We start from the raw sequence: 144,179 nt of genomic DNA, 5'->3' as shown, positions 1-144,179 counted from the left end.
TGTACACCTGTGTCCTCTGTGGCTTGATGCTCCTGCCTTCAGGGTTGTACCTGTAGTTAAATAGTGAACACATAAGATATTGTTGAGCTAATACTAATAATAATACTAGAGTGGAATAGGGTTTGATAAATAGTACAGACATGGTCATTATCTGACCAGCAGATTACTGTACTAAATGTGTTCATCTGTGTGGGGACACTTACTACAGGTGAGAGAAGAGGACCAAAACCAGGACGGGAAGTTGGACCTCCTTCTTTTTCAACTGCAGCTACCACTAAAACCTGAGGAACAGGTGTACAGCGTCCAGCTGCTGCTCACCTTCAGCTACCAGCTCTTTGTATGTACTCCACTGTGACATCTATTCTGCCTTGCAGCTTACAATACAGTACACATGACTTAGATGCTTCACATGTCTGTACCATAATTATGAAAGCTGCACTCAATCTGATGCCAGAAGGTAAGGATTCTTAAACAATGAAATTCAGATTTTGTGGCCAATATATAAAAAACTGTCATGTAATCGCATATCCCATGTAGGGATATAGGATAATTATATATATATATTATATAATCATCCTATGTTTCTCGTGTGTTCTTCATATGCAAATTTCACCTATCAGTTTTTGAGGGAGAATACTATTATGTTATTATTGAATGTGGTGTTGCAATCCACATTCATGGAATACCATTAAATAAGAGTGTAATAATATGATTACAGAATTATATATTGTAGCAAAGATGTAAAGACTATTTTTTTAATCCGCAGTTTATATACAGGGCCAATAAAAAATACTAACTTAATTTGCGTAGTAGTCATATAGTACAGTGTGCTTGTGTATCACCTGCAGCTAGTAGGATTACCTTTCATTCTACCTGCCATACAGGGAATTACTGCATGGTGATAGGCATTTTGTTAGTTTATTTAGGAGTTTAGGGCTTTACATTAACATGTAAACAAGATAACCACTGTACTAACCCAAAATGAAGACCTATAAGGAGTGAACAGCAACCTGCAATGTGACCTGTTCAATGATGCCTCAGTGGGAATTACCCCTGGTTTTACATGCTGTCATGACTATACACACCCCAGCCCTTTTAAGCTGCTGTCACAAATCTCCCTCAAGTTCATTTCATTAAGCTTTCATTAACAGTTTCTTGGAGCTCTGGCTAGTAAAGTGAGCGATGTCCAAGCACTCTTTGTCTCAACATCCTGTCTTGTTATCAGAGAGGATGGGAGTTTGCCCATTCTGACACCAAATCCTGTGTTTATACCTGAAGTGATAAGGTTACCTACTGTGAGTTTTTCACTAAAGCACTTCCACTCTCATTGTTGCATTTCCCGGTTGTGCACTGCTCCATCCTTTGCATGTACTGGTGTAGTGCCACATTGTGATTTAGTTATTATTTCAGATGCCCTTTCTAAAGACTATATTTAGAGAAAATATAAATAATAATCAATCTGCCTAAGTGGTTGTTGGGAGTGACTGTGCTGCATGTTAAATCCGCCTGCACTCTTGCTTAGTAAGGGATAGCATTAGAATACATGCAGATGCTTGTGTGTGGATGGGTGTGTATGCTGACATTTCTTTGTGGTTGCACAGCGGATGTCCACAGTGGTTATGCAGAGCATGGCCTATGTGCAGTATTCTTCTTCTGTCCCCGGAGCTAAGCTGTTCATCAACGGAGACCTGAGGCTGCAGCAGAGGATACCCCTGCCTCACCGGGGACTCTACAGCATTTACAATGTGAGAGGAAACAGACTTTCTATTGTTGTCTTTGTCCACCCCTTCTCCCGTGCTCTGGACGAAGGTGGTGTGATTCACCTTGTGTCAGGGTAAAAGTTTTATAAGGTTATTTTATTTGGGTGACTGCTCTTTGGTTGTTATCATTCCCCTGAATTCCAATTTGTTGTAGCCAGGTGTTTGCAGAATATTTATCAGCTTCAGATTTCATTAGCTTAGCATGTCAGTGAAGATTCTCAGTCAACCAGGTGAAGTTATCTGAGTCATGGCAACTGGACTTCCTTCTTGTTATGTCCAAAAGGTTCACTACTCATCCAAGTAGCTTGTAGTCTGAGAATAGTTGCTTAAAGACCACAAATGTAACCTTCAGGTTGGTTTCACACCTGGCCTGAATAGGCTTATGAGGTGAAACAATGGAAGGGGAGGTCCTACGGTGTTGCTCCTCCTGTACTCACAACTTTAGCTTAGCATGCTGCTTTTTTTAGTTCTATGGAATGATTGTGCAAACTTTGACCAGTGCACATGAAAAACTTTATGTAAACATGTACACAAGCTCAGTCATCTTAGTAATCGCAGCACAGATTTTTCATTGCAGTATCCACCCACATGTACACACATATACAGTGCTTCCACATCTTTATATACTGTTATACATAGTTTTCTGTGTGTCTTTTTTCTCTTGATTGATACCCAGGTGTCAGTGATTGATGGCAACAGCCCATTTGCAAGTGCATATGACCTTGAGAGCATAGTAAGGAGCTACCAGGATAGAAACTGTAAGTTGACAAGATATTATTTGTGTACTTGCTTTTATTTATGAATATATTGTGTGAATAAACACCTAAACACCATTTTTAAAAATGTGGATATGATAACACAAAACTATTACCGAGCCTTCATTTCTCGCTATTTTTGTCTCTTTTCCTGATAGTGACCACGGTACTGTACTGTCCAATGCCAGTCTGGACTGTGGGTCGAGCTGCTGGTTCACCCTTCGAGCTTAAAGCTGAGATCCGTTACCCAATGGAGGTCATTAGATATCCTTTATTAAATACTGGAAAGAGTGTTTGTGGATTAGGGTACACAAACAAATACTTTTTGCGTACCTTGTGTTTTAATGTGTTACCTTAACTCCTATTTGGCATTTATAGGTACTACAGAAACATAAAGTGTTTTTACACACTCTAATGTAGTCATAAGCAGGCATGTGGACAGTTGTGTGTTACTTGAATATTCGTACCTTGAGTAGAGGTTACACAATGTGTGCCGTTCATTAAGTACTCTATTATACTCAGTTGTACTATGAGGACATGTTTAATTTAGGTATTAACCCTGTAAGCTACACACTTAGCAAATCATTGTCCACATTGTCTTTAAGTGATTCATTAAACAAGTTGGACTAGAATTAATTACAGTACTAAAAACAAATATCTGCACAGTACAGTGACTGTTTTGCCTTAACCATTTCCCTCCACCTATCGTCCTGGCTTCTGGGAAACCATCAAATTTGCCTGGATTCAATACGTCAGTGTCCTCCTCATCTTCATCTGGGTCTTTGAACGCATCCAGAGATTTGTTTTTCAGAACCAGGTTCTAACCACTATAACCTTGCCAGTGGGAAAACCTCACCTGTCCTAATGCAGTGTTAGAACCACCAGGTTGCTTTTGTTTTTTCTGAGACTCTATGTCTCACAGTGACTCCCCAGCACGGAAAGTTAATCATTTTTTTGTAATTAGATTATAAGAACATTTGTTCTCCAGTTGTAAGCCATGCTTTCAGAGTGCACAGATCTGAACTTGTAGTGTGGAAACTATTGTGCACAATAGTTATGGGAGCTTTGTGCTAGTCAAAACTACCAGTGAATTGTTATTATTTTTCTATGAAGCAAATGTCACATTCAAAGTTGTGACATCAACTGTGTCGAATGCAGTGTTTCATTTTGATAATTGAGACTTTTCTCACTGTAAGATCTGTCCAGTTAGACCTCATTACTTAACACTATGTAGACCAATGAACATCCCAGTAACTTGCTGCATTTATTAAGACTTTACCCTGTGTTTTATACAAACATGCTGACACACACACACACACACATTCAGGTTTCTATGCAGGTCCTCATCTACAGGAGCTACACTAATTCCTCCCCTGAAATATGCATTTCTTATTTTTCTGCTGTTTGAAGCAATGTAACTTTTTTCCTAAAATTTTAATAGATATTCTCTATTTTTTTCTATTTGTACATTTATGACAATATGTGACTGTAGCTAAATTGTTTTCCTCATGTGTTGCTTTATGTTTTGTATTGGTCCTTGGATTATTAAATGATTTGTACATTTTACTATGTTGTATCTTCTTCAAATTCACATTCCTTGCATTGTTTCTAGTATATGTGTTTATGTTTATTGTCTTAACCATATTCAATCCCAATTCCAAAAAAATTGGGATGCTGTGTAAAATCAATATAAAATCATAATGTTATGATTTCATAAAGTAATATTTTAGTCACAATAGGAACACAGAACGTGACATTTTTAAACTGAGAAAATGTACCATTTAGAAAAAAAGTCATTTTGAAAGGAATGGTATCAACACATCTGTAAAAGTTGGAACAGGCCCATGTTTACCATGGTGTAGCATCCTCTATTCTTTTAACAACACTCTGTAAACATCTGGGAACTGAGGAGACCAGTTGCTGGAGTTTTGGGAGAGGAATGTTGTCCCATTCCGGCCTGATGTAGGACTCTTAACTGCTCAACAGTCCTGGCTCTTCTTTGTCGTTTTTTGTGTTTAAAGGTAGCAGAATATTTTCAGTTGGCAAAAGGACTGGGCCGCATATTATGGACTCCATAATTAGTCCATACTGTTTACAGCTCAAGGCTGATCAGCAGATAATAAGCTACTGACAAGTCGCTTCATTAAACAAGCACCTGTGTTTGCTGTGGGACAGATTTCTTTAAGTAATTTTTTTAAAAATATGCAGTTTCCACACTTGAAAGGGACCATCTATTTGAAGATCTCAGATTTTAACTGGATTTCACTAATTGACCAACAACTTCTTTTCTTCTTTTTATTTCTTTTTATTATGATAGTTTCTCAGTTTGACATTACAGTCCTTTGAGTCCATTAATGTTTCACTGTTGGTCAAATAAGCCATAACCAAATAGGAAAAGAAAATCAAAAATATATGCTGCATTGAGAAAATATCATAATAATAATGAGTGCGGTGACTGTTATCACAACTTTCTACTACTACTCAGACTATGTGCTGCATTTTAAGTGCTCCGGTTGCACTTGGCAATTGTCAATTGATTCCACCTGGTCTGTGTTACCCTAAAATCGTTCTTTAATTCTCAAGGTTTCAAATGGATTGACAACGTCTACTCTACCAAGCCTAAACTACCCCTTATTGTATTTTGGTCACTAACCAGACAATGTCCCTAACAGTGATGTTTCTCCGTGTTTGCACTACTATGCAGTAGTGTGGCTCCATCCTCTCCAGAATCTATCCACTCCATCAGCCTTCTGACTTTGTAGTCTGGCATCAACTGGGCACTGGACAAGATAAGCTGCTAGATAAAGAGCTGTTTGAAAATTGCTGTAACTGAGTGCAGGTTCCTTTCCAAGGCTCTAGACTCCCATCTTAACAATGTGCACAGCAGCTTCCGCAGCACCAGTCAGCTGCATAATAATAATAATAATAAATAATAAATGTATTTATAGAGCACTTTTCTAAACAGATGTTACAAAGTGCTTCACAAGAGAGACAAAAACACAACAAGACCAACTTGAGCAAGCACTAGGCAAACAGTGGAGAGGAAAAACTCCCCCCAGAGGAAGATACCTCCGGCAGAACCAGGCTCAAGTTAGACGGCCATCTGCCTCGACCAGTTGGGGTTGCAGGAAACAATAAACAATAATACAAACAAAACAATACAATCAACAATAATACAAACAAACCTTACAACAACTACAACATCAGTCCTTAAGAAAACCAGTACCAAAGGAAAGACATTCATCTAGGTTCATCGGAAGTCGTCCTAAATGAGGAGTCTCTGTTTAAAGAAGATTAGAAAAGGCTTGCTGGATGTATATTCCACGTCCACTCTCTTCCATTCCTGGCTGCATTCTCTTTCAGGGTTATTTGCTTTTGCTTGTCCAAAAAACTGTACATTTTCTCTAACACACTATTTACTCAAATAAAATTGGTTCCTGGAACTGACCAGACTTTCCTTGCATGTCCCCTGATTGTAATGAAGCTTTGATAAGCCATTAATAACCCTTTAGTTGACAGATCATTTGCTACCTCCGTGGATGGATGGCTCTGCTGTTGCTGGCTATGCAGCAAAACAAACCTCCAGACTTATAGTGATACCCTTTTCTTGACATCATCCCTCACTTGACAGGGTCCACTGTTGTGAACTCGAATGGTGCAGCGGGTTCTGTCCTTGGCAGGCTTACCTTACCATTATCTGCTGACATTTCCTTGTTTTTTTCCTTCCTGCAAATACTACAGCCACCAACAACTTGTTGTGCAACTCTCCTCCCTTTGTGACTCATGCCTCCCTCTTCATTTTAAGCTAAGTTCCAGCCACTCCCTCATGGCCTTCATTTTGGGCTACTGGAGCCAACAGGATAGATACCCAGGCATCATACGGCAGAATGGGAACACAAGCCTGATCCTCTCTGAAGATCTGTACTGGGCCACCACAAAGCAATAACCCAGAGTCTTGATCTTTGTAGACTACCCGCCTGTCTGTTGTGGTGTTTGGGAGGATTAGGCACTCCTGCACTGCAAGTAAAATGTCTCTTAAGGCATCTTCTCGTTCTTTTACAGAGCTCACTCCTGCAAGAGGAACTGCCTCCCACTTTAAATTATCCATGGCTAGACTTTGTCCGCCTAGTATTCTTGCTGCTCTCCAGATCCATGCAACTGTTTATGAGTCAGACAAATCACTGAAGCGTTTAATGTCGATTAAGTTTTGGATGACCAATCCTGCAGGTGGTCTGATCTTGGTTCTGTTTTTGATTTGGTTCCTGTTTCTTTGCCTTGGCCCTTGTCAGTGCAGCAACAAATGCTTCCTTTGCGATATATTAATACTTTCTTTGGCAGTACCCACTAATTCATTGGCTGACTTAATTGGCCACTTGTCTTCTGGCAAACTTGCATTAGCAATGTTTAATGAACCAGGACGTCACCACCAATCTTGGATCCATGTGCTGCTTTGAGTTTCCCCCATCCTACAGTGCATCCAGAAAGCATTCACAGTGCTTAACTTTTTTCACATTTTATGTTACAGCCTTATTCCAAAATGGATTAAATTTTTTTTTCTCTAAATTCTTAAAAAAATACCACCTAATGTCAAAGTGAAAGACGTTTGTTTGAAATCTTTGCAAATGTATAAAAAAAAAAAAAAAAAATCACATGTAAATACGTTTTTACAGTCTTTGTGCAATTCTTTGTTGAAGCACCTTTAGCACCAAGTACAGCCTCAAGTCTTTTTGAATATGATGCTACAAGCTAAACACACCCCTTTATTTGGGCAGTTTCTCTCATTCTTCTTTGCAGTAACTCTCTAAGCTCCATCATGTTGGATAGGGAGCAGTGGTGCACAGCCATTTTCACATCTGTCCAGAGATGGTCACTTCACGTCTGGGCGCTGGCTGGGCCACTCAAGGGGATTCACAGAGTTCTCCTGTAGCCACTCCTTTGTTATCTTGGCTGTGTGCTTAGGGTTGGTGTCCTGTTGAAAAATGAACCGTCGCCAAAGTCTGAGGTCCAGAGCGCTCTGGAACAGTTTTTCATCAGTTGCTACATTTATCTTTCATTCAATCCTGAATACTATCCTAGTTCCTGACGCTGGAAAACATCCCCACAGCATGATGCTGCCACCACCATAGTTTACTGTAGGGATGGTATTGGCCAGGTGCTGGGTGCAGGTGCTTGATTTCATCCAGACATGACGCGTGGCATTCATGCCCAAGAGTTCAATGATTGTTTAATCAGACCAGAGAATCTTGTTTCTTATGGTATGACTGAGAAGTGGTTTCCGTCTGGCCACTCTACCATACAGGTCTGACTGGTGGAGTGCTTGGTTTGTGCGCTGAAATGCACTTGAAGTGTGGGACTTTACATAGACGGGTGTATGCCTTTCCAAATCATGTCCATTCAATTTTTTTTTTTTTTTTACTGCAACTTTTTGTTCAGCTGGCTTCAGCCCTTGAAGCTGTCTACAGTAATAAAATGTCTTCTTATACTTTACATCACCACAGACTACACACATTGCTTGATCTAACTTAGTGGACTTGGTTCAGGCATGTCTAATCATAGACTTGCTTTCTCTTCTAATTGGCTCATCGTCGCTTAGTTGCTCAAGTTGCTCACATATACTCTCCTGCTCCTTGAGTCATATCAGTGTCTGGTACATTTCTCTTGGCTGCAGAATGCACAAGCAATTTATCCTGTGGGCTCTAGGAAGTTTATTTTAAATTGATTTTGTCACTAGCAGGTTTTTAATAGCACCTGTGTCTCCAAAGTCTCTCAAATTGTGAAGTGGCTTTTGCACTGCTTGAATTAATTCCGCTATTTCCCTTGGTTGATGATTTCTGACAGGTGGCGTCATCTGTAATTCCTCCACTGTTTCAATAGCAATAGCTGTTTGGCTGCCATGGCTGTTCTCTGGAACACAAAAGATCTCATCTGCAGTGTTCTAACCTTGGAGCAGAAGAAGCTCTTGTGATTTCATCGTCAACACTAATAAGTGAAACCTTTTCACCTCTGTTGAGCCAGTTGGCTCACATTACTTCCACCTGTGAACCACCACCTTTACTGTACCTTGAGATTAGTTTTCAAACTTTTCCAGTTACGTCAGGTTCTGGAGAGATCAGGACAACTTGATTTTATGTAGTAGTCCTGGATAGGCCATAGTGTGTTCAGTTATACCACTGAAGATAAACAGGTTAAGTAAGATATCAAACCATTTAGTAGCTAGGTAGTGAGCCAGATAAATTCTAGAGTAGTTGAAGCCTGTGAAAGCCTGTCTTTAGCGTAACGAAGCCTGCTTTGTTTAGGTTTGTATATGTAAACTAAAGTAGAAAAAGCATTTGGGGTTTGGTGTTATGAATTCAAATTAGAGCTGTGTTCACTTGTTAAACCCTTAGCGGGAGGGGGGGGGTCCTTCAGCTGCCTTTGCAGATTTTGTGCTGGCTTTTCTGTACTTGTCTTGTGATTGTGTGGTTCTGCTTTTTTGAGCCGTGCAGCCTTTCTTGGGAGAATGCCTTTGCAGGCTCGCAGGCTCATTTGTGTAAAGATTTTTTGTTTGGTGGTAGTTCTGGTTGATGAAGTGCTGCATTATTTGGTGGGCTAGTTTTTGTATGCTGCTTTGTTGCTACTTCAGAGTAGCATTAGTTTTTGTTGTCATCATGGTGTTTGATTTTGAAAAGATTGTTAAAGGTTTGCTAAAGATCCCAGTGCCTCTCAGTTTGCCTTCAGCAATTTAGGTAGTGAGACTTGGACCTCTGGATTGCTTGAGGAAACTGTGTTGATGGACTTCACTTTTGTTCAAATACTTACTCTTTGTTTTTCACGGCTCTCTGAGCATTCTCCTCATGTGGACTCAAGTGGACTCAACAGCAAATGTTACTCAACTCATATCCCTGGCCAATCCTGGAATGTGTTGTTCTTCTCATCTGCATCCCTCATGGTATTATTTTACAAAAATATAATCTGTCTAATTAATTATAGTCACTCCCATCTCTGTCTCTGTTACCAGGAGCTTGGACGTTGTCCTGGCTGATCCGCCTAACTCACCATTGTCTCCCCTGGCCAGCTGAACCCTACAACTCACATTCTCCCTCTGTTTAAGACTTACGATAAACCATATCCCTAATGCTGAGCCCTTTGGGTCTATTGGCCTCTTAGATCTGTTATCGGAACCTTTCTCAACAGTACAACTTACAATTTACTTACATCACACAACAAAGAACCAGCAGCAATAAATGTAGACTGTTGTGTTGCCTCATGACAACTTCATCTGGGCTTTTAAGTGGTACCTGAACACACCATGAACACTACAGCTACCGAACAGCTGCCACATACGTTCAGCACCTGTGTAAGAACTCTCTATACCAGTAAGTGGCAGTAGTGTGTAGGCATCATTCAAAAAGGGAAAGCAGAAGACCCAGGGCTGCAGATAAAGTATATACTGTCAACAAGCAGCAAAGCAGAGTTTGTTTACCATTTTCACACCACTCTCGCTCACCACAGATTCAGTTTCTCCTTTCCAGGTAGACATAACACTGTGGAAGTATTCTCGTATTGGAATATTCATGTGTAATCTGGTATTTTCACTCAGATCTGTCCTGTAAGTCCTACTGTGTAATGTAGAAAATGTGTGTATTAGTAGTATAATATTAGTAATAAGTAGTGTATTTAAAGGGTGTCTGCAGTCAGTCTATTAGACATTTATCCGGTTGTGTCTTGGTTTATTGACTTTTTTGTCAATAGGCCTAAGCTCACTATTGAACACACCTCGCTGCCTATTGGTCTGATTTTTATGAAGAACCTCTGCATCATTTCTGACACTATTAAGAAGAAAAACTTAACTGAATTGGCCCAAGTAAAAAAGAAAGCTTGGGCTATTGGTATAGAACACACCACAAAAACCAGCCCGGCAGAGGCTCACAGATGGCCCAACATTGTGTGATAGCCAATGGCTGGCTTAGTGTGTGACGGCCCTAAGTCCTGCACACAAAAAAGAACTTGAGGAAATTGAGCTTTAAACTCAATCTGGGATTGATAATCACTTGATAACACTGTCTCCAGCTGCTCTTATTGTGGTGAAGAGATCCATCTGGTGCCTCCCTTTAATGAGAAAGATGCTGAAAAGTAGTTTTCGGACTCAACTCTTGTTCAATTGTGTCTCTCGAGAGAAGACGCTCTAATGGGGAGAAGCCAACATTAATATTTGCTAATATTTGGCATTTGCTCGAGAGAAAGAAATTTTATCTGATCGATAACTGAACTAACAATTGGTTCTTCTGGGGGAGTGGTAAAATTGTGTTCCAGAGGTTGCTGCTGTACTGGTTGATGATTAGGTTCTTCAAATAAACTCAGTTTTAGTGATGTGATCAATTTCACTCTGATCTTACAATGATACAATACAATACAATGTGATTTCTCAGCATTCTCACCTAAACCACTCATAGTGGCAGTTCTGTTAAAGGAAAAAACACATGCTTCTACTGCATGAAGCCTGGGTAGGTGACCTGTTACTGTTTACCACGAGCAGTATTCCATATCTATTTGTATTTTGGTGCATCTGATATAGTAATGTGAAATGTCCTATCCCACAGACAGGAGACGTGTATGGTTTGGTCACAGGCCCCTCATGCCCCTATAATTCTGTAGAGGATGTCTGTCTACAGGTAAAAAGGTGTTGTCCCTCAACACACAATCCTGTGTTGTCTCAACTCATCAAGTTGTTCCCTCTCCATACTGGCTGCTGATAATTCTTGGTCTGGCCACTTGGCAGTTACTAACACATCACATTGAACCTTGGCCCACGTGACTCTGGATCTTGAATGTGGTCTACAGTGACATGAAGGTATTCCTTCTTTGTCGTTTGCCATCTGGAAAACCGTGCTCTCCTGCTGCCACGGCACCTTTGTGATGCTAGGTGTATGGTTTCACTCATTTCACTTATTGATTCATCTATTTTCTGAATGTTGAGACAGAACAATTTCAGTACATTTAAAAGGTTGTTATCCTGTTATTGATTGAACACTATTTAGTGACACTTGAAGCTATCCTGTAAATTGTCACTCCACCCGATTGTCCTCCTTTGTGTGTGTAACTGTTTTATTTTCACATCTAAATCCCTGAGTGAAAAGATTTGTAAGAGCAGTTAAATGTAATTGATTACCACTCAGAATGTAAATACTGATTTAGTTATGGCCGAATAATGAGGAGGAAGGGAACATTCTCCTTTTCTATGTTAATGTGTGACTGATATATGTTTTTTAGATTCAGTTTGGACAGTTTAGCCTTTATTGGATGATCTGACAGACATAGTTTGACAAAGAATCCAGTGTGCTCCTTGACTTTCTGTGCTTGACTGATAAAGGCCTCATAACTTCAGCTCTAAGTGAAACAAGCTGAAAATGTATTTTGGACACTACATAATATATTTTGTGCTAACTTAACGACAGCTTGTGGAGCTGTCGTGTTGTGTGGAGGGTTATTATGCAGTACTTTAGAAACAACAGTCATGGCTTTCATTTCCTCTCTCTTCCTCTGTCTGACTTGCTGAATGCTTGTTAGCATACAAATGGATATGGGCATGCCCACAGTTAGTGTGTGTGTGTGTGTGTGTGTGTGTGTGTGTGTGTGTGTGTGTGCAGATCTGGGCTGGAACCACCGCATTAGCTCATTAAGCTGCTCAGTCTGCCAGTTTCAGCAAGCTGTTTAGTAAGTCACACCCTGTGTGCTCACCAGTACATAAAATTCTCATCTGCTCTAAAAACCATTTACTGTTGAACAGTTTCATATCCACCTTCATGTAGATTGATCCAGTTGAAGCACAGCTGCAGATCGACGTTATACTATGTGTTCAAGACCAGGACAAGCAAACATGTTTTAGTATTTATTCATATTTAGCATTAATCACGTAGGCTTGTAATAATACCTACAATACAAACAAGGGACACTTTGAGCCAAATGCTAAAATGACTAAATGAGATCATAGAAGGTATTTGTAATGAATGTGAACAGAAGAGGACTAGGGACTGTATAAAAATGTTTAAATCAAGAACTGTCAGAAAATAGAGTTTATTAAATACATTTGACACTTTCCTCACTCCTCAGCTTAGTGTGTGACCTACAGATCGTCACTATTATACTCAAACTAGTGTCAGCGTGACTGTTCTGACCGCTCTTTACACCTAAGTGTGGCTGTCTGCGTGTGATTCCACATCTGTGACCAGGTGTTAAGAAGCCCCCTGCCCCCTCAGTCACTATCTCTCCGTGCAGACTTGTTCTTTTTGCCTGAGCTCCGAGAGCTTTGCTTTGGGCTGCAGAGTGCTGAAGGACAGGATATGAATCTGACCCCTCCAGGAACCAGGTGCATCCTCTGCACTCCAGTCTCGTCTTATTTTTCTCTGGGTGATCTAGTCCTCTCAGTCCACTGAGCGAGGACAGGACAGCTTAAGTCAGCTCTGTTCTTTTCATGTCTCCTCTGTACCACTCACTGACTTGTTTTTCCCCTCACTCCTAAGTTGATCACTAACTTCACTACTCCTCTGCACTAATGGCGTCCAAGCAGTTCCGCGTTTAGTGGACCAGAGCTGCTGAAGCCGTGGAAACTCAGCCGTGACATGAGGATGCAGTCCCAGCTCGCTGTCTGCGTCCTCCTCCTCCTCCTCCTCCACCTCCTCCCGCTGCTGCTGCTGGGACACTGATAAGTGTCTCCGTCCGTTAACATCCACCCACCGGGCAGCCCTCCTTTATCTGTGGCCACCAGCCCCCGCTCGGCCCAGTCGCACTCGCCCGGGCACAGAGAGCAGAGAGCCGCTGGCCACGTCTCATAGAGTCCCTCTTTGTCCGGAGAGGAGCGGGGAGCGGAGGAGGGGTGCCGGGACAGGCGGCACGACACGAGTCCAACAGTAAGGTAAGACATTCATGTTGAATGAAGTTAGAGAAACGGGTTTTATTGAAACATGTTGATGTGAAGAAGCTAGCGGACACTGAGCTCCACACACACACACACACACACACACACACACACACACACGAACCAACAGTACGAGTCCTGGAACGAGCTGAACTTCGACATAAAGTCCTTTTTGAAGCGAGGGACGCTTTTATCCACCTTTATAATAAATCTATACTTAAAAAGAAAAGCTGCTAAAAGCTGGAACCATCTGTCAAAAAAACTCACCATATGTTGCATATGTTGTATTTCTTAGTTTGTTCACTTAAATAACTTTTAAATGACTTTTAAATGACATCATTTTATGACGGGTGTTGCCACCGTCCTGACATTCAGCTGTCACATAAAGACTCACACTGAAACCGATCAGATCAGAAAGGTTGAAGACGAAGTGCTCAGGATGTTTTCATTTATTAATTCATCAGTGGATCTTACATATAACATAGATTCACCTTTTCAAAAATAAGCGTTTTTATTGCTATAATAATTTTTAGTAAAACAGTAAATATACTCTAACTAATATTAAAAGTAAAATACAAATTTAGTTAATAACTTTGTGAAGCTGTTGTGTCCCCACTGAGTTTATCATCTGTACACCTGTTCTGATGATAGAGCTACTACTACTGACTCACTCTGAAATAGATTTATTTATTTTTATTTGTGTGTGCGTGTGAACATTTGCTATTTCAGCATAAAATAAACACATATAGAAATTAATTAGGGAACATGCAGAATTATGCCCTTCCTGTATATTACAATTACAGGCCTAACATGTTCACCCCTCAAAACTATAAAAACAGCACGGTAAATTAATTTACTTTTGCTATCCAATGAAAACATTTGAGTTTCCCTCTGATGAAGTCCTTTGTTGAGATAGCTGTGTGTTTTTAATTCTCCCAGTTCGTTTTGGGGCATTAACATTGTTTCAGTAGCAGCCATGCAAGACCAAGCCATGGTAATGCTTGTACCATCCTCACAGATGGATTTGTATGGTTTGGATCATAAACAGCTCCTTTCTTCCTCCATCTTCTTCTTTTCAGTCACTTTGGTAGAGGTCCATCTTAGTCTTATTAGCCTGTAAAGCCTTGGTGGCTCTTCTCACATAAGATTACATTGCTAAATATAATTAGCAACTATGTGTAGTTGAACAAGTAGCCATCTGACTCTATCAGTCCACTATATAAAGTATATATACATATATATATATATATATATATATATATATATATATATATATATATATATATATACAGTGTATATATATATATATATATATATATATATATATATATATATATATATATATACTCTCTCTCTCTCTCTCTATATATATATATATATATATATATAGACAGTGTCACAATTGACACTGTCAATTGTGCTAATTAGTTAAGAATGTCTTTTTTTCAGTGAATGAATGCAGAAATTGGAGTTTAAATGACACAGTAAGTTATAAATGCCCAGAAATCAAGATTTTTATCTTGCATTTAAACAGGATGGTGATAGTTAGAGAGTTATTTTTCAGACTCATCTTAAGTCTCAGAGTAATTAAGCAAAATGTGAAAAAGTGTTGCCACCTTAGGCTAGGTGTGTGTTGGTGTAGCCTGTGTCGATTTGGTGCGTCATTTGTGCACATCCTCGTGAATTAATGCTACATATACGTGCATAACCAGTGGGGCAATATGAAACCAAATCAGCAACAGCTTTGATTCACCATAAAAACAACAGTAACTGTCAAAAAAAACACTGAGTTTTTTTTACAGCTATCCTAATACCTTCCATTTATGTTTTCACTACTGTTTTCTTAGTTGTTATCTCAGCCTTAATCTCAGTTGCCATGGCTTCTATTTATACTGAACGAAATGATGCAGATGATGCTGTTGTTACCTCCGAATATGTTTCAGCAAACAGCATGTACAGTATATCTCTAGCCTTACCCAGTCTCGCTTCTTTCTTTTCACTGCCCTGTAAAAAGACGACATACTGTTTGCATTTCTATTATGTAACCACCTTTAACTTTATTTTTTTATTTTAGGAAATTAATATATATATCGTGAATTAGTATTAGCATGTCATTAATTTCCTTCTGTTAAAAAAAAAAAAGTATAAAAATATGGTGCACATTATCAAATTTAATATACGTTACTTGTATAGCACATTTAAAAACAACCAAAGTGCTAAACAATTTTCTTCAAGCTTCAGTAGTTGCACCTAAAAACATAAATACATAAATAATAAATTGCTAAAAATACCCAAATACTATAACAAATACTACTCTAAAACATATTAGGGAGCTAGTCCTTCAATGGCTTCAAAAACATATAAAAGAATCTTTTAACCTTTCGTTTGTTGCAAATATATACACAATATATACACAATATATACACAATATATACACAATTAGCCAGCATTTTGCCAACAGATGTACAGGTGTACCAAAAAGCAACACTTCTGCTTTGTTATCATTTAACTGGAGATAAATAATTGCCATCCAGCATTTTACGTTATGGAGTCTTTTCACATTGGTCACACAGATGTTACAGTGATTGACATTTTGCACTAATAACTCACAGTTACAAACTTAGCATATTTAGATTACTTTCACTTTCGGTGAATTTTCTGCAGATACTTGTCCTACATGGGCAGTGTTGGTGACAGTGTGTTGTTTCATGTAGCAGTGAGACAGTGAAATTCGATCTAGGAAATTCTGTTGGAGCTTTAAAAGCTTATTAGACAGCCTAATAACTTAACACAAATAGTATTGTCTAACTAAAGTTACCAGGACAACTTGTTTGGCTGGGACACTATTGAAGTAAACACAAAAATATCACTATCACTTTGAGAAGGAATGTTCACTTTCCCAAATGTTAGTGGCACGTTTCAGTATCATTCTCCCAGGAAGCTCACACAACAGGAATATTGTCTTTGATGGGTGTGTGGACGGAAGTGGCATAAAGTCAACAATGACACTGATGATTCATATTTGCTCCAGACCTTGAAGTATCCTTGGAGTGTCCCTGTTTTATGCTCAGTAACTTAACCTTTAACAGACTTTGGAAAGGAGGACAGGGTCAGGGAGGTAATATGAGTACACTCAGTATGTGGGGAGCAGGGCCCTGTAGGGCTGAGCGAGGTACTGAATGAGGGAAATATCATAGTAATTTCTTTATATTGATTCATCAGAAACAACACACACTTATTAAATGAGTTTTTAGTTCATATTAGTTTATTTTGATAGTAACATAAAAAAACACATTAGATTAATTATTTCATGTAAGGACAGACAATTTATCATCACCTGTTATGATAATGGAATAATAGTTCAGGAAACAGTAAAAATGCCAAAATAATGGTGGTGATGGTGGTGCCAGGTTTTCTAGGAGTCAGACTTTACTGTTTAGCACAGTTATTGAAGGTAGTCTTTACTGTAAAGTGTTGACAAAGTGAGCAGCTGTTGGAGGTTGTTGTTGAAGACTGAAGACTGCCTGACTGAGCAGTTTATTTATCATCTGAACACAGCACTCGTTCTACTGAAAGTCATGGCTGCTGTATGCAGCTGCACAATATCCTGAAACAACCATGAGAACTTTAAGTTAATGTTCAGTCATGCACACAGCTGAGCACAAGAGACAGCTTCACACTGCATGTTTGGTGTAAATGTATTCAATTCAATTCAGGTCAGTTTATTTAAATAGCACCAAATCACAACAAAGGTCATCTCAAAGCACATACCCAACAATCCCACTTGAGCAACAATGGGGGACAGTGGAGCAGAAGAACTCCCTTAGAGGAAGAAACCTCCAGCAGAGCCAGATAAAGGGTAGGTGGTTATCTGCCTCGACCAGTTGAGGTGGGTGGAAGGAGGAGAGAGAAAAGAATAGCAGGCAACAAAAAATTACTACAACAAGCAGCAAAAACACTGGTCAGGTTGAGGACCAGTAGGCTGAGGATACCTGCAGAAAAGTACAGAGAGGAGGAATAAAATTAAAACTATTGATAGATGATTGGTAAGTGATTTGTGATACTGTATCGATTCTCTAAAATACTCTGATACTGATTTTTTATGAACTGTTTAAATCCTAGGGTTTGTGGCAGACAGTGGTTCATCCTCTGTTGTATTTAAACTAAATAGATCTCTTGATTGCACAAAAAGAAAACTGTTAAAAAAAAAACCAAACTCTTACTGCATATTGTGGTGTATCCATTATACTATGAAACTTTTTCTTAAATTTATTTTTTTAAAATTTGTAATATATTGCCTTGCTTTACGTTTTGCAATATATTTGATTGTAACCACTAGATAGTGATAATACACAGCCCTCATTATTGACTTTGAGGATCACTTGATTTTATGGACTGTGTTTGTTTCCCTTGAATCTGGATGTTTCTGGGAAATATGGATAACCTAGGTACTTAGTACTCAGTGAGAACAATGTTCCTACAGGAGAGTGTGAAGTTACAGAGTCAGCTTTGACCTCTGTGCACATTATACTACTCAGGTGATCTGCTTGTCAGTCCAAGACCAGTCAGCAAGGCCAAGAAAGATATACTCTAACTAACAGCAAGAGGAGTGAGCACAGGCCTTTCCAGAGTGACTCACTGTCCTTACCTGGAGTGTAGTGCTTCAAACAAACATTTGACAATACTTGGTGTCTTACACCAAGCTAAAACACATAGAATATGGTGTAGAAAGATGTTGAAGTACTTGTTCATGAGGACCGTAAGCCTTGAGGTTTAAATATTTTCACCATGACTTTGTACTGCACTTCTGTTTGCCAGCCAGTCTCTCCATCCAGTCCTATACTAATGTTTCTCTAACTTATTTATTCTTTAAATCTTGAAAGATTCAAAATTGTAATTTGAGTCTTCATCCCACCCAGCTTGAGCTCCACTGTGCTTCACCAACGTCCTGAGAAAGTCAGGTTCCGGGGAGAAAATATTTCTGATAAATTAAATATTTAATCAAAGAAATAATTAAAATGTTCAATCAGTACTTTTACACCCAACGGGAAGAATCTGTGCACCACAATCTCACTTGTACAGAGGCGAGTTATAACTCTTGCTATGTTGTATAGACAATCTTTGGCATAATATAGTGCTGTCTATTGAGACACAGTCCTCTCTAATTCTTGAGAGCCATTACATAGTGATAACCTTTAGGGTGGATGTATACTTGCTCTTAACTTCGCAGTCAGATACATAACGTGGTGTCTATACATAGCCAGCACTGATCTGGCACATTGATCCTGCACGCTGTTAGAAAATAACACTACAGAGGTGTTTTTGCATAAAACTAATGGAACAGTCTAAGACAAATTCAGCAACAGCTTTCAAGACAAAATAGAAAAAATCTATCTTTGCCCACAACAGCACTTATGCTGTGTCATCATGATATTGTTATTTGTTCTTATGGTGCTCAGTTCCAAGTCTTACAGGCATTTGCAGGTTAGATGCTCCATTTGTTTTTTGTTTTGTTTTTCAGTACAGATAATAAGCATACCCATCAGCATGCTTTCGACACAGTTTGCATTGCGTGTCTGCCTGCCTGTCAGTCACACTTTAATTAACCAAAAATATCTGCACACTTTGAAATCCTCTGACCCTATTTCTAAAAGTCTCCTCATCTTTTGAGCCATAGTTTGTGTCTGTTGGAGTTTTTTCTTCGGTAATGCTGTTCTACTCTATGCTACATGATTTGTTTGGCGCAGGACTATTCTGATTATTATTGACTGTTTGTGTTGTTTGTCAAAATGTGGATTTGAGGATGTAGAATGAGAATCATTGTGGTTTAACTAAGTCATACAATTTTATTGAGGAAGACTTATTTACTGATCATTACATTTATAATTTTATTGCCCAGGCCTACTGTGAAACAAGGATACCGCTGCCACCCTAATTAAAATGCAGTCTTGGAATCCCTTCCCAGCCAGTATAACAACCATTCACATTTTGACACATAATCCTTCTGATAAACATGATGGCTGTGTGGGCTTCAATGTATTAACAATTTATTGACTCCACAGAGATTAGGTACCTGGGACTCCCCAGTCAGTTAGAACTGATAAAGCCTTTTGGATAAGAGGCAAAGTGTCCAGTGGCAGGTTCACTTTTCTCTGAGTAGCACATTTGGGACAACTACAATGTAGATGACTGGGAATCTCTAAAGTTATCCTTAGAATTATAGCTACAATTAATTACCTTTTTGCTCTTTTACTAAAAATAGTGTTTTTTGGAAAAAAAAAGAAAACAAAAGAAAACACTATTTTGCAGTAACTTTAAATTATCTTTCTGTCACGTCCTCTTTAAAGTTAACATAGTTTAACTCTGTCGATGCAATCGAAGGAGGGGGCCGAAAACTGGATAGTGTCTTAAGTTAGGTGTGAACAGTAGCAGCTGTAGAAGAGGACTCAGTGATAAAAAAAGAGAGCATAGTAAAAAGAGAGGAAGAAGATTTATATCATGATGTTTGGTGTTTACCTTTGTATCGTGAAGGTCTGAACTCAAGGAGCTCATATGGTGTTAGATCAATGCCAAAACTAGAGCGCGCAAAAACACATGGTGAAAAAAATAACTGCATGTTTTAACACGTTGCACGCATAAATATCCCACCAGAGAGAACAAATGTGACACTCGTGAGCACAGAATGTAGAGTTGTGTGTACATTAACATTATTGTCCCTCTCAGTTTGATTTGGAGTGTTTCCTCTCAGCTGGTTCCTGCACTGACAGTGATCCACACTAAACACAGAGGTGGATCCTGCAGTGTGGGAGGTGGCAGCCGATCCTATTGGCCGACAGCTTCGTGGGCGGATCTGCCTGGACGGAAGCTTCTCTCTGAGGACCAACACGACCTGTGTGACTATAGGAAATAACACGAAGATGAAAGAGGAAGACGTGTTTACTGTCCTAATGAAGTAATAAACTGATGTTTTCTACTAGCTGTGCTGCTAAACTAGCTAATGCTTTCATTATGTCTAAATCGCAGTAATTGCTGAATGTTGTAGACCGACTACACGCTAATCATGGCTAGGCTACCAGTGGCTAGCATTAGCTCATTAACATTATGTTTGCTCTACACAGATAATAGACCTTAAACATTGAAAATGTATATTTTATGTTACACTGTGACACCTGGCACCTGTACATAGTAGCAAAAGCCAAAGTAAGGAGATTAAACACGTTCGACTAACTTTTATATGAACTTTTATACAGCTTTGGAAACTCTAGTTGTTCTTTCTAGATTTATTTTTCAGCAGCTGCTTTGTTCCAGCTTCCTGCCACTCAACCTGTGGTCTACGGTGAAGCTCTGCGTTACCGGCTGTACAGCACAGTGCAGCTGTTGATACTAACTTTAACTTGTATTTAGTAATGTTTTAAAAGTGAAGGATGTGTTATAATGTGTTATAAAGTGATGTGTGACAATAAGTAACACATAAATGCCCACTTGTCTGTCAGAAGTTAAAATGACCACAGTTACAATAGCATGTTTCTGAAACACTGAGCCAGAATCATTTCTCCTTTTCTCAGAATTGAATTTGAATCAAACGTGTTAAAGTCACTGTAACAAAGATATGACTAAAATCTGAATGTCACAGAAATCCCTGTATTTCATTGTAAATCTCAATCAAAACACCACAGTACAATTTGGCCATTGAAACCATCGACTGTGTATAGAGGCTGTGTCTAAACATTAGAATGTGTTAGATTATTGTTGTAAATACATACAATATGTCCATATGAAAATCCCTGATATTGTTAAAAATAGAGGTTGTGGTTCATTCTTACAGTGAAGTGAATTATGATGAATTATAAAAAACAGTGTTCACTTTAGGAAGAATGAAATAAAGACAAAATAACTGTGCTCATTCTGTGTATGTTGTGCATGTTAGCACATCTAACACTAGCTAGATTAAATGGGATAACTGACTTCAGAAACTAAAGTAACTGATATACATTTGTCAAACCCAACTACAGGTTTTACCTTGATAGTTTGGATTTTGTTGCTATGTAAAGACTCATAGACCTATTAATATTTAACATTATGAACAACCTATCTGTCCAGAAATAAGAAGCAAATCTACTCTAAAACGTAACTGAGTTCATGTTAGCTGCAGTTAGCATTACTTCTAATGGTCGGCAGTTAGGGTGATTTAATGTTAGATTTGTATAAAATGAAAGCATTAGCTAGTTTAGCAGCACAGCTAGTAGAAAACATCAGTTTATTACTTCATTAGGACAGTAAACACGTCTTCCTCTTTCATCTTCGTGTTATTTCCTATAGTCACACAGGTCGTGTTGGTCCTCAGAGAGAAGCTTCCGTCCAGGCAGATCCCCCCACGAAGCTGTCGGCCAATAGGATCGGCTGCCACCTCCCACACTGCAGGATCCACCTCTGTGTTTAGTGTGGATCACTGTCAGTGCAGGAACCAGCTGAGAGGAAACACTCCAAATCAAACTGAGAGGGACAATAATGTTAATGTACACACAACTCTACATTCTGTGCTCACGAGTGTCACATTTGTTCTCTCTGGTGGGATATTTATGGATGCAACGTGTTAAAACATGCAGTGTTATTTTTGTTCACCATGCGTTTTTGCGCGCTCTAGTTTTAGCAACGATCTATCACCATAAGCTCATGTCAGGGCTTGTTCAGCCAACACAACAGATTATGTACGCCTGCATGGATCATCTCAGTGTGCAGTGATCTCAGTCGCCTTCTGGAAGCTTTGGAGAACAGTCCTTCACACCACTGTGCCTTTTTTTAAAAATTATTTTTCTCTTTTTATTGTTTTGTTAATGAATACATTTAGAGGCTGGGGTCAACCAGACTTTTAACCTGAGTTTTCCTTTTGACCTGTGGGCTTTTCCAAGTGAAACAATCAAATCACAGGTAACAAAAACAATAATGCCCCACATAGAATATGAAAAAACACAAAGGCATAAGGACATCAGGTCTTCGTTATTCATTACTAGAAATGTTTCCTCCTTTCCTCCACCTGAATGCACACACGCATTCTACTGCTTCCACATTGTATGAGGATGTTTTCAGTTCACCTCAGTACATCATAGTCCCTTCATTGTTGATGCACATCTCATCATCTTTTACCAGGTGATAAAGTGACAGTTTATGATGTGGAAAGAATTCACGCCATAAACTGCAGTGGTGATAAAAACTCCTCACTTTTTGCACGTTAGGTTAGATTAGATTAGAGAACACTTTAGAGTTATTTATAGTTTCTCAAATGACTAAATTCTCTGTAGTTTTTAGAGAAAACTCTACAAGGGTTGTGTACAGATTACAATATACAGATCGGTAAAGTGCATTTAACAGCAGAGTTCAGTTTCATAGTGCATAAAGATTTTAAACCTATACACAAATTATTTAATCAGAAGCTTACATAGCTTACATGTAAAAAGCTTTACATGCACTTATTCATACTCACTGCCTGTGGGTGTGAATGTGAGAGTGTATAGTTGTCAGTCTCTATGTGTGACCACTGTAATAGTCTGGCGACCTGTCCACAGTGTATATAATAATAAAATATGCTAAGTCCTTAGTTTGTTGACAATGAATGTGTCACTACTTTTTCTTTTTTGTGACTTTTGTGTCACAGTTCATGTAATCAAGTATTTACTTTGCTTATTGATAAAGCAACAGTTTTCCTTTATGGTAAGACTAACTGCCTTGCTTCATGGCTAATGTAACTTACATAGCCTCCTGTTGAAAGTACCTTCATGTTAGAGACACTAACACTCATGTTTCCTTGCCTCATATTACTCAAAGTCAGCCTGTTTTAATTACTTACCTCATCTAGATTATTACAAAATATGACAAGACCTCTCAGTGTAGCATCAGGTAATGCTAACTTGATATATGATTGATATCCCCTTATCAAAGACTGAACTTGGGAGCAGCAGAACTGATAGATCTCGTGCCCCTTTGATAATAAAAAAGAGTGATAAATATATTTATAGCTCTATCAAATCGTTTTGCTTTTAAGGTTTTAACTGACACTGAGTTTCTCACAAACTGAGGGAGAGTTAAAACAAAACTGCACAGCAAAATCAGCATCAAACAAACTAGACAAGAGCTTGGCAAACAAAAAGGAGGATTTATTATCAACCCTGTCCAAAAACAGGGGACTTGGGGAACAAGACAGGGAAAAAACTATGTGAATACAAAGTGACAACTTAAAGAGACCTGAAATACGGTGATGGACAAAGTATGAACAAACAAAGTGACAATCAAAAACCACTGCACTGACGCAGGGACCATACAAACAAATACACTAAGACATACAAAGTAACAATGAAAAAAGCTGCTGTAACACAGGCAAAATACAAATTTATTTGCAAACTAGACATACAAAGTTTTAACGAAAAACAAAGTATCAGCTGAAAACACTGCTCTGAAGCAGGAAAAATACAAACTGACATGCAAACCTAACAATACAAAGTAACAGGGGCGAAGGGAGGAATCGTAACAAGCGTACCCAAATTCAATTGTAAATGGTCTGCACTTATATAGCACTTTGCTAACTTATTGGAACTCAAAGCGCTTTTAAACTATGTCTCATTTACCCATTCACTCACACAAGCACAAAACACACTCATGGCAAAGCTGCCATGCAGCTGACCTGACTCACAGAGTCAACTTGGGGTTCAGTATCTTGCCCAAGAACAACTCAACACGTGACAGGAAGAGCTGTGAATCGAACATTAAACCCACAATTGGAAGACGTCCAGTCTACCTCGTGAGCCATGGTCATGGTCATGTCATGTTCCAATGCATATAAATAATTTAATCTGGCAGTAGCCTCTCTTTTCATCCTCTATTACATTAGAGTTCTGAAGCATGCATTACTTTGCCTCTTAATTTTTATTCACTCTCTTATTCTCTCTTTCACTTTCAGCCCTGTCTGTTCTGCAGAGGAGGGAAAAGGTAGCTGCACAGAAAGAAAGAAATAGAGAGAGATCTACACCGAGCAGTGATCTACAGTCATCATGCCTCGCTGCAGAGTGAACCTCAGCACCATGTTTTTCCTGTGCATCCTGCAGGGGGCAGCAGTGGTGCTGTTTTGTGGCTGGTATGCCCAGCTTAGTCCCTGCAGCCCTGCCCCCTCCAACAACAAAGTTCATGTCCTGCTGCTTTCATCATGGAGATCAGGTTCATCCTTCCTGGGTCAGGTGTTCAGTCAGCATCCATCTGTCTTCTATCTCATGGAACCTGCTTGGCACGTGTGGACAAAACTGCAGAAAACTGGTGCGCGGGCTCTCCGTATGGCTGTGAGGGATCTAATACGGAGCGTGTTCCAGTGTGACTTCTCAGTGATGGAGGCCTACCTACCAGAGCAACACAATGTCTCCTCCTTATTTATGTGGAGTCACAGTAGAGCATTGTGCTCACCACCAGTCTGTCCTCTTACTCCACGGACCCAGTTCAGTAACCAGACTCAGTGCCTCAAGGTGTGTGATGGTACGAGTCTGCAGGGGGTGGAGGAGGCCTGTGGCACCTACAGTCACGTGGTGTTAAAAGAAGTGCGATTTTTTGAGCTGGAATCCCTCTACCCACTTTTGCAGGATCCAAACTTAGATCTCCGCATCATCCACTTGGTCCGAGACCCACGTGCTGTGATGCGGTCTAGAGAGGAGTCAGCCAAAGCCTTTGAGAGTGACAATGCTGTTGTATTAGATCAGAGAAATGTTCCAGCAGCTGAGGTGCAGTATCAAGTCTTACAGGAGATCTGTCGTAGCCACGTGCGTATCAATGAGAGGGCCATCCTGAAGCCCCCTCCATTTTTAAAGGGCAGATACAAAATGGTCCGCTATGAGGACATGGCACGTGACCCACTTGGGGAGATCATTTCCATGTATGACTTTGTAGGACTGGAGATGACCAGGCCGTTGGAGGATTGGATCTACAAGGTGACCCATGGAAAAGGCAAAGGCTCCAAGAAAGAAGCCTTTAAAATTACTTCACGAAACGCTGTGGACATCTCCCAAGCTTGGCGTTCCATGCTGCCATACAGCAAGGTCAAACGCATCCAGGAAGTGTGTAAGGGAGCCATGTCACTGCTCGGGTACAAGATGGTTAACAGTGAGAAAGAACAGAAGAGACTTGACATAGATCTGCTGGTGCCACAGGAACCATATCAGTTCAGCTGGTTACCATCTAGAACAGAGAATCCAAGAAAAAGTTAAGACATGAAGAAGAAAGACATTATCATCAGGAGACTATTAGGAATAAAGTTTATCGTCTACATGGGCTATTGGCTTTACATGTTTTAAATGAGCACTACCACAGACTGATGGATTAACTGAGGGGACATTTACATGATGTCCCAGGTTAATGTATTGATTTATAATGAATACACACCTCATACTGTCAATGGAGTCTGGCTGATGTGTAAAATACAACATCAGTTTTGTAGTAATTATACCACAAGTCTGTACAAGTCTTTACATTAACAAGACTTTGTCTGTGTTTGAGTACAGAAGAGCTGTGACATTTAGTGAAACTGCTGCCAGCAGTTAGTGTGTAACCCAAAACTAATTCAAATCTGCATTAGTTTAAGCAAGGTGTCATGTGAGTTTCTACTGAATGCCTCATCTGTTGCAGTGATGATGTTCTCAAGCAGGAGGATAAGAATAGGTCTGTCTAAGGCTATTAGTGTCACTGAGGTGGGATCTGTGTAAATGTTCTGAGGTCCACTCTAATGTTCAACTGGGAAGGAAAGGAAACACGTTTACACTGTTAGCCAGAAAACTGCAAATGTTTTCTTAAACCTTGAAGTCCTGAGTTTAAATCAGCAAAGTGAGTCCAACATTTACCTTCAATTATACAAATATGTCCCTTAATCCACATTTTTATTAATTTAATAACAATAATTTATATATATTTTTTTTCTACTGGAATCGACCAGTGAAACCTTAAGGTCTATATTAATACTTCAACAGGTTGTTGTACTTCAGCCAAAATCTGGTACAATTAAAGTTTGAACAGAAATATTTAAGTATTTTTCATTTTTTGTTTGTTTCTATCTGTCCCTAGAACAGCTCCAATTCAAAGTCCATATCTGGCCAAGTACAGATCAAAGGGCCAAAAGTATTGTCGCACTATCCTACTTAAAAGACGATTGCAAGATCTAACGATCCGCTAATAGAGGACTTTGCAGGCCTGACCCGACTGATCAACCATTAGTTAATTATATATATATAGTTGATTTAATGTAGCCCATATACGTTCTTTTAAATAATGAACACATGAAAATGACAATAAATAGATGTGGTATGGTTTATTATTTATATATATATATATATAATTATTTTAATCCTAGGTTAGTGTATAACGCAAATGATGTGAGTCAGCACATGGGCATGTGTGGACAGCTAGCTTGAATAAAATGAGTGTATTGGTTGCTATCAAAAGCGCAGCAGACACCTTTTCAGTTTTGTGATTAAAGTAGTCAGTATTTATTAGTCTGGGAGTTAGTAAGATGTTTACTTAGAGCAGCTGACTTCTGAAGTAGCCCATGTCTTTATTTATGTATTTGTTGACAGGAATGTTCTTTTGTATTGAGTCATTAATAATTACTTGTTATGATACACAAAATGACTCATGACTACGTTCGACAATAATCTGGGCTCAAACTGTGACCATTAAAAAGTTAAATCATGTTGATTTACATTGTCAGAGCCAAATAAATTAAAGGTGGATCAAGTGACTATGTTCAACCTGATTGTTTTGAGATAAACCCACAGCCCCCTCAGGATCATAGAGCTATTTAGCATTCTTAAGCTCAATTTCAATTTTCTGGCACCACCTCAAAGTGTTGGTTGAATTCTACCACTCTAATCAGCCTAATTTCAAGGAACAGCTGTTTTTAGCACAAAAACTGTGATAAACCCATAGTACACAACAGACCCACCAAAACAAAACAAGTAGTATTAAAAGTCAGTGATTAGCAGGTGAACTGAGAATTTGAGTTAATTGGACAAATGCCAATTGGCTAGAAACCAGACTCAGGTAAATATTACTATATATGTGTTGTATGTGAAGGGAACTGGTAAAAAAGTTTCACACTAAGCCGATTCCAGGGCAGATCCAGAGCCAGTGGGATTTTGTACCTGCTTGGCAAAGAAAACTGAGATTGACACTAACTCTTTGCTAGTCTAGAAGTAAGACTCTCTTGCGTCATGTGCTGGGGGCTAGACTATCTTAACCTACAAATCAACTTATTATTGCGGGAAAGATAAACAAAATGTAAGTGTTATTTATTAGATTTGTTTAACTGCAGTATGATTGCTACCAGTGTAATTGATGCTTGGTAGATAGCTAAAGGCCAAAGCTAAGAAAGGCTAACATAAACATCCCACATTCAGTTTTGAGAAGAATCAAAATGTATAAAATGTAATCACGTGGTGATCACAACAAAGAAGGGAAATGTGCTTTTTGGATGCCATTGTAGCTTCATTAAATCAGGAGCAAGACACTGTAGTGCTTATTGTTGTGCTTGGCCCTGTAAAAAGCAGCATGATATGTATATATGTAAGAAGTGATGTCGAGTCATAGTCATTGTTAATATCTGCCAAACATGTTGAGTTTCCCAGCTGGCTAAATATAAGCTTTCGATAACAAGCGAAGCATTAACATATCAATTTGATTGGATTGGATATTTTGTATTGAGCCCTCTGAAGAATCAACTCAACATATATTTTTGCACTTGAACAGTTTCACTCAGAAATTTGTAACATTTTTACATCTCTTTGCTCCAATATTCACCATATTAAACACAAGTCAATGTAAGGGGAAACACATCTCTGAGGGGGAACAGATTTGTGTGATTGAAATGATCGTCACTTAAACACAAAAGAAACAGTTGAATATAGTGTTAGTGGGAGTACACACTGAACTACCACTTACTTATATATTACTTTCTTTCTATATTAATTTATTTACTGTTAGCAGCAGAAACAAACACCATGATACCAAACATGTTTAGAAAGTCAGTAAAATGAAGGTTTCAAGTTAAAGATATTATGATCAGATATGATTTACACAGAAAGCTCTGGACACCTCTTGCAACGGGAGTGAAAGAGAAATTTGAGCATCTCTCTATTTAAGCTGAATTCTCTCCATTCACTCTCAATATTAAAATTTGCAAAACAAAGCTGAATATTAAAAAAAGATAAAAGAACATTCTTTGCATCTTTAAAGAGTGGAATATTTTGAGAGCTGAATGGTTTCTGATGTGTGTGAAATAATGCCAAAATACATACAAAAGAAAACTAAATATAAGGAAATTGCATTCACAGTACGGTGACTGTAAAATTCTAGCTTGCCCTGAATATATGTGTTTCTTTAATAAGTAACACAGACCTTTGGACGTCTATTACTAAGTTAAATATTAGATCAACGTAACACAATACAGCCTCTGTGTTGAAAAAGCCAGTAAAAGTTTATATTGCTGTATTTTGTCATGACATGTGAAGATAATTTGCATGAGGAGCAACAGACTGTTTGCTGTGAACTGTCTGCCTTTGTGTGTGTGTGCATGTGTTTGTGTGTGTGGCTGTGTGTGTGTGTGTGTGTTGCATTAAACTATATCTTGTTAGCTTTTAAGGGAGATTGATTCAACACAGCACTTATCTAACAGTGTTTAACAGTAGTGGCGTGGGCCCATCCCTGTTATAACCATCCCCCTTCAGTTCCTATGATATTTTATTGCATTTATTGAAAATGTCACTTCGGTGTTTTTCAATGTTTTATCCCATTTAAAGCAAATCTACATTTTCAATGGACTTTTCAATGTGTTTTCTATAATGCAATAATTGTTTCCCATAGTGGTTTAATTTCATTCTCCTTATTGCTAACATTATTGTTGAATGATGATACAGTGCTGCCTTTTCTGATCAGCCTACAGTTCCATATGTATTTCCTTACTACAAAAACAGAACATATAATCATCATTTAAAAGGGGTCACAAGGTTCCAAGACACTTCCTTGTCTTTTTTTTTGTTTGTTTGTTTTTTGATAAATCTTTGAAAAATGTCTCCTCTTCTGAAGCAATCCGTTCTCAGAAGATAAGGTTTAAGGGGTCACACGGCAAGTACATATTAATATCAATATGGGTTTTACTCCCTGAAGAAATGACAACTGTGAATGTGAATGTGTCAGCAACAAGTTTCCCAGAGGAACAGAACCATAAACAGAACAGTAAGCATTTCAGTGTCAGTGTGGGTATTTTTATTGTCCTATAATTTGCATGAAGAGCCACTTGACAACGTTGGTGCCTTACAGAGAGTTTAACTGACAGATGTGTCAGTTTGTTCTTTTAATTATCTGAAAATTATATATGAAGCAGAAACAATACGATACTGAAGACTTGAATAAAGATTGACATGTCACCTTTGTCATGTTTATTCTGTTCCTGGTAACTGGAAGTTGGCTACATGCGTTGCTGCTTCACAGTGTCTGTGAGGTCAAAAGTACTATTTGAATTCCAACATACTAAGTAAATACTCTAAAATGTGCTTTAAATGTGCGTGCCAGTAACCCACTCTCATTAAAATTAAATCCCATTATTCATTATAAAGCAGTATTATAGTATTGTTAATATATATATTATTATATACCACTGGTTTCTCTACACGCTAATGATGGCACTTTGGTCATTCATAACTCAGACACTGAGCTGTGCTCAAAGTGAGGAAGTCCATAAAAAAATTATGGGAATGCCTACATGCATGTTTTCTTCTGCACTCTGAACAGTCTGGATTGTGTTCTGTGTGCTTGTTAAATCAAAAAACATAATTCTCAGTGAGCCAGTGGGGTTTTCTAGATGGGTTGTAGCTCACATTACTAGTAAAAACTTGAAATTCTTTGTACAGATCTGGAAGTCTGATTTTGTGATGATAAGCATTAGTTAAAGGTATTTACTTCTTTCCAAAAAAAACGTGGATAGATTTGTATACCAGCTTTTTGTAACTTTATTTATAATTTATCCCTGATCATCTGACTCAAGCAAAATACAAACATCACACACAACTTCTGTTTTCTACAAGTCATGACAGTTCTGTTGCTGCAACTGCACCACCCAACACCTCATTGGCGTTAATGTCCTTCTTCTCTTAGTGTGTAGCACTAGATTACACGAATGTTATTTGCTGATCTAAAAACATTCAAATCCTACTGCAGACTACCCTGCAAAAATCATTTCATTTTTCAGTGCTGCCTACAGAATTTGACTTTTCTAGTGGTGGTGTAGTAATGGCAGGACGGTTCTGTGATGGTTTAGAGATGTGTCATGGTCTCTGGTCTGACTTCCTGCCATAACTATAGTTGACCTCTCTGTTCTCTCTTCCTTCCTCCTCTGTGGACTGCTCTGCTGTTTACTCTCACATCCACCAGATCATCAGCTTTATGCTCGCCTCCTCTGGACTGTATGCTCTCCTGCACTGGACCCAATCCTGCATTCACAGGTTTCTTGAACCCAACCCAGGCCCCTCTACATCTCTTGCCATTTTCCAAGACTCCATCTCCCATAATCCCTTGCCTGACCTCCACCAAGCCCTTTCTGGTTGAACTCCTTTCCAGCATTCAGTTAATTTCCCTTCCACACATCTACCTCATCTTAACCTGGGTCATGTTCTATCGCTCCTTGTTCATTCTGGTCACTAACCTCTGTGTCTCCAGCCTGACTTCCTGCTGTGACTATATATGGCCTAATTGTTGCTCTCTCTGTGCCTCTCCCCCTCTTCTCTTTGTTGATTGCATGACCTGATTGACTGGATTCACGTCTGACCTACCCTCTCATTCCTGTGTCCCGGAACTCCATTACCTAGCATACATGCATCACGTTCCTGACCCTGGAGCTCGTCACAACTCTGCTGCCTCGCCTGATTGTTTTCCCACCCATCACAGTTAGTTTAGTTCAGTGCACATCCCTTCTGTTTACTCGTTACTAGTTGTTATTCTCCCCTAGACCCTCATTGAGCCAGGTTCCTGCTTATATGTTCCACCTGGTTCCATTTCATGTGGCTGGAATGACAATGCTTCATTTAATTTTTAATCCTGGACTAAATTAAGTGTTTGCACAAGACCTTTGCCGGTACTTTTAACTGGCTGGTAGAACTCAGTGCCCAGATTGGTCAGAGAATGAATCCCAGATCTTTTGGCTCCCTAAAATTGGCATAATGTGAATACACACTGATTCTTTTAACACTTGAGGCCTCGGGAGGCCATTCTTCTGTCTCCTAAACCAATGCAGAGAGGGCAACCCCACCTTTATCTGGAAGAGTAAAGTCATAGAAAGAAGGGGGCAGCTATTGAGCCACTTTGGACAATCATTTCATTCATCCTCGTCTCAGATGCACTGTTCCCATAAAAATGTCTGTCGCTAATCATTATTTTCCTGTCCCGTCAGTACCACGCAGTGGAAGTCATCTTCAGACTTGACAAAGGTGTCAGATGAGTGTTTGATGTGGTCCACATTATTGCCCCTTTATCTCTCCTATGACTGTAGTATTGATCTGCTTCTCGGCACCACTCCCTTATGTGGCTGTCGGTACACCTTATCAGCCCAGGAGAAAGCGCTTATGCAAAAATACCTGGATGAGCCGGAACTGGAGACTGGCCTACGACTCCTGTGCACTCATTAACCATCCTCCTGGTTGAGACATGTGGTATTGGCGGAGTATGCACATAACTCTGTTGCAGATGCTCCAACAGAGTTAATGCCATTCCAGATTGGCTACGATTATCAACCTCCTTTGTTTGAAGTTTAGTAAAATAAATCTGGGTCCCCTCTGCTCTCCTTGCCCTGGTCAGCAAGCACTGCTCTCCTCTTCAGACATTCTCCTTCATGTGCCCTATACATGACTTAAATTTATCTGTCCATTTCCCATTACTAAAGTCACAGTAAACCTTGTGGTAGCCCACCTGCTCCTCCCCAGGTTGTAGATTTCATTAGACAGTCCAGTTCAAGCTTGTCTAATGGTGTACCAATGAGTGTACATTATTACATAGTTATTGGTAAGACATCAGATGATGACATTGATTTCTGGATTTATTTAACGGCTGTGTAAGAATTAAGAAGAAATCAAATGTCATATAGGAGCAATAGAAGTTGTTGCTTCAGAGTGAATTAGAATGCCATCAAGATCCCCCAATAAAGTTAATTACTCAATAGGGAACAATGTTGACAATGACGAAGCACTTCTTCAGACTCACTCAGACTTTATCTCGAGTGTACTAGTGCTTCAATATAAAGGCCTATGATATTATGGTGACTGGTTTTACATGTGATATATTAAACGGCACTTGGTAAACTAAGCCAAAGCACACAGAATATGCTCTGGTAAGACATTGACCTACTTGTTCCTAAGAACTGACATATAAAGATTTTCACCTTGACTTTGGACCAGTGGCAGCTGGCCAATAGAACAAGAACCATTACCATTAATGTATTGGTGACTAAATTTGGCAAAAAAACATATAATATCATATAATGTAAATCGCTGTCTGTGGTTGAAAATTCTGCACTAGTTCAGAAGTAAATGGTAGATGTTCTGCACTTATATAGTGCTTTGAGTACCAGCTAGGTAGAAAAGCGCTATATAAGTGCAGAACATTTACCGTCTCATTCACCCATTCACACATTCACACATACCGATGGCAGAGCTGCTATGCAGCTGACCTGACTCAATGGGGGGTTGGGTTCAGTATCTTGCCCAAGGCAAGGCAGCTGGGAATCAAACCACCAATCCTGTGATTGGCAGGTGACTACTCTACCTATTGAGCCACAGCCCCCCCGAGAAGTGAAAGTGCCACAGTTTAACCAATAGTTGATTCAATATTTACACACAGCAACATAAATGTAGCCAATGAGTGAACAAGGGAGAGCTAATGCTGCTGACTACGATGGAAACCGAAACACAAGACTGGAAACTCCTCCTCCTAATTCAGTAAAATCTCTTCTTCTGAAGAGAGAATTTGAAAAGGACAACCACAGTTACAATTACGGGTTAAAGAGCTTGGCCCACATCAACCAGACACCATAATTAAATGACAGGCTAGAGAAAAAGGTCAAACTTACACGAGAGGTTTCCTTCAGAAATTGTGAAGCAGGAAGGCTCGGCATCCATTTAAATTAGAGACATTAAAAATTTATCAGAACAATTGAAAGAGCAAGTTCAATTCAATTCAATTCAATTTTATTTGTAGAGCGCTTTTTACAATTGACATTGTCACAAAGCAGCTTTACACAACCAAAGAACAGTACATGAACAGTGTATGTGTATGAGTCATAATAATGTGATTGTCCCTGATGAGCAAGCCGAGGGCGACAGTGGCAAGGAAAAACTCCCTGAGAAGGCAACAGGAAGAAACCTTGAGAGGAACCAGACTCAACAGGGAACCCATCCTCATATGGGTGATTACATGCTGTGTAGGCAGCAGTCCAGTATAACAGTTAAAGTATTTTAAGTTAATATGGAGTCCAGTTAGTTATTGCAGGCAGACTAGTTCCATTCCTTGACTATCGAGCGTTGAGTCGAGACCTCCAAGAAACAGCTTCCGACGTCCGCCGAGGCCGGGACCGACATCATAGTAGCTTGTGACCAATCCAGTCTCCAAACGCATCCCAAAGGGCAAACGGTGGATCCAGGCGACGAGATCTCCAGCCAGAAGTTGGGCATCAGGACGAGTCAGACAGGTCCAGAGGGCAAAGGGTGGAATGACGTGTAGCTCGACAGAGAGACAGGAAGAGGGAAAAGAGAGAGGGAGAGGGAAAGAGAGAGAAGAGGAGAGATTGCAGTTAGTTGTATTCACAGTCAGATAACGTTAGAGGTGAATGTATATTTAGTGTAGTGCAGCAGGGACTCCGGCAGGACTAATTATGACAGCCTAACTAAAAGGGTGGGTTCAGAAGAAAACACAGACATGAGGGCGCACTGGGATGTAGAGCAACCAAACACTTCACCATCAACAAACCCGAGTGATCAGTGAGAGTTGGGAAGACAGCATCTAAACATACCAGTTCACCATAATGCTCTACGTCCATGAGTCCTTCCCAGATCTATTTACTCAAATGCTTGACTAAATAGGTAGGTTTTCAGCCTAGACTTAAACACTGAGACTGTGTCTGAGTCCCGAACGCTATTTGGAAGGCTATTCCATAACTTTGGGGCTTTGTAAGAAAAAGCTCTGCCCCCAGCTGTAGTTTTTAGGATACGAGGTACTGACAGGCAGCCAGCATCCTTTGAGCGAAGTAGGCGTGGTGGATCATAAGACACTAGCAGTTCACTTAGATAATGCGGCGCAAGACCATTTAATGCTTTAAATGTCAAAAGTAGTATTTTAAAATCAATGCGAAATTTCACGGGGAGCCAATGAAGTGTAGATAAGATAGGCGTGATGTGATCGTATCTTCTGGTTCGAGTGAGGACTCTCGCTGCTGCATTCTGAACTAACTGAAGCTTGTTTATGCACCTGGCTGAACAGCCAGACAGTAAGGCATTACAGTAGTCCAACCTAGAGGTGATGAAAGCATGGACTAATTTTTCTGCATCATTTAGTGACAAAATATTCCTTATCTTGGCAATATTTCTGAGGTGAAAGAAAGCTGTCCTGGTGACATTATTTACATGAGCTTCAAATGAAAGACTGGAATCTAGAATTACACCAAGGTCTTTGACTGTTGCACTAGATGTAACGGAAAGGCCATCTAGAGTTACGGTGTGGTCTAACATCTTGCTTCTAGCTGCAGATGATCCTATAACTAGTACTTCTGTCTTATCAGGATTTAGCAGAAGGAAGTTAATTAGCATCCAGTCTCGTATATCCTTTACACATTGCTCAACTTTATTAAGCAGTTTGATCTCATCTGGTTTTGATGAAACATATAACTGTGTGTCGTCAGCATAACAATGAAAGTTAATACCATGTTTACGGATAATGTTGCCCAGAGGAAGCATGTAGAGGGAAAAAAGCAGGGGGCCTAAAACTGAACCCTGTGGAACACCAAACTCCACTGGAGAGCATGTGGAGTAATCGCCATTTAGATCTACATACTGATAACGATCAGTCAAATAGGACCTAAGCCAGGAGAGGGCCGTTCCCTTAATTCCAACAACATTTTCTAGTCTGTGAAGGAGAATACTATGGTCAATGGTGTCGAAAGCTGCACTGAGATCGAGTAGCACAAGCATAGAGACACTACCCTGATCAGAGGCCAATAGGAGGTCATTTACTACTTTAACAAGGGCCGTCTCTGTGCTGTGATGAGGCCTAAATCCTGACTGATAGAGTTCATGTATGTTATTTCTATGAAGATACGAGGATAGCTGCCCAGCTACTATCTTTTCGAGAATCTTTGAGATAAAGGGGAGGTTTGATATCGGCCTGTAATTTGACAGCTGACAAGGGTCGAGATCAGGTTTCTTGATTAGCGGTTTAATAACTGCTAATTTAAAACACTTTGGGACATACCCACAGCTGAGTGAGGAATTTATGATTGTCAGCAGGGGTTCTATTATTTCTGGCACTATCTGTTTTAGAAAGTGTGTCGGTATAGGGTCTAATGTACAGGTTGAAGATTTTGCAGAAGAGATGAGTGAAATTAGTTCATTCTCTTCAAGAGGAGTAAAGTAATCTAGGTACTGATCTGCTGAGGTTAGCTCGTCACCTGCGTCAACTAAATTGTCTGGTTTTAAAGCTTGAATTTTCTGCCTTATATTTACAATTTTGTTATTGAAAAAGTTCATGAAGTCCTCACTACTGCACAACGTTGTTGTGGAGATATCTGCAGTAGTTTTCTTTCTAGTTAATTTGGCTACTGTATTAAATAAAAATCTAGGGTTGTTTTTGTTGTTTTCTATGAGAGTGGAGAGATACGTTGATCTAGCTGCACTAAGAGCTTTTTTATAGTTCAGGATGCTCTCCTTCCACGCTATCTGGAATACTAACAGTTTAGTTTGGCGCCATTTACGTTCTAACTTTCGAGTAGTCTGTTTTAAGACGCGCGTGTCATCGTTATACCAAGGAGCAAGTTTCTTATCTCTAATGACTTTTCTTTTAACTGGAGCTACTTTATCTAAGGTATAATGTAATGACGACTCGAGATATTCAGTCGCCTGGTCTAGTTCTGTGGTGTCAGACGGTGATCCAATCAAAGTTGATAACTCTGGAAGATTACTAATAAAGCTCTGTGCGGTAGTTGATGTAAATGTACGTTTAATGCGATAGCGCGGCGCTGAGTATACATTGTTAATATGACACACTGTAGTTGAAACAAGATAGTGGTCTGAGATAACTTCAGACAGTGGGAGCGTAAGTAAATTTCTTATACTTAAACCGAATGATATTATTAAATCTAAGGTGTGACCCGCTTTATGAGTGGGTCCTACTACACACTGATCTACTCCTAGCGAGTCCAATATGGACATAAATGCTGTTCTCAGAGGGTCTTCTGGATTCTCAAAGTGAATATTAAAATCTCCAGCAATTAACGCTTTGTCTACAGAAACAACTAGGTTAGAAAGGAAATCTGCAAATTCACAAAGAAATTCAGAGTAGGGCCCTGGGGGTCTGTAAATGATAATTAGCGGGATCGGCTGAGCAGACTTTATATTTGTATCTATACTTGTTATGTTACTATAAAGACATTCAAAAGCTTTAAATTTGTGTACATGCTTTTGTACGATAGTCAGTTTATCATTATAAATAACTGCGACACCTCCTCCTCTACCAGTCAGACGAGGCTGGTGAATGTAGCTGTATCCAGGAGGAGTTGCTTCATTTAAAGCTACATACTCGTCCTGTTTAATCCAGGTTTCTGTTAAACAGAGTATATCAAACTCCTGATCTGTGATAGTTTCATTAACAGTAAGAGCTTTAGATGTAAGAGATCTAATATTTAACAGTCCTAACTTCAGATCAGAGGTGCTGGCTGCACAATCAGTGTGCTCTGAATTTGAGGTCTGTATGTTAATTAAATTATTAAAACATACTTTCTGGGTTTTTCTAGCTTTTTGTTTAGCTCGAGGAACAGACACAGTCTCAATATGTTGAACCCTGAGTGACGACTCTGTGCAGCTAGCAGACGGTTGGTTTAGCCTGTTTGTCTGCTCCCTGGCCTGGACTCTGGGTAGTCAGCGACTAGCTAGGCCTGATCTTAGACTATGAGCTATACTGCAAGAAATGAGAGCAGCACCTTCCCGAGTGGGATGGACACCGTCCCGCCCTAACAGGCCAGGTTTGCCCTCAAAGGTACTCCAATTATCTATGAAGCCCACGTTGTTTTCGGAGCACCACCTGGACATCCAGCGGTTCAGCGACCATAACCTGCTGTAGGTTATGTCACCTCGTCTCATTGGGAGGGGGCCAGAGAAGATTACCACTTCGGACATCGCCTTCGCTAATTTAAACACCTCTTTAAAGTTATTCTTGGTAACCTCAGACTGACGAAGGCGTATATCGTTAGCTCCAGCATGTACCACTATCTTTGAAAAGCTATGCTGTCCTAAGGCCCTAAGATTGCCTTCAATGTCCGAGCAAGTGTACAAGAGGACACATGGAGAGGTCAAGCCAGCCATAGACATAATTATCAACTGGATGAGGGCCACAGAATTGCGGTGAGAAAAAACGATGATGAGGAGGTGAACGAGAATCGACACATTTTATTGAAAATAATTGGTTGTGTGAGTTTTTAAACTTGCTCTCTGTAGCCATGACAAGACAGAAGCCTCAATCAATGCCCTGATTTTTCAGTGGGTTTCACAAGATCATGCCACGAATGGATATGCTGTTTAACCAGCTAAAGAAGTGGAACACTGAATCACTGAATTGTCCAGATGTTCACAGACAAACACACAAGCACACAAAATATCTGGTAAATGAATGGGCTCTTCATATTTTCTATAAAACAGTCTATAGCACAGTAACAGTGTGTAAAACATATATCTACTTTGTTCTACCTGGTGACACCATTTTGAGCCATGCCTAGGAGCGATTCTCTTTTTTTACAATTATATTATATATAAATATTTTACAAACATGTTAAATTAACATCACTAATGAGCTAAGTGACACAAATGTCACAGACTCATCTTCAAACTTTATACCAATACATCAACAAAGTATGATATTTTGATATTTTGACATAATTCACATAGGAAATTGTTGTTGCACATGTATATGGGACCTTTGATGAGATAGACAACCATGGGAACCCTGTTAATTCCAAATCAGGTCAGTGTAATTATCAATACTTTACATATACACGCAGATGATCAGATTTCAAACTGTTAATAATAAGAAACTCTAAACACTGTACATATATACACGTTTACATACAGCCCCTTGTGTCTGTCTATTTCAACATGGATATTTACGTCAAGCTGCAGAATTCTGAGAAACAATGAATGTTGTGAAATAACTTGAAAGACCTGCCAGTCAGCTCTTTTTGAGTGACAGATTTTGTGTGTGGAATTTTTTGTGTGAGGTGTGCAGAATTGTCTATGAGCTCAAATAAGCCAAGCATTCATTTCTAGTTTCCTTTTGTGCAGAGTCCTCTGTGGAGCATGGTGGTGCTCAATAAGCGGCCAATGGTTTGATCAGGTAAAGATTTATTTTTTATTTTTTGCTTGATTGTATGTTTTTGGAAGTTGTCTATTGTTCTTTTTTTCACATTATCATTCTGTTCTATATGGGGGTCAGTTTTCAAAATGCATGTCTGAGGAAATTTATTACCGTCCAAGGAATCTAGGATTTCTTAGTAATATCTGGAACTGTAGTCACATAGATATCAAGCTGCTTAGAGACAATCCTATACCTTTTCCTTTAAAGGGGCATTTTCCAAAGCAGGATTTAATAACAAAAACCAACCCTTTTTAAACAGGACCAAATTAATATTAGTATCAAAAATTGATACAAAACCGTTTTCCTCTATGTAATCTATCTATCTGTAGCGTGTGTGTGTGTGTGTGTTATGCCCTATATTATTGTATTTCAGCTAATAGTACTATTATCTCATACTTCTAATGCTTCTAATCTTGGGATGGGCGTGTGTCTGTGTCATTCTTAAGGTTAAACTTGTCTTTTCTGTTGAACTGACATTCATTTCAAAGAAATGCACATACCTTTTCCACCTTGTCAGTCAACCTTCACAATAGCAGTGTAATTTTTTACAATTAAAGCCCTGCTTAGGACCTTTCAGCAAGAGCTTTAAGTGAATCATATTTTCAAAATAAAAGTACTACTTAGCAAAAGGCTGGTACGTTCAAAGGTATCTGCAGTGTTAAAATTCCTTTTAAAAAGTTCCTTACATTTTCTTTCTTCTTTAATGTAAACTTCATTTCAACTTTCTCCTTTCATTTCATAATCTGGAATAACTTAAGGGTAAAGGTACATGAAATTTAATGAATTCATGTATGACTCCATGCAGTCTAGCCACAGGGGTTGCAAGCCAGTGACTTCTGTGTCAGTCCTAAGCCCGGATAAATAGAGAGGGTTGCGTCAGGAAGGGCATCCAGCATGAAACTTGCCAAAAACAAGCATGCGAATCGTAGATGAGAATTTGATACCGAATCGGTTGAGGCCCAGGTTAACAACGACCGCCACCGATGCTGTTAACCTACTGGGTGCCCGTGGAAATTTGACTACTGTTGGTTGAAGAAAGAGGGGAGGCAGAAGGGTTCATGGTGAGAGAGAGATAATGGTGTTGATAGGAAGAGAAACGGGGTAGGAGTGATCTGAAGGGGGAGTTTGTGAACAATGTCCTAGAGGTGAAAAGAGTCTCAGACGGGGTGATGAGCCTAAAGCTAGAAATCAAAGAGGTGATGGTTAATGTAGTCAGTGGGTATTCTCCACAAGTTGACTGTAAGTCAAAAGAGAAGGAGAGAGTCTGGAGTGAGTTTGATGAGATCATAGAGAGTATCCCCAGAGGAGAGAGAGTTGTTGTTGGAACAGACTTCAATGGGCATGTTGGTGAGGGCAACAGGGGTGATGAGGAGGTGATGGGCAGGTTTGGTGTAAAGCAAAGGAATCTGGAAGGACAGATGGTGGTGGACTTTGCTAAGAGGATGGAAATGGCTGTAGTCAACACTTACTTCCAGAAGAGAGAGGAACACAGAGTGACATACAAGAGTGGAGGTAGGAGTACGCAGGTGGACTACATCCTATCCTAGACGAGGTCATTAGAGAGAGGTTAGTGACTGCAAAGTGGTGGTAGGAGAGAGTGTAGCCAGACAGCACCGCATGGTGGTGTGTAAGATGACTCTGGAGGTCAGGAAGAAGAAGAGGGAACGACAGAAAAGAAGACCAAGTGGTGGAAGTTAAAGAATGAAGAAACTTGTGAGGAATTCAGGCAGAAGTTGAGACAGGTTCTGGGTGGTCAGGATGAGCTTCCAGGTGACTGGGAAACTACAGCAGAGGTTATCAGGGAAACAGGTAGGAAGGTGCTAGGTGTGTCATCTGGAAAGAGGAAAGAAGGTAAAGACACTTGGTGGTGGAATGAGGAAGTACAGGAATGCATCCAGAGGAAGAAGTTAGCTAGAAGGAAGTGGGATGTAGAAAGGACTGAGGAAAGTAGACAGGAGTACAAGGAAGCGCAGAGTAGAGTGAAGAGGGAGGTGGCAAAGAACAAACAGAAAGCTTACGATGAGCTGTATGACAGGTTAGACACAAAGGAAGGAGAGAAGGACGTGTACAGGCTAGCCAGACAGAGAGACAGAGATGGGAAGGATGTGCAACAGGTAAGGGTGATTAAGGACAGAGATGGAAAGGGTGGAGTCCCTTCTTGTTTGCTATGTTGATGGACAGGCTGACAGATGAGGTCAGACAGGAATCTCCCTGGACAATGATGTTTGCGGATGACATTGTGATTTGCAATGAGAATAGAGAGCAGGTAGAGGAACAGCTGGAGAGGTGGAGGTTTGCTCCGGAAAGAAGAGGCATGAAAGTTAGTCGTAGTAAGACGTAGTAAGAATACATGTGTCTAAACGAGAGGGATCAAAGTAGAAGCGTTAGGTTACAGGGGGCTGAGGTGGAGGTAGCAGAGATGAAGATGTTGAGGTTCTCCTTAGGAGTGACCAGGTTAGACAGAATAAGGAACGAGCACATCAGAGGGACGGCTCATGTTGCCTGTGTTAGCGACAAAGTCAGACAGGCCAGACTGAGATGGTTTATGTGGACATGTGGAGAGATAGTGATTATATAGGTAGAAGGATGTTGGAGATGGAGCTGCCAGGCAGGAGGACAAGAGGACGACCAAGGAGGAGATATATGGATGTCTTAACAGAGGACATGAGGTTGGCTGGTGTGAGGGTAGAAGATGTTCATGATAGAGTGAGGTGGAAAAGGATGATTTGCTGTGGCGACCCCTGATGGGAAAAGACGAACGAGAGGAAGAAGATGTATGACTCCATGTATGACAAATCATGAATTCATGGAGAGAAATAGAGCTGAAAATCCTGTGCTGCAGTGAAAACCAAACAGCTGACATGTTGAAAGCACTGTAGCTGTGTGGTTGGCTCCATCTCCAACATCCTTCAACAGAGCTATTTTTCTCTTTTTTTTTTATTCATCTCTATTATTCTCTTCTTTTACTTTCAGCCCTGTCTATTTGGAAGAGGAAATAACACGTAGCTACAGAGAGTAAAAGAAAAAGGGTGAGATCCACGCTGAGCACCAGCGACTGAGTAATCTGCAACCATCATGCGTCCCCTTAGAGTGAACCACAGCACAATGTTTTTACTGGTCATCCTGCAGGGGGCAGCATTGGTGCTGTTTTGCGAGTGGTACAACCAGGTCATTCCCCAGAGCTTTGTTGACTCCGACAACAAAGTTCACGTCCTGCTGCTTTCATCATGGAGATCAGGTTCATCCTTCCTGGGTCAGGTGTTCAGTCAGCACCCATCTGTCTTCTATCTCATGGAACCTGCTTGGCACGTGTGGTCCAAACTGAAGAAAACCGGTGCTCCAGCACACCGTATGGCTGTAAGTGATCTATTACAGAACGCCTTCCTGTGTGACTTCTCAGTGATGGAGGCCTACCTACCAGAGCAACACAGTGTCTCCTCCTTGTTTATGTGGAGTCACAGTAGAGCACTGTGCTCACCACCAGCCTGTCCTCTTACACCACGGAATGAGTTCAGCAACCAGACTCAGTGCCTTAAGGCATGTAAAGGTACAAGTCTGAAGGGGGTGGAGGAGGCCTGTGGCACCTACAGTCACGTGGTGTTAAAAGAAGTACGATTTTTTGAGCTGGAATCACTCTACCCACTTTTGCAGGATCCAAACTTAGATCTGCGGATCATCCACTTAGTCCGAGACCCACGTGCTGTGATGCGGTCTAGAGAGGAGTCAGCCAAAGCCTTTGAGAGTGACAATGCTGTTGTGTTAGATCAGAGAAATGTTCCAGCAGGTGAGGTGCAGTATCAAGTCTTACAGGAGATCTGTCGTAGCCACATGCGTATTGAGAGGGCCATCCTGAAGCCCCCTCCATTTTTAAATGGAAGATACAAAATGGTCCGCTATGAGGACTTGGTGCACAACCCACTTGGGGAGATCTTTTCCATGTATGAGTTTGTAGGACTTGAGATGACCAGGCAGATGGAGGATTGGATCTACAATGTGACCCATGGAAAAGGCAAAGGCTCAAAGAAAGACGCATTTAAAATAATTTCACGAAATGCTGTGGAGGTCTCCCAGGCTTGGCGTACCATGCTGCCATACAGCAAGGTCAAACGCATCCAGGAAGTGTGTAAAGAAGCCATGTCACTGCTCGGGTACAAGATGGTTCACAGTGAAAAAGAACAGAAGAGACTTGACATAGATCTGCTGGTGCCACAGGAACCATATCAGTTCAGCTGGTTACCAACTAGAACAGAGGATCCAAGCAATCAATGATATCCACATTCTACAAAGGCTTTTTTAGCTGTCATTATTATTATGTCATGCAATCATAATAATAATAATAATAATTATAGAGTAATATAATTATGTGTTACTGCAGACTAATTCATCAACTGAAGGATCACTTTTGTGATATAACATTGTTATAACATTGATGTGTGAGTGACGTCTGGCTTATATGTAGGTGTAAATTCATCATAGAGCAAAATTAATTGATTATTACATGTCTTCATCAATAAAATCTAATCTATTTGATTATTAGACATTTATGTTTATTTCTTAAGACATGTGAATGGCCCAGTAATTTGATATTTTTACTCCTTTTTAATAAGACTTACTTTATGTTAATGTTGCTGCAGATGTGTATTATGAGCACAAGACACATGGTGGATGCTGGGCATATATAGTCACCTGTAAACTATAAATCCTACACTCATTAACACTATGTTTTTCACGAGGAAGACCAGATACTTTCCAAGTCGGTTGCAATTTGCAAGATGTGCTGTGCAGCTGTAAAATCCACACACAGTAGCACTAACCTTATAACTGACCTGAGGTAGGGAGGATGGAGTGGACTGACTGACCAGTGCGGAATTGTCTCAACTGTTATTATGACCATGAGCTTGGTGTTTGTTTACAGCAGCGTGTGTCTGCCAATACTAGTTTACATTTTTTGCTGTTATTAAGCATGTATCAAAGACCTCTTTGTGTTGTGTGTATGCACAGGTTGATGGGGGTTGGCATGTTATTGGTATCGTGTTAGTTAACTGGTTTTTGCAGGCATTAGCTGCATATTTGTCTTTAATGTATTGTGTTAGTGATTTGATACTTGCATCAGCCAACACTAGTCTACAGAGAAAGCAGAGCATGTCCACCACCTTTGTTAGCAGAGCAACAGCAGCAGCTTTGGTCCTGCATAAGTCCATGTGACCTACATTTTCGTGTGCTCAGACTAACATACACAACTCTTTATATGCGTGTATAGTAAAACGGATTTCAATCCTAGCTAGAGTTTCCTAGTCAAGGTTGCATATCTGAACAAACCAGTCAAATTGAAGTTTACAATCGAATATGTCCAGAATTTATTTAGGGGGTCATGAGATATCATTGACATGAGATACAAGAATGGAACAAATGTGAGGTCACATTGCATATGTTATGTGACATTGTCTAAAAGTTACTCAAGAAACTTTACACTGAAGATGATTTAGTTTAGTTTTGTTAAATATTATTTAAAATAACTCTAAGTTCATGTTGGTCTAAAAAAGGTTCATAATAGGGAGGATTTTTTTTCTGTGTTATTTGGTTTTTGAGACACTTGGAGCTGGCTGGATATCGTTTGCATAGAGTTTGCTCAGAACTAATTCTAGTTCTGAGTCCAATTCCTTCTAATAATTAAAAAAGGATTTACAAAACTAACAAAAAACAAAACCAAGTTGAATTATCCAACAAATGAAGTTGGCAGCAATAGTTACACGTTTCAGAACTCGTGAGCAGAAGCCAAAATTTTAAAGCTGTACTGTAAGCTTAGATTACCCTCTGGTGACCACATAGAGATATTACATGGTTATCTGAGTTTGTGTTGTAACAGTATTATGAGGTACTGTTCGACACCTGTAAATGGGATTGTATTTGACAATATCACAAATATGTATGTATATCACTTGCAGATAACCCTACACATTTCCTATAATCTCTACCTCAAGATGTTGAATTCTTCATGTCTTTGAACTTCTGTAGTGTAAATAAATGGATAGGACAAAACCTGGAGTGTGTCTGCCTATTCTTTCTGACCGAAGAAGATTCAGTTGTATGCTTAACTGGCAAGACCCACAAAGGACTCACCAAAAACAAATAGTAAAACAAGCTTAGATTCACATTCCAGATAGAAACAGTGTGGCATTTAAAATAATTCCACCAGAAATTACTTTAATACAGTTCTAAAATGGCAAATCATTACAAAATAAAAGCATTTGTTCAGACTTTGTGTAGAGAGAATTACTTGTTAAATTAGTAACAACAACGGCAAAGTAATTCCAAAAGTGGTTCCTCTTCTTAAACACACCTTTCTAAAAAGAAAATGACTCTTTGGGGATTCAAAGAGACAGTGAATTAATGTAAGGAGTAACCTGCTACGTGAATGGTATAGTTGGCTGACCACTAACATACCGATGACTACTAGGGTTAAAAATGGTACCCACTGTGAAAGACGGTGGTGGCAGCATCATGCTTCGGTAATGCTTCTTGGCAGCCGGCCCAGAAAGGCTTTTTAAGGTAGAGGATAAGATGAATGCGGCAAAATATAGAACAATCCTGGAGGACAATCTTATTGAGTCAGAAAGACAACTACGGCTTGGGAGAATATTTTCAAGGAAGACAATGACCCAAAGCATATAGCAAAAGCTACACTGAAATGGTTTACAGACAACAAGGTGAATGTTCTAGAACGATAAAACAATTTAATTATCTCAATCAAAAAAGTAAATGTGTTCAGATTTTTAAAATTTTTTCATTTTGATTCATAACAAATAAAAATTTGTTATTAAAAAAACTATTTGGTTGCTTCTTAGTAAATGTATTATTCAGTATTTTTCCAGTATTATCTGGGACTCACACAAGTCAGCTTCTCAGCTAAATCCTCTACACGTACATTCAGATGAACTGTACAGTGACAAACACTAGACATATTATGTAAACACATCGTGACTCTGCCTCGTGTGTCTGTTTTAACCTGAAAGACCTGCCAGTCAGCCCAAGTTGGAACGTACTAACGAGTCCTGACGTAGGAAACCTGTGGAGTTTCTGAAGTTATGTACGTCCCCTTTGGTTGTGTATTGTCTTAGAACACTAATGTGACACACACACACACACACACACACACACACACACACACACACACACACACACACACTATCACTACTGATCACTTTGTGCGCGCCTAAACGTAACTCAGCATTTCTTTATTTGTAGTTTAACTTATGGCACCTGATCGAGATTATCAACCTGTTTTTTAACTACGTTTTAATAAAATGTTGAGTTTAATATGAAAACATCCTCCATCACCTTTCAGGCGGATAGGAATGTCAAGGGACGGTCGAACACAGGGAAATCCATCTCAGGGACAGAACAGGGAAGGAGGCAGAGGGGAGCAGAAACAGGCCAGGCAGAAAACACTCACAGTGCCGAAGGGCAGAGCAGAGGCAGGTTCAATCACAAGAAGTCAGTCTGAATGAATGCTGGATAGTATGATTCCACAGGTTGGTGTGAGACTATCTGGCAGAGTGGAGAGGCCCATTGAGCTGCTTAAATAGTGAAGGTGTAGGTGTAGCTAATGAATAATCAGAGTCAAGAGGCAGGGAGGGGGAAAACTGGAAACCATGACATCATGCTCCTGGTGTCAATTTGGCACATGATAATTACCAACTTTCCCTTCTTCTTCGCTCCATGGAAGGTGATAGACATCTATTCAACATAGCAACATTTCAACATTTCAGCGTTGAACTATCTAGAATTTTTGATCCTGAAACAAAGTTGTTCCGAACCTCTCACAAGGCTCAGGCTCTCTCAAAGATTTTATTGACTTCAGAACTGCTGCAACAATGAGGGGGGAAATCACTCTTGGACAGTTAGCTGATCGAATTAAAGAATTTGCTGACCCCTCTCTGCTAACTAACCAAGGCACTAGCAGGACCTGACAGAAGTCGCACACTGGTTACATAAGCCTTGTTTCCTTCTGTCTAGCTATCTGGTTGGCGCCCGTTCCCTGAATCTTGGCATCTATTGCCAAGTCATTTCTTATGCCCCCTAAGCCAATGCAAATCGGATACTCCAGAGGAAAAATAGAGAAAATTCAGGGAGCGTGTCTGCTTCTATTGTGGTGGGCCTGAACACAGATTAGCAAAATGTCTGTTGAAAAGAAAGGCTCAGTGCAGCGTAGGAGGATAACGCTGAACCGGCCAAAGATGTCATCCTTCTCCTGACCCTGCACCTCAGCTCAACTCAATGATTACTCTAAGATTTAATTAGGAACAAAATCCGGGTTTACAGTGTAGAAAACCTCTAAAGAAACTTTACCCTGACATTTCCAAAGTGCCAGCCAAACATCTCATTCTTCAGGAGGTATTCAACTACAGTAAGCCAAGCTCCTGCAAGGCACAGCAGTAGGCCTTTCTTGTGTTAACTTCAGGGCTGTCTGTTTCCAGGTCAAACATCCTTGAATTGGATGTTTCAGGACTATCCACTGACGCGATCCTCCCAGTATTCAGCACACACGTAAGTGGACCCATATTGTGTTTTGAAAACCATAGTGTAGCCCCTAGTAGGCTTATGCCCTACCTTGGCTATCTAAAATCTACACTGCTGAACCTGGCTGAGTATCTAAGATATCTGTTCTATGTTTTCTACTGAGTTTGGGCACAGTGTGATTCAGTTCTGTCAGTTACTCAGATTTAAGGTTCTCTGTGTTCATTAATCACTGGGTTCAGTAAGGAGACTGGCAGTAGCAACTCTACACTAGAGATCCACACATACACACATTATAAAATGTAACAATTAGCAAAAGTGACAAAACTAAAGAAACTTCTTTTAGATCAATAACTAAAAATCAGATGTTCAGACAAAATGATAAGAAAATAATCAACACAACAATACAATTCAACAAGTCAACCCAAATATTCAATTACCAGTTCTTATTGTTCTTTTCTTAAGTTCCCTGTTGAATGATTCGGAACGGTCTCAGTTTCATTTGTTTCCATAATTATAGCCGCGATATCAAATGGAGAAAATTGAATGAAAGGGTGAATTTCCCTCGAAGAGTGTCTCCTTTTATTTGATTCCTAATCGACTCTAATACAGCAAACGTCTAGTCAAGAATGTTCTTCTTAACTTTTATAACTTTCAACTATATCTTTTCTCTGCTCTGCTCACACACCTGCTGCTAGAGTCTTGATGGGAGTGTAGAAACTTCATGTGTGCACAATCCCAGAGACCTGTTCATGATGCGTTTAGGAACACTGTGTAAATCAGAGCTCTAAATAATAACCTGGGTTACAATAGCATTAAAAAATTGCCACCCTTTGTCTCTCCTAACCTAAACTTTTAAACCTTGTAGGATGCAAGATCTTCATAAAGTTGGACTTGAGGAAATTAATGGAAGATGCCTTTTGACCCTGCGGGCCATAATAAATATCTGGTCATGCCTTTTGGTGTGACTAACGCCCTGGCAGTTTTCCAGAACTTGTCAATGTTGTTTTGGGAGATATGCTGAATACATTTGTATTTATTGATCTTGACGGATGGCTGTGGCTCAAGACGTAGCACAGTCATCTGCCATTAATGGCATTGGTGGTTCGATTGCTGGCTCCTACTGTCCCCTGTTCAAGTGTCCTTGGGCAAGATACTGGGCCCTCTGGTATACACATATAATATGCATATATAGATATGCTTCTACTGAACCAAAACTCAGAGGCATCTGAGTTCTATCAGCCGGTCCCTCCATCTCCCTTGGATGGGACTGGCTCCAAGCATGACAACATGACTCAGGCCCAATTTCTCTGAGTAAAGTAGTCCAGAGTCATACACAGAGTAATCACATAAAAACTCCAAAAAGGGGTCAGGTAAGGACAAGGTTAAGGTCATGCAGTTCGGTAAATACAGGAGGATCGGTCATAAGAGAGACTATTGGATAGTTATTGTCATTGAAGTGATAGATTATCTGTCAAGCAGCACAGACCTGCTTAAAAAGAGACCAGAAGACAGGTGAGAAGAATCAGATCAGAGAGAGGGAACAGGCATTAAGACAAGAGACTGTCTGAAGATCCTGTATTTAAAGGAACTCACTTATGTCCACGAATGGTCACAGGGCCGTGACGCAGGGTCTACCAGCATTTCAGCAACAGTCTTTAGTAGTTTGTGGGCATCACAGCAGTCCACAAGTTTTCTACAGCAGCGCAGTGGATGTTTGAGTAAAATTTTATTATTTTTTTATTTCCTTTGTCTGTTTCTGGTTATTTCAGTGACCTTTATGGGTTCAAATTTATCCACATCTGTAATAGCTACTTTATTGCAGAAGGCATGATGCTAGTAAGCATGGTCGAAAATAACTAATTTAGGGGGCGTCTCATTTCACCTAGGAGTAAAAAGGAAGCCATAACCTTGACAGAAATAGTGACTTGACTTATATTGACTGACAAAGACTAATTTCTTGCCCAGTACTACCCAGTCTAAATTAAGCGGTTTACTTAGAGTGGCCAACTGTAAATGGTTTTCCCAAAGTAATGCATGACTTTGACACTTCAATCAAATCGTGGATTTACAGTGCATTCACAAAGTATTTACAGGGCTTTACTTTTTCCACCTTTCCAAATAGATAAAGAACATTATTTTTCGCAAAAAATACCCTATAATGTCAAAGTGAAACAATCTTGGCAAATGTGTTAAAAATAAAAGACATGTATGCAAGTATTTACGGGATTTTTTTAATACCATGATGCTATGAAGTGTGAAGCTTTGTACCTATTTTGGGGCATTTCTCCGATTCTTCTTAGCAGTGCCTGTGAAGCAAGGAGCCCAACATTAATTAATTAATTCATTAAAATGAATTAATTAATAGAAGATGGTCAGGTCAAGAGAATACCACAGAAGTGACTGACTAGCAGGATACAAACAGATAATTCAGGAGAGGAGGTCAGGTTGGCAACAGATAGGAGTCAGAATGGCTGGAAAGTGGCTTAAGGAACAAAATGAAACAATGTGGAAGGGAAGGACACAGGTGCAATACATCAGGGTGGTTAGTGGTGGGAAAACCAGGAGAGAGAGAAATAGATAAAAACACTTTACATTAATCACATTAATTGATTGTAAGAATCACACATTCACCATTCACACCATTAAAAGTAAACTAAAAAAGGCTCAAAAAACACAGAGTTAAAACAAAGTTCCCCTTGAACAACTGAACAGATAGCAGACCACTCATTGACAAACTTATCGACATCATAGTTCGAGAGAGAGAGAGAGAGAGACCGAGCAGGAAGAGGAGAAGGAAAACAGAGTAATTGGGTATGGAAACAAGGCTGGGGTAGGGACAGACAGGATCTCAAAAACTTTCAGTTTTAAAAGGAATCAAAATGTTTATAAAGTGGTTGCTGTCTGTGGTGATCATCTCAAATAGTGGAACTGAGCTGGCCAGTCATGTTTGATGCCAGTGTTGGTTCATAAAGTGAGGAGGAACACTTGTATAGGGACACTGTGAGTGAAGCAGTTGAATCAGAGCTTGTTGTTGCTTGTTGACATAGTTTCCTAAAATCAGAAAAAGTATTTTACAATTGAAGTACATAGTACATGGAGACATATCAATTGATGAAAAGTTTATATTTAACTAGCTGAAGAATCAACTTTCTGGTTCATACATTATTCTGTTCTATATGTTTGAACATCAAAACACATTTTAAAGTGTGTCTGGTCTGCTTACAGCTCTGTGTGTGTATCAGTGTTCAAACTTCAGGAGCCTCCAGAAACAAATAGTACCGGGTGTGGAGCTGTCGAGGCATGGTCAGTTTAAAATTACACACTGGCACATGATGCACTGTCCCTAGATTTGTGGCACAGATTAGTAGCATGGGAAATTCCCTCACAGAGAATTTAGCATAAATTTCATTAGCACGAAAGAGGCCTTCAGTAGACGCAGTGTCTATAACGTGACGTGTTTTTCAAAGAAAGAGAACAAAGCATTTACAGTGTCCATATTATTTTGGTGCATTTATATGATGGTACATACTGTATTAGCATCTATTGTGCATGTAAACATACACCAAGTATTTTAGAAGTGCAAACTCAAAACCAGCTTGGCTTTTCAGCAGTGTACAGGCACCTTTCGTTGATAGGAAAATCCCTTTAACATAGCTTTAAAATAGTTTATTACACAAAGCTAGCATGTGCTGGGGACTTTGACCTTGGGAAGTCTATCCTTCAAGTTGTCATGTTAGATCAAGAACATATAATACATTATCCCGGAGGTCAGATGCTGGGGGGGTCTCTTGCGATGGATCAAGCCCTAGGAGGATCTCAAAAACTGCAGCTGAATCTGGATTGATGGCTCTGGAACTGAGGCTGGTTCTGCAGTGCAGGAGAGCACTGGATCTGGAGCAGGAGGAGGAGGAGCAGCCGTAGCAAGGACTGGGGCCAGTTCTGGAACAGTGGCAATGGCTAAAGTGGGAACTGGTGCCGTGGTGGCTGCAGGAGCTGGGACCAGGCCATGCTGTCCAGACACAAATAAAATCAAAAAAGGAGTTTATTCTTACAAAATGAGTGTGGAATAGTTACGGAAATGGATGGGGGGGAAGCAGATACGAAACTGTTTACTGTATGTTAAAGTCTATTGTCATTTAGTTTGCATGAACGGACAGATCTGTCAGTTTGTTCTTTGAATTATCTGAAAATGATTTATGAAGCATAAACTATACAAGACTTAAGACTTTAATAAATATTGACATGTCACTTTTGTCATATTTATTCTGTTTCTGGTATAACTGGAAGTTACATGCGTTGCTGCTTCACAGTGGCATCATTTACATATATGTTAATGCTGTTGGCCAAAGGTGGCAAAAGTACACAACTATACAGTCAAGTAAAAGTTTCCTTAAATTTCCATTTTGATTTATTCATACTAAGTACAAAGTCTAAAAAGGCACATTTCATTACTGAAAAAATGACTATGTGTACATGTTTACTGCTTTTACATATTTAGCCCAAGTACACAGGTAACAACCCCCCAAAAATCCATTAAACAGAGAAACAGTCTATAGATGCTCGAATGATTCTCACATCATGTGATATCTACAGTCCTCTCAGTCAGCCAGGCACTGACCTGAATTAAAAAAACTTATAAATATGAGGAGATGGAAAATGAACTATGAACCAATACAATATAAAAGCTACATTACACTAGTTTAACTAAAATACTGTTACTTACCAGTAAATTACTGTTTATGAGGTCTTTAAAATCAGCCCCACCATTACTGACTGCTGTTGTTGTTTCATAGTCCGGAGGTAATAACACAAATAATACAAATTAAATTCATGAATGACTTTTCAAAGCTATTTTAATAAGCGTCCTCGTGTATGGGGTTTCAACATATACTCAAATCATCATCATCTGCTGTGATTATTCGGCGTCCAATTAGCATTATTAAAAGTGAGTAAGACAGGAAACATGGGAACATAGAGAAATGGTTTGACATGCAGTAAAATTCCTCAGCCAGAACCAAACCAGGAACATGACATGTGCTCTAAGTACCGAGCTACACAGAACTACCTTAGGTCTTTGTGAAACTGATTCAACCAGGTCCTGGAAACCATTAGAGACTTTGCTCCATATTGACCTGATAGCATCATGTTCTATGATGTGACTCTCCTGTTCAACCACATCCCAAAGGTTTTCTATTGAGATTGAGACCTGGTGAATGTACAGTGAGCTCATTGTCATGTGTCAGAAAGAATTTGGAAGCAGCTATCACAGGTTAGGTAAATAGGGGACATCCATAAAGGGATGGACAGGGTCAGCAGCAACACTCAGGTAGACTGTAGCATTTAACAATGCTCAGTTATTATAAATAAAAAATATCTTAACTCTATTCCATGCTCCATACAAAGACCATACCAGAGTCAGCTGCTGTTGTAGCCCATCTGCTTCAAGGTTCAACATGCACTGCATTCAAAGATCCTCAGATTCCTCAGTTGGAACAACTTATTATTAATTTATTATTATTATTTAAGCTGTGGTTATCTTTCTGTAAGCTCAAACTAGTCTGGCCAGCCTTTGCCCCCTTCCTGAGTTTTTTTTTATTTTTTGCATGTTTGTCAACTTAAATGATTCAAATCATCAAACTAATTTAAATACTACACAAAGTAAATATGAATTGCATTTTTGGAATGATGATTTCATTTAATAAATGAAAATTTACATTTACCTTTTGTATTTACTCTGTGTTGTTCGACTCATTGTTTGATCTGGGCACTGTACACACACACACACACACACACACACACAGATGCAGCATAGTTTGTAACTTAACCCATGCATCCCCACGGACATGTAACCAAAGAACATAAGTAGGATTTGATCCGAGCTTCCGAAACCAACTAACAAAACCATAATAACACTAATTTAAAACAAAAGTCATTGTACCTCTAAATCCTGTACATGTACAGGCAGATGATCACATTTCACTGTTGAACTGTTAAATAACAAACACTAAACCTCATACGTGACATTAGTAGTAGTAGTTATTACAACATAGGTTGCATGTTGAAATAATTACGCCTTGATGTTGAATTGTAATGAGTAATAAAGTTGTGAACAGCGGAATCTCAACAGCGGTAGTATTTTTATCTCTCAGCCATTAATGGCACCGAGTCATCACGTGGGCTACTTGTGGAATGGCTGACGCTGAAACTGATAAACTTCTTCAGGCAATGGGATGTGAGGAATTGCTCATGATCAGAAAAAGCACTCACCTTTAATGATTTGCATGCCTCTTTGAGGAAGCAGATGTAATGTAGCAAAGTTGGTTTTACGGGTTTTAACTTCTTGTCACCTACTAACTAAGTCAAACTAAGTCATTTGAGCCTGTTGGTTGACCTGCTTGTTTGTGCTTAATTAGTTATTCCTTACCATGTACCAAACAGCCAGTCATTATATGCTTCTAAAAATTTTGAAGTGTTTGAAGCTGTGCAGTTTAATTGAAACCACGCTATATAGCGTGCAATGTAACATAATCAGTGAAAATGGGAGATTATAGCAACAAATCACTAATTATTATCTTCTATTGTCCAATAGAAAAACAGCCACCAAGAGGAGAAGGGTGTATAAAACTCAAGTGGTGATGAAGGAACTGAGGAACATGTTGTCAGCAACTGCTGGCAATGGACTGTAGGATGAAAAGAGAACTCGAGATCAACTTGAACAATAAAGGACCCATGGAAAGCAAGTAAGGGAAGAGGGATGCAAAAGCATACTTGGCAGCAACTGCAGTTGCAACTGAATTAGTTTATTGTAAATACTTACTAGGTATATACACTAGGTGATTTATATACTTTGATTTGTGCATGCTCACTTTATATTTGAACATTTAGGTTTGCACATTTATGTTCTGTATAATACTACTTACATTCACCCTTTTTTAATGGCGTATTTACCTTATATAAGTTAAGTTTAAATAGATAAATGCGCCTTGAAGACTAAAAGAGAGTAAAAGAGGCTTGTGTCTCCAGTAGTGTGATGTCTGGATCACAGGGATTCTGTGGTTACAGCAGAAACAGTTAATCTGTGCCACGTTACATTAACATGCTACTTTAACTCCCATAAATGTAGCTTTAAACGCTTCACTCGACATCTCCAGGACATCCTGACTGGCTACATTCAGCTCACAAACCCAGTAAACAAACAAGACATAACATTGTAAAATGTTAAACATTTGCAGCTTAAAAGTTTGAATGAGACCATGAATGTGTTGAAACTGCTTAAAGTCAGGTTGAAGCAAGGCAAGCAACTATGTTTATCCTTCTTATTTACTACTACCATACCTGTTTTGAATGACCTGTTCCTAAATCATAAAATCACAGTTCATGTAGTATAGTCCAGCTGTATGACCAGGAAGATCAGGAAGTGTCCTCACTTTTCATCATCTAACGAATTAAATCAAATACAAGAGAAACTGATTTCCTGTTCAACATAACATTCTGTCTTTCTCTCTCTGTTAATTAATCTTCTTCTCTCTTTCACTTTCAGTCCTGTCAATTCTGCAGATGAAGTAACACATATCTGCACAACGAAAAGAGAAAAAAAAAAAAAAAAAAAAAGAAAAGAGACAGATCCACACAGACCACCAGAGACGGACAGTGGTCTGCAGCCATCATGTCTTATTGGAGAGTGAACCTCAGCACCATGTTTTTCCTGGTCATCCTCCAGGGGGCAGCAGTGGTGCTGTTTTGTGGCTGGTATGCCCAGCTTAGTCCCTGCAGCCCTGCCTCCTCCAACAACAAAGTTCATGTCCTGCTGCTTTCATCATGGAGATCAGGTTCATCCTTCCTGGGTCAGGTGTTCAGTCAGCACCCATCTGTCTTCTATCTCATGGAACCTGCTTGGCACGTGTAGACAAAACTGCAAAAAAACAGTGCATGGGCTCTCCATATGGCTGTGAGGGATCTAATACGGAGTGTCTTCCAGTGTGACTTCTCAGTGATGGAGGCCTACCTACCAGAGCAACACAGTGTCTCCTCCTTGTTTATGTGGAGTCACAGTAGAGCACTGTGCTCACCACCAGCCTGTCCTCTTACTCCACGGACCCAGTTCAGTAACCAGACTCAGTGCCACAAGGCGTGTAAAGGTACAAGTCTGCAGGGGGTGGAGGAGGCCTGTGGCACCTACAGTCACGTGGTGTTAAAAGAAGTGCGATTTTTTGAGCTGGAATCCCTCTACCCACTTTTACAGGATCCAAACTTAGATCTGCGCATCATCCACTTAGTCCGAGACCCACGTGCTGTGATGCGGTCTAGAGAGGAGTCAGCCGGCTCATTTGTGATGGACAATGCTGTTGTATTAGATCAGAGAAATGTTCCAGCAGGTGAGGTGCAGTATCAAGTCTTACAGGAGATCTGTCGTAGCCACATGCGTATCAATGAGAGGGCCATCCTGAAGACCCCTCCATTTTTAAATGGAAGATACAAAATGGTCCGCTATGAGGACATGGCACGTGACCCACTTGGGGAGATCTTTTCCATGTATGAGTTTGTAGGACTGGAGATGACCAGGCAGATGGAGGATTGGATCTACAAGGTGACCCATGGAAAAGGCAAAGGCTCCCCAAAAGACGTCTTTAAAATAACTTCCCGAAACGCTGTGGAGGTCTCCCAGGCTTGGCGTACCATGCTGCCATACAGCAAGGTCAAACGCATCCAGGAAGTGTGTAAAGAAGCCATGTCACTGCTCGGATACAAGATGGTTCACAGTGAAAAAGAACAGAAGAGACTTGACATAGATCTGCTGGTGCAACATGAACCATATCAGTTCAGCTGGTTACCAACTGAAACAGAGAATCCAAGAAAAAGTTAAAACATGAATAAGAAAGACATCTAAAACTATTAGGAATGTAAACTATATTGTACAAAGGCTTTTTTGGCTGTATAAGTATTTACTGAGTTCTACCACAGACTAACTAATCAACTCTTGATTAGTCAGGGTAAAGCACAGATTTGTGATGTATACAAACCTCCTGTCAATGGAGTCTGGCTTGTGTAAAACATGTCTTTACATGTCTGTACATGACTTTATCAGTCTTTGCGTACAGAAAAGTTGTGATATTCGGTAGAACTCTTGCCAGCAGTCTGTGTGTACCACAAAACTGCATTCACTGTCTTAAAACCGCATGAGTTTAAACTGGGTCTCATGCCTGTGTCTCGTAAATGCCTGATTTATAATGCAGAGACTTAACTCTCCTAATTCCTCTCTAGCAAGCACTGGGTGACAGTATAGTGGAAAGTTTTTTTATTAATACTTTCTGCACAACCGTACTCAGGGTAGGTGGACATCTGCCTTGATCGGTTAGGGTGAGTGGAAAGTGGAGAGAGAAGGAGAGCGGACATCAACATCCAACAGAACGTGATCAGGGAAAATGCCAGGAGCTTCCGGGTGCAACCAGTCCGTAGGACCTGGGCAACAAAGCATCCTCACATAAAGAGAACCTGGCCGAAGGATAGAATACACATGGTAGAGAGGGAGATACGCATGACCTGTATGCATGTGCTTGGGAGGGAACAAACAGAATGCAGTGATTTATTATGATTTTATCAGCACGAGGTGTTAATCTTCTGAATGTACATCTGGAAGGAAAATAAAGTATATTCAAATAACTGAATGTATGTAGTGTTTTGATCTGCTTTGAATAAAATATAGAAACACTGCTGCACACACAACTTCTATTTTGGGCAGGTTGTTCTGGTCTTACTTCCTTGATCTTACATTTCTGCTTTCTATCTCTTAAATGTTACAGCATACCAAAGACATACTAATTTTCTAGACACGCTTAACAATGCTGCATAGTGATCCTATTAGCAAACTGCATTATGACATCCCCTTCCTACTACGAGGTATTGCAGCAGTAAAAGAACCAGTATACCTGTTCATCCACTCATGTTAAAGAATGAATTGAGTTCACAAATAGCAGGCAGGTGAAAGACTCCATGGCGAAGTGGAAGAGGGTTATTTGGTCTGATCAGACCAAAATGGTGAAAGACAGCAAGCTACTCTTTTCATTAGCTCTTGATGTTAAATACCTGGGACGACGGTCGAAACTAATGAAGCATTTTGGATCAGAGTCTTCTTTTCTTTTTTTGGATCATTTAAAGGCTGAGCTATTTTTGAGAACTCTGGCACAAATTAAGATTAACAGTCAAATTGGCTTGCCAGAATCTACACGGGACAATCGGCAGATGTTAAGAATGCTGGGTCACAGATGAAGAGTACACCATCCACATAGACTAGATATTTTCCCATTTTATTTTACAGTGTTACAGTGCACTGACTATTGAATGTTGTGAAGTAGCTTGAAAAATTTGCTAGTTGGTCCACATTGGCTGACAAGTTGTGTGGTAGGCAACCTATGACTTTAAAGTCACGAGGATGTCACATTGTGGAATTTATGATGCTGAAATTGATGAACATATTCAGACAATGAAGTAGAGAGAAAAGTCCTGTGTGAGAGAGAGGTTAAGAGCTGAGACAAGCTAAGCACTAATTCCTTGCTTTCGACAGTACAGTCCTGTGGCTTGTAAATGACCAATGGCGTGATCAGGTAAAGATGGATCTTGTTGTTGGACTTAAGCTTGTAGTTTTTTGTTTTTAAGTGGTCTATGGTTCTTGCTACTACGATGCTATGCTGTTCATGCTAAGCTTTTGTTCAACATGGGTTAATTTTATTTATTTATTATTTTTTTATTTTCTGGTCTTATCCAGAGACCTTAGCTACAGTGCCATGTATGTGAAATTTATATTAAACCCCATATCTTTAATATTTTGACTGTATCTCATAGGTCCCCTTAGGTTCTTTTATGAAAGAAGTCTCAAAATTATATTCCATCTGTCTCTATTTCTTTCATACTTATTCTTTGTAGATGGTGTTTTTCTGGACTATCACTTGTGTGGAGTCAGAGTTTGTGTTTCTGAGTGTCTTCCAATCAATTCTATTTGTTCTTACCTGTTACTGTCAGTACTACACTCATTACCAGTATTTCTGTTAATAATCTCATACTACTAATACATGTAATCTTAAAAATGATTGACTTTATGTAAGTCTTTGGTCCATCTCTCCCTCTATTCCCCCCTTGCTCTCGTTTTTACCTTATACTTCTGCTTCGAAGATTTCAAGCATTTTCTCAGCAGGTTCTTGCTAATAACACACTAGTATAAAGACACACACCAATCACCACATGCCTAAACACGACTTAGCATTTACGGTATTAGTTTCACTTTTGAATGGACCCTTTTTGCCTAATTCAAATGACACGTACTTGTCTTCACCTCACTATTGGTACATTTTCAAAATAAGTTTCCAAAAGGACGGTACATGACATTGCAAACATGGCCAGATATTAAATACAAATGCTCATGTAATGTAAAAAGTTCTTTCTCTATTCTTTCTTCTTCCACATTCTTTCTTCTTCAATGCCAGCTTTTTGTTTCTCTTCTTTTATTGCTCATATTTCTTTTTAATTTGCTTTTAATAATTCATGTTCTATCCTTCAATGCTAATCTTCCTTGTTTTTCTGCCTTCCATTGTTTTTTATTCATCTTTTCTCCTTTGTCAACTTTTTAACTTTCACCTTTGGGCCTGTACCAACTTGTCATCAGTGAGAAACAGCTCAGCAGTCTGCTTCTTTTCCGCAACTTATTAGCTTTCCTATACCACTTCTTAAGAAATTTCTTTTTTTGTTTTCTTTTTGATCTCCTCATAAATTCTTCATTCTGTTCTCTGTCTCTTGCCCTGTGTCGTGCGCACAATGATACCAAACAAGAAGAGTGACTTCTTTGGACCAAAGTGTTACACTTTGCTTACTTTGCCAGCCGGAGCAATGCCTCTAGAGGTCATTTTTATCTTTTGTTTTCTGTTTTGTGTCTCTCTCTTTTGTGGAAATGGCTTATCTGAGATTAGTGGTTTCAGGTGTCTGGTCTGTTGCCTTATTACCTCCTTTTTATCTTTTCCCCAATCTCTAGCTCTTGTCATATTTAGTCTTGTGAGTATTATCTTTAGTATAGTTAGTGTCCTGTCTATGCACGGTGATATTTCCTTCCATTTTTTCTTCTTTTTCTGCAAGATGTTTGCCCTCAGTTTGCCTGTGTTGCAGTGTTTCTGAGCTCTGTTTTTGTCACGACTTTGATTTGCATTGTCCATCCTACTATTCATCTTTTTGTTAATAAATATGTGGAACTGCACTAACTCTACCTTATGTCTCTGCATCTGGGTCCGTCTAGCATGTTTATAACACAAGACACTAGCCAAGATAACCTCAGCAGACACATGTTTTCAGGCTGTTTTCAAAGGAGTTGACGCACATTATTATGTTTGAATTAAGCAGTTAGCCTGCTGATCCACAAGACTGGGTCATAATAGATCAGGCCGAGCAGCTTTTTACAGGCATTAAAAATAGTCCTTGTTGGGCACAGCTGTACAGGACTTTAACAGTTGCCTTGGTAAACCTGTGGTTTCCAAAACACTGCTATTATGATACATTATGTGTGATGACTGTGAGACAAGATTAGTGGAGTTATTGTACAGGCGTTGATGCTGGGTTACCAGTTTCCACGACTAAACTCCTGCAGATGATCCAAAATGCGGCAGTACACCTCACTGGTGGCTCAATGGGTAGATCATCTGCTTTAGATGCAGGACTTTTCACTTTTGTTGTTGCCCACTATTCCCCCGAGGGTGATGGAATAAATGCAGAAGACAAATTTAATTGTAACATGTACATGTGATATATGACAAATTAAGGCTTTATTAGTTTTCAATTAGCCAAAAAGGTCTCATGTCACAACGGTCTTCAGATCTTTGCATTGGCTTTCTGTGGCTGCAAGGATTAAGTTCAAAGTTCTGTCTCTTGCCCACAGAGTTGTCAACTCCACAGCTCCATCTTATCTCAGTTCAGTCATTCAGGTCTACATCCCGTCCCGTCCACTGCGCTCAACATGAAACAGAAAGACTTCTTTGATAGCACTTTGCTTTGATGTTTTTCTTCTTGACTTAGATTTTGTTTTGCCTGCCTTGTTCTTCTCTTGTAAGTCACTTTGTAAAAGTGTCTGCCAAATGACTAAATATACATGTAAATCCTGAATTATTTTATCTTTCAGTCTCAGTTGGACAAAGTGCATTTTGTAAGTGAACATTTTGGATTTTCCGACTTAGCCTCGCTTTCTAACCAGGGCTGAAACAGCAGCAGAATATTTTCACAACTGAAAGTCGAAGCCAAGCATGAGCCAAGCAGATTGTGATCTTGTCTGCACCAACCCTGGTGAACCTTCTTTCAGTCTGAGTTGAGAGCAACTATAACAAGGCAAAACAATTTCATTCTGGGAATAATAAAGTTTTTTGAATCTTGAACGTATGTCTGTCTTTCTGTATCTGCTGCTCAGGCTGTGCCTTTTACCGCCCTGCGATTCACTCTTTCTCTGTAGCCACTGTCATATTCCTGAACTCTGCAAACTCCACTGTGTGTTTTCCATAAAACCTTTAAACTTTCCAACCATGTTTGTTTGTTTGTGCACAGGTGCCCAAAATGAAACTAGCTTATAGTACTGTTCCCAGCAGCAGCTATGCTGAATGTAGTACAGATCCTTCCATTCGACCACAACCAAGACAAACTCTGCAATCTTTGTTTGCAGCTACAGTAGATTTGTGTTGTAAATATGTTATAAATTGTAGTTGCACCAGGACTAAAGTCTTTATTTGTGTGTATCATATGTTAAATTAATTATTTTAGAGAACCACCACAATGATCTACTGTAGTAAACAAATTTCCTGTTCACTGATTTCTCTCATTCACTCTCAGCCCTGTCTGTTTTGCACAGAAATTAACACGTAGCTGCACAGAGGAAAAGAAAAAGTGACAGAACCACACTGAGCACCAGAGACTAACTGCAGCCATCATGCCTCACTGCAGAGTAAACCTCAGCACCATGTTTTTCCTGGTCATCCTGCAGGGGGTAACAGTTGTGCTGTTTTGTTGCTGGTATGCACAGCTCAGTCCCCACAGCTTTTTCCACTCCAACAACAAAGTTCACGTCCTGCTGCTTTCATCATGGAGATCAGGTTCATCATTCCTGGGTCAGGTGTTCAGTCAACACCCATCTGTCTTCTATCTCATGGAACCTGCTTGGCACGTGTGGTCCAAACTGAAGAAAACCGGTGCTCCAGCACACCGTATGGCTGTGAGGGATCTAATACGGAGTGTCTTCCAGTGTGACTTCTCAGTGATGGAGGCCTACCTACCAGAGAAACATAGTGTCTCCTCCTTGTTTATGTGGAGTCACAGTAGAGCATTGTGCTCACCACCAGCCTGTCCTCTTACTCCACGGACCCAGTTCAGTAACAATATTCAGTGCCTCAAGGCGTGTAAAGGTACAAGTCTGCAGGGGGTGGAGGAGGCCTGTGGCACCTACAGTCACGTGGTGTTAAAAGAAGTGCGATTTTTTGAGCTGGAATCCCTCTACCCACTTTTGCAGGATCCAAACTTAGATCTGCGCATCATCCACTTGGTCCGAGACCCACGTGCTGTGATGCGGTCTAGAGAGGAGTCAGCCAGCTCCTTTGAGAGTGACAATGCTGTTGTGTTAGATCAGAGAAATGTTCCAGCAGGTGAGGTGCAGTATCAAGTCTTACAGGAGATCTGTCGTAGCCACATGCGTATCAATGAGAGGGCCATCCTGAAGCCCCCTCCATTTTTAAAGGGAAGATACAAAATGGTCCGCTATGAGGACTTGGCACGTGACCCACTTGGGGAGATCTTTTCAATGTATGAGTTTGTAGGACTTGAGATGACCAGGCAGATGGAGGATTGGATCTACAATAAGACCCATGGAAAAGGCAAAGGCTCCCCAATAGACGCCTTTAAAATAATTTCCCGAAACGCTGTGGAGGTCTCCCAGGCTTGGCGTACCATGCTGCCATACAGCAAGGTCAAACGCATCCAGGAAGTGTGTAAAGAAGCCATGTCACTGCTCGGGTACAAGATGGTTCACAGTGAAAAAGAACAGAAGAGACTTGACATAGATCTGCTGGTGCCACAATAACTGTATCAGATCAGCTGGTTACCATCTAAATTAGAGCATCCAGGAATACATACATTATCATCAAGAACTATTAGGAAAAAGGGCCAAATTCTACATATTGACTGTACCGGTGTTAAATGAGCGTTACCACAGGCTGACAGATCATTTGACGGGACACTTACATATACTTCCACAGTCAAAGTATTGATTTGTGATTAATTTGAATATTTTTTTTCTATTAATAAATCAATTTGATCGTTAGATGCTTTATGCCCTTTTTAAGATACGTGACAGACCCAGTATATTGATATTGTATTGACATTTTAATTCCTAATAAATTAGACAAACTTTACGTTTACGTTAACGTATGTCACTGATTATTGTTTAAGGACTGCAGTTGAGGACAACAAACATGGCAAAGCCTGTGAACTATGAAAAGAGACAGGAGAGGAGCTAAATGTATCAGTATAAGTGACCCAGCTGACTAACCTAAAGCAGCATTATGAAGAGATGGTGTCACCTGATCCATCTCACACTGTAAGCGCTATGAGCTTTAAGTAAACCTGATCTCATAGAATTGAGAGTTCTTTAAGAAATGATGGAGCCTGGTTATTAAGTGCTTTACATATGAGGAGAGTGTTTAAAAATCTCTGCATATATAAAATTTTACAGGGAGGAAATGGAGAGATGTTAATGTAGAAATGTAAAATCTCTCTTGCTAATTCCAGTCAGAACTTTGATTTTAAGGAGGTGTTGGAAGAACTATTACTAAAGAAATACAAAAGTCCAGTCTGGAAGTAACAAATGTATGGACTAGTTTTTCAGCATTACTTTATGACAAGATGCTCCTAATTTTAGCAACATTCCTCATGCGGAAGAAGGCAGTTCCAGAGATTTCTTGTACGCGTGGAAGAAACGAAAGGAGATATCCTGAACAAAGATAACAAAGATTCCTCACAGTATTTTTATGTATGTTTTGCCATCTAGGTTAAAGATAAGTTAAATATGAATTAGTTAGTTATTGCCCATTATGTCACTGGCAAGTATGGCTGCAACAAAAGTCCTCCTCTTATGTTTATTCTAAGCCAGCTTGTCTGTTTCCTAAAAACATAAAACATTTTAAAATATGGAAATGATATAATCAATTATAAATATATATGAAAACACAGAGATAAAACTTATTACTTGAAGACAAGCAAGATACATGTCTTCAATTATTACCATTATTGCAAAGAGGATTTTACATTAAAATTACTACATCTACATTAACAAATGTAACTCTTATACTGCTATTAGAAGACAGTACTAATGTACTGATGATACTACTTTGTACTACTACTACTAGACTTCTACGTTTACATGAACAAATCTGGTTAATTTTATGTTATGAAATGCCCTTTTTTTTTCAAACTTATACTTATTTTAAGGTGTGTTTAGTGTATGTGTGGGTAAACTGACCAATTCCCAACTAAATAAGATGATGAACAATAAATGATGAACAATGCCATGATGTCATGTAATGTTTTCAAAAAATATTTTCTGCTTGAAGGCAGAATCTGGAGGGGGTTAATCAAAGTTAATCAGAGGTGCAGTCTTGTTTGATTCTAATGTCTGTGAGGACACGAGACTGGAAACTCGAAAACTGGAAAAAGCTTTGGTTGTTGAAGAGTGGACCTACACAAACCAACAGAAATAAAATAAAAATAGTTAAAGATGTGTTTGGAGATTTAAGATGTTGAAAATTCAATGTGAGAAGCTGCTGACAGTGAACCCTTCAGTTTACTTGATTTACAAAATAAGGCTGTGCACACACAAAATCAAATTAACTGAATGTTTTTATGGCTACGATACAGGTTTTCTAATGTCCAGACTTTATCATCTACAGTTCATAATATACTGTATTTAAAAGAGAAGATGACCTGGAGAAATCACAAAGCAGAAAACAACTAATGGATATGTATTATGTTTTGGTGAAGCCTAACTCATTATTGTTCATACAGTAAATATCACTGAATGTCTGCGCTCAGTGTCAAATTTGCCTTTTGCCTGTTCAGACTGTATTTAGAGGTCAGATGTGTAAGCAACATGAAAACCAATTTACCATAACAATGGAAAAAACATATTTTGGAAAAAGAAAGGATCTGCTCACGACCCTAAACATATGATTAAAGACACAGGCCTTTAACTCTCTTCAGGGATGGGGTCGAGAGAGGGCTTCTTAAGGTGGAAGTTGCCTGTTGTGAGTACAGGAGTGATTTGAAAGATGAGGAAAGCTTTCTGGTGTTGGTGTTTCTGAGTTTGTCGTGGTAGTTTTCTGTTTTTGACTTGGTGATGCTGCGAGAGAAAGACGAAAGCAGGCTCTGATATTCAAATAGAGCGGATGGAGTCTTGCATCACTTCCTCTAGCAAGTCTTTCCAGATAGGCTGACAGTATAGTGCAGAATCTGCCAGGGGCTGTGTCTTTGTTGAGTGTTGTGCAGAAGAGAAAAGTGGTTGACTAACATCTGTTAATAATATAACTAAAAACTGTGCAACTTCTAAAATGTATATTTTTGTTTAATTAAACAAATTTTTATTTAAGATCTCCAGCAAAAGAAGTTTTTTTTTTCAGTATTATCTGTGACTCATAAAAAGACAGCTTACTGCTAAATCCTCTACACGTACAGGCACATGAACTGTACAGTGACAAACACTAGACATACTATGTAAACACATCATACGTGACTGTGCCTGTCTGTTGTAACATTTATGTCATGTCGTGAAACACACTGAAATACCTGCCAGTCAGCCCAAGTTGGAACTTGCTAATGAGTCCTGAAGTAGGAAACCTGTGGAGTTTCTGTAGTTGTGTACATCCCCTTTTGTTGTGTGTTGTTATTCTATGTGACATACACACACACACACACACACACACACTATCACTACCGATCACTTCTTGCATGCCTAAACGTGACTCAGCATTTCCTTTCTTTGTAGAGAGAGCTTCAAATGAGTACCTAGTGTTTTCAAAATAAAAGCACTAGTTAGCAATAAGATGGGAGATGACAATGTCCAAAATGAATTAAATAAGTTAAATGTTAAAATTATTTTAAACAGGTTGTATTAATCTTAAACTACATATAAATAATGGTTGGAGCCCAAATCCCACAAACAGTTACAGCATTTCTTCGGGTTTGCCAGTTTCTACCATAAATTCATCAAGGGTTCATCACATCGCCTCTCCACCAACTCAAATCAAATAAGGCGAAGTTCCAATGGACTCCTCAGACACTGAACCTATTCTGATTCTGCCAGACCCAGAGTCACAGTTCATGGTAAAGGTGGATGTGTTTTTTTCTCCTGCCGCCTGTCCCCAGCGGAACAGAACTACGACCTGGCAACCTCGAGCTCCTGGCTGTAAAGCTGGCATTGGAGGAGTGGCAGCACTGGTTTGAGGGTGCGAAATTACCATGCATCATTCTTACTGGTCACAAGATCACCTAGAGTACCTAAGACAGCCAAACATCTTAACCCACGTTAAGCTCGCTGGTCTCTTTTCTTTGAGAGACTAAAAAATTGCTTCCTAAAGTAACCCATGTCTTTACTTATGTATTTGTTGAAAAGACCTGTTCTTTTGCATTGATTCTGCTAATACACAAAATAACTCACGTTTTGAATGGAGTACGTTTGACAGTGATTCAGCATCAAACCGTCATGTGATACCATAACAAGAAAGTTACGGTATGACGTGAATAACTCAAATAGATTTACAACGCCAAAGCAAAATAAAATACATTTTTACATAGGATTTTACAATGTTCTGTGTGTGTGTGTGTGTGTGTGTGTGTGTGTGTGTGTGTGGGTGTGTGTGTGTGTTGTATTAAACAATAGTTTTCGCTTTTAGGATAAGAGATAGATTAAATGTTAAGTCTGAGCGAGTTCATTTCTTCATTGATATTCATTTCAAAAGTTTCATTTGTGTAAAGTGATTTAAAACAGTTGTTCCCAGCTCAGGGTTCTGGACAATTGTAAAAATGTCAAAAGGTGTCAAGATCATTCATGTGATGGGAAAATGAGAAACAAGAAAAAATTAATCTGTGATAGAGATGTGTTTCCATTTTCTTTTATGCAAAACAAATAGTGTTTCTGACAAGAAAACCACTCTTTGGATTGTAACCAGACAATAAATTAAACATGCTAATTAAATATTAATCAGTACTGATCTGTAAGTGGATTTTCTGAGCAAGTAATTGCAATTTTACTGCCCGAGAAGCAGCAAGCAGCCAGTCAATGAGGAGCAGGTGCGGACTGCTGCAGCGGACTGACGGTGCCCTGGTCAGATTATGACCCAGCCTCCGTCCTGCTGAACAGGAACAGAGCAGTGTTGTTACAGCCGGAGAGTGAAGGATTAAAAGAAACTAAAAAAGAAAAACTAACATGTGATGCTCCAATATCAACTGACTTTTTTATCTGTGGAGGTGACGAGTGAGTGCTTATTTATAAATGACAGAAGGAGGATACAAGCTACAACTCCAGATCATTAGCTGGAAGCCACATGCACAGCTGCTCTGAGGTTGAGTAAGGTGAGTTTATTTTTATAGCGCCTTTCTAGCACACACACAACTCAAGGTGCACAACTGTGGCTGGTTGACACGTGGTTGCAATCATTAACACAAATTATGCCCCACACACTCATGTCATTAAGGTACTGGCTCTTTCTGTTGTTTTTACATTTAATATTCTGTATTTAGTTTAACCTCAGTAGTTTCAAGTCAGGTTTTGCAGGATTTGATTAATATAAAAGTCATTCTGTTGTTGTTTCATAGTCCGGAGGTAATAACACGTTTTAGTCTGAATCTCACCTCTGGGTTTGTTCCCATCTGTCCTTTAAGCAACATGTGTTAAGGTTATTGTTTCAAGCTGGAATATTGAATAAACTTTGATTAACTGTGATCTAAAACCTCACATAATAACATATTACATAGTAACTACAGCCTGATTTACAGAGATAAAAATGTTAATGCTGTTTGCAAAGGGAGTTATTTGTTGTGGTCATATGTGGTTTCATCACAGTCACTTCCTGCTATTTAATTTCTTTGTTCATACGTCACAGGAGACTATAAATGACATCTTCAACCTCCTTACATTTAGAATTACTGCCCTGTCTAACACTGAAATAAGGTAAGATTCACGTTCTCTGTGCACATATGAAACTAATTAACTGAATATTTTATGGCTCTAATACGTTGTTTCCAACATTCAGACTAACATGACAAAATACAAATGAAGTTCATGAATAACTTTTGAAAGATATTTTATCTATATAAAATATCTTACCTCTATTCCATGCTCCATACAAAGACCATACCAGAGTCAGCTGCTGTTGTAGCCCATCTGCTTCAAGGTTCAACATGCACTGCATTCAAAGATGCTCGTCCGTATTCCTCAGTTGGAACAACTGCTGTTTTAAAAGCTTCTTAGTCAGCTTAAGAAATTATGAACATAGTGGTTTGGAAAACACACAATATCAACTAAGACCAGGATAACTTGTTTGGTTTGAATAGCCTTGACATAAAAATTAGAAAGGGCGCTTACACAACCAGAATATGGCCTTTGATATGTTTATATGGACAGAAGTGGCATGATTTCAACAATTTGCTGCTGACCTTCAGGTACTCCCGGCGTGTCCCTGTTTTATGCTTGGTGACCTAAGTTTTAAGAGACTGTGGAAAGAATGACAAAATAAATGAATACATTTTTAGTTCATATATGTATTTATGCAGAAAAGCCAAAAGAGTGGTGGTGCCAGGTTTTCTAGGAGTCTGAATTTTCAGCTGAGCACAAGAAACAGCTTTTCCACTGTATAACCCTGAAGATTGGGACACTTATGATATGATAACTATCCAATATAAAGAAAACTAAAACATGGAGCAGTTCATGATATTGACTGGCTGGATTTCAATGCCAGTCATACAGTAAAAATCTAATATGTATAATTACTGAATGAATAAATAGAATTTTAAAGAAATAAAAAGAAATTTTAAAAAAACTTAAAGGAAATGAAATCTATTAATTTATATAATTTGCTAAATGTTTTGGTTAGTTATTAGTTCTATAAGTAATGTTATTATTATGATTATTAGGATTTTTATTATTGTTGTGATTATGATTATTATTATGATTATTGTTGTTGTACGCTGATGTAGCTGATAAATATAACAGTATGTCAAGAACAATTTTGTTTCTTTGGTAAAATACCCACTTATTCTGAAACATATGAGCATAACAAAAAACACAACAATTAGATTTTTCACCTTTATTTTGAAATGGGAATTGTTTGGTTTTGCCTTTATTAGATAGACTCTAGTGAAGAATTAGACAGAAACATGGGAGAATAGACGTATACCACATACATTTAAGTTCAATACGTTTCTGTGTCAGATCAAGCACAGTATGTAGAATATTATTTATCCTAACAATTTGGCTTTCAAAGGACACGGCTGGTAAAGTGCTGGAGCCCATCCAAGCTGGACTTATGTATTAATTAACATTTAGAAATACACAGTACAATATTTCTACATAAGTCTAAATAGGACATGCAGTGAAGGAAACACCTGATAACAGAGAAACATTAATGTGGAAGAGAAAAGAGAGCCAGAGAAAATCAATAGCTGACCGAGCAGAATGAACTTATGAACAAGTCCTTCAACATCTTACTCTGCCATAATCTGTGTTACATACTGTAGCTCAGCTTCAGGAAAGCATCAAATCTCATGTGGTGCACTAGTTCCCTACAGGTGAAGAGGTGTGTGGCTGTGATTCACAAAGGCTGAATTCAGGCAAATGGTAGTTTTAAACAACTTTCTTTTTTGAAATCAAGACTATGTTGAACTCTTTTTTAACAGTCTTTATAGCAAGGAAGAAATTCTACAACAGAGTGTCGCAGAGTTGAACTGCTGAATCGGCTCAAAGAGGAAAAGTCTTCTCATGTTCACTAAGAAGATTCTGTTCCATATGTCTAATAGTCCAAAGCATTATCCTCCTCTATGAAGGAGGTGTCCTAGAGATAAAATTACAGCCCGTAAACTAGATGAACCAGAATATTACACGATACTTTCCCATCCAGTTTCAGTACATTGCGTAATACTCTTTGCTACTAGAATCACACAGCATTGTTCAGCATGTGTGGAGAAGAGAATCCACCTGTGCCTTGACATACAGTGCTGTGAAAAAGTATTTGCCACCTTCATGATTAAATCTTTTTTATATACTTGTCACATTTGATTTAATTAAATGAGCACACAAATTTACAGAAATTCTGCCAGACCTGAATCTAGACATCACTTAAATAGAAGCTGTGTGACAAAATAAAGCCTGCTAAAAGCTCATGGTGCTGCAATCTAAAACAATACAAGAACAAATAAGTGTGTTTACTGCACTCCACCTTTCAAACATTTTAGCTTGTAACATGTAACATTCATCCTAGCTCACTGAGATTTTGCCATGTGTACCCTGACCATTTAGCATTTGGTTCCCAGACAATCTGTTAATAATATATAAATAATATAATAATATAAGTTTGTTTGTTACCACCCTTCTTAAGAACAACAAATGTATTATTTAATATTTAGTAATAATATCAAGGGTTTAGGTTGAAATTCACTTTAAAGTATTCATGTATATTTCATGATGGAAAGAACAGGGGTCATTTCTATTAGGAGTCAGTGTATCTCTAAATCCTGTACACATACAGGCAGATGATCACATTTCAAACTATTGAATAACAAACACTAAGCATTGTGCGTGACACTACCTTGTTTGTTCCATGAAATATAACTAAAACTTTTTGTGAAAGTAGTTGTTTCAACATATGTTGCACAATAAACCTTGACGTGCAATGGCATGGGTAATTAATGTTGTATACTAAATAGCGAGGTGTGAGGTATTCAGGTATTCAGAGAGAGGCCTAGCACTCATTTCTGGCTTCTTCATGCTTTCCTTTCAACAGTACCTGTTGGACGTTGCCCACGTTTTTCTGTCTGCTCTTCACACTTTTATCTGCAAATCTAAAATATTAACACTATTTTGAGCTGTGGTCAGAGGGACATCAAGTTGCTTGAAGATGGTCTTCTAACTTTTACCTTTAGAAGGATATTACGCCCTAGGATTCCATCTGAATGATACATCGAGTATTCAAAAAATGCAACACGAGCAGAACATTATGTGTACGCTGTGGTTATGGATCTGAGCTATAATCACATGATAGTCTGGCACAGAAATCAGCACGATCAGATATGTCACGTAATGGTAGAAGGATCTAGAGACATCATTCGTTAATGGCCATTTTAAAATCACCGTACCAGCTACAAGTCTTCTTGATAATATTTTAGGAGTCACCACAAATATTATAATGTTACAAATAGTTCCCAGCAGTTAAAACTGCTTAAAGTCAGACTGAAAGAAGGCAAACAGCCATGTTTTAATTCCTTATTCACTAACACATTACCTGTTTTGAATTAGCTGTTACCTGGTATCACAGTTCATGGTATAGCCCAGTAGGGAAGAAAATGAAGAGCTGTTGCTTACTTAATGTTAATCATCATCATCATCTCTCTTTCACTCTTAGCCCAGTCTGTTCTGCAGAGGAATTAACACATAGCTGCACAGAGGAAAAGAACAAGTTTGTGAGCCACACCGAGCACCAGAGACTGACAGTGAACTGAAGCCATCATGCCTGGCTGCAAATTGAACCTCAGCACCATATTTTTCCTGGTCATCCTCCAGGGGGCAGCAGTGGTGCTGTTTTGTGGCTGGTATGCCCAGCTCAATCTCAGCAGTTTTGTCCGATCAGACAACAAAGTTCACGTCCTGCTGCTTTCATCATGGAGATCAGGTTCATCCTTCCTGGGTCAGGTGTTCAGTCAGCACCCATCTGTCTTCTATCTCATGGAACCTGCTTGGCACGTGTGGACAAAACTGCAGAAAACCGGTGCTCCAGCACACCGTATGGCTGTAAGTGATCTATTACAGAGTGTCTTCCAGTGTGACTTCTCAGTGATGGAGGCCTACCTACCAGAGAAACATAGTGTCTCCTCCTTGTTTATGTGGAGTCAAAGTAGAGCACTGTGCTCACCACCAGCCTGTCCTCTTACACCACGGAATGAGTTCAGTAACCAGACTCAGTGCCTCAAGGCGTGTAAAGGTACAAGTCTGAAGGGGGTGGAGGAGGCCTGTGGCACCTACAGTCACGTGGTGTTAAAAGAAGTACGATTTTTTGAGCTGGAATCCCTCTACCCACTTTTACAGGATCAAAACTTAGATCTCCGCATCATCCACTTAGTCCGAGACCCACGTGCTGTGCTGCGGTCTAGAGAGGAGTCAGCCAAAGCCTTTAGGATTGACAATGCTGTTGTATTAGATCAGAGAAATGTTCCAGCAGGTGAGGTGCAGTATCAAGTCTTACAGGAGATCTGTCGTAGCCACATGCGTATCAATGAGAGGGCCATCCTGAAGCCCCCTCCATTTTTAAAGGGCAGATACAAAATGGTCCGCTATGAGGACATGGCACATGACCCACTTGGGGAGATCTTTTCCATGTATGAGTTTGTAGGACTGGAGATGACCAGGCAGATGGAGGATTGGATCTACAATAAGACCCATGGAAAAGGCAAAGGCTCCAAGAAAGAAGCCTTTAAAATCACTTCCCGAAACGCTGTGGAGGTCTCCCAGGCTTGGCGTACCATGCTGCCATACAGCAAGGTCAAACGCATCCAGGAAGTGTGTAAAGAAGCCATGTCACTGCTCGGATACAAGATGGTTAACAGTGAAAAAGAACAGAAGAGACTTGACATAGATCTGCTGGTGCCACAGGAACCATATCAGTTCAGCTGGTTACCATCTAAAACACAGCATTAAGGAAAAATTCAAACGTGAAGAAGAAAGACATTATCATCTGGAGACTAGTAGGAATTTTGTTTATATTCTATACAGGCTTTATTTGCTGCATAAGTGTTAAATGAGTTGATTTGTGAAGAATACACACCCCACAATGAGTTTGACTGGTGTAAAATCAGTTTGAAGTAATTATACCACAGTCTTTACATGACAGGACTTCTTCTAGTCTTTTTGTGAGGAACAGTTGTGATATATGCTGCTAGCAGTCAGTGTGCAGCACAAAACTAATGTGAAGTCACCCTCTTTCAATGTGCATTAATTTAAACTGGCCCCATGTCAGTGTCTCCTGAAGGAATGATGGAGCTCCCATACAGGAAGACAGGATTAGTTCAGTCTAAGGCCACTGATACTGAGTTAGGATGTGTGTTGATCTTTTGAATCTACATCTGGGGAGGAAAGAAGCAGATTCCTATTTTGATTCAGCAAAGTGAGCCCACATCTGCCTCCATCTATACAAATATGTTCCTTATGCCAAATTGTAATTTATTTTATATAAGTGCAGGTTACTGAGTTTTAGAACATACAGTCATATTAACAGTTCAGTGTAAGTGTGAAGTTCCCTATATTATCTTCACACTAAAAGCATAATGTTAGTAGCATTATTAGTTTATTATTTATTCTGTTCTTGATAAGTGAAGTTAGTTAGAAGTGTTGAGATGATAACAGTCCATTTTTTGTTTGGCCCCATCTGTTGGCTGAAGGAGGCAAAGGTACATCAACACAATACTCATCTAAGTAAAGCACTCCACTAAAATTAGAAGTATCATTTGGATTCTTTTATACTAAATACTTCCAAGGTACAAATAGTAGTATCCTACTCAGAGTTTGATTTATCTGGGCAACAGTCTGAGTTGCTGATAAACCAAATGACTGCAGAGTGGACATGTGAGTGTGGATCTACAGGAACAAAGGAAAAAAAAAGATTTAATTAAATCATAAATTGAAATCAGCAGAAATGTATTAAAATGACCCTCTAACATGTCAGCCATGATTATGGATATGCCATTCAACTTAAACTATGTAAATAAACATTTCCACATAAAAGACTGGTTCTGCTGGACGTTCCTTCCTCTATAGGGAGTTTTTCTGTTGCTTATTGTTTGCTCAAATAAGATTGTTGGGTTTTCTATATAATTCTTACACAATTATACTTTGTAAGGTCTTAAACCTTACACTTTCAGGTGCCTTGAAACAACTTCTGTTATGATTTGGTGTTATAGAAATAAAATTGAATTGAATAGATAATGTGTTAAGAAACATCATCATAGCTATCATCATGAAATCTTTGGAAGCACAGTCAGACCCTCTGCTTGTGCAGTGTGCGTTGGGTTCCTCATGGTTCACCTTAGCTGTCAGGCACGTTACAAGCATGTGGGAGCCATAAAAACTACTAAGCATAATTTTTTATTGCTGCAATGAAATGTCAGCAAAAGGACTGCACTAGTTGCTGCTGCACTAGTTTTACACTTTTTTCTGTGTCTTTGATTTTCAGTAGGTTGGTCATTTATATTTCCATGAAAGGATGAGGCATCCTTTCCCTCCTAACACATTTCCCAGTCCATATCAGTATGATTTTTCCCCCCATTGAGATCTGGGGCCGTATTCTCAAACATCCTAGGAAAACTAAAAAATTCTAGCTGGGAGTCCTGTGATTTAGGAAGGGACATCATCTCGTTATCTCATTAAAGGGGTGTCGCTAATAGAATCAACCAATTCCATTCTATTTAGGTAATGATACAAGCAGAAGAAGGAGGAAACCTACCTGGACCTCTGTGCCTCTGCCTCATGAATTTTCGACCTAGCCTTGTCATAGTTGTGGTTTTAATCCATTTTTAAAAACCATTTTTAAGGTGATCACCACACTTTTTGTTATCTCGACTTTTTGTCGAGCGCTCCCATCATTTGTATTGTATTACTTTGTATTTAAATAACCTTGCTTGTCAATTGACGACATGCATCTGTAATCTTGCCAACTGAGACTACAGCTCCAAGAATCCCCTGGTTCGCTGGCCACTCCCTCCACAGCAGATCAGACACCGCCCATACTCACCTCTGAAGTAAGTAAACATCAGTCAGAATCACACCATCCATTTCTGGTTAGATTACTCACTTGGTTCTTCTACTCTGTCCAGTTTATTATTATAATTTTATTATTAATATTATTTTAATAATATTATTCTAAGCTGAACAAACTCTGAATTGAGAAAAGCACCTAGTTCATTTTGTTTAAAAAGGTCTGTGTCAGCTTTATAATGTTCATAATGTATTTAGAGCTCTGTTATTGGAATGCTGTTTCATACATACATGTTATTTTGATTATTAAGTGCAGTCTTTACAGGATGACAGAAATCTGTAAGATAATGTTTACGTAAGTAATAAGGAGAAGTTAAATATTAGATCAATATAATACACTCCATTCTCTGTGTTGAAATGGGCAGTAAAACCTGAAACTACCGTACTAAAGATGAGTGAGTTGTAGGGTTGTGAATACTCAGGATGTGAAACGAACTGACTCTGCAGACTGAGTGCACAGTGTCCTGTGTATGTGTGTGAGTCACTAACATTTACTGGAACATTCCAAAGGGAAAAACCTGTTCTGTGAAAATTGTGAAACAATGCGTGCTAAACAAATCACTCTTCAGTGATCGCAAGCAGACAGTGAATTCATTTAATGAGTCACATGCAGAGTACATAATATCAACATGGTTATTTTACTCACCGAGTTCAACACTAAACTGTGGAATTGCCACGTTGTAACTTTTATAATGCTTGTAGATATTATGTATTATTATGCTAATCTTTGCTATAATAGTTCAACATCTACATCTGCTCAATTTTGTGTTATAAAATCCACTTTTCTTTCAAACTCCTGCTTATTTTAATGTGTGTTTAGTGTATGTGTGGATAAACTGACCAATTCCCAACTAAAGATAATGAATAAATAAACAAAATAAATGACGAACAATGCCATGATGTCATGTAATGTTTTTACTGTGGAATTAATGAGAAACTCTGGAAAAAAGATGACACTCATTTATTAAGTGCCTGAACAGTCAACTGTCAAAACTGTCAAACTGTCAGTTTTACAAACTCAGCAATTTAGTTAAGTTAAGTAAAGTTCTGTTGATAACATGTGTGAAAACACTGTTAGGGCCAAAGATCAGTGAAAGAAGGGAAAATATTTTCTGCTTGAAGGCAGAAGCTGAAGCGGGTTAACCAAAGTTAATCAAAGGTGCAGTCTTATTTGATTCTAATGTCTGTGAGGACACGAGACTGGAAACTCTGATCCTTTCTGTCCTCTTTTACTGATGCTTTGGTTGTTGAAGAGTGGACCTACACAAACCAACAGAAATAGAACCATTAGTTAAAGATGTGTTTGGAGCTTTGAGCTGTTGAAAATTCAATGTGAGAAGCTGCTGTGATGGCCGCACTTGCTGCCACACACTGTGGGTAATCCTCAGGTATTGGTATTGGTTTAGATTTATATACTTGGACCACCATATTCAGTTTATACATTTAGAAGGTAAAGAAAGAAAACAGTCAAAGTTTATTTAATGGACTTTATTTAGTTTGTTTGCCAGTACATTAATTTATATTTGTAGTGCACACATTTAATTATCTTCTGTACTGTCACACTTATGTTTAATAATTCTTGCCTTTGTTAAAATATATTATTTTGAGTTACCAGTGCAGAGGTTGCTGAGGCTAGTAGGCTGCTGCTGCTGCTGCGGCTGCTGCTGCGGCTGCGGCTGCGGCTGCTGCTGCGGCTGCGGCTGCGGCTGCTGCTGCGGCTGCTGCAAAGGACGCGACCCTGAATACAGACGTTTTATACAGGAAGAGGCTCATTGGACTGTACCATAGTCTACCACCTGTGAGGGGGACTTTAGGTTGGCATGTTGTGTACTATGTTAATCTATGTTAATATTAGTCCTTTGTTGAGGGAGTTATTTTTGATGAATTGTTTAATTATTTACAACTGAAAGGACTGACTGTGATGTTGTACTGTTTTATTAGTATTGTTTGTTTGTACTTACCCCCTTGTGTGTCAAATGGTCTGATCAGCCATTATATATGTTTATCTTGTGTGTTCTTTTCGGTAGGTCAGTTAATTTTTGTTAGTCGGTTTATTTAGTTGAAATTATGTTTGTCTAGTCTACTTTGTTGAGTGTAGTTTCTTTTGTTGACCTCTTTTATGGGCCCTAAGAGTTCTTAAATATGTGTAATTTTCCTTTCACTTTTTTTGACAATCCACCTGTGTTTCCTCTTGCCTGGCTGCTTGGTCCCTTACACTCCTAACAATGAAACCCTCACAGTTTACTTGATTTACAAAATAAAGCAGCTAATTTGTTGGTCAAATGTTTCACAATCTACACAATTGTCTTTGACTTGGATTCTTTTCAATGCTCCAGGCGTTTGCAACATGTGGCTGAATGATGATTTAACTTGTGAACTTGGGACCGGAAGTTCTGTGTTCATGGTAACTTGACACTGTTGGCGACGAGCTGCAGCTGAGCAAGAGGGACAGAACCGTGTTGATACGACAGGAGCCTGACACAGCGGTAGGACAGATGACAGAACCCCCCACATTTTACCTGATCTTCAAAACCAGCGTGACACCTGTCCGATACTGAACTGTGATGTAATGCAGCTTCATGTGGGATGGCTTTGTGTGTTTTCTAATTCATGAAAGGATGTTATATTTTGTTTTTCCTGTTCACTCTGGAGACAAGATTACCTGGGGCTAGTCATTATTGAATGAAGGTAGGTGTGTTGCTAGGTTGTAGAGGTTTTATCAACATGTACGTAATTTCCACACACACTCAGGTTGTCGCAGTGTTGGTCTATGTACTACTCACTTTTTCTCTTCTTTTATTTCCCTCGGTCTCCGGCCTCTCAGTCTCTCTGTGGATGTTGTCTCCACTGGACTGTGGACTTGACTTTGATTAGCTGTGACAAAGCTTAATATTGAAAACAGATCATACAGTAACTAGATCCTGATTAATATTATGAATAGGGAAATAAGAGAGTTATTTATTGTGATCACGTGTGGTTTCATCACACTGACATCCCTGCCAGTTGAATTCTTTGTTCAGACATCAGATGAGACTTTCAGAATTCAGAATTACTGAACTGTCCAACACTGGAATAAGGTAAGATTCACCTTCTCTGTGCACATACAACAACTAATTAACAGTTTTTATGGATATAATACATTGTTTCTAATATCCAGACTAATATGACAGGTAAATGACAAATTAATTTAATTAATAACTTTTAAAAACCTGAATAACTTTTGTTTCTCAGAATTCTTATGAAAGAACTCCAATAATATTTTATGATCACCCTAATCCTCTTCGGCACAGACAGAACAGTACAGGTCTCCACCTTAACCTGGTCTCTTTTCTTTCTTTTCTTTGCTCGATAAACACACCACACATTGCTGGTAGGATTCCCGTCTCCCTTTCTCCTACTTAGAGTAAATTTCTCTCATCTTCAACATTTTTAAACTCTCACACAACAGTTTGTTTTTTGTTGTCAGGAAGCAGCAGCATAGGCAGAGAACACAGGCTGCACTTCGCAGCCGAGACGCTTTACTGTCATTATGTAATTAAGTGCTTCATAGTGTGGGGTCATGTGAGGAAACACTGGGACTTTCCTTTCCATAAATAATTTACCTGGTTTAGATTACTCCGCCCCTCCTTCCACCATGCAAGCAAAGTTAAGCAGCTTTAGTACTGTAAATTTGTTTTATCCATTCTATATATATTTCAAACTAAAGCCCCAAAACTCCAAGCTGGAGGTCAGTGACATTAGAACTTTATTATATCCACGTTGTCACAGTAAATAACATTTCATAAGAATAACGCACAGTTATGAACTATTACAAAATATTACTGCAGGTTTATTTTATATACAGCAGGAGTCCATCTGTATTTCTAAATAATAAATAATGATATTAATACTTATTTAAAATTAGTAGCATTTACAGACTTTGTACAGACAATATAATTATCTTTTACTGTAGAATAAAACGGTGATTCAGCAGAAAACCTGCAACAATAGAAATTTGTTTGTTAAATTAAGACTTTTAAGCATTTTAATTTATTTTTTTACATGTCTATGATTGGCATTTCTACCAAGAACACTTTGGCATGTGACATGGCAGCTGGGAATCAAACCACCGATCCTACGATGCAAACAACTGCTCTACCTATTGACCCACAGCCACCCCACAGTAGTTCATACAACTTATATTGGTTAGTTACATTAAATCAGATCAACTGCAAAGACACAAGGTCTGTCTTTGACTGTAGTATTTTAATGTCTGTACCTGTCAAAAACAATTTTTTTCCATACCTAGTTCAAACGTTTATGTTAATATTAGCAAATGTAAATGCAAATTTCATTTTTTTTTATTATCATAACCAAATGGGTATTCTATTTATAGCCAAATACAACGAACTAGTTCCATTTCTAAGTCTGGACTAAACCATTCAAAATTGCATAATTATACTAATAATTTGCTTTTCAGTGATCAAGGTGAATCATTTCAACAGTAAAGTGAAAAACCAGTACGTAGATTAGCTACACTTACTCTACAGCTGCATTAATAGCTCACAGCAATTTCATAAAAAACTATGTGAAAACAAGTTTTATGAGACTGTTAATCTGAATTTGAATCAAAACACAATGTATGTTAGTGGCAGGTGTTTTGACGAATCAAATGCATATTACAAGAGTAGGTAACAATGGAAAATCATGATGATTGACAATTTTAGCTACTTTAACTTTATTCATAAAGCACCAAATCACAATTTGAATGTTAGAGTTAAAGTTCTGCAGATTGTTAGAAAATATATGTTGTTGTTCAGTTTATCACATTCCAGAGGGAAAAAAACAAGAACTGAAATTATGCAAGCCACAGGTAACAGTTTGTGACAGTGTTTTCGAAGAACTATCACTCCCTGCCCTCCGGCTGCAGTTCTCACCACAGTAACACATTTGCGTGATGCCGTGTGCAAATTACCTATTGTGGTGTCTCTGCCCCATTCAAATAGAAGATGGCCAGTTTTTTTTCACACAATGCAAATCTCCATGTAAACACAAGCTTATTCATATTTTCTGCAACCATAGGCTGGTAGTAGTAATTTCAAAAATATTACTTTCTCCATAGTTCTGTACCACAACATACAGGCCTCTATTATTTTGCCAAGAGCTCACTATTGTAACTTTTAACAGACCATGGAAAGAAGAACAAGGTCATGGGAATATTGGTATACTCAGCCCCACAGGGTGCAGTGCCCTGTGGGGCTGAGCATTCCATTCCCTTTATTTATTGATTCAGTGAAGTAACATAAAAAACACAGTGAGTTCATGTCTGCAGCTGCAACAATTAAGGGATTGATGAATAGACAGAAAATGTATCATCAACTATTTTGACAATTTACTAATAGTTTTTCATTTTAGAAATGACAATATCAGGTTTTCAGATGTAGTTGTGTTTTTTACCAGGAGTTGAATGTATAGTTAGTTAAGTTTTAGTGTTTAGAATGACAACAAAACAATGCCTAGTGTAACTTTATCCTAAACAAATTCATAGCAAAGCCGCTGTATTGGATTGCATTAGATTGTACACATGTAAATAATGAAATACCTGTGAGTGTACAACATTACGTAGTTAATAGTAGGACATCAGACACCAACAATGATGATCACTTGATTTTCTGAACTGGACTGAAGTTTCATGTCTGTGTAAGAATTAAGAACAAATCTAATGTCAAACTGTAGAACCTTTGAAGTCTCAAAGGGAATTTGAATGTCATCTGGATCTCTCCAGGTAATGTAGATAACACAGGTGCTCAGTTGCTTAACAGAAGATACTTGAGTGAAAGTCAGTTTTGATTTTTGGGTACATGCTACCTCTGGGGTGAATGTTTAAATGTGAGCAATGAGAATGATGTCCTTTAAGCCCACATGTGATACCCTTGTTAATCACCTCTTTCCAATAAAGGCCATAAATGTCAAGGAAGGTAGAAAGTCGGAGCTAGCTGGCTAGGCTGACTGTTGTGGCACCTGCAGAAATGCAGAAATAAGTTCTCACTTTGCTGATGTTTATTGGAATCCAGCCCCAGAGAAGATCCCCAGGACTAGGTGGCCCACTCTGAGTTAGGACACTCTAGGTCGCGCCATGCCACACTTACACGCAATGCAAGCCCTCACTACAATGCTAAGCAGGTCGGCGTTTCCCTTTGCCTGTTCTCTGGTCCCCCATCTCGTCTCAATATATTTTTTGGCTCAACAGATAGAGTAGTTTCTGCCAATCATGGGATCGGTGGTTCGATTCCCAGCTGCTTCTGTCAAATGCCAAAGTGCCAAAACGGGCAAGATACTGACTAACTTAAAGATAATTTAGTGCTCTTTGGACATCTGCATCCACCCATTTAAAAAGTGTGGCATGGGTGGGTTACATTTAGAGCTGAGGTTTACTGATACAGTGAGATGTGGCTTAGCATTACAACAGAGGGTTTGAGGTGAATATGTCACTGAAGACTGAATAGTGTCTTAAAGTTTGGTGTGAACAGTAGCAGCTGTAGAAGAGAACTGAGACTGAGTGATAAAAAAGAGAGCATAGTAAAAATAGAGGAACGGGGGGTGCATCATGATGTTTAGTGGTGAACTGAAGGAGCTCATGTCAGGGCTTGTTCAGTCAGCACAACAGATTATGTACGCCTGCATGGATCAGCTCAGTGAGCAGTGATCTCAGTCGCCCTCTGGGAGCTTTCGAGAACAGTCCTTCACACCACTGTGCCTTCTTTTTTTTTTCTTTTCACACAAAGGTATGAGAAGATCAGAATTTCATAATTAATTACTGTGTTCAATGTCCATGTTTCCGGTGATAAAGCTGAAAGAATTCACACGATGAACTGCAGTGGTCATAATCAAAAAACAAAATAAACCTCAATTGTCCTTTTCTCTTTGTCCGAACCATCTCAGTCTGGCCTCTCTGACTTTGTCGCTAACACAGGCAACGTGAGCCGTCCCTCTGATGTACTCGTTCCTTATTCTGTCTAACCTGGTCACTCCTAAGGAGAACCTCAACATCTTCATCTCTGCTACCTCCATCTCAGCCTCTTGTCTCTTTCTCACTGCTACCGTCTCTAACCCATAGAGCAGAGCTGGTCTCACCACTGTCTTGTACACCTTTCCTTTGAATCTTGCTGACACTCTTCTGTCACACAACACTCCTGACACTTTCCTCCACCCGCTCCAACCTGCCTGCACTCGCCTCTTCACCTCTTTTCCACACTCCCCATCACACTGAACTGTTGAACCCAAGTACTTAAACTCCTGCACCTTCTTCACCTCAGCCCCCTGTAACCTAACATTTCTACCCTGATCCCTCTCGTTCAGACACATGTATTCTGTCTTACTACGACTGACCTTCATGCCTCTTCTTTCCAGAGCAAACCTCCACCTCTCCAGCTGTTCCTCTACCTGCTCTCTACTCTCACTGCAAATCACAATGTCATCCGCAAACATCATTGTCCAGGGAGATTCCTGTCTGACCTCATCTGTCAGCCTGTCCATCAACATAGCAAACAAGAAGGGACTCAAAGCTGATCCTTGGTGTAGTCCCGCCTCCACCTTGAACTCCTCTGTCTGACCTACAGCACATCTCACCACCGTCATACTTCTCTCATACATGTCCTGAACTACTCTGACGTACTTCTCTGCCACTCCCGACGACCTCATACAGTACCACAGCTCCTCCCTCGGCACCCTGTCATACGCCTTCTCTAAATCTACAAAGACACAATGCAGCTCCTTCTGACCATCTCTGTACTTTTCCATCAACATGCAAAAATGGTATCAGTGGTGCTCTTACGGGGCATGAAACCATACTTTTGCTCACAAATCTCCACCTTCTTCCTAAGCCTGGCTTCCACTACTCTTTCCCGCAGCTTCATTGTGTGGCTCATCAACTTTATTCCTCTATAGTTGCTGCAGTTCTGCGTGTCACCCTTGTTCTTAAAGATCGGAACCAGAACGCTTCTCCTCCATTCCTCAGGCATCTTCTCACTCTCTAGAATCCTATTGAACAAACTGGTTAGAAACTCCACTGCTGCCTCTCCTAAGCACTTCCACACATCCACAGGTACGTCATCAGGACCAACAGCCTTTCCATTCTTTATCCTTTTCAGAGCCTTCCTAACCTCATCCTTTCCAATCTCTGCTACTTCCTGCTCCACAACATCCACATCTTCCTCCCTTCTTTCCCTGTCATTTTCCTCATTCATCAGCTCCTCAAAATACTCCTTCCATCTTTTCTGCACACTCTCCTGGGTTGTTAGCACTTTCTAGCTAACCTCTTCCTCTGGATGCATTCCTGTACTTCCTCATTCCACCACCAAGTGTCTTTACCTTCTTTCCTCTTTCCAGATGACACACCTAGCACCTTCCTACCTGTTTCCCTGATAACTTCTGCTGTAGTTTCCCAGTCATCTGGAAGCTCATCCTGACCACCCAGAACCTGTCTCAACTTCTGTCTGAATTCCTCACAAGTTTCTTCATTCTTTAACTTCCACCACTTTTCTGTCTTCCCTCTCTTCTTCTTCCTGACCTCCAGAGTCATCTTGCACACCACCATGCGGTGCTGTCTGGCTACATTCTCTCCTACCACCACTTTGCAGTCACTAACCTCTCTCAAATGACCTCGTCTACATATGATGTAGTCCACCTGTGTACTCCTACCTCCACTCTTGTATGTCACTCTGTGTTCCTCTCTCTTCTGGAAGTAAGTGTTGACTACAGCCATTTCTCATCCTATTTTTCCTGCCTTTCCTTATCTCTCTCTGTCCACGAACCCTTCTGCCCCCTCTCCTTCTTCAACCAACAATGTGGTCTTAAGTGAAATGGAGCTGACATGTTCTAATCACTTTACATAACCTATGAGAGAAACACACATTTCCTGTTCAACATGGCCATTTCTCTCTCTTTCTTTCTTCTTTAATTAATCTCTCTTTTTTTCCTCTGCAGAAGAAGACACACTAAGCCACAGAGAGGAAAAAAAACACAGCACACCAGAAACTGAAAGCGATTTGCAGCCATCATGTCTGGCTGCAAATTGAACCTCAGCACCGTGTTTTTACTGGTCATCCTGCAGGGGGCAGCAGTTGTGCTGTTTTGTGGCTGGTATGTCCAGCTAGGTCCCTGCAGCGTTATCCACTCCAACCACAAAGTTCATGTCCTGCTGCTTTCATCATGGAGATCAGGTTCATCCTTGCTGGGTCAGGTGTTCAGTCAGCACCCATCTGTCTTCTATCTCATGGAACCTGCTTGGCACGTGTGGACCAAACTGAAGAAAACCGGTGCTCCAGCACACCGCATGGCTGTGAGGGATCTATTACAAAGCCTCTTTCAGTGTGACTTCTCAGTGATGGAGGCCTACCTACCAGAGAAACACAATGTCTCCTCCTTGTTTATGTGGAGTCAAAGTAGAGCACTGTGCTCACCACCAGCCTGTCCTCTTACTCCACGGACCCAGTTCAGTAACCAGACTCAGTGCTACGAGGTGTGTAAAGGTACAAGTCTGAAGGGGGTGGAGGAGGCGTGTGGCACTTACAGTCACGTGGTGTTAAAAGAAGTGCGTTTTTTGGAACTGGAATCCCTCTACCCACTTTTGCAGGATCCAAACTTAGATCTGCGCATCATCCACTTGGTCCGAGACCCACGTGCTGTGATGCGGTCTAGAGAGGAGTCAGCCAGCTCATTTGAGAGTGACAATGCTGTTGTATTAGATCAGAGTCATGTTCCAGCAGGTGAGGTGCAGTATCAAGTCCTACAGGAGATCTGTCGTAGCCACATGCGTATCAATGAGAGGGCCATCCTGAAGCCCCCTCCATTTTTAAAGGGCAGATACAAAATGGTCCGCTATGAGGACATGGCACGTGACCCACTTGGGGAGATCTTTTCAATGTATGAGTTTGTAGGACTGGAAATGACCAGGCAGATGGGGGATTGGATCTACAATGTGACCCATGGAAAAGGCAAAGGATTCCCGGAAGATGCCTTTAAAATAATTTCCCGAAACGCTGTGGAGGTCTCCCAGGCTTGGCGTACCATGCTGCCATACAGCAAGGTCAAACACATCCAGGAAGTGTGTAAAGAAGCCATGTCACTGCTCGGGTACAAGATGGTTAACAGTGAAAAAGAACAGAAGAGACTTGACATAGATCTGCTGGTGCCACAGGAACAGTATCAGTTCAGCTGGTTACCAACTAAAACAGAGCATCGAAGAAAATGTTAAAACATGAAAAACAAAGACATTATCAAGAGACTATTAGGAATAAAGTCTAAAATTTACATGGGCTTTATTGGCTGTAAGTATTTAAAGAACACTATCACAGACTGAGTGATGTCCAAGGCTAATGCATTAATTTCTGATGAATACACACCTCACGCTATCAGTAGAGTCTGGTTCAAAATAGGTTTTGCAGTAATTGCACGACAAATCTGTACAAGTCAAGTAAATTAACAAAACTTTTTGGGTACAGAAATTTTATATGGGTAATTGCTGCCAGCAGTAATCAAATGGATTACTGAACAGTTAAAATCTGCATTTCTGGCCTTCAAAGTCGGTAAATCGCCAGGTAACCTCAGAGTTGTGCACTTGGCCTGTTTCGTTTGGCCATTTTTGGGGAGGGGTGGATTAAGTTTGTTTGAGGTGACTAGTTTCATCAATGCTAATGATCGTGAACAGAAATTAATTATTATTATGCTGATACACAAAAGGATGTTTTGTGTCAGGAGCATTACTGTACTCCGAAACATATGGTGCTCATTGTTGTGCTTAGCATTGACATGGATAAATATACCATACATATCCTTTTACATATAAACATGCCTTCTTACCAAATTTGTTGGATCGTACCTTAACAATGACTGAATAAAATACAAATGTATTTCAGTGTGTATGATCAGTCACTCTCTGGACCCCGAGTGTTACTTGAATAAGTTAACTATAACCAATGAAAACAGATTTCTCAACCATTACATGCTCACACAATGATCATACTGTGACCAGACATTAGATGACATATAACACAACGCCTTCTGTCACCTTGGGATAATACATTAGGTGGCCATGAAAACTTTTAGACACATGTCCACCTACAACAGAGACAACATTTATCCCTAACTGCATCACATCAGTCCTAACCACAGTTGTCCTGACTGGTGATAGAAGAAGCCTTTAATCATCATATGTCACATTTACATGTTATAATGAAATTGGTCCCCTGCATTTAACCCATCCCCCTGGGGGGAGCAGTGGGCAGCCACATACATGGCCCGGGGAGCTAGTGTGGAGTGTCTTGCTTTAGGACACACCTGGTGTCTTCCTTCTGCCAGGACGCCTTATGAAATGGTATGAGATCCAATTTAAAGTTTTAGCCACTACTTTTTTAATTCTGGTACCCAGCAAGACGGCCAGATGATATTGTCAGTACATTATATAGACTGTTTGCCTCTATTTTACTCTATTGTGTAACTATGGCGTTGGCCATATAAGGGTCTATAGTTACATTAAGACATGGATGAATGGTGCCTCTGTCTAGCATTTAGAAAGGTGGTGTTATATCAGATCTGTTAAATGTATTTCTGCTCCACTATGCAGTAAATGAAATAGGTAATGTAAGGGAAAACACATCTCAGTGGGGGAACAGAATTCAACAAAACAGCTTCTGAGAAGGTTTACATGCTGCACCAACTCTGAACCAACCAAAGAACCAGAATTTAAAGAACTGGTTCCTACAGTAGTTAGTGTTGGTCAAAAGGGGAGCATGTCAGTTTTATAAGGTTCATAATAGGTTGATAATACACGATGTGGAACTGGAGACAGATGGTTGCTTTAGCTTTAGATTTGGGGCATTTAATGCACTGTAAATAGATTGCTGGCACAGGTAATTCTCCGAGAAACTAGCATAAGGAAATAAATGATCTTTAACAGGTGCAGCATGTATAATGTGTCCGGTGTTGAAATAACAAAAAAAAACTGTAAATCCAATTTTTTCCCATTTGTTTTCCATAAAACTTTGAATAGTGTTATTCTACTGCTGAAACACAAGCGAGTGAGAATAATTTAAGTCAGCTGTGAGTCACAACTATATATTAACATGGTTACAGTGCACTTGACAATGTTTCTGCCCTAAAGAGGGTTTAACTGACAGATCTGCCAGTTTGGCCTTTAAATTATTTAAAAATTATTTATCAGCAGAAACTATACAATACTAAATACTTGAATAAATATTGACACCTTTTTGACAACATTTTTATTCTCTTGCTAGTAACTGGACGTTGGTTGCAAGTGTTGCTGACTTCACAGTGTCTGTGAGCCAATCACAGTTCATCATTTATGTTTGGATGCCGTCTGTTGGCCAAAGATGACAAAAAAAACATAAACATAATACTCGATTAGAAGTTCAATTTAGATTTTTCATACTAAGTAAATGCTCTAAAATGAATGTTAAGTAGCCCAGTACTAATATTCTATTCTAATATTCTAATAAGACAGTATTAGTATTCTCCTGGTATCAGTCTGACTGAGTTGCTCGTAAATAAAAAGTATTTTAAACAGTACTGGTCTTGATGCTGCTGATACCGTGTGTAAGAATAAGTGTTGAAGATCCATCAACTGTTAGGAAAGAAAAACAGTTGCCAGTTGTCCAGTTTGTTTCTGAACCCAGTCAGGACTTGAGGGGAAGAGTAGTAAAATCCAGGAGCATGCTGAAGGGGGAACTCTGGGGGCTCAAGACCTATGTTAATCAAAGGTGCCTCTCCCAACCTTAATTGTTTTCGGGAGTCTTAACTACTGTTTTTCTGCTACTGCTGCCTCAACTCCCTAGGAAGGTCTAAGCAAGTAACTGATATCACTTTTACAGCACCACATGGGCTATTTGAATATATTTATATATGAAGAACATGTAATGGTGAAATACATTTTTTAAAAACATTATTTTTTATTATTATCTGTTTATTGTACATATTGTACATCAAGTCTTGCTCTTCTTCTCTTAACAACTTTAACTTCAAGGGAAAATTTGGGAACTACAAAAAACAATAAAATGGGATAAAATAAAATAAAATAAAATGGAATTATTGAAAATTGTTAGTAATTGTGTAGTAAGATTTGTTATCTTTGCATTCAGCTTTTTTCAATAAAATTCTGACTCTACAAATAAAATTAACAAACTTTTAATATGGGAGGGACTTTAGGGATGTCTGAATGGACTTATCTCAGTCATCCAGGCAGTGATAAAAAAATTTACACACTGACAAAAATGCTGTAGCATGCAAAAATAAATTCTAAAACCAGTACAATATAAAACATTTCTGTAATTACGCCACAGTATCTCAAGTACTCTGTAAACTACACAGTAACGATACTTTAACTGCCAAGCTTTTGGCCAGCGCCCAGAAAAACAGCGTGAGAATAAACAAAAGGAAAATGTCCAGTTAAAAAATAGTACTTATATTATACTTTAATAACCATAACTAAGAACAAGATAAAGCTACACGGGTAGAAAGGTTTGGTACAGTTCCCAGATGCTCAGACTTTTTTTACCTCAAACAAACACATTTTTGCTTTAGTAACATCCTGAATTTAAAATTTGAAAACTGTCTCCCTCTTTGTCTCGTAAAATGTGGCTGACATGGAGTGGGGCATTTGGGGAAACCCTGCTGTAATCAACCCACTCCCATAAATTAGATATAACTGGAAAGGCTGGAACATCCTCTGCACTTCTGTTGGATATTATTAAACTGGCAGATCTGTCAGTTAAACCCTAAACAGGACTTCTTCTGTTGGATTTGAGCAGTTAGAAATACAATGTCATGAGCCCCTCAGTGGTAGCTGTTGACAGTGAAACATTTCCCATTTGGGGGTGTAAAGAATTTTTAACATAAAACATCAGCTTATTTGTCTTTGACTTTGTTCCTTTCTATTACTATTGACATTTACTACATTTAGTCGCACCAAAGCAAACTCAAGACTGTACCACAACTTCACTCCTTGCCCCTTCCAGCCCGTTTCTGCAAGTACTTCACCCCCCCTGCTTCTGAAGCCAGTCTCACAGCAAAGCTACTATGAGCTTTTAACCAGTGTCTTTGTTCTGCTGCAACATATGCTGCTTTCAACCATGAACGGGAACACTGAGCACAGACACTACACAAGTGACATATGTGTGAGAATGCAAATGTAAGACAGATAGCATTGGGGTAACCTGGATTTTATCCGGCGTGCTCTCTAGCATATAGTTCAGGTAAGCTTGAGTGGGATATCAAATGTGTCATGTCATTCCTGCTACACACTCTACACAGATGCCTCTACCCTGAAATAAAGTGGAGTTTCACTTCAACAGTACAGCAAGCAGTAAGTCCACATTCTCCAACATGAAGTTTAAATACAATGTCAAGTGATGCAGTCGAGAGTTTAGTGACCTGTGACTGTGCTATAGGTTTACACAAGTGTCTAATGTTGTGTCTAGAGACTTTGTGTTGTCTATTTTAAGGAAGAGATCATAGTAACAACAGCAGCTAAGCTCACATTGCATGGAACGTCACAAGTCTCTCATGTGACTGCAGCATTTCCATAACTTGTATTATGGGTTGAACATTTTTGGCACAGTGTGCAGGGCACATTTTTATAAGGGCTGGCCCCCTCTGGTTTGATCCTAGAACCACCCCTGCTGCTGCAGCGGGCTGAGGGTGCCCCGCCCACCGGCCAGGAGAGGCACCGGAACAGGTGGGAGGACGCGTCCTCCATCCTGCTGCATAGGCACAGAACAGTGTTGATACAACAGGAGCCCAACACAGCAGTAGGACAGATGACAGATGCCCCCATATGTTACCTGAACCAGCATGACACCGTCTAATGCTGAACTGTGATGTAATGCTGGTTTCTGACATCATAAAAGGATGTAACATTTTGTTTTTCCTGTTCACTCTGGAAACAAGATTACCTGGAGCAAGTCATTATCGAATGAAGGTAGGTTTTATCAACATGTACATAGTTTCTACACACATTCAGGTTGTTATGAAATGTTAAACTTGTCTCTATTAATGGTCTGTGTACTCTCTGTTTATGCTCGACTTTTCTCTTCTTTCATTTCCCCAAGTTATCCATTAGTTATCCAAAATCCATTCTTAGTCCTCTCAGTCTGTGGATGTTGTCTCCACTGGACTGTGGACTTGACTTTGATTAGCTGTGAGTGTACATGATACAGAAACTAGATCCTGATTAATACTATGAATAGGGAAATGTTAATGCTGCTTGCAAAGGGAGTTCTTTATTGTGGTCACGTGTGGTTTCATCACAGTGACATTATTTGAAATCTTTGTTCAGATGTCAGAGGAGACTATAAACAACATCTTCAACATCCTTATATTCAGAATTACTGAACTGTCCAACACTGAAATGAGTGTTTTTATGGATATAATACATTGATTATAATATCCACTAATAATATGACAGGTAAATGACAAATTAATTTCATTAATAACTTTTAAAAACTGAAATAACTTTTGTTTCTCAGAAGTCTGAGGAAAGGTCAGAACTCCAATAATATTTTTATGATCACCCTAATTCTCTTCCACACAGACAGGACTTAAATCAGAATCATGTCCATCTTGTATAAATAGTCTCAGATGAACTGAGCAAAATGTGAAAAGTGCTGCACCAGTCTGCGCCTTAACCTGATCTCTCTATAAACACACCACACACTGCTGGTAGGATTCCTGTCTCCCATTCTCCTACTTAGATTAAATTTCTCTTGTGTTCAACTTTTTTAAGCTCTTATAAAACTGTTTGTTTTTTGGTGTCAGGAAGCGGCAGCATAGGCAAGAGAACACAGGCTGCACTTCTGAGAAAGTACCACTCAAAATGGTACCAGTACCAGAGTAACCATTCGAGTTTCTGGAATGACGTTTCAATAAAACAGAGAAACCTGCTGCATATTTTTTCCACTTTGATTTGAATTCAGCCCTCTGTTAATTAATAATTTTCATTTCCATTAAATGATGTAGTGTGATTTCTAAACATATCACACAGGGCATATTAGAAGAGTTCCTTTAAATTTAGCGGTGTAATACGCATGAAAAAGAATAGAGGAACAAGAACTAGTGAGAGGTAGTAACCTCCCCTTGCCAAGATAGCTTGAACAACATCCCGAAAGTAGGACTTGAGCCAGGCCAGATCTGTCGCTGTGATGTCCCAAACTCTGGATTTATTCGTTTTTGATGGAGTCGTCCTTACAAGAGCAAAAAAGAGTTCATTCATTCTCAAGGCTTGTGATTTACTTGCTGTTTGCGAACAAGTATAGTAAGGTAGCAACAGCATCATCTGCGTCATGTTTACAAACCTCCTTTAGCCTGAATAGTAATTATATCATCATACTCCACCTCAAAGGTTTTTGAGAATATCTGTGCGCACACATTTTCAACTTGCTGGTCACTATATCATTTCCTTTTTCCAGCGTGACAATGCACAGGTACATCTGGGAAATGAAAAATATTGTGAAACAACTTGAAAGACCTGTTGGTCAGCTCAAATTAGCATTGGCGGACGAGTTCTGACGTAGGTAACCTGTGCTATTTTGAAGCTTTTGTTGTGAATGTTCCCCTACCCCCTCTTACATACCCACTGATAAGATGAGAAATGTCAAGCAATTGCCTTTCAAGGTCTTTTAGTTCAGTGTCTTTGTATCTATTATACACATTCATATTTGTAAGATCTTTCACTTTTTTTTGGTCAGTTTTAAACTTCAATATTGGTTTAGATGTTGGACTGTGCTAGAGTGTGTTACTGTGAGGTCGCCCCTTTTCTTGATGTTTATGAACTGTCACATATCTAGGGTTAGACTCCATCATTTCTTTCTAATAGTTATGATTTTATTTGTAAAGAAATTCATGAAGCCATTGCTGCTGAGAGTTAGGGGTGTACTAGGCTGGACAGAGCTACGACTCTTTGTCAGAAGGCAACAGGGGAAGCTGTGGACCAAAGGTAGAGCAGTTGTCTGCCAATCACAGGATTGGTGGCTCGATTCACTGCTGCCACGTCACATGCCAAAGTGTCCTTGTCCTGAACCCCAAGTTGCCCCCAGTGAGTCAGGTCAGCTGCATACCAGCTCTGCCATCGGTGTGTGAATGTGGGTGTGTTTGTGTGTGTTAATGGGTGAATGAGACGCAGTGTAAAGTGCTTTGAGTACCAGCTAGGTAGAAAAAGCGCTATATAAGTGCAGACCATTTAACTAAGCCGGACTTGTTCTGGGCAAAGACCAAGCAGGCAGAGAATTTGTGACAATGTCACAAAGGCTGGGCCACCAGAATTACTGCTGTATCACAAAGAGATGATTATTAAGGTACTAAATATTTGAAAAACACTGTTTTAAGATGAGGAAGTGGCCTCTTTTTTTCTACATACACGAGAGAGTCATTTCCTATTCATTGTAACGTTTATTTTTCTTCCTCCTTTAATTCATCTCTCCTATTTTCTCTTCTATTTGCAGCCCTGTCTATTGTGAAGAGGAAATAACAAGTAGCTGTACAGAAAAAAAAAAGAGTGAGATACACACCGAGCACCAGATACAGACAGTGATCTGCGACCATTATGTCTCGCTGTAAAGTGAATCTCAAATCCATTATTTTCCTGGTGATCCTGCAGGGGGCAGCAGTTGTGTTGTTTTGTGACTGGTATGCACAGCTAAGTCCCCAGAACAATAAAGTTCATGTCCTGCTGCTTTCATCATGGAGATCAGGTTCATCCTTCCTGGGTCAGGTGTTCAGTCAGCATCCATCTGTCTTCTATCTCATGGAACCTGCTTGGCACGTGTGGTCCAAAATGAAGAAAACCGGTGCTCCAGCACACCGTATGGCTGTGAGGGATCTATTACAGAGTGTCTTCCAGTGTGACTTCTCAGTGATGGAGGCCTACCTACCAGAGAAACACAATGTCTCCTCCTTGTTTATGTGGAGTCACAGTAGAGCACTGTGCTCACCACCAGCCTGTCCTCTTACTCCACGGACCCAGTTCAGTAACAATATTCAGTGCCTCAAGGCGTGTGATGGTACGAGTCTGCAGGGGGTGGAGGAGGCCTGTGGCACCTACAGTCACGTGGTGTTAAAAGAAGTGCGATTTTTTGAGCTGGAATCCCTCTACCCACTTTTGCAGGATCCAAACTTAGATCTCCGCATCATCCACTTGGTCCGAGACCCACGTGCTGTGATGCGGTCTAGAGAGGAGTCAGCCAGCTCATTTGAGAGTGACAATGCTGTTGTATTAGATCAGAGAAATGTTCCAGCAGGTGAGGTGCAGTATCAAGTCTTACAGGAGATCTGTCGTAGCCACATGCGTATCAATGAGAGGGCCATCCTGAAGCCCCCTCCATTTTTAAATGGAAGATACAAAATGGTCCGCTATGAGGACTTGGTGCACAACCCACTTTGGGGAGATCTTTTCCATGTATGAGTTTGTAGGACTGGAGATGACCAGGCAGATGGAGGAATGGATCTACAATAAGACCCATGGAAAAGGCAGAGGCTCCCCAAAAGATGCCTTTAAAATCACTTCCCGAAACGCTGTGGAGGTCTCCCAGGCTTGGCGTACCATGCTGCCATACAGCAAGGTCAAACGCATCCAGGAAGTGTGTAAAGAAGCCATGTCACTGCTCGGATACAAGATGGTTAACAGTGAAAAAGAACAGAAGAGACTTGACATAGGTCTGTTACTGAAACCATATCATTTCAGCTGGTTACCAACTAAAACAGAGCATCCAAGTGAAAGTTAAGACATGAAGAAGAAAGACATTATCATCAAGAGATGATCGATGAAGAGATGCTGATTATATCATATTATTATATTATTGGTTGTGTAAGTATTTAATGAGTTCTGACGCAGACCGCAAACATCATTTCTACACTGTACAATACATTACTGTATTTTAGTAATGAAAGTAATAGTATTTATTTATCTAGAAGGTGAATTAAGGTATTTATTCCAGATTGTAAGACATTTCTTTACACAAATTATTATTAATAGGAAGTCTGAAACTGTATGGTGACAATATATTATACTTTTTATTTTTTCTTCAAAGTTTTACACTTTGACAGGTAAAGAACTAGCTCTTAACCTTAAAAACTGCTTCCAGATTGACACCAACTATTTGCTGGTCTAGAGCCAAGATCCGATTGCATCAGGTGCTGTGGGCTGGACTATCATGACCAAAGAGATCAACTAAATATGTGCTGTAAATGTAAAAATCACTCTATCCTTTATTAGACTTTTTTCACTGCAGTGCGGTTGATATCAACATAGTTGATATTGGATAGAGACATATAGGCTAAAGGCTTCTATCATAATTGTGTCCGTGGTACAACACATGTAGTGCTTGTTCTTGTACTTGGCTTTAGCATTGCTGTGAAAGTGAAGACTTACAGTATATTGGATGTGGACCTGATGATGTAAATCTATGCTCTCTTTAGCCTGTGTTAAAAGGAACCCATGCTGGTCCTTTATCAAGGTGTGTTGCTCTTGACATTAGCTTCCAAAACATTGAAGTTTTCCAGGTAGCTGAGTATAAAGGGTTTCTATTAATGTAGCTTGTGGGAAGAATTTTCTAACGTTAGCAGAAGTATTTTACAATTCAAGCATTGACATACCAACTGATAGAAAGTTTGTATTTATCTGTATTTATTTAGCTTCAGATACATATTACTTTACAACTGTGAACAAACACATATTACTTTACAACTGTGAACAAACACATATTACATATCTATATACAGATCTGCACTTACACAGCCCCTTTTCTAACTTACTGGCAATCACAGCTCTTTAAACTGCTTCTCACCCTTTTCCGCTCAAGCTTACGCTCACTCACACAAACGCAGTGATGGTTAAAGCTGCCAAACCACTGGCCCACTCGGGGTAACTGAAGACACAGGAATAGCATAGAATCAAACCACCCGTCCCACAATTGGTAGATGGCTGCTCTTTCCCTTCGGCATCAGCCACCACCCTTCCAGGTAATTGGAGAAATATGAAGAACTAGTTCTGTTACAGCTAAACCAGTTCTGTTATTATAATTTATTCAGCAGAGACAATAAAAGAACTCTAGCAGTCAAAAGTATATACTTGTCATTTGTAATTTTTTTATTATGGAATTAATGAAATGTAGTGGGGGGAAAAGTTGCCACTCATTTTATAAAGTGCCGGAACGGTAAACGTGTCTTTGTACAATGTGAAACATAAGTACTACGTCACTGTGTGTTTATTTTTATTGTCCAATAGTTTGCGTGAAGAGCCACTTGACAATGCTGCTGCCTTAAAGACTGTTCAACTGACAGATGTGCCAGTTTGTTCTTTTGTCATCTGTATTGATTAATAAAGCAGAAACTTTAAGACAATAAAGATTAAAATTATCGTGTTCTGTTGCTGGTGACTGGAAGTTGGTTTCAAGTGTTTGTGGTTTCACAGTGTCTTTAAGTTATGATGGCAGTACATCATTTGTTGACAAAAGTGCACAAACCTAATAGACTATTAGCTTTGAAAATAAAATTAATGAACCAAGTGTCCTTATCTTATGGGATATGAGTTTCAGTTCTACATGCCTGAGTGGACTTTTATTTCACACACTTGCATAAAAATGCTAAAAGATGCAAAATATTAAGCAGTATGAAAGATGCCCCCACATGTTACCTGATGATCAAAACCAGCGTGACACCTGTCTGATACTGAACTGTGATGTAATGTAGCTTCATGTGGGATGGCCTCATGGTTTCTGACTTCATAAAAGGATGAAACATTTTGTTTTTCCTGTTCCCTCTGGAGACAAGATTACCTGGAGCAAGTCATTATTGAATGAAGGTAGGTTTTATCAACATGTACATAGTTTCTACACACACTCAGGTTGTTATGAAATGTGAAACTTGTCTCTATTGTTGGTCTGTGCACTGCTCACTTTTTCTCTTCTTTCATTTGCAGTTTTCATTTTCATTTTCATTCATTTCATTTTATTTCCACTTCACTCAGTCTCCGTCCTCTCAGTTTTTCTGTGGTTGTTGTCTCGCTGTACTTTGGACTTGAATCTGCTTCACAGATTCACAAGTCACAATTAATTCATTGCAGCATGAGCTCAGATCACCTCTAGGCTTGTTCCCATCTGTCCTTTAAATTCCCTGAATGACCTTGAAAGAACATGTGACAAAGGCCATTGTGTCACGCTAGAATATTAATTTTTATCAGCTCATTGTATAAAAGCTAATTTAAAAACAACAGATCATATAGTAGTTAGATTCTGATCAATGTCATAAACATGGAAATATGAATGCTGCTTCCAAAGCAATTATTTATTGTGATCATGTGAGGTTTCATCACAGTGACATTCCTGCTATTTGAATTCTTTGTGCATACGTCAGAGGAGACTATAAATAACATCCTCAACATCATTACAGTCAGAATTACTGCCCTGTCCAACACTGAAATAAGGTAAGATTCACCTTCTCTGTGTACATAGAAAAACTAATTAACTGTAGTTTTATTATATATTATTTATTAGACTGTAGTTCAAGAAACCTTCACTGTGACAATATAAAGTATGTTGCAAATGTGAGTTTTATAACCAAATACAACCAGCTGCTTTTATCTGAGCTACTGCATACAAACCAACATACAATACATAGAAGATTCAGAGGGAGGGATGGAGTTTTTTTTTAAAGCTTATTATTAAGAAAGAATAGTGAAACACAACCAGGATTTTTCAACTCTGAAAAGTTACCAGGGAAATCAGTTTGGCTGTTAAAATTATTAACTGAATAAAAGAAATATAGGCTTAATATTGTAAAGTAAACCACCAGCAATGTTCTTGTGCATGTACGTTAGTGACAGAGCTAAGTTAGATGGATGCCCCCCCCCCCCCCATTGTGCCAGTCTCTGCTGTGTAAACGTTCCCCACTGAAATAAGAGATAGCTGTGATTTTGTGAAACTACTTGTGAACTCAACTTAATCCATACTATGTAGGCTGGGTAGTACTAATTCCAAAAATATTAGTTTCTTGAATTACTGCTGTTAGAAATTCTGACTTTATATTATAAGATATTGATATGTGGTTTTAGAGAACTGAAAGTGAATGACTCGGGTTTCTCCATAGTTGAAACCTGTTCAGTCAGTAAATGTTGCACCAAGTACACGCTTCTATATCACAGTTGGCAGTAGAACGTAGAAGCATAATTTCAAAAATCACATTAGGGGTGGCTGTGGCTCAGTAGGTAGAGCAAGTGGTGGTTCTATTCCCGGCTGCAATGTCACATGCCAAAGTGTCCTTGGGCAAGATACTGAACCCCAAGTTGCCCCCGGTGAGTCAGGTCAGGTGCATAGCAGCTCTGCCATCAGTGTGTGAGTGTGTGTGTGTGAATGACTGCATGTGACACAGTGTAAAGCGCGTTGAGTACCAGTTAGGTAGAAAAGCTCATATAAGTGCAGAATATTTACCATTTAAATTTGCTGCTGACCTTCAAGCGCTCTTGGAGTGTTACTGAATGGAGGACATCAAACTCATGTCAAAACTTTGTTTAGTTAGTTTTTAGAAATTTATTCATTTTATAGTGAAGTAACATAAAGCAACACAGAGAGATCATATAAAGCTGCAATACTGAATGGATTCATAAATGAATCATGTACCAACTATTTTGATTATTAACTAACAGCTTGTCATTAATAATGATAATAAATTAAATAATTAAATCAATAAATAAAAATCACAGTGCAAAGGTTTCAAATGTTGTTGTATCTCAACATGGTTTTTTAATTAGTGTTTAGAAAGACAATTTTTTCCTTTAAACGATCACTGGGCGCCAACTGTGAAAATGTGGTGGTTTGATTGTGATTAGACACAAAATAAACTTGACAAGTTTAGTATAAATGATGTGGTATGAAAGGCCCCAGCCCCTAAAAAATGAAAAACAAAACTAAACTGAGGTCTGAACTGTAACTGAATTGTTACAGCCCTAATCTGATATAATGACAGGTGAATAACATTTAATGTTGTGGCTGATCAGTGTATCATGGTATAAATCAGTTTCATCCTGAATACTGTATAATCTTACTACAGATTACCTCTTGGATCTACTAAAAGCATTTATGTTATGTGTATTAGAAATCTGATGTCAAACTGTGGAACCAGACACCTTTGCTTCAATTGGAATTTCAATATGAAGCAGCAAGGGAATTGAGGATAGGCTTTTTCAGAATGACTCACACAGAAAAATCACACAGAGTATGCAAGGACTGGAAGGACTTGTTCATTATGACCGTAACTGTTGAGGATTAAATAGTTTTGCTATTACTTTGGACTCTACTTCTGTTTGCCAACCACTCTGTCGATCCAGTCCCTTACTAATATTTCACTTAAACTGTAGCAGGTTCATCCACTCCATCATATGAGGTCCTCAAATCATCCCACTCCAGTTTAGCAGTTGGAGCTCCACTTTGCTTCACCAAGCATTTTTGAACATCCTTAGAAAAACATATTTCTGATTTATTTACTAAATTAAAAATGTTATCAAAGAAATAATGAAAGTTTTGGACCCACCAAGAAGAATCTCTGCTAAACATGTACACTGTGTACACTAAGAAATGGACATACAAGTACTAAATATAGACCTAAATTCATCTGAATCACACTTGTTCGTGTTCAGCTGAGACTGAAGTTGAAGAAGACATAAATAATGATTTTTACTCCAAACAGGTGACAGCTTCATGATTCATTGTAACATAAAGCCACTAGAGATAGCTGTAGATAGCAGAAGTCGCTCACTCGCTAATTGAAAAAAACTGATGCTTCAGCCACACTAGAGACAAGAGATCGTGTTAAGAGATCGTGGTCCACACTAGAAGTAAATCAACACACGTGCAATATTATTTCACAAACAAGGAACATTACAGAATAAAATGATAGAGTGGCACTTTAAATTGATGACATTTTGAAATAAAGCGATTTTTAGAACCCACTCTCCAGGACAAAAAGTCACAAAACGTATTTTTGTAATTATATATTGCCCCAGAACGACAGTACTTTTACTTTGAATTTAGTCGTATTAGTAACATATTGAATCATAGAGAAGTTGAGTGTAGAGTCAAATTAGAGTAATCATGGAGGCAGTAAGCATATGGATGTACTATAAAAAGAAAAAAAAGTTTAAATATGTACCACAAAAGTAGCAACTAGGTAAACATGTTCAATAGTTCATTAGTTAGTCATTTAATAGCATTTGATTTAAATAATAATTCAACAAATAATATATTAGCTAATTATAAAAACACAATTACAATACAATATGAGTTAGACTTTGATTTCTTTAAAATGTGCTTGTGGTGAGACATCAACAGATGTACTTTAGAAATGTAGCATTTGTAATGTGTATGGAATGTACATGTGCAGGCAGATGATGACATTTTAAACAGTTGAAAAAGAAACTAACATTGTACATGACACTGCCTGTGTGTCAGTTAATTTCAGCATTGTCATTTACGTCACATTGCAAAGAATAAATAATGTTGTGAAATAACTTGAAAGACCTGCCGGTCAACCTATAATGGAACTGGCTGATGATTTCTGACGACGGAAACTTGTGCTATTTCTGAAGTTTTGGTTGTGTCAGTTGGGTAAAGTTAAAAAAAAAAAAACCTTTGGAGGGCATGATTTATGTTATGAATTTAAGTCAAAGTTTTTGAACTCAGAGACATCAGTAAGCACTTGGAAAGCCTGCTTGTATGGTCTTGACATGCAGGAGATGGAGTGTCTGTCCACTTGAGACAAGGCTGACAAAACTGATAGGACCAAATCAGAAAGACACACTCCCGTCTCTATTTGGAGGCATTTGCTTTTGTTCATGTTTAAAGTGACTTACCTAGACCCATTTTAAAAGTTCATCCCTCACTTCATGTGTGTATCTGTATGTGTGTGTAGTATGTAGTATTTTCAGAATCAGAATTAGAATCAGAATCAGCTTTACTGGCCAAGTTTGCACAGGACACGCAAGAAATTGGATGTGGTCTGACTCCGTCTTTTGTACCCTCTGATTGCACGAAACAATAATAATTTACATACATAGTTGCAATTATTTACATAATACACAGTTTGCTATGTTACATTCATTTTCATTTTCATTAGAATAATAGTTTTGATAAAGTTTTCTAAAATGAAAAGACCTCAACTGTATAACTAGAACCATTAAGTCTAAGAAAACTTAAAAGTGTGACACCTATCATTGTAACTTCAGTTAATGCTACTTGTTTTATGATCGATTTCTCCCGGTCAAGGAATGGACTTTATGTTTCTAACCAAAAGCTTGGCAGCAGTCAGGACTAATGGCTCTCATGTCCTGTCATGTCTCATGTTAAAATGGGGGATTGACCATTTGACTCTCATTTCTTCCCCTGGTTGAAGTGTCAGGTGAACATCAAATTATATCAACAGCCCAAATACTGACCAATCACTGAAGCATCATTCCTACAGGACTGTCACAGGCTGTTCATTTCTCTCATTCTCTCTTTCACTTTCAGCCCTCTCTATTCTTCATAGGAAGCAACAAGTAGCTACAGAGAAGAAAAGAAAAAGTGAGTGAACCACACTGAGCACCAGACATCAGTGAACTGCAGCTGTCATGCCTCGCTGCAAATTGAACCTCAGCACTGTGTTTTTACTGGTCATCCTGCAGGGGGCAGCAGTGGTGCTGTTTTGTGGCTGGTATGTTCAGGTCAGTCCCCACAGCTTTGTTGACTCCAACAACAAAGTTCACGTCCTGCTGCTTTCATCATGGAGATCCGGTTCATCCTTCCTGGGTCAGGTGTTCAGTCAGCACCCATCTGTCTTCTATCTCATGGAACCTGCTTGGCACGTGTGGTCCAAAATGAAGAAAACCGGTGCTCCAGCACACCGTATGGCTGTGAGGGATCTATTACAGAGTGTCTTCCAGTGTGACTTCTCAGTGATGGAGGCCTACCTACCAGACCAACACAATGTCTCCTCCTTATTTATGTGGAGTCACAGTAGAGCACTGTGCTCACCACCAGCCTGTCCTCTTACTCCACAGAATGAGTTCAGTAACAATATTCAGTGCCACAAGGCGTGTAAAGGTACGAGCCTACAAGGGGTGGAGGAGGCCTGTGGCACCTACAGTCACGTGGTGTTAAAAGAAGTGCGATTTTTTGAGCTGGAATCCCTCTACCCACTTTTACAGGATCCAAACTTAGATCTGCGCATCATCCACTTAGTCCGAGACCCACGTGCTGTGATGCGGTCTAGAGAGGAGTCAGCCAGCTCATTTGTGATGGACAATGCTGTTGTATTAGATCAGAGAAATGTTCCAGCAGGTGAGGTGCAGTATCAAGTCTTACAGGAGATCTGTCGTAGCCACGTGCGTATCAATGAGAAGGCCATCCTGAAGCCCCCTCCATTTTTAAAGGGTAGATACAAAATGGTCCGCTATGAGGACTTGGTGCACAACCCACTTGGGGAGATCTTTTCCATGTATGAGTTTGTAGGACTGGAGATGACCAGGCAGATGGAGGATTGGATCTACAATAGTGACCCATGGAAAAGGCAAAGGCTCCCCAAAAGATGCCTTTAAAATAATTTCACGAAACGCTGTGGAGGTCTCCCAGGCTTGGCGTACCATGCTGCCATACAGCAAGGTCAAACGCATCCAGGAAGTGTGTAAAGAAGCCATGTCACTGCTCGGGTACAAGATGGTTCACAGTGAAAAAGAACAGAAGAGACTTGACATAGATCTGCTGGTGCCACAGGAACCATATCAGTTCAGCTGGTTACCAACTAAAACAGAGAATCCAAGAAAAAGTTAAAACATGAAGAAGAAAGACATTATCATCAAGAGATGATTAGGAATGAAGACTACATATTTATAATAAATACACACTCACACTTTCAAACTCAGTACTTAGTGTACTGAATTGAATTTTATGACATGAATCGGCAAAGTGGGTCCACATCTCCCTCAATCTATTAAAAAAAGCCCTTACTCCAAATGTTTAGGAAATTCCTAGTAATACTTTGAGGTCACTGTTGAAAAGTCCTTTTCCACTGGACATGACCAACCAAACTATATGGTTCACACTAATGTGTATGTAAGTATTGTTACACTTAAATAGTAACTACATCTATTGAAGATTGAACATAGGCTTCAAGCAGCACATAGCAAAAAATAACACCAGTTGACATGTGGGAAGTGTGGACATCTAGCTTCATGAAAATAGGAGTAGACTGGTTAGTGGTGTAGACACAGTATTAGTGTAGTTTTGTGATTAAAGTAGTCAGAATTTATTAGTCAGCGAGTTGTAGATGTTTTCTTAGAGTGGTTAACTGTATATTTGCTTCCTGAAGTAATCCATGTTTTGTTTTGTTTTTCCAGCACCTTCTTACTGTGCTGATTGAAATTCACAGCTCTCATCAGTTTTAAGAAACAGCTGTTTTTAAGCACAAAAGCTGTAATAAATATTTTATACACACCAGGCCACCACCAAATGATAAGTGAAGTGATACATGATAAGTTAGTCATTGCCTGGTAAATTAAATAACATAAGATGGCCGACAAACAGACTCAAAATTAATGTCACACCACATTTGTTTTATGTCAAAGGTAAAAAAGTTGGAGTCAGTGTTAGTTGGAGTTAGGGTTAGTTAGTTTCTAACCACTTTTTCATTTAGCCAGATAACCAGGTCTTATTCATAAAATTATTTCCAGACAGGCAGAACCATGATCCACTTGCGTCAGATGTTGGGGCTTGGTTCATGTGTCCGACATTAACAAAAGATTAACAAAATATTTGCAGTAAATATAAAAATCTATCTATCGTTTATTCAATTTGCTGGGTGATTGAGACCAATATATTTGCCACTAAATGGACAGCTAAAGGCTAAAGCAAACTGAAGCTAGAAAATGTCCCCAATCCAGTTTTAAGAAGAATTAAAATGTCAAAAGTAATCATTGACCACAGTGATCACAAAGAATTTGTTGGCCAGTGTTGGTTGATAAAGTCAGGACCAGCATTTGCACTGCAGTGCTTGTTGTTTTGAAAGCAGACACATATACAGACATATAAAGTATAATGATATAATGAAGTGGATCTGCGGTGACTCTAAAAAGTTGATGTTTTCAAATTCTTACCACCCATTGAAAATTTCTCTATATTAAATTACATTTGTTTTGCTAAATTTATCATAGCTACCAAAACATATTAAGTTATCCATCTAGCTAAATATAGAGGCATTCTATAAATGTAGCTTGTTGGCATAGTGTCCTAGCATTAGCAAAAGTAGTTTATACTTTTTTAATGTATTGAATCATTGAAATATTAATTGGCATTCTCCATTTAGCTTGCTGAAGGTTAGGAACCCTTTCACTCTGCATCTTTGTTTTTACATATTTATATCTGCTCCAGTCTTCAGCAATTTCAATAAAAGTTTGCATACAGGAAACACATCAAAAACACTGGCTCTTGGAAGGTTTATTAAATTGAACCAACTCTGAACCAGCACATAGTTCATGTTGGTCTCAAAGAGGTCAGCTTTAAAAGGTTCATAGTAACTTTGATGTTTTGTTTGGAGAACAAATTGTAAAACAAGTTTATTCAGTTTACATTCCAGAAAGAAATAGTACAAGGTGTGGAACTGTAGAGACATGCTTAATTAGACATTAAACATTAGACAACTGCGCACGTCATGTAATCAGATTAGTGGTGCAGGAACGTTCCTCACTAATAAATAAGTGGATGGAAAAATAACCTCCAGTAGAGGCAGTATAGAGGCAGTATAACATGACTCTGACAAAATTTCACATTTCCTAAGGATAAAAGATGATCCAAATGAATCAGAAAATAAAAAATGAGAAAAGCCAAATGTGATAGAAATGTTGGACTGAAATGTTTTAAGGTTTACCTCTTCTGAATGAAACCAGTCTGAAAAGACTGAAATCACTCTTTGGAGATTGCAAGCAGACTATTTAACTTAGGCAGTAACAAGGAATCTACATATTGGTTATTTGTAATGTTTTCATTGTGGAATTAATGAAATGCTGTGAGAGAAGAATTGTAACAAATTTTGTAAAGTGCCTGAATAGTCTCTCTATACAATGTAAAATATATGAAACACTTTAATATGTGGTAATTTATTTATTTAGTTTACATGAAGAGTCACTTAACAATGTTGCTGTATTAAAGAGGGTTTAACTGACAGATCTGCAATTTTTTTCTTGTAATTGTCTTAAAATAAGAGGAAATTGTATGAAGAGAAAATTACTAGATATTTGAGTACTTTAACTAAAGAGTACTTTATACAGAGTACTTTAAAGTACACGGTATAAATAAGTTCCTCTTCTTTCCAATGATGTGCCACCATTGCTTGTCATTAGTTTGTGTCATCTCTTTCTCTTCTTGTGCTTCTTTTTGCTTTCTTCTCTCTGTACCTTTTTGTAGGTATCTTCGCCCACTGAGCCGTATATTTCAAGAGTGCACAGTGGCCTTACAAACGTTCCTAGGAATTCCTAGGAACGTCCCTACTTCCCTATACTGCCTCTATCCTGCCTCTACTGGAGGTTATTTTTCCATCCACTTATTTATTAGTGAGGGACGTTCCACTGAAATCACTTCTCATCACTGAAAACATCTCATTTATTCTTTTCCACATCTTTCACTCTCCTCCTTGCCTCTGAGGCAAATTCCATCTTTGTAAACACAACAATTGCTATTTTTTGCTGTATTTATTGCTGTTCGATCTCTAATTTAATTTTATTGCAACTGGATATTTAAACCTATTCTCATTACTGACCCTCTGGACCAGGTCTACCTTAGCATTGTAATGACATACTTGAAATTCAGCCCTCTAGTTTCTTTCAAAATTACAATACTTAACAGGTCCATTACACTGTTTGATATCATGATCTTCACCACATTTGCCATATTTATGTTGTAGCACCTGAGAGGTGGCCTCTGAAATGTCTAACATGTTAAAACACCAATAACCCAGCATGAATTCATGTGGGATTTCATTCCTTGGAACATCAGTGGCATGGCAGAATTTTCTCTCCTTTCTGTTTCCCATTCAGGTAACTTTGAGGAACTCTTCCTCCTTTTATGCTGGCATTAAGTTCATCTGAAATCTCTGATGACACATTATAGATGACTCCTCTGACACCCGTAGCTAAATGTATAAACCTGTCTACAGTCTTACTGCTGGTTTTGCAAGTCCGAAAAATCTACTCCCACATTGATTCTTCATGAGAAGAAACAACATCTCAAATTTAAGACACTGCAACTTCCAAAGAGACTTACCACAGTGTATTGTATTGAACTGACTGGAGCACTCTCTTGATTTCAGGTAAGAGGTTAATACAGTATTGAGATCTGGCACTGTTCTTTTCTTTGCTTAGGCATGTTACTAGTGAAATATGTTTGCTTCCAGTTAAAGGGTCCAAACACTGAGAAATACAGCAACATTTTGTTGTTGTTTTTATTTGTTTGCTACTGCAGATTATAAACTAACACTTCTAACACTCAGACAATAGCATCTGCCATGGTAATCTAGTTATTATAATCTCTTATATCTGTTTTGCTTATAGTGGGCACATGTAAGGTATAATATCTAAACCCTTGTACAGGTGCTTCTTATGCAAGGCTGCATTGAGTTCCTTACTTTTCTTTCATCCCACATCACTTTGATTTATTTTGTCAGAGAGAGACACCTCATATTTTCTCTCTCAGCCATTAACTTTTGTGTGTATATATATATATATATATATATATATATATATATATATATATATATATATATATATATATAATCTAGCCACAGGGGTTGCATGTAGAGAAGGGAAATTCAATTCTTTTAACAGAGTCAGATCCGTGAATCTCGAACTGGAAAGTGAACTAATAATTTTGAGTCATTTCGTTCATTTCGTTCATTTTACAGCGGGTTGCGATGCAACCCTCTAGTGGGCGATGTAAAAATGCCCACGGTTCTCAAATACTATATACTAAAGACAATATGGTTTGTTCAGCTGACAAATTATAATACACAAAATACCACAAGAAATGCAAACCATGTGGAAACATAGTAAAGCAAATACACACCACAATAAAGTGACTTGTGTTCCTGCATCCTCCCTGATATTGTTGTTTAACAGCGCAGCAGTGACTTTGTAGCTGTCACGTGACAAATGAAGGAGAGACCGATCCATGAACGAGTGAACTGCTGCTGCAGCCTTTCCTGTGAGGGCTGGTAGAGAATGAGTGAAAGTAAAACTTATTTGGATAGTGAGTTAGACTTTTAAAGCAACAAGTAACAAGTTCCCGAAAATATTTACATGGTGCATTTATTGTGTCCAAAACGCGACATTATTATTATTATTATTATTGATGTTATTGTTGTTGTTATTAATAATGTTACATTTTATTATTTTATGGAAGAGAATAGCACAATTAACATGTTTATAATTTTTGAAAGTATTTATTTACAAACATAATTTACATTATATACACAAAATCACTAAAGACATCTACAAGAATCAAAGGCCACTAATTAGTTATGATTCCGTGAATAAATAATGTATGTCGGCCGTCAGGTGATGAATAAATGAATGTCAGATATCAGACATCATTCATTTCCTTGTTTCTCAGTCCACAGCTCCGTAGCGGAGCTACAGCTGTCACGTGACAAATAAACAAAAAGATCCGTATGAACGACTCGTTGAAGAACTGTAGTGCCCGCTGACACAGAGCCTGAGTGGCCTGGCTGTCACGTGACAAAAGAAGCTCGGATAAATAGAGAGGGTTAAATGGTAAATGGTCCGCACTTATATAGCGCTTTTCTACCTAGCAGGCACTCAAAGCGCTTTACACTGCATCTCATTCACCCATTCACACGCACAAGCACACACACATTCACACACTGATGGCAGAGCTGCTATGCAGCTGACCTGACTCACCTGGGGCAACTAGGGGTTCAGTATGTTGCCCAAGGACACTTTGGCATGTGACGTGGCAGCCGGGAATCGAACCACCAATCCTATGATTGGCAGTCAACTGCTCTACCTATTGCATCAGGAAGGGCATCCGGTATAAAAATTGCCAAAATAACCATGTGAATCATCCATTAGACTTTCATACCAGATCAGTTGAGGCCCAGGTTAACAACGACCGCCACCAATGCTGTTAACCTACAGGGTGCCTGTGGAAATTTGACTACTGTTGGTCGAAGGAAGAGGGGAGGCAGAAGGGTTCGTGGACAGAGAGAGAAGGGAAAAGGCAGGAGCATAGGTTTGAGAATAGGGACTCTTGGTGTGGCAAGCACTTGATGTGGAACTACACCAAGGATCAGCTTTAAGTCCCTTCTTGTTTGCTATGCTGATGGACAGGCTGACAGATGAGGTAAGACAGGAATCTCCCTGGACAATGATGTTTGCAGAAAGTAGACAGGAGTACAAGGAAGTGCAGCGTAGAGTGAAGAGGGAAGAAGCTTACGATGAGCTGTATGACAGGTTAGACACAAAGGAAGGAGAGAAGGACTTGTACAGGCTAGCCAGAGAGAGAGATAGAGATGGGAAGGATGTGCAACAGGTAAGGGTGATTAAGGACAGAGATGGAAAGGTGCTAACAACCCAGGAGAGTGTGCAGAAAAGATGGAAGGAGTATTTTGAGGAGCTGATGAATGAGGAACATGACAGGGAAAGAAGGGAGGAAGATGTGTATGTTGTTGAGCAGGAAATAGCAGAGATTGGAAAGGAGTGGAGTGGAAAGGTCCTGATGACGTACCTGTGGAGGTGTGGAAGTGCTTAGGAGAGACAGCAATGGAGTTTCTAACCAGTTTGTTCAATAGGATTCTAGAGAGTGAGAAGATTCCTGAGGAATGGAGGAGAAGCGTTCTGTTTAATAGTATAAACAGACTAAAACAGAGCATCGAAGAAAAAGTTAAAACAAAGAAGAAAGACATTATCATCAAGAGACCATTAGGAATTAATATATGTTATACCTATGTATGTAGGACAATAACCACTTACCTGTCTACCTCGAAAAATGAGAGTTAGAAACACAACAGTTAAACAACAAGGTCTGCATCAGGTGTTGGGGAAGCAGGGCAACCTTATGTGAAGTGGGCTACTGGAACAAGGATAAGACATTTATGAACAAGAAATAAGAACAGGGAACTATTGGAATGCTACTACACAAGTAACCCTAGTGAGCAGGGCTACATGAAGAGGATGTGGGAACTATGGATACTCGAAACCCATCATTAAAGCTTACATTGAAACAACTAGTAGCACAGTGCAAGAAACACTTCATTTCATAACTACAGATTGATGAGGTACAAGTCTGCTAGAAGATGTGAATGCTGTACTACAGACTACAGACTCTGACCATTACTGAATCAGCTGATATAGAGCACAGCAGCTGTGATTTTTGAGGTACTAAACTATAAGATCAACACAAGCCATAAGGTTCAGTATGCTACATGGAAACTGAGTTTGGAGGCTAAGATCAACGCAACACAGAGAAAAGTTAGCCAACTATCAGAACTACAGAAATCAGCACCTGGTTCATGATGCTACATCATGCACCTGCATAAGAAGTACAGTAACATGACGATACCTGAAATCTTGACAAGGAACGAGCAGGTGCTTCATGATGCCTTTCTTAAGCATCATGAACTAGATGGTTAAGAAGTACAATAACATTACCATACCTGAGGCCTTGGTGAGGCTTTGGAGACTGCCAAGCAAAGGCTCACAGCCCTGGCTACTCAGCTGAAGAGATACACCAGAGAAGTTGAGACCAGGAGAATAAACTGGATGTTCTCCACTGAGCCATCCAAGGTGTACTCACAGTGGCAGGGTAATAACATGAGGGCAGACATGACATGATCCATGCCTACTGGCTAAAGAAGCTCACCTCACTCCATGACAGACTATGTCTGCACAACATAGAAACCCCTGTCAGGTGTAGGAGAAAAGAGCAACTTCAGTATGAAAGAAGGCAAGAGATACTAGACAGGACAAGGGTTCACGGATAGGACATGGTTAGAAGATGGAGTTCTGGATCACAAGGTCATGAGACCTGTAGTGGGAATTTATGGTATGAACAGTCAGCCTATGTGTAAAAGAAATTTATGTTTTCTTTATGGTACACATATACTTAGTTCCTCAGGAATGTTATGTGGAGGGGGCCCTGTGAAGTGTAATTATGAGGGTTAGAGAGAGGTAGAGCAAAAGATATTTACATGATTGTGGTGTTTTCTCCATGCCGGCATACTACTACTACTAATACTACTAAGATTTAACAACATTTAGAGGAAGAGGAAAAATTTCTACTACACAGGCATCATAGCAGCTAAGATGAGCAGGCACATGGATCAATACATGAGCAGTGCCCAGAAAGGAATTTGTAATAACACCAGGGGAGCAAAGCACCAGCTACTGGTAGACAAAGCAGTCACAAGATCAACAGGACTCTAAGAACCTTCATCCAGAACTCAATGGGAAAGTGGAAAACAACCATAGAGGCCAACTTCAAGCCGATTGCCCGTCAACATCAAGTGTGGCATATACCAAGGAGATGCTCTGTCCCCACTGCTGTTCTGCATAGGCCTGAACCCCCTCAGCCAGATCATCACCAAGACTGGCTACGGACTAAGAAATGCCAACCATCAGCCACCTCCTCTACATGGATGACATCAAGCTGTATGCCAAGAGCGAACTAGACATCGACTCGCTGATACATAACACCAGAATATACAGCCAAGACTTCGGAATTTCATTTCGAGGGATGGTAGCAAGGAGGGGAAAGGTAGTCAGAACTTAGGGGATAGAACTACCAGAAGGCAAGAGAGCTAATGTTAAGGATAGCTACAAAATACCTAAGCCCACAGCCAAATGGTAACCACGAAGAGGCTGGATGGATGAGATCTCTGTCCAGAAGAGTGCAGTCCTAGGAACAGCTAAGATACTGTGCAGGATCCTCAAGCTCCCAGGCCTCTGGTTGAGGACCCGAGCTTGAAGGAATAAGACCACTCCGAGGAAAGAGCGAGTGTGAATTTTTAAAATATATTATATTATATTACATTATATTATTGGCTGTGTAAGTATTTAATGGTTCTTCCACAGACTGACTGATCAACTGAGGGGTCACTTGCATGACGTCAAACATGTAGGCTGTTTAGACAGCTCCCCTCAAAACAGAAGCATATCAGTTGCTGTCAAAAATGTGATTTTAGCAATGAAAGTAGTAGTATTTATTTATCTAGAAGGTGAATTAAGGTATTTATTTAGCTCTTTCCCTTTAGCCTCAGCCACCACCCTTCCAGGTAATTGGAGAGTATGAAAAACTAGTTCTGTTACAGCTAAACCAGTTCTGCGATTATTAATTATTCAGTTTTTTTTCTTTTGTTTTTTGTTTCTTGAATAGTGTTACCTCTTGTGAAACAACCTGCACTCAACAGAATCACTCTAGAGATTGCAAGCAGACAATGAAATAACTCTAGCAGTCAAAAGTATATACTTGTCATTTGTAATTTTTTCATTATGCATTTACTACAATGTAGTGGGGGGAAAAGTTGCCACTTATTTCATAAAGTACCTGAATGGTAAACGTATTGTTGTACAATGTGAACCATATGTACTACGCCACTGTGTGTTTATTTTTATTGTCCATTAGTTTGCGTGAAGTGACACTTGACAATGCTGCTGCCTTAAAGACTGTTCAACTGGCAGATGTGCCAGTTTGTTCTTTTGTCCTCTGTATTGATTAATAAAGCAGAAACTTTAAGAAAATAAATGGGGTGGCTGTGGCTCAATAGGTAGAGCAGTTGACTGCTAATTATAGGATTGGTGGTTCGATTCCCATCGATGTGTGTGTGAATGGGTGAATGAGATGCAATGTAAAGCGCTTTGAGTACCCGCTAGGTAGAAAAGCGCTATATAAGTGCAGAACATTTACCATTTAAAGATTAAAATTATCGTGTTCTGTTGCTGGTGACTGGAAGCTGGTTTCAAGTGTTTGTGGTTTCACAGCGTCTTTAAGTTATGATGGCAGTACATCATTTGTTGACAAAAGTGCACAAACCTAATACACTATTAGGTGTATATCAAAGCTGCTCTCTGCAAAGGAGACAGCCGAGGTCATGCTATCACAGGTGTTCCAGCCGCATGGTCTGGAACCATGCTGTAAATAAAATTAATGAACCAAGTGTCCTTATCTTGTGGGATATGAGTTTCAGTTCTACATGCCTGAGTGGACTTTTATTTCACACACTTGCATAAAAATGACTGTAGATGCAAAATATTAACCAATACAGTATCAAATAATTCTACCACATCAACAACTACTAAGTACACCACAGTACCAGTACTTGTCATAAGTGCTTTGCTAGCTATCACAGATGGTCAGACCTTCACATACCTGAAAAAATAAAAATTTTAAATTAATAATTTAAAAGGTGTCCTATTCTTTATCGTATAAAATGTGGCTGACATAGAGTGGCACATATGGAGAAACCCTGCAGTAATGGACCCACCCCCGATGACGTTGAAACATTTTAATGTTTGGGGGTGTATAGAATTTTAAGTTAAACATCAAACATCAGCACAATCTGAGGCAGGCTGGAGAGCAAGTGTCTTTTTATTCAGGAGGTAGTATATATATATATATATAAACAAAGAGTCGAACAGAGTAAACTAAGGGTGCTGCTCCAACAGGCAGGAGTGTAAGAAAACAAAAGACAAAAAATACAATAACTGAGTAACTGCACTGGCAGGCAAAAAAGTCCAAAAAAGGGTAATAACTGAAATCGGCTGCTCTAGCAGGCAGGAATACAGACATACATACAGTCCAGGATAAACAGATTCAGAGAGTCTTTTTAGTGGAGCGGGTTCAGGCAGACAGGAGCAGTCTTTTTAGGGAAGATGACGAACTGACAGGGGAGCAGAGTTGTGGAGTGGCTTATATTGCGATGGGGCAGAGACAATGACACAGGTGAACCAGATGAGATAACAAGGTGCCTGGAGGTTGAGGAGCGGGAACATGCAGGATATCTGAAATGAGAAAGGGACCTTAAGTGAGTACAGACAGCAATGGCAGAGAACAGAATGTGCAGAAATGGTGAACCCCCCTCTCAACGGCCAGCACCAGATGGCCCACCAGGCTTCTCAGGATGTCCTCAGGACCGTACCCCTCCCAGTCGACCAGATACTGTATGCCCCGACCCCGCCATCGGGACCGGAGGAGAGGGCGGACCGTGAAGGCTGGCGCACTGCCAACGAGCCAGGCGGGTGGAAGGGGCATGGAGGCAGGAGCTAGAGGACTGGTCCCAACAGGCTTGAGGTGAGAGACAGGAAAGTTGAGATTCACCATGAGGGACCGAGGGAGCCTGAGCATCACAGCCACTGGATTGAAAACCTTGAAGACAGGAAAAGGACCCGCAAAGCGGGGAGCCAGCTTTATAGAATCCACCCTCAATGGCAGGTCGCGAGTGGACAGCCATATGCACTATCCTGGGGCGTACTTGGGGGCTGGAGAGCAGTGTTTGTTGGCTGTTGTAACGTAGCGGTGGGATGTGCCGCCTGCAGCATCGGATGAAAGCCTGAACAGACGGTACGTCTGAGTCTTGCTCCTGGGATGGGAAAAGGGGAGGTAGGTTGCTGAGGAGGGAAGGGAATTGTGAGCATATTCTGCCCAGAGAAGGGATTTTGACCAAGTGGAGGGTTCTTTCGAGCAGAGACAGCAGGTCCTTTCAGTTTGGCCATTTGATTGGGGATGAAACCCAGAACTGAGGGTGGCCGTAGCCCCCAGGAGTCGGCAGAAGTCTTTCCAAAACCTTGCCACAAACTGGGGACCTCTGTCAGAGACAATGTCGGATGAAAGACCATGCAGCTGGAACACCTGTGATAGCATGACCTCGGCTGTCTTCTTGGCAGAGAGCAGCTTTGGAGTGGGGAAAGTGTGCGGCTTTAGAGAATCTGTCAACAACAGTGAGTATGGTTGTGTTACCTTCAGATGGAGGAAGACCTGTAATGAAATCCAGAGAGAGGTGTGACCAAGGACGCAGAGGAATCGGGAGCGGGTGCAAGAGCCCAGTAGGCTCTCTGCTGGAGGTCTTGTTTTGGGCACAGGTAGAGCAGTCTGCGATAAAGTACCTGACATTGGCATAGGTAGTTGGCCACCAGAACCGTTGTTTGATCATGGCTAGAGTTCTATCAGACCCAGAATGACAGGCGAGACAAGAAAAATGGGACCATTGCGGGACCTGTGACCTGAGAGCATCAGGATCAGAGGGACAGTCAGGTGGAACAGGGAGATTGGCGGCTGCATCAACTACCTGTTTCTCTATGGGCCAACGTGCTGCACCGATGAAGCAGGACGAGGGGATGATGATATCTGCTGGCTCAGAGTCCTCTGTGTCTGGGAAGTGGCGGGACAGGGCATCGGCTTTGGTATTCCTGGAACCCGGCCGGTAGGCAATTGAGAAGTTGAACCGGGTGAAGAACAAAGCCCACCAAGCCTGCCGTGCGTTGTGCCTCTTGGCAGAATAGAGATACGCCAGGTTATTGTGGTCGGTCCAGACCACAAAACGCTGTACGCTCCCCTCCAGCCAGTGGCGCCACTCCTCCAGCGGCAACTTGATGGCCAGCAATTCTTTGTTGCCCACATTGTAGTTGCGATCAGCAAGAAACAGCTTTCTAGAAAAGAAGGCACATGGGTGTAATTTATTGTCCTACACTGACCTTTGACAAAGGACTGCTCCCACGCTGGAACTTGAGGCATCCACCTCGACCAAAAACTGCCTCTTCGGGTCAGGGATGGTGAGGACGGGAGCTGAGGTGAAGCGGTGTTTGAGGTCACGGAAGGCTTGGTCAGCCTCGGCGGTCCAGAAGAACAGGGACTGGTTGGAGGTCAGTTGGTGGAGGGGTGAGGCAACTGAGCTATGATGACGAATTAATCATCTGCAGAAGTTTGCAAACCCCAGAAAGCACTGCCGCTGTTTCCGGGAGGTGGTAGTAGGCCAATCGAGGACAGCCTTTGTTTTTCCTGGATCCATTTCAATGCGCTCAGGTGAGATAATGTATCAGAGAAAGGTTGTGGATGACACATTAAAAGCACATTTCTCTGAAAAGCCAAAAGTCTTTGAAGAACCAGGTGAACATGCTTTACATGCTCCTGCAGGTCCTTGGAAAAGATCAGGACATCATCCAGCTACACAAATACGAAGTTGTTGACCATGTCTCTGGAGCACGTCATTCACTAGGGCCTGAAATACAGCTGGAGCATTTGTGAGCCCAAACGGCATCACCAGGTATTATAATGGCTGTTCGGGGTGTTGAGAAGGTGGTCTTACATTCGTCCCCTTCCTTGATCCTCACCAGATGGTAGGCGTTCCGCAGGTCCAGTTTGGTGAAGATCGTGGCTCCCTGAAGGAGTTCAAAGGCAGATCAGATGAGTGGGAGTGGATATTTATTCTTTATGGTGATGTTTTTGAGGCCTCTATAGTCAATGCAGGGGCGGAGCCCTCCATCCTTCTTACCGACAAAGAAGAATCCTGCGCCAGCTGGTGAGGAGGAGGATCTAATTATTCCAGCTCAATAGACTCCGCGATATAATTTTCCACAACCAGCCGTTTTGGGGACGAAAGGGAAAAAATACGACCTCTGGGTAGGATGGACCCTGGGAGAAGGTCTATGGTGCAGTCATATGGTCTGTGCGGTGAAAGAGCTGTAGCTCGGGGTTTACTGAAGACCTCCTTTAGGTCCAGATATTCGGAGGGCACGGAGTCTAAACAGGGAAACAAATCAGAGGAGAAATCAACACTGGAAACCGCATTGGAGGCGGACGCCAGACATTACAATGCACACTGGGGGTGCCACCCCAAGATGGCACAAGTGGCCCAGTCAATGTGGGGGCGATTCGGGATTCTGTGGACACTTAGTAAGAAGGAAAGTGATGTTGGTTTTATGGTTACCTGTAGTAGTCATAGATCCACACGGGTAGCGAGGTCCATCAGATTGTCTAACGATTCCGGTAAGTCCTGTCTGATACTGAACTGTGATGTAATGCAGCTTCATGTGGGATGGCTTCATGGTTTCTGACTTCATAAAAGGATGAAATGTTTTGTTTTTCCTAGAGACAAGATTACCTGGAGCTAGTCATTATGGAATGAAGGTAGGTTTTATACATGTACATAGTTTCTACACACACTCAGGTTGTTATGAAATGTGAAACTTGTCTCTGTGTACTGCTCACCTTTTCTCTTCTTTTCATTGTCATTCATTGTGTTTCATTTCCAGTCCATTCCAATCTCCGTCCTCTCAGTTTGTCTGTGGGCTTGAACCTGTTTCTGCCATCAAGTAACAAATTATTCATTGCAGCATGAGCTCCCCTCAGGGTTTGTTCCCATCTGTCCTTTAAATCCTCTAAATTACCTTGAAGTAACGTGCGTCAAGGTTATTGTGTCATGCTAGAATATTTCTACTTTTATTAGCTGTGATATAAAAGCTCATAAAATAACAATAAATCATATAATAACTAGATCCTGATTAATGTTATGAATAGAGAAATATTAATGCTGTAAAAGCGCTTTGAGTACCAATTAGGTAGAAAAGCGCTATACAAGTGCAGACCATTTGACATTTACCATTTAATGCTGTTTGCAATGCAATATTTATTGTGGTCACATGTGATTTCATCACAGTGACATTCCTTCTATTTGAATTCTTGGTTCATACGTCAGAGGAGACTATAAATTACATCCTCAACATCATTACAGTCAGAATTACTGCCCTGTCCAACACTGAAATAAGGTAAGATTCACCTTCTCTGTGTACATAGAAAAACTAATTAACTGTGGTTTTATTATATATTATTTATTAGACTATAGTTCAAGAAACCTTCACTGTGACAATATAAAGTATGTGCAAATGTGAGTTTTATCTGAGCTACTGCATACAAACCAACATCCAATACATAGATATGCTGTATTCAAATACACATTGAAACAACACAATGGGCCGTGTTGGTGACAGTCTGTTTTTGAATCAAGCAGTGAGACAGTGAATATATATATATATATATATATATATATATATATATATATATATATATATATATATATATATCTAGAAGATTCAGTGGGAGGGATGGAGTTTTTTTTAAAGCTTATTATTAAGAAAGAATAGTGAAACACAACCAGGATTTTTCAACTCTGAAAAGTTACCAGGGAAATCAGTTTGGATGTTAAAATTATTAACTGAATAAAAGAAATATAGGCTTAATATTGTAAAGTAAACCACCAGCAATGTTCATGTGCATGTACGTTAGTGACAGAGCTAAGTTAGATGGATAGAAATTCTGACTTTATATTATAAGATATTGATATGTGGTTTTAGAGAACTGAAAGTGAATGACTCGGGTTTCTCCATAGTTGAAACCTGTTTAGTCAGAATCTGTAAATGTTGCACCATGTACAGGCTTCTATATCACTTTACAGTTAGTGTTACAGTAAGTGGGGAGCAGAACCGCGTAGGACTGAGCAGGACTGTGGTTGAATAAATGAAATATAATAATGTGGACCAGCAACAACATATCAAAACTTTGTTTAGTTAGTTTTTAGATATTTATTCATTTTAGAGTGAAGTAACATAAAGCAACATAGAGAGATCATATAAAGCTGCAACACTGAATGGATTCATGGATGAATCATGTACCAACTATTTTGATTATTAACTATTAGTTTGTCATTTTAAGTTAAAAATTATTAATTAAATTAATAAATAAAAAATCATAGTGCAGAGTTCTCAAATGTTGTTGGGTCTTTGCCATTAGTCAAATCGTACGTAGTTGTTTCAATTAGTGTCACCAACTCCTCAAAAAAAACTAAGCTGAGACCTGAACTGTATCTGAATAGTTACAGCCCTAATCTGATATAAATAATAACAATAGGTGATTAACATTTCATTTCATTTCATGGTATAAATCAGTATCATCCTGAACACAGTATATTCTTACTACAGATTACCTCTTAGATCTACTAAAAGCATTTATGTTCAGTGTCCACAGAGATTGACACTTGTGGTGGTGGAGTAGAAATATAATTATCACCTTTCTGACAGTTTCAACAAAAACAGAGAGATTTTACCATTGTACAAGTAGAATTCATGGCAGAGCTGCTGGATTACATCTCATTACGTTGTATAGGTATACAGGCTATGATTACTTGATTTTCAGGAGACATTGAGTTTCATGGCCGTTTAAAAATTAAGAAGAAATCTAATGTCAAACTGTACAACCAGACACCTTTGCTTCAAAGGGAATTTCAATGCCATCAAGGTCATTACTAGCTCAGTAGGGAATAATGTTGAACATTAGCTTTTTGAGCACATGGAAAACTGAAGGGTGCTTAGTCCTAAATGTGATTCTTCCGTGTCAGTTCAGGCAGAAACGCCAAGAAAAGTAGAAAGCAGCAGCTAACTAACAGCAGGGGAATTGAGGAAAAGCCTTTAAAAGTGACTCAGACAGAAAAACCACACAGTACATGTTCTGTTAAGACTGGAAGGACCTGTTCATAAGGACCGAAACACTTTTTAAATATTTTTGTAACATCATATGAGGTCATCATATCGTCCCACTCCAGTTGAGCTGCTTGAGAGCCACTTTGCTTCACCAAGCCTACTTGAACATCCCTAGAAAAATATATGTCTATATTAAATAATGAAAGTGTTAACTGTGGAGTTTTAGACCAACTGGGAAGGATCTCTGCTAAACATGTACACTATGTACACCATGAAATGGTCATACAAGAACTAACTATAGACCTAAATGAAGTTGAGGAAGAGATAAATTTGACTTTGACCATTAGGAAAAGCTGTAGCTCACTCTCTTGTTAATTACTCCTAAGCTTAAGCTGCAGCCAGTGACAGTGTGTTAGTCACTAGATCGTGGTACTAAAAGTTAATTAACATTGCTTTCTGTTTCCACCCCCCTTCCCGCTTATCTCTCTTCACTGGTAGTTATTAAGTTGTTCCTGTAGTGTCTCAGCCTTTATGTTTTTTGTCAGAGCATTTCTCCATTGTCTGTTGTTGCTCTAAGGGAAACCTTTAAAAAGTTAAACAGATGCTGTGGTGGTGGCTATTTGAGTTTGTTGTTGACCTCACTTGCATTCTCCATCGAGTAGCAGCCAGTAAGAATCTGCACAACAGGAACAGTACAGTACAAAATGAAAGCATGGCATTTTAAATTCACCACATTTTGAAATAAAGTTGATTTGTAGGAACCACTCTCCTAGAGGACAAAAACTCATGTTTACTCAAAGTACATTTAAAATGAGTCGATTTCTACTTTTAATTTGGTATATTTTTAAACAAGTATTTTTTATTACACATTTCACCAGAGTAACAGTACTTTTACATTTACTTTTCAGAAAATCCATCATTGAAGCATTACATTTAGTCGTAGTAGTAACATATTGAATTGTAAATTCAGAGCTCTGGGTATATGAGCAATTAGGTAAATGTGTTTTTTATATTATTTTTATAAGTATATATTGTAATTTAGTATTTCACAGCATTTGGTTAAATGATTAATTTAACAAATTATATATTAGCTAATTATTAAAACAATTGCTGGTTGCCTTATTAAGTATTACCTTACAAACAATATCAATTTGAGTTTGATTTCTTTAAAATATTTTTGTGGCTAGAACAGGTGCACCTGAAATATTCTAGAAATGTAGTCAATGTGAAAGTAATATACAGGTAGATGATCACATTTGTTGCTCAAACATTGTACGTGACACTGCCTTGCGTGTCAGTTTTTTTCAACAATGACATCTACATCCCGTTGCAGAAGCACAAGGAATAAATAATGTTGTGAAATAACTTGTAATACCTGCCAGTCAAGCCCATATTAGAACTGACTGACGATGTCAAACGTAGGAAACTTTTAGAGGGCATGGTATATGGTATGTTAAGTCAAAGACTTTGAACTCAGAGATATCAGTATCACCTGAAAAGTGGCCTGATCTGCCTTTGTTAGTGTTGTATGGTCTTGACAGGCAGGAGATGGAGTGTCTGTCATTCTCAATTATAGTCAATTAAAAGTTCAATTTTTGAATGTTCTTCTAATGCATTCAGCTTTCAGTAATTATTATTCACTGTTTACATTTCCTTTAATAGGGGCATTGTTCAATATCAATTCTGATATGGTAAATACAATAAAATACAGACAATAACACAATAGCAAAAGGAGCCTGTGTCTGTGTTACTCAGTGTCTTCTCATCTATCATATTTATCCTCAGCTGTCCCTGTAATACACCCACGATTACTTCTATTGTAATTGCAAGGGTTTCTGGTAACACACACATCAATCACTAGCTGACGTGTCTTTAAACAAACACAAACTTCTGTCTCTCCTTGGAGGTATTTGCCTTTGTTCATGTTTAAAGTGACTTACCCAGACCCATGTTAAAAGTACATCCCTCTCTTCATGTTGGACATACAGTAACTTGCCTCAGGGGCAAATCTATCAGACCTTTAGGAGGGATTTACAGTTTTGATGAATTTCTTTCAAATAAAACTGTATAACTACAGTAGAACCACTAATAAGTCTAAGAAAACTTCGAAGCTTAACTTATAATATAATGATAAACCACAAAGCCATTACTTTTAAGAAAGTCACTGTGTTCATAACTTACCAGTGTTAAATTAAAATATAATCACATGACATCAGCATGAGAATAAGATGCCTTGTTGCTATTATCACTGTACTTTGCTGTCTCTTTGCAAACACTATGCTGCTCTCTGCAGTTCTGTCCCCTTCTGTCCTCCTCCCTCTCTTTTAACTGTCAAAGGGCAAACATACCCAAACGGAAGACAAGAACTATCTCAATTCATCGTGTCATTTTGACCATACTGTCTCACCTGAACCTGACTGCTGTTTATTTATGTATGTAAAACATAGACAGACATCCCAGCTTAAACTATGTATGGTAGCTTTAAATACAATTTGACCTTGTGTAATTTTATGTAATTTTATAGTCATATAGTAATATATTAATGCAAGTGGTTAGTTCAGCCTCTGCACTTGGCTCCTGTTACCAAACAAATTGTGACAACACCTATCAGTGTAGCTTCAGTTAATGCTAAATTGATTTATGATTGATTTGTCCTGCTCAAGGAATGGACTTTATGTTTCTAACTAAACCTTGGCAGCAGTCAGGACTAATAGATCTCATGTCCCTTGCTATTGTAGAGAGGCCACCACTGCGTTGTAGACTGGCCACAGTAAACATGAATATTCTGTGCTGCAGTGAGAACCAGACAAGTGGATGTATTGAAACAAGTGTGCAGGTGTACAACAGGAGGTGCAAACGGTTCTTCATAAATTGTAAGGTAGACCGTTTGACTCTCAGTTCCTCAGGTTGAAGTGTCAAATTGTGCAACAAATGATATCAACAGCCCAAGTAATGACCAGTAGAATAGAGAATATAATAAAAGATAATATAGAATCCTGACGGGCTGTTCAACCTAACTATTTCTCTCCCCTTTCATTCATTTCTCTTATTCTCTCTTTCACTTACAGGACTGTCAATTTTGCAGAGGAAGTAACAATTAGCTATAGAGAAGAAAAGACACAGAGAGAACCTCACCGAGCACCGGAGACTGACACTGATCCGTACTCATCATGCCTCGCTGCAGGGTAAACCTCAACTCTATCATTTTCCTGGTCATCCTGCAGGGGGCAGATGTTGTGTTGTTTTGTAGCTGGTATGTTCAGGTCAGTCCCCACAGCTTTGTTGACTCCAACAACAAAGTTCACGTCCTGCTGCTTTCATCATGGAGATCAGGTTCATCCTTCCTGGGTCAGGTGTTCAGTCAGCACCCATCTGTCTTCTATCTCATGGAACCTGCTTGGCACGTGTGGTCCAAACTGAAGAAAACCGGAGCTCCAGCACACCGCATGGCTGTGAGGGATCTATTACAGAGCGTCTTCCAGTGTGACTTCTCAGTGATGGAGGCCTGCCTACCAGAGCAACACAGTGTCTCCCCCTTGTTTATGTGGAGTCACAGTAGAGCACTGTGCTCACCACCAGCCTGTCCTCTTACTCCACGAAATGAGTTCAGTAACAATATTCAGTGCCTCAAGGCGTGTGATGGTACGAGCCTGCAGGGGGTGGAGGAGGCCTGTGGCACCTACAGTCATGTGGTGTTAAAAGAAGTGCGATTTTTTGAACTGGAATCCCTCTACCCACTTTTACAGGATCCAAACTTAGATCTCCGCATCATCCACTTAGTCCGAGACCCACGTGCTGTGATGCGGTCTAGAGAGGAGTCAGCCAAAGCCTTTGAGAGTGACAATGCTGTTGTGTTAGATCAGAGAAATGTTCCAGCAGGTGAGGTGCAGTATCAAGTCTTACAGGAGATCTGTCGTAGCCACATGCGTATTGAGAGGGCCATCCTGAAGCCCCCTCCATTTTTAAAGGGCAGATACAAAATGGTCCGCTATGAGGACTTGGTGCACAACCCACTTGGGGAGATCTTTTCCATGTATGAGTTTGTAGGACTTGAGATGACCAGGCAGATGGAGGATTGGATCTACAAGGTGACCCATGGAAAAGGCAAAGGTTCAAACAAAGACGCATTTAAAATTACTTCACGAAACGCTGTGGAGGTCTCCCAGGCTTGGCGTTCCATGCTGCCATACAGCAAGGTCAAACGCATCCAGGAAGTGTGTAAAGAAGCCATGTCACTGCTCGGATACAAGATGGTTAACAGTGAAAAAGAACAGAAGAGACTTGACATAGATCTGCTGGTGCCACAGGAACCACATCAGTTCAGCTGGTTACCAACTAAAACAGAGGATCCAAGCATCCAATGAAATCTACATTTTACAAAGGCTTTTTTTTTTTTGGCTGTATAATTATTTAATATGTGCTACTGCAGACTAATTCATCAACTGAGAATGTGACATTGTCTGAGGTTAAAGCATTGATGTGTGAGCGAAGTCTGGCTCATGTGTCAGTATGATTTCGTCATAGAGCAGCTCTAGAGTAAAATTAAGTGATTATTAGATGTCTGCATCAATAAAATCCAATGTATTTGATTATTAGATATTGTCACCTGTAAACTACAAATTCTACATTAATCAACACTACGTGTTTCACAAGAAAAAACTGAAGTTTTACAAGTCGGGTGCAATTTGCAGAATGTGATGTGCAGCTGTAAAATCCACAGACAGTAGCCCTAACCTTATAACTGACCTGAGGTAGGGAGGGTGGAGTGGACTGACTGACCAGTGCGGAATTGTCTCAACTGTTATTATGACCATGAGCTTGGTGTTTGTTTACAGCAGCGTGTGTCTCCCAATGCTACATTTTTTGCTATTATTAAGCATGTATCAAAGACCTCTTTGTGTTGTGACATTTTTTGCCTACTTGCTGCTTACAAAGTGTTAAGCCCAAAGTTTTTCATATTATACTTAATTGTTCTTGTTAATCTTGAGCAATCTTTACGAGCAAGGTACTGTATGTTCAACATGGACTGTATTGTAAACACAAAACAGGTTTTTCTTCATTTATTAGTAATTAATTAATTGAATTTTATAACATCATTGTCCAGTCACATCATTGCACTGAATTGCACTATTGGATTTATGGGGCTTGGCATGTGATTGGTATCATGTTAGGAACTTGTTTTTGCAGACAATTGCTGTATTTTTGTCTTTAATGTATTGTATTAGTGATTTGTGAAGATACTTGCATCAGCCTCCAAAAGACATACCCAACACTAGCCTATAGAGAAAGCAGAGCATGACCACCACCTTTGTTAGCAGAGCAACAGCAGCAGCCTTGGTCCTGCATAAATCTACACAGGAGGCGTTTGGGTCAAATAAAGAGTCCAGGTCATCTATGTTTTCGAAGTACTCAGACTAACAACACAACTCTTATGCGTGTAAATAAGTCAAATTCAAGTTTACAATCAGGTTTGTCCAGACTCATATTTTATTTAGAGGGTCATGAGATATGTTTACAAGAATGGAACAAATGTGAGGTCACATTACATATATTATGTGACATTGTCTGAAAGTTATGGAAGAAACATTACACTGAAGATGTTTAAAGAAGATTCTCAAAATTTTGCAACAAAAAAGTTTTAGTTTTGTATAATATACAATATTCCCACAATATTGTCAAACAAACTTTGCATTCACAATCTTCTAAGAACATTTACAGAATGTTTCAGTTAAAATTTATATGAAATATGATGAAATATAATATTACACAATGTTGTTTAACGTTGAAAACATTGTTTCTCACACACCAAAATGTGTGAGAACGTTCCTTCCTAGCTGGGTTGCCTTACGTGAATTTACGTATAAAAGGGTTCAAAATGCAGAATCAAAGTTCTTGTTTATAGCTGTCTAACTTTATTAATGGCCACCAGAGACTCATAGAACATCAGCAGCATGGTGCTGCAGAAATTGAAGGACTTGAGCCTTCACAGAAAATACAGCCAGCTCTCTGTTGAATTTGTTGTCCAAATTTCTTCCAAGTATTTGTATTTAGATACAACCTCCACCTCGTCCCTCCATATAGACAGAGGAGTCCATGAAATGTTGCTTGTTGGCATAGAGGTCCTATTGGAAAAAAAGTATTTTACAATTGAAAAATTGAGATATGAATTGATGGATAGTCTGTATGCTTTGTCTGTAGGTCATACAGTAGATGGCTTTTGAGGTTCTTAATAGGTCAATGTTGTGTTTAGAGGTCTTACCTAAAGAAGGATGTTTTTTCTCAGTTGATTTTTGAAACACGTGGTGCTGTCTGGAAATCATTTGCATTTGATCGATTCTAGTTCTGAAACAAACAAAAACAAGCTAAAATATCCAACAAATAATGGTGGCAGCATTGGTTATGTGTCTCACAACTCATAAGCAGAAGAGAAAATAAGTTTTTCTTTCCAGTACTTTCCATTTTCCATTTTGGCTGTAATTTGGAACTAAATTTTGATTACCAACCCTGGTATTTGGGTATTTATTCCTGTACTTAGTTCCAGTGTGTCCTTGGTGCACAGCATTATTTGTGGATCAAAATTTTTTATGGAATCTTTTTGACTATGCCAGTTGCCTTAGTAGGCCAAGCATAACACTTGTAAAGTTGCTAGTCTTAGCACCAGCAACATGCTCTGTGGTTCTGTAACATGCTCACGACAAAAAGATGAATGCAGGGTAATTTTTGTTGAATGCTGTTTCTATTATATATATACGTGTTATTATGATTATTATTATGAGTTCAATCTTAAGGATTCTGTAATGTAATATTGTAAAGGTGTGTTTAAAAAACTTGTGAACTGTTTATTATGTGGTTATATTAAAAAGCCACATCGAGCCATTTGTAAGCTCAGAGTACCCTCTGGTGACCTCATAGAGATATTACATGGTTATCTGAGTTTGTGTTGAAACAGCATTATGAGATACTGTTACCTCACCTGTAAATGGGATTTTATTGGACAATATCACAAACATTTGTACAGTATGTGTTTATTGTTTTATATTTTCACTTGCAGATAACCACACACATTTCCTCATGTATTTGAACCTCTGTAGTGTAAATAAATGGACAGGACATAACCCGGAGAGTATCTGCCTATTCTTTCTGACCGTAAAAGATTCAGTTGTTGTACCATTAACTAGCAAGACCCACACAGCACTCAACAAAAACTAAATGTAAAACAAGCTTATTTGTTCAGATTGCATCTCTGTGTGTGTGAGCGCAAATAGATTCACGTTCCAGATAGAAACAGTGTGACATTAAAAAAAAACTCCACTAAAGACTTTAATACAGTTCCAAAATAGTAAATCATTACAAAATAAAAGCATTTGCTGAGACTTTGTGTAGGCAAAATTGTTCCAAAAGTGGTTCCTCTTTTTAAAAAAAGAAAATCACTCTTTGGACGTTTTAAAGAGACAGTGGATTTATTTAAGGAGTCACCTGCTAAGTAAGTGGTATAGATGGGTATTTGTAATGGTTTCATTGTGGAATTAATAAAATATTGTGGAAAGAAATCCCACTAATTTTATAAAGTTCATTAACAGTAACAGAAACACTTTTTTGATAGCACTTTGCTTTGATTTTTTTCTCCTTGTGATCTGATCTTTATCTAAGTCAAGAGTATTAACAAATATAATGTGCCTAAAATAATAACCCAAACCATTCTGATCTTTTATGTCTTTATTGAGAACAACCAACTCCTACAGTTTCAGCTGACGTACAGACATCCTCACATTATCCTGAAGAATGTTTTGATACTGATACTACACAGAATTCATCTTTCCCTCAATCACTGCAAAGCAGGCCCAAATCATGATGTTTATCATATTTCCACCATAATTTACAGTTGGGGTGATGTTTTCATGATGATATACAGTGCCCTTTTTACGTCAAATGTAGTGCTGTGTGTTCTTTTCAAATAGTTCAACATAGTTTCATCAGTCCACAAAACATTTTGTTAATAGTGCTGTGCAGTGCCAATGTGCTCTTTGGTAAACTTCAGACATTCAGCAATGTTCTTATTTTAAGTCCCCGGGGTTCAGTGAAATCCATCATCAAGAAATGGAAGGAATATGGCACATGTCTAAATCTGCCTAGAACAGGCCGTCAACACAAACTGAGTGATCGTGCAAGAAGGAGACTAATGAGAGACACTAACACACTGATGACTGCTCTGATTCTTCACCAGTCAAAGCTTCTGTGATTGCAGCCAAAGGTCTGTCTGAATTTGTTTTGATAGTCGTCAACTTTTATTGATCACAATTGATTTATAATGTCAATAAAAGGACAAAACAGCCAAGGGGGTAAATACTTTTTTCTATAGCCACTGTATACTGTATGCTGTTTGTTCAAGAGTCTTGGCCAGAAATAGAAGGAGGAATACAGGAGTGATTTGAAAGTTGAGAAAAGCTTTCCAGTGTTGGTGTTTCTGAGTTTGTCATAGTAGTATTCTGTTTTTGACTTGGTGATGCTGTGAGAGAAAGACGAAAGCAGTCTATGATATTCATATTCTGACTTGCACCACTTCCTCTAGCAAGGCTGTTAAGATAGACAGTACAGTGCAGAATCTGTCAGTGGCTGTGTCTTTGTCAAGGGTGGAGAGGAACTGTGCTGGGGTAGTGCTGAGGAGAGTCCTGATGTTCTGGCAGAAATATACAAGTAGGTGTTTGAAGTATGTGAAAGTCTAGAGAGAAAGCCAGTGAGCTGAAAACATGTTAAACATTGGACTATCACATGACATGATGTTAGGCGTTTACCTTTGTATCCTGAGGGTCTGAACTCAGGGAGCTTGTCAGAGCTTGTTCGATCAGATCTTGTACACCTGCATGGATCACCTTAGTGAGCTGTTTCTTCTTCTTACACAAAGGCATAGGAACATCAGTATTTCATTATTACAACTACATTTTAGAATATACATAATATTAAAGTGCATCTAAAAGCATTAAAGCAGCAAGAGAGAGAAAAGTGGTCGACTAACATTTGTTAATAATCTGAAAAAAGATCTATTCTATTATCTATAACTATATCTATTTTTATCCAAAAATGTTTGCGCTTCATTCTTTTACTCAATTAAACAACTTGAATATCTCAAACAAATAAAGAAATGTGTTCAGGTTTTTATAATTATTTCATAGCATTTGATCAATTAAAAAAAATTAAGTATTAGTTCATTATAAAAACAATTTGGTGGTTTCTTAACAAATGTATTATTCAGTATTTATGCAGTATTATCTGTGACTCATACAATCAGCACAGGCAGATGAACTGTACAGTGACAAACACTAAACATAGGTATGTAAACATACCGTACGTGACACTGCCTTACGTGTCTGTTTCAACATGCACATTTACGGCATGTTGTGAAATTACCTGAAATACCTGCCAGTCAGCCCATGTTGGAACTGACTAATGAGTCCTGATGTAGGAAACCTGTGGAATTTCTGAAGTTGCTAACGTACGCTTTTGTTGTCTGTTGTCTTAAACCACTAATGTTTCTGTGTGACACCCACACCCACACGCATCATTACCAACCACATCTTGCTTGCCTAAACGTGACTAAGCATTTCTTTTATTTGCAGTTTAACCGATGCTCACATCAAACCGACACGTACACCTGTCTCCACCTTGTCAGTCAACTTTCACAATAATATTTAAGCTCATTGTTTGCTACCATCCTACCTTTTTAAGAGAGGCCACCCACTGTGCTGTAGATTGACCACAGTAAACATGAATATTCTGTGCTGCAGTGAGAACCAGACAGTTGATGTATTGAGACAACTCTAGCTGTGGTGATTGTCTCACATCAACTTGTCAGCAAAGGATCTAGATGTAGTGTGTAGTTGTACAACAGGAGGGGCAAACAGTTCTCCATGAATTGTAGGGTAGACTGTTTGACTCTCAGTTCCTCAGGTCGAAGTGTCAAAGACACTGAATAACAAGTTGCTCCTGGCCTTATTTCAATTTTTCCAGTATCATGGTAGATTACCATGGTAACTAATGCCATGGTAACCTGTTCTAGATGAAATTAAAACCTATTTAAAACAGCCCAATTACTGACCAATCAGATCACTGGAAAAACTGAACATCATTCCTACAGGATCCTGGCAGGGACAAAAGTGTTTATAATGAAGTAATATTATAGATAAGTTAATAATAAGTTAAATAAAATAAAAAAAAAGATCGATTTTGTTTTTGTTTTCCAGACTTTCATGGGTACTTTTGTTTTACGTTTTGGGACTTCAATTAAAGAACTATCGTTTCTCCATTGTCAGGCATAAGAGAACCTATGAAACTGCATTACCCACAATCCTCATCTGGACCTTCTTCCCCTACTTGGAACTACCACTCAGTTGTAGTAGTAGCACTAGTAGTAGTTAAAAAACTATTCATGCTCATGGCGTCAATTTGGCGCAAGATAATAACCAACTTTCCCTTCCTCACAGTTGCTCCATGGAAGGGGAAAGAGAACCATGGATGTAGGCCCGTAATAGTTGACTCTTCTTGACCCAATGTCAGCTACTATTCAAGCTTCAGGCATGGGCATAACCCTCAGAGTGAGGAAAAACGACTTACGTAATTCCACTACTGTCTGAGCAAGAAAATGGGCTACTGCAGAGAGGACAGGTAAGACAGAATGCTGCAACATTTCAACATTTCAGCGTTAAACTATCTAAAATTTTTGATCCTGAAAACAAATCCATTCCTGCCATCCAGAACCTCTCACGAGGCTCAGGCTCTGTCACAGATTATATTATTGACTCCAGGACTGCTGCAACAGTGAGAAGGGAAATCACTCTTGGACACTTTTACCAAGAGTTAGCTGATCATATTAAAGATTTGCTGACCTAGCCACTAACCAACCAAGGAACCTGCAGCACCTGATAAAAGTCGCACTGTGGGTTGATAAGCCTTGTTTCCTTCCTTCAAGCTCACCATCTAGTAGGCGCCCGATCCGTGAATCTAGGCCAGTTGCCAAGTCATGTCCTATGCCCCCTGAGCCAATGCAAATGGGACACTCCAGAGGACAAATAGAGAAGGTTCAAGGGAGAATGTCTGTTTCCATTGTGGTGGGCCTGAACACAGAGCAGCAAAATGTCTGTTAAAAAGAAAGGCTAAACGCGGTTCAGGAGGACAACGCTGAGCCTACCAAAGATCTCATCCTTCTCCTGACCCTGCACCTCAGCTCAACTCTCCCTCAACCGTAAAACTATACAGGTGCCCATTTTCACTGATTTGTGTTCAGACGCAAACCTTATTGACTCCAATCTGGTCTTTAAAAATCACATCCCAGCATCACCTTTGTTTCAATCACTTAAAGTTCACTCTCTCAATGATCTCCTCTTGTACAAAGTCAATATCACAGCTGTTGTTGCTAACTTACTGAACTAATTTCTCTGTTTGCCATTCAGTTTCCGCACCATCCTATCATCCTGGGAGCCCCCTGGTTGAACAAACTCAACCACCATGTTAGTTGGCCAGTAGGGAGAATTCTTGGTTTGGGTCCAACAGCTTGAAAGAATGTCTCTAGTCCGCTCCGATCTCTGATAAGCAGAAAACCTCTGAAGAAACTTAATCCTGGCATTTCCAAAGTGCCAGCCAAATATCTCAGTCTTAAGGTGGTATTCAACAACAGAAAGCCACCTCTTTGCCTTCTATATGACTGTGCCATCAAGCTCCTACCCGACACCTCATCGCCCAGCAGTAGGCTTTTTTAGAAATATATTTCTGATGCTCTTAAGTCTGTCCTTATTCGCCGTTCTACCTCTCCTGCTGGATTGTGGTTCTTCTTTGTCGAGGAGAAAGATGGAACCCTGCGCCCATGCGTGGACCCATATCATGTTCTGAACAACATAACATAAAAAACTGCTACCCTTTGCCTCTCCTAAGACTAAGTGGAGTACGTTTGACAATGATTCAGGATCAAACTGTTTCTAGCTGTCATGTAAACCATAACAGGTTGAATCATGGATTTACAGTGCATTCACAAAGTATGTACAGTGCTTTACCTTTTCCACCTTTTGTTTTGTTACAGCCTTATTCCAAAATAGATAAAAAACGTTATTTTTCTCAAAGTTATACCAAAAATATTCTATAATGTCAAAGTGAAACGTTTGCTAAAAATCTTGGCAAATGTATTCAAAATAAAAAACAAACAAACAAAAAATCACATGCATGTAACTATTTACAGCCTTTTTTAATACTTTGTTAAAGCAACTTTAGCACCAATGACAGCCTGAAGTTTTTTTTAGTATGATGCTATAATATTTGTACCTATTTTGGGCCAGTTTCTCTCATTCTTCTTCGCAGTTCTTGTCAAGCGAGGAGTTCAAAATTCACAGACCGAATTAACAGTGGAGGGTCAAGAGGATACCTCAGAAGTGACTGACTAGCAAGGTACAGGCAGAGAATCAAGGTAAGGAGAGCAGGTCAGGTCATCATAGTTAAAGAGAGAGAGAGAAAGAGACAGAGCAGGAAGTGGAGAAGGAGAACAGAGTAATGGGATATGGCCGGATGAGTGTCAGGGTCAAGGCTGGGGCAGGGATTGTGAAACTTTCAGTTTAAACAAGAATCAAAATGTATTATAAAGTAATTACTGTCCATAGTGATCAAATCAAATAGTGGAAATGAGCTGGCCAGTCATGTTTGATGCCAGTGTTGGTTGATAATGTGAGGAGCAACACTTGTACAGAGACACTGTATAGCTTGTTGTTGTCATGAAAGCAGAGACATATACAGACATATAAAGTATAATGATATAATGATGTAGATCTGTGGTGGCTCTCTAGCCTGTTGACAAGTGAACTGGTGTTTTATCAAATTCTGTTTCCCCATTGAGATGTGCTTGTTTTTCTGAATAGTGATAAGAAGTATATATAAAAAGATTGCAAACTGCAGAATCAAAGTCATTGTTTATATCTGCCAAAACAGTTTTCCAGCTAGCTAAATATACAGTAGAGTATTACCATAAATGTAACTTGTGGACATAGTTTCATAACATCAGAAAAAGTATTTTACAGTTGAAGTACATAGTACATGAAGACATATCAATTGATGGAAAGTTTACAGTTAACTAGCTGAAGAATCAACTTTCTGGTTATTCATTGTATACGTTATAATATATGTTTGCTCATCAAAACACATTTTAAAACAAGTTTATCTGGTCTGCTTACAGCTCTGTGTGCGTATCAGTGTTCAAACTTTCAGAAAGAAATAGGACAGGGTGTGGAACTGTAGAGACATGGTCCGTTTAACATTACACTGGCACATGATGCACTGTCCCTAGATTTGTGGCACAGATTAATGGCACAGGGAATTCTCTCACAAAGAAATTAGCATCATGAGACAGAGGCCTTCAGTAGAGACAGTATGTATAATGTGACATGTTTTCTGAAGGAAAGAGAATGAAGCATTTAAAGTGTCCATGTTATGCCAAATCCACTTTATGGTTATTTTGGTGCATTTATATAATGGTACATATATGCATCTATTGCTCATGTAAAGACGTACACCACATACTCAAGTATGTTAGAAGTGCACACTCAAAGCCAGCTTGGCTTCTCAGCATGACAGTGTACAGGCACATTTGGGGGATTTTGGGCTTTTTAAGCCCCAAGAGCCTTAGGAGGCTCTGAAATCAGATCTCAAATACTGCAGCTGGATCTGGAGTGGTAGCTCTGATAGCAGGAGTAGGAACTGGGTCTGGAACAGAAGAGGAGTCTGAAGCATTAGCAGAAACTGAGGCTGGTCCTGCAGTGGAGGAGAGCACTGGGTCTGGATCAGGAGGAGGAGGAGCAGCAGTACCAGCAAGGACTGGGGCCAGTTCTTGGGGCTGTGGTGGCTGCAGAAGCTGGGACCAGGGCTTGAACTTGGACTGCAGCAGAAGATACAGGTAGTGGGGGTCCTCACTTCTCCAACAGGGGCATTGGCATTTACTGGAGCTGGACTTCCCAGGGTTTTCCACCATTAGTAAGTAAGGCATGTCCCCAGGTAAGGGGAGTGCTGGGGGTTACTGGATTCCTCTGAAGCGCTGGGGGCCTGGGATTGGGTATTAAACAGAAAGGCAGCTTATAGGGTGCAGACGGGGCCGTTAACCGTTTGGTTCTGTTCTTTGTGCTGCCTCATGTTTTGTTGGCCAGACACAAATAAAATAATAAAAGGAGTTTATTCTTACAAAATGAGAGTGGAATAGTTACGGAAATGGATGGGGGGGGAAGCAGAGGACTAAAATATATGAAAGTATTTACTGTATGTTAAAGTCTATTGTCATTTAGTTTGCATGAACGGACAGATCTGTCAGTTTGTTCTTTGAGTTATCTGAAAATGATTTATGATGCATAAACTATACAATACTGAAGTCTTGAATAAATATTGACATGTACCTTCATATTTATTCTGTTCCTGGTATAACTGGACGTCGGCTACATGCTTTGCTGCTTTACAGTGGCATCATTTACATTTATGCAAATACTGTTGACCAAAGGTGGCAAAAGTACACTATACACTTTACATTACTCAAAGTTTCCTTAAATTTCCATTTTAATTATTCAGACTGAGTACAAAGTCTAAAAAGGCACATTTGATTACTTTTCCAAAAAATGGCTATGTGTACATGTTTACTGCTTTTACATATTTAGCCCAAGACCCCAGGTAACAAACAACCTCCCAAAAGTCCATTAAACAGAGAAACAATCTTTATAGATCTTCTGGAGATCCACAGAAATCAGGCATTATCAGTAACCTTTATAAAATACTTCTAGTGGATGAAAAGAGCACAATATGATGTCATTCAATAAAAAAAGCATTGTTCATTCAATATATGTTTTTAACAATTAATAAAATGAATAAACCTCATCTCATTATGAGATATCTACAGTGCTGAGTGGACTCTCAGTCAGCCAGGCAGTAACCTGAATTTCACACAAATAAAAATGAAGGGATGTAAAATGAACTATGAACCAATACAATATGAAATATATCTGCAGCTATATTACACTAGTTTATCTAAAGTACTCTTTAAAGTACTGTTAAATAACAGTAGTTTAACTGCCAAGTGTCTACAAGCACATTATGAGAAGCAGATATGTCAGTGTTGTAGGTGTTTAACAGGCCACAGGGCAGATCCTGGGCAGATGTAGTGATGTGTGGTTAAGTTGCAGCTGCAGAGCAGGTTTAGGTTTACCAAACTGGACCCGGGCAGCACATTACCATGCGCTCTCAGGCCACACAACTCCTACCAGTGTGCGTGAGCATCGTGTAACCATGTGCTGCAGTTTAACACAGTTTATAACATATGATGCTACAATAACAACAGACTGTTGCATCTGTGGAGGTGACGAGTGAGTGCTTATTTGTCCATGACGCAAGGAGGATACAAGCTTCAAATCAGCCCCACCTTTACCGACTGCTGTTGTTGTTCCATAGTCTGTAGGTAACAACACATTTTAGTCTGAATCTCACCTCTGGGTTTGTTTCCATTTGTCCTTTAAGTAACACGTGTTAAGGTTGTTGTAAACTTTGATTAACTGTGATCTAAAACCTCACATAATAACAGATTACATAGTAACTACAGCCTGATTAACAGAGATAAAAATGTTAATCCTGTTTGCAAAGGGAGTTATTTATTTTATTTTGTGGTCACATGTGGTTTCATCACAGTGACTTCCCTGATATTTGAATTCTTTGTTCATACGTCAGAGGAGACTATATATAACATCTTCAACATCATTTCATTCACAATTACTGCCCTGTCTAACACTCAAATAAGGTAAGATCCACCTTCTCTGTGCACATATAAAACTAATTAACTGTTTTATAGCTATAATACATTGTTTCTAATATCCAGACTAATATGACAAAATACAAATTAAGTTCATGAATAACTTTTTAAAGCTGTTTTAATAAGCGTCCTCATGTACAGGTTCAGTTGCAACATCTATTCAACTGCAAAATCTGAGTTTCTTATCACATGTAGACATGATTTAATGATTCAGGTACCGAGCTGACAGACAGGACTTGAATCTGAATCCTGTTCATCTTGTGAAAATTGGCAAAACGTGAAAAATGCTGCACCCGTCTCCACCTTAACCCAGTCTCTATTCTTTCTTTTGACTGCTCTTTAAACACACGACACACTGCTGGAAGAATTCTTTTCAACACGTTCTTCTACTTTTCCAGTTTTCTTCTTTATTTCATAGTATTAATAGAGAGTGTAGTCCAACGTGAACCAGGTCTGCTGTCATGTGCCATCTGCTGTAACTATTCAGCTACCAGTGAGTTGCAGTGAGGAAGACAGGAAACATGTCTGGTCACCTTTTGCCCCCTTCCTGAGTTTTTTTGTTTGTTTGTTTGTTTGTTTGTTTTTGCGTATTTCCCAAACCCAGATAATCAAACTAATTTAAATATTAACTCGAGTAAGTACAAAATGCAGTTTATGAATGATGATTTCGTTCAAGAAAAGTGGATCAGCCTGGAAAAGGCTACAAATGCATTTCTAAAGCTTTGGGACTCTTGTAAACCATGGTGAGAGCCAGACACAAATGGAGAATTGTAGTTACATTTACATTTTGTACTTACTCTGTTTTGCTTGACTCATTGTTTGATCTGGGCACACACACACATACACACACACACGCAGCGTAGCATGCAACTTAACTCATGCATAACTCATATGTAACCACATCACATGCACAGGATTTGATCTGTGTTTCCGAATCATATTAGACATTATGAATCATAATAATCAAATTGTCCCTGATGTTGCTGCTAGTTAGCAGCAACATGCCATTTTATTTGGGGAACCAGCTCCTGGGTCAACCTAGTTGCTCTGTTAAGCAACAAGGACCCCTGTTTGCTCCAAGTCCAGTTCATCTCCTACTTCGACCTCCAGCAGCAGCTCTGACCCTGGAGATGCCTGCGTGGACACAGACTCAGGCAAAACAAAGACATTTGAGCCTGACGGTTGACCAGTTAAAAACTGGATTTGTTTTATGCTCCTAAAAATGTTAAAGCTAAAGTTTTCAAAGCTGTGTAGTTTAATTGGAACCCTGATGGCTTTACAGAGTGCAATGTTAGATAAACAGTGAAAAATGGGAGATTACAGCAACATATCGCTAATTATGATTGTGTTCTTTTGTCCAATAAAAAAAACAGCCTCAACAGAAGAGGAGAAGGGTGTATAAAACTCAAGTAGTGATGAAGGAACTGGGGACTGTAAGGATTAAAAGAGAAATTTAGATCAACTTGAACAATAAAGAACCCATGGAAAGCAAGTCAGGGAAGAGGGATGCAAAAGCACATTTGGCAGCAACTGCAGTTGCAATTGAATTAGTTTACTGTAAATACTTAAACACTAGGTGATTTATTTACTTTGTTTTTGTGCATGCTCACTTTATATTTGCACATTTAGGTTTGCACATTTATGTTCTGTATAATACTACTTACATTCACCCTTTTTTAATGGCGTATTTACAGCACAGTAATAGCAGCTTATTATACACAAGCATAAAGATTCAGTAGGTTCACAAAATAGACATGACTTCTTCAGTTCTTGGTTTCCATGTACAACGGCACCCTTAAAGCCAAAAGGTCAGCCTCAGAAAGATCAGGTTCAATGTTCCACTCAGGCAAGAAGTGGTATTTGTTTATGTCATATGGTGTAAAATGCAACATGTAACAACTTCTAGCAGTCATGTCATTTTGCTTTGTCAGACAAATCCAGCAATCTTTGAAGTTGCTGGAGTTGCCTATAAAGACATTTTCTACTACCATACTTACTGAAATAAGATGGTAGCTGAATATTCTTTGCTGCTGAGTGAGTGCATGTTGGTTGGAGAACCCCTTCATCAGCCACTTCTTAAAATTGTAAGCAAGATCTCTAATTCGATGCACAAGGATCTCCACCCCTTTCACAAACATCAACTTCTGTAGATATAGCAGTGTTAATTATGATACCACTAACAGAACGTTCCATTCACCAGAAACGAAAGATCCACACCAACACAAATACACAATAAGATCAATACAGAGAACTCAATACACAGTGAGGAACAGAAGTATTTGAACGTATTTGAACTGCGATTTTGCAAGTTCTCCCACTTAGAAATCATGGAGGGATCTGAAATCCACATTCCCACTCTGAGAAACAGAATAAAAAAGAAAAGTCCAGGAAATCACATTGTATGATTTTTAAAGAATTTATTTGACTTGCACTGCTGAACATAAGTATTTCAACACGTGAGAAAATCAGTGTTAATATTTGGTACAGAAACATAAGACTATATTATAGTCTTATAGTCTTAAGACTCTTATAAGATTATAAGAGTTCCCCCACCCCTTACAGAGAGGGAAGGAATTGTAGAGATTGATGGTCACAGGTTAAAAGGACCTCCTGTGGTTCTCTGTAGAGCACTTAATGTTGATCAGTCTCTGGATGAACGTGCTCCTCTGTCCAGCAACACACTGTGCAGTGGGTGGGAGGGAGTGTCCAGGATTGAGAGGAGTTTGGACAGCATCCTCCTCTTCTCTCTAAGAGAAGATGAAGTTAGCCACATTAGCCATTTAGCATTGCTGTACAGCTAATGTGGATACATTCAGCCTGTTAATCCAGTAAACAAACAAGACAACACTTGCAGCTTAAATGTTTGAATGAGACCATGGATGTGTTAAAACTGCTTAAAGGGTTCAGGCTGAAGCAAGGCAAGCAACTATGTTTATCCTTCTTATTTACTACTACTTTACCTGGTGCTAAATCATCATATTGCAGTTCACATGGTATACTCCAGTTGTATGAAAATCAGTGTCAAAAAGTGTCCTCACTTTTTATCATCTCAAGAATTACACCAAATATAAGAGAAACACATTTCCTGTTCAACATAACCATTTCTCCATCTTTCTCTCTCTTAATATCCCTTATTCTCTCTTTCAGTCCTGTCTATTCTGCAGACGAAGTAACACATATCACAAAGAAAAGAAAAAGAAAAGAGACAGATCCACACAGACCACCAGAGACGGACAGTGGTCTGCAGCCATCATGTTTTGCTGGAGAGTGAACCACAGCACCATAATTTTCGTGGTCATCCTCCAGGGGGCAGCAGTGGTGCTGTTTTGTGGCTGGTATGTTCAGGTCAGTCCCCACAGCTTTGTCCATTCCAACAACAAAGTTCATGTCCTGCTGCTTTCATCATGGAGATCAGGTTCATCCTTCCTGGGTCAGGTGTTCAGTCAGCACCCATCTGTCTTCTATCTCATGGAACCTGCTTGGCACGTGTGGACAAAACTGCAGAAAACTGGTGAGGGGGCTCTCCGTATGGCTGTGAGGGATCTATTACAGAGTGTCTTCCAGTGTGACTTCTCAGTGATGGAGGCCTACCTACCAGAGCAACACAGTGTCTCCTCCTTATTTATGTGGAGTCACAGTAGAGCACTGTGCTCACCACCAGCCTGTCCTCTTACACCACGGACCCAGTTCAGCAACCAGACTCGGTGCCACAAGGCATGTGATGGTACGAGCCTACAGGGGGTGGAGGAGGCCTGTGGCACCTACAGTCACGTGGTGTTAAAAGAAGTGCGATTTTTTGAGCTGGAATCCCTCTACCCACTTTTACAGGATCAAAACTTAGATCTGCGCATCATCCACTTGGTCCGAGACCCACGTGCTGTGATGCGGTCTAGAGAGGAGTCAGCCGGCATGTTAGCGATGGACAGTGCTATTGTTTTAGAGCAAAGAAATGTTCCAGCAGGTGAGGTGCAGTATCAAGTCTTACAGGAGATCTGTCGTAGCCACATGCGTATCAATGAGAAGGCCATCCTGAAGCCCCCTCCATTTTTAAATGGAAGATACAAAATGGTCCGCTATGAGGACATGGCACGTGACCCACTTGGGGAGATCTTTTCCATGTATGAGTTTGTAGGACTTGAGATGACCAGGCAGATGGAGGAATGGATCTACAAGGTGACCCATGGAAAAGGCAAAGGCTCCCCAAATGATGCTTTTAAAATCATTTCACGAAATGCTGTGGAGGTCTCCCAGGCTTGGCGTACCATGCTGCCATACATCAAGGTCAAACGCATCCAGGAAGTGTGTAAGGGAGCCATGTCACTGCTCGGGTACAAGATGATTAACAGTGAAAAAGAACAGAAGAGACTTGACATAGATCTGCTGGTGCCACATGAACCATATCAGTTCAGCTAGTTACCAACTGAAACAGAGAATCCAAGAAAAAGTTAAAACATTAAGAACAAAAACATCTAAAACTATTAAGAATGAAATCTATATTCTACAAAGGCTTTTTTGTCTGTATAAGTATTTATATAAGTAGTTCTACCACAGACTGACTGATCAACTCAGGGGACACTTGCATGACGTCCAAGGTTAAAGCACTAATTTGTGATGAAAACACACACCTCCTGTCAAAGGAGTCTGGTTTGTGTAAAACATGTCTGTACATGACTTTATCAGTCTTTGCGTACAGAAAAGTTGTGATATTTGGTAGAACTGCAGCCAGCCGTCAGTGTGTACCACAAAACTGGATTCACTCTCTTTAAAACCGCATTAGTTTAATCTGAGTGTGATGCCAGTGTCTCCTAAAGGTTTGATTTATAATGCAACAAAATGCAGCAGAATCTGCTCAAGGCACTTCACATAACGAGGTTAGAACCTTAAAGAGTTAGCAGAGAGAAACCAAACAATTCCTCTTGAGCAAGCACTGGGTCACAGTATAGTGGAAAGCCTCTCTTTAACAAAAGAAACTTCTTGCACAACCAAGCTCAGGGTTTTTACATGACATGACATTTTTCATATTTATTCTGTATCTTGATAACTAAAAGTTAGCTATAGAAGTGTTGGGATAATAACAGTCCATTATTTGTTCATCCCCATCTGGTGGCCAAATATGGCAGAAGTACTCTAGAACTCTATACTCATGTATAGTGTTTTTTAAAAGTACTCCATTAAAAGTACCATTAGTACCATTACCATTAGTACTCACAATGTACTTTAAGTATACAAATATGAGTGCCCTACTAAGAAATTTCTTTGGGCACCAGCCTGAGTTGCTGCTTTATACCCCAAGGTTCATAGTGATTTGACGTAGTGTTAAGGATTTCATTCTCATTTGGATTTTGACACACTAGGAGCTGACTGTGGTTATTTATTGTAGTTGTGTTGTTCCATTCTTTCCTCTGTGAATAGCATCATTTGTGCATCAGAAAAAATTATAAAACTATTTATTTTCAATCTGCTTACAGCTCTGTGCGTGTCAGTGTTCAAATAGGTTCCCATTCCAAAAACAAATTATACAAGGTGTGGAACTTTGGAGACATGGTTAATTTAACAATAGACAATAGGGCACATCATGCGATGTACCTGGCTGATCTGTAACAAACCTCTCAGGAACACTGATGAGATTAATAAGGCAGTAGTTTATTTTCTCTTGTGCAAGGGAGCATGAATACATCAGCACACAAGTCTTGTGCAGTATCTCACAAGAGGAAAGGCAAGTTTCACAAGAGTCACTTTAAGTTATGACAAATGTAAAAGGATAACTCTTACTATTAGTTCTATTTTTCTATCATTTCCCTCATGTTTATACTTTTACATACAATGGAAACCATAACAATAAAAAATAAAAGTCAATTTTAGAAACTGAACAAAAATCATAACAGTAACTTATCCAAATCATAGTGTATGGTCCTATTTCAATAATGGACTATAAAATAAGAAAAAGAAAATCAACAATAAAATCATCACATGATACTGTGAAGATACTTTTACATTGCTATCAGCATATAACACTCAAGTATTCACTTTAGTATCAGGCGACTTAGAACATATTCAATATAGTTTTCAGTGTAGTTGTCTTCAAGGTTCTCATCCTCGTCAGCGACCTGTTGGTACATAGTCTTAGTTAAGGCAGCATCTATCCAACTCTGCATTAGTCCCTGAAGACATGGAATACAGCAACATCCACATATAACCACCAGGGCGGCCACCACTGCAATAGAGGCTAGAAGAGAAGAGATTGGACTGCTCCATCTCCCAAACTATTTCATAAATAACGAGGAAAAAAGGATCGTCTACCCCTGAATTTTCAGGTTGTTCTTCAGACAGTGCAGTCAGGTTTTCTAAGGCTTAAGTAATGCTGCCGTCTGGGGCTGTGTTGTGAGGTTTGAATGTACAGTACCAAATATTCTACAGACACCTCCTTGTTAAAAAATGTATCCTGTCTACATTCTTATTAATTGAAACCCAGGATTGGTGCTAGATTTGACATATTCAAATCTAGCACCAATTTGGTTTGTAGCCTTATATACATCAGTAACACCTCCAGGGATCTGTCTTCAGACTCCATCTGATGCTTGTTACAGTGTGTTTTGGAGTATTGACATGTTGGACCAACTGAGCCAGAGCATTTGCTGAGAACACCTGGAATCACATCAACAGCTGGATTAAGATACATGATCCCTGACAGGTACATGGGAGTTTGGGTGTCAGTCCCAAGTTGAGTTATTGGAACATTGTTTCAGTGGCTCAGGCTTTACTTTTAATTCAATTCAATTCAATTTTATTTGTATAGCGCCAATTTACAACAGAAGTTATCTCAAGGCACTTTACAGTGTAAGGTTTAAGACCTTACAGAAAATATTTATACAAAATATTAGAGAAAACCCAACAATCCCATTTGAGCAAGCTTTAGGCAACAGTGGAGAGGAAAAACTCCCTTTAGAGGAAGAAACCTCCAGCAGAACCAGGCTCATAGTGGGCGGCCATCTGTTCGACCGGTTGGGGTGAGTGGAAAGAGAAGAGAGAAAAGAACAGCAGGCAATAAAGACAACAACAAGCAATAAAGACAACAACAAGCAGCAAGAACATTGGGCAGATGAACTGGATTCTGGAGATGTACAGCTCCAGGCCGAGGATACCTGCAGAAAAGTACAGAGAGAGGGAGACAGAGAGGAGGAAACACAACTAAAAGAGAGAGAAGACACAAAGTTAATGACATGCAATGGTGGCATTTGCATTGATACAGGAGAAAGGAGAGAGGAGAGGAGCTCAGTTTATCAGTAGAGGTCCCCCAGCAGAATAACCTATATCAGCATAACTAAGAGATGGTTCAGAGTCACCTGATCCATCATCCACATTCACTTTTACATTTACATTTAGTTATTTAGCAGACGCTTTTATCCAAAGCGACTTACAAGTGAGGAACAAGGCAAGCAAACAAAATCTAGTATATACCAGTATAAACTACAAGAACCACAATAGAGTTGGTGTTAAATTCAGTCCCTGCGCCAGTACACTTATAATGGTTAAAAGTGGTTTAACACTCACGTGTTGTTTTTGTTTGTTTTTTTTTTGTTTGTTTTTTTGTCAAGTACACAATGATGTCATTATTAGTGTTTGGTTGTTGATCTTGTCATGTTGTCCCAGCACCATTACTTTTGTCTTTTCTGAACATGGTTTGTCTCCCTTCTTAGGCTGTCTAACTCCCCCACTGCTCCATCCTTTGTCCCTTCCTCCTCTATGACTGTCTCCGCTCCTCCCTTCTACTGTTCTGTCCTGCCTTGTAAAACACACCAGAGAATTGGTCTCCTAAAGGAGCGGGTAACACGTCACACTGCATTCTTTTTCTTATGAACCTTTGTCTTGGGAAATAGCTTTTTTGTCAGTCATATAAGTATGATGGTTCACGTGATGTTAGCAATAAAGCTATTATCTGATCCTTTGCTTCCTCTCCATAGATAATTCTGAATTCATTTCAGTAATTAATTCCTCTAAACCATCAACATGTCTCTTAGATCCCATCCCGACTAGACTCCTCAAGGATGTCTTACCTTTGATCAGCATGTCCATCTTAGATCAGATCAATCTATCTTTACAAATAGGCTACGTACCACAGGCTTTTAATGTTGCTGTAGTCAAGCCCCTACTCAAAAAGCCTACTCTGGACTCAGGGGTCTTAGTGAATTATAGACCAATATCCAATCTGCCCTTTATCTATAAAATTCTTGAAAAGGTAGTTTCTAAGCAATTGTATGACCACCTGCATAGCAATAACTTGTATGAAGATTTCCAGTCAGGATTTAGAGTACCCTATTTTCCGCACTATAAGGCTAAAAACCTTCCATTTTCTCAAAAGCCGACAGTGCGCCTTATAATCCGGTGCGCCTTATATATGGATCAATATTGAGTCAGTCACGCAGTAGACCACGGGAATAGACGTTTAACATTAAGGAATCAATGGTGCAGAAGTGGAGGCAGCAACAAGATGGCTAAGTAAAGGGGGATCCGCCGACTACCTTTTAGGCTGACCTCTTATTTTGTGCAGCAGCTTGACATTCGTTAAGCCGATTTATTGCACCTGTTGTGCACCCGACAAACTCATGACAAACTAGTGTGGAGGACTTAAAGTACTCGATGGCTGAGGATTCTGCTACCGGTGTGTTTCGTTGGATTATTTTGGATTTCCTATTGGATTTGGATTATCTATGTTTCAAGGACTTTGATTTCACCACGTATTAATATTGACTCCTTTTGTGTTTTTCTAAAGAAAAGACTGCTCAGCTGATGCTTGCGCTGTAGTTTTGTTTGTGTGCTGCAATAAACGCACTGAACTGAGTAGATTGCTTCGGCCTTATTATTGGTCCTACTAACTCCTGACACTCTGACTGTTTTGTTGACATTCCCTTTAGCGCACCTCTGTCTAATCTTGCATAACGTAACCCCAGCCTCTACTGTAGCGTCTATTCTATGCGACTTATAATGCGGTGCGCCTTATATATGAAAAAAGTTTTAAAATAGGCCATTCATTAAAAGTGCACCTTATAATGCGTTGCGCCTTATAGTGCGGAAAATACGGTACATCATAGCACAGAAACAGCACTAGTAAAGGTCACTAATGATCTTCTAGACAATGGACTACTCTCTATACTCGTCATGTTAGATCTTAGTGCTGCATTCGACAGTATAGATCACAACATTTTATTACAAAGAATGGAACATGTCATTGGAATCAAAGGAACAGCACTAGAGTGGTTTAAATCGTATCTATCAGATAGATTTCAGTTTTAAACATGTTAATGATGAATCTTCCATGCACAGCAAAGTTAGCTATGGAGTTCCACAGGGATCTGTGCTTGGACCGATTCTTTTCACTTTATATATGTCCCCTTTAGGCAATATTATTAGGAAACACTCTATAAATTTCCATTGTTATGCAGATGATACCCAGCTATACTTATCTATGAAACCAGGAGAAACTAATCAATTAGTCAAACTTTAAGCATGCTTAAAAGACATAAAGACCTGGATGTCCTCCAATTTCCTTCTCCTAAATCCAGACAAGACAGAGGTTATACTGTTTGGGCCTAAAAATCTCAGAGACACTTTTAATCACACACACTCACCATTGATGACTTAGTTCTGGCCTCAAGTAATACTGTAAGAAATCTCTGAGTTATCTTTGATCAGGATATCTCCTTCACTTCATACATCAAAGATATCTCTAGAACTGCCTTTTTTTCATCTGAGAAACATTGTTAAAATTAGGAGCATCCTGTCCCAAAGTGATGCTGAAAAACTAGTCCATGCATTTGTTACTTCCAGACTGGACTATTGTAATTCATTATTAATAGGATGTCCCAATAACTCATTAAAGAGCCTCCAGTTAATCCAAAATGCTGCAGCCAGAGTTCTGACTGGAATTAGCAAGAGAGATCATATTTCTCCAACGTTAGCTTCTCTCCATTGGCTCCCTGTTAAATCCAGAATTGAATTTATTATTTATTCTTCTCCTCACTTATAAATCCCTTAATAATCAGGCTCCATCTTATCTTAAAGACCTCATAGTTCCATATCTTCCAAGCAGAACTCTCCGTTCTCAGACTGCAGGTTTACTTGTGGTTCCTAGAGTTTCCAAATGTACTGTAGAATGGGAGGCAGAGCCTTTAGCTACCAAGCTCCTCTCCTGTGGAACCAGCTCCCAGTTCAGGTCCTGGAGGCAGACACCCTCTCCACATTTAAGACTAGACTTAAAACTTTCCTTTTTTATAAAGCTTATAGTTAGAGATGGATCAGGTGACTCTGAACCATCTCTTAGTTATGCTGATATAGGTTAGTCTGCTGGGGGACCTCTACTGATACACTGAGCTCCTCTCCTCTCTCCTTTCTCCTGTATCAATGCAAATGCCACCATTGCATGTCATTAACTTTGTGTCTTCTCTCTCCTTTAGTTGTGTTTCCTCCTCTCTGTCTCCCTCTCTCTGTACTTTTCTGCAGGTATCCTCGGCCTGGAGCTGTACATCTCCAGAATCCAGTTGACCTGCCCAATGTTCTTGCTGCTTGTTGTTGTCTTATTGCCTGCTGTTCTTTTCTCTCTTTATATATGTAAGGGACCAAGTAGCCAGGCAAGAGGAAACACAGGTGGATTGCCAAAAAAAAAGGGTTTATTTATCCAAAAATGTGAGGGAAAAATTACACAAAATATTTAAGAAATCTTAGGGCCCATAAAAGAGGTCAACAAAATAAACCACACTTAACAAAGTAGACTAGACAAACATAACGTCAACTAAACAGAGTAACAAAAACCAACTGACCTACCTAAAGGAACACACGAGGGAACATATATAATGGCTGATCAGACCATTTAACACACACACACACACACACACACAGGGGGTAACTACAAACAACTAGTACTACCAAAAACCCCAAAACCCACTAACATAACAGTAAGTCTTTTCAGTTGTAAATAATTAAACAATTAATCAAAAAGCAACTCCCTCAAAGGACTAATATTAACATAGACCAACATAGTATACAACATGCCAACCTAAATCCCCCTCACAGGTGGTAGGCTATGGTTCAGTCCAATGAGCCATCTTCCTGTATAAAACAGGTCTATATTCAGGGCCGCGTCCTTTGCCCTCA

At 39.4% G+C, this 144,179-nt stretch overlaps 7 protein-coding genes and 3 pseudogenes across 9 annotated transcripts in view; all 10 read left to right on the top strand.

Annotated features, from left to right (window-relative positions):
* tmem231 (transmembrane protein 231) overlaps positions 1 to 4,081 on the top strand; it is a 4,513-nt gene extending 432 nt beyond the window's left edge. The window contains exons 3-7 of the mRNA XM_026366010.1: positions 209 to 337; positions 1,602 to 1,745; positions 2,437 to 2,518; positions 2,674 to 2,779; positions 3,218 to 4,081. Coding sequence (XP_026221795.1) covers positions 209 to 337; positions 1,602 to 1,745; positions 2,437 to 2,518; positions 2,674 to 2,779; positions 3,218 to 3,380 — 624 coding nt within the window. The 3' untranslated portion in view covers positions 3,381 to 4,081. The remainder of the gene's footprint in view (positions 1 to 208; positions 338 to 1,601; positions 1,746 to 2,436; positions 2,519 to 2,673; positions 2,780 to 3,217) is intronic.
* An 8,841-nt stretch (positions 4,082 to 12,922) lies between these two features.
* On the top strand, positions 12,923 to 29,854 carry LOC113165545 (carbohydrate sulfotransferase 6-like). Its single transcript, XM_026365155.1, has 2 exons — positions 12,923 to 13,406; positions 24,361 to 29,854. Exon 2 carries the CDS (start codon positions 24,452 to 24,454, stop codon positions 25,646 to 25,648), a length of 1,197 nt encoding a protein of 398 aa, XP_026220940.1. The 5' UTR covers positions 12,923 to 13,406; positions 24,361 to 24,451; the 3' UTR covers positions 25,649 to 29,854.
* An 8,967-nt stretch (positions 29,855 to 38,821) lies between these two features.
* On the top strand, positions 38,822 to 43,616 carry LOC113165547 (carbohydrate sulfotransferase 6-like). The gene is made up of 2 exons (XM_026365156.1): positions 38,822 to 39,065; positions 42,060 to 43,616. The coding sequence occupies exon 2, from the start codon at positions 42,162 to 42,164 to the stop codon at positions 43,353 to 43,355; it is 1,194 nt and encodes a 397-aa protein (XP_026220941.1). The 5' UTR covers positions 38,822 to 39,065; positions 42,060 to 42,161; the 3' UTR covers positions 43,356 to 43,616.
* An 11,641-nt stretch (positions 43,617 to 55,257) lies between these two features.
* On the top strand, positions 55,258 to 56,469 carry LOC113165546 (annotated as a pseudogene).
* Positions 56,470 to 58,107: 1,638 nt separating this feature from the next.
* On the top strand, positions 58,108 to 63,355 carry LOC113165552 (carbohydrate sulfotransferase 6-like). The gene is made up of 2 exons (XM_026365160.1): positions 58,108 to 58,207; positions 61,477 to 63,355. The coding sequence occupies exon 2, from the start codon at positions 61,555 to 61,557 to the stop codon at positions 62,695 to 62,697; it is 1,143 nt and encodes a 380-aa protein (XP_026220945.1). The 5' UTR covers positions 58,108 to 58,207; positions 61,477 to 61,554; the 3' UTR covers positions 62,698 to 63,355.
* A 4,456-nt stretch (positions 63,356 to 67,811) lies between these two features.
* On the top strand, positions 67,812 to 73,639 carry LOC113165548 (carbohydrate sulfotransferase 6-like). Its single transcript, XM_026365157.1, has 2 exons — positions 67,812 to 67,836; positions 71,282 to 73,639. Exon 2 carries the CDS (start codon positions 71,386 to 71,388, stop codon positions 72,568 to 72,570), a length of 1,185 nt encoding a protein of 394 aa, XP_026220942.1. The 5' UTR covers positions 67,812 to 67,836; positions 71,282 to 71,385; the 3' UTR covers positions 72,571 to 73,639.
* Positions 73,640 to 74,830: 1,191 nt separating this feature from the next.
* On the top strand, positions 74,831 to 85,549 carry LOC113165544 (carbohydrate sulfotransferase 6-like). 2 transcript variants are annotated; one of them, XM_026365153.1, is made up of 3 exons: positions 74,831 to 74,843; positions 78,846 to 81,446; positions 83,647 to 85,549. In XM_026365153.1, the coding sequence occupies exon 3, from the start codon at positions 83,720 to 83,722 to the stop codon at positions 84,914 to 84,916; it is 1,197 nt and encodes a 398-aa protein (XP_026220938.1). In that variant the 5' UTR covers positions 74,831 to 74,843; positions 78,846 to 81,446; positions 83,647 to 83,719; the 3' UTR covers positions 84,917 to 85,549. The 2 variants fall into 2 exon arrangements, with proteins under 2 accessions (XP_026220938.1, XP_026220939.1); XM_026365154.1 differs by lacking the exons at positions 74,831 to 74,843; positions 78,846 to 81,446 and adding an exon at positions 82,714 to 82,765.
* Positions 85,550 to 89,443: 3,894 nt separating this feature from the next.
* Positions 89,444 to 95,121, top strand: LOC113165549 (annotated as a pseudogene).
* Positions 95,122 to 95,415: 294 nt separating this feature from the next.
* Positions 95,416 to 138,020, top strand: LOC113165551 (carbohydrate sulfotransferase 6-like). Of its 2 annotated transcripts, XM_026365158.1 has the most exons (3): positions 95,416 to 95,527; positions 120,289 to 121,143; positions 137,037 to 138,020. In XM_026365158.1, exons 2-3 carry the CDS (start codon positions 120,391 to 120,393, stop codon positions 137,442 to 137,444), a joined length of 1,161 nt encoding a protein of 386 aa, XP_026220943.1. In that variant the 5' UTR covers positions 95,416 to 95,527; positions 120,289 to 120,390; the 3' UTR covers positions 137,445 to 138,020. The 2 variants fall into 2 exon arrangements, with proteins under 2 accessions (XP_026220943.1, XP_026220944.1); XM_026365159.1 differs by lacking the exons at positions 95,416 to 95,527; positions 120,289 to 121,143 and adding an exon at positions 133,008 to 133,019 and having other exon boundaries at positions 136,179 to 138,020.
* LOC113165543 lies at positions 95,486 to 103,899 on the top strand (annotated as a pseudogene).
* Positions 138,021 to 144,179: the final 6,159 nt, after the last annotated feature.

Source organism: Anabas testudineus, chromosome 6 (genome assembly GCF_900324465.2).
Source record: "Anabas testudineus chromosome 6, fAnaTes1.2, whole genome shotgun sequence".
Lineage (NCBI taxonomy): Eukaryota > Metazoa > Chordata > Actinopteri > Anabantiformes > Anabantidae > Anabas > Anabas testudineus.
Note: the sequence above shows the minus strand (reverse complement) of the source record. Positions and strands in the feature narration are given on the sequence as shown.

Bases quoted from the DNA above. Each gene is read 5' to 3' on its own strand.
- LOC113165545 (XM_026365155.1), top strand. From the start codon at position 24,452: ATGCCTCGCTGCAGAGTGAACCTCAGCACCATGTTTTTCCTGTGCATC.
- LOC113165547 (XM_026365156.1), top strand. From the start codon at position 42,162: ATGCGTCCCCTTAGAGTGAACCACAGCACAATGTTTTTACTGGTCATC.
- LOC113165552 (XM_026365160.1), top strand. From the start codon at position 61,555: ATGCCTCACTGCAGAGTAAACCTCAGCACCATGTTTTTCCTGGTCATC.
- LOC113165548 (XM_026365157.1), top strand. From the start codon at position 71,386: ATGCCTGGCTGCAAATTGAACCTCAGCACCATATTTTTCCTGGTCATC.
- LOC113165544 (XM_026365153.1), top strand. From the start codon at position 83,720: ATGTCTGGCTGCAAATTGAACCTCAGCACCGTGTTTTTACTGGTCATC.
- LOC113165551 (XM_026365158.1), top strand. From the start codon at position 120,391: ATGCCTCGCTGCAGGGTAAACCTCAACTCTATCATTTTCCTGGTCATC. The intron at 121,144-137,036 runs ATGCGTATTGAG...TGTCGTAGCCAC, and splicing joins AGGAGATCTGTCGTAGCCAC to ATGCGTATCAATGAGAAGGC.